The sequence below is a fragment of the Rhinatrema bivittatum genome, chromosome 7, assembly GCF_901001135.1.
Source record: "Rhinatrema bivittatum chromosome 7, aRhiBiv1.1, whole genome shotgun sequence".
Taxonomy (NCBI): Eukaryota; Metazoa; Chordata; class Amphibia; order Gymnophiona; family Rhinatrematidae; genus Rhinatrema; species Rhinatrema bivittatum.
Genome location: NC_042621.1, coordinates 118,388,175 through 118,524,541, shown reverse-complemented (window position 1 = coordinate 118,524,541; position 136,367 = coordinate 118,388,175). Strand labels below are relative to the sequence as shown.

The window sequence follows — 136,367 nt, the reverse complement described above, 5'->3', positions numbered from 1 at the left end:
AATGTTCTTTTTCATTTAAAATCTATTATTACAAATGTATAATTTTTAATTGTGTGTGTATAGAGAGCCAGGGGGGAGGTGGTTGCAGGGCTTCGTTAAAGTTTGCCTAGGGTACCTAATATCATTGCACCGGCCATGACTTCCAGGAGAGGGGGGCATGGGGGTAGCTTACGGGAATGACGGCCACTAGCCTTATTCAATAAACACACACGGTTAATGCAACTCCAACATTGCTCTATGCTTCAACAGCAAGAGGAAATGTGGGGGAAAGGATCTGCATTCACAAAGAAGCATGAGAGTAGCTTGCTTGTTACCGCGGTTACTACCCCAAACCAAATTAGCCTGATACTTCACTTTCAATGCATATCCAAGCAGCTCTCTGCTTCAATGGCAGGGGGGGGGATGAAGAAAAGAGGATTCATATTCAATCAACCAACAAGGACTAAATTGCACAGGCTGGAAAAACAAATAAGCATGGGAGTAGCTTGCTTGTTACGGCAGTTTCTACCCTGAACCAATCAAGCCTGTTACTTCACTTTGAATACATATACAGTGCAGCTCACCGCTTCAACAGCAGGGGGGAATGAAGAAAAAAGGAATTATATTCAGACAACAACCAACAAGGACTAAATTGCACAGGCTGGGCAAACAAATAAGCGTGGGAGTAGCTTGCTTATTGCGGTGGTTACTACCCCTAAACAATTAGGCTTGATACTTCACATTGATGCAGCTCCAGCACTGCTCTTTACATCAATGGCAGGGGTGGAAAGAAATTAGAACCAAGAAGTTACCAATAAGGGCCCTGACCTCAGTGGTCAGAGTATCAGATAAGTATGAAAAAAATAAATGTGAAAGTTTGCTGGGCAGACTGGATGGGCTTTTGGTCTTCTTCTGCCATCATTTCTATGTTTCTATGAGTGGTAAATGTCAGATGTTAAAGTTTAGATCACTGGAAGGAGCTGGGCTTTTCTTGTTTGCCTGGGACAGAGACTGAATGAATTTGGGGGGGGCAGCATTGTAAGTGTTCAAATAGGGCAACAAAACACCTAGCACCAGCCCTGAGTACAGGACCCCCATAGCACAAACTCCAGAACTTGCCGTAGCCTGACACTAGCCCTAGAAACTTTACTCCACTTCTGGCCAGTAGTTAAATTTCCAGTAGTAAGAAAAAAATGAGTTAGCCTATGACCTTTCTGCATTGGGGAATTTATTTATTTTATGTTTCTTATATTCCACAATTAGACTAAATACCTTCATTGCAGATTACAGTTAGCACATACGCAATCATATTCATGAACAATACAAAATAATAGCCGATACCTTGATTAACATGGGATTTGCATGGAGGAGTACTAATCTGTGCACATTTTTATTCACATTTGTGCGCTAAACTCTTTGCTAAATGAGGAATAAAGTTGTGCACACAAATGTGCGGTCGTATGTGCAGACAGCTGAGTGATCTCAATAAGTTATCCTGCTCTATGGAGAGAGCAAGCACCCTTTCCACTGCTGCCTTTTGAAGACGTCGTAGGGGGACCGCTATCCCCCACCCCTCCTTAAATAATATGGAAATAACCCCTACCTCTGATAGTTTGTGGGTGATTCCCCACCCCCCGGTTACATTGGCTTACTATTTGTTTTACCTTTTAGCAATAAACCCCTTTTCATTTCAGGAAACAGTACATATTAGGCCCAGAACTTGCCCTGGCATAATCAAGAGGGAAAACAATATTCACCAGCAACAAGGAAACAACAGGGCTTATGCGCCATGGGCTGGACCCTTTGAGCAGAGTTTCAGTTTACCATTGGTACCAGAGCTCAGGTAGAGGAGTAGTCGGTTCCTGCGGCTGTCCTCCACCTCTGCCGAACAATGTGTACGCGTACTGTACACACTGCACCTTCCTGACCCAACATGAGGGTAAAGGGGAAAAGGTAAGTGATAGAGGCAGAGCATAGGAGTGGAAGAGAGAGCGTGAAGAAAAAGGAGAAAATTGAATAGGGTCTAGAAGAGGATGAACAACACAGAAAGATAAAGAGCAACGAGGGACAGGCAAAGCATAGATAGGAGCTGGAAGGGTGACAGGACAAAAGCTTTAGGGGAGAGAGCAGCCCCATTTCTTTTTTTCCCACATCAACCCCAGTAATAAAACATTCCAATCTACCTAGAGCAGGGATGTGCAAATGTACCTCATGCATATTCATTGTGGAAATCCTGAAAACCAGACTGGCTGTGGGGTCCCCAGGACAGGTTTGGGAAGCCCTGCCCTAGAGGTTTCACCACAGATTTACATGGTTAAAGACACATACTTCCCTGCAAAAGTAAGGTTGCAGAATTATTTAGAAGCACTAGGGCCACCAGTGCTACACTTGTTTTCCTCATGTTCTCCCTTGATAATCTGTGTTCCACAGACCTGAGCTTTGATGTCATAGTGGCAATATAAGCAATGCCATTTGTAATCTCTTTTTTGGTTGGAGGTGGCTGAAATGATAACTTCATTCTGTCTATGGGGTATAGCCTTTCAGAAAACATTATACTGAAAGCTAATCTTAGCATAATCTGTGACAACAAAAATGTCTTGGATGGGCAAGGATTATAATACTGGCCTTGCCTTGCTTAAAATCTAGCTGTCCTTTTACTGCATAATGGAAATCCTAAATTTCATTGACATCATCTGGAAGCTCTTAGTATACATGCTCATTTAAACCATCCAAATAAGGGGATCCTCATTTAATGCCTCCAAATAAGCATCCTCGTTAATAATAGATTTTTGTCAGAATACCTTAGACATGGTCCTTTAGTCTGCAAAATTTGGAGCTGTGCAAAAAAAAAAAAAAAAAGATACCAGACTCATAAAACAGGACTGAAGAGGGAGAGAAGCCAGAAGCAAGCGCTTGAAAAGTGGAAAAAAAAAAAAAAAAAAGCATCCCAGTGCCCAAACTGGAGCAGTGCATGTATAGGAACCTTTTGCCACCCAACATCTGCCCTAGACAAGTACTCCCACCTCCACGCCAGTGGAAGAGTGGCACTCAAATATGCTGACTTTTCTATGTTACATGGCTTCATTGACTATGAATTGTGTGGTGCCAGCAGCATCTATTCTGTTTTCACTGTGCAGCACAAAGACATCTGAATGAAATCATTACATTCTTTTACTTCCTGTGCCTGAAGGTTTAGAGTACAGGATCATAGACAGACAGGACTGGAAAGGTCCACAAGACATAGGAACTAAGGCTAGAGTCAGGGGTACTGGCATGGTAGTAGCACCCCAGGCTATTAACTTCTATTATACATGAGTCAACATAGGTTTTCTGTTCTTCCTACTCTAAGGATTAGTCCAGTGCTCCTGTCTCAAAAAGTTATCTAGCATGGTCATGCCCCTTCCTCCAGGCATGATCTACTTGTCTTAAACTATTCCAGATCGATGTTTGTGTAAACCAATGTTTCCCAACCCTCTCTGGTTAGTACACGCCAGCAAAACTAAAACCACCCGTTTGACTGATTCTGACATTTCAGGCATGAAAATCCTTTTAGTGTTGGAGGCACCCACCAAGAATGTTGGTTTGAATCAAGCCCCAGGAATTTGTTATTGATGTAAATGCCTTAAGAATCCTGTATAAGCCAGTTGGTGCTCTGGTGGATAGCTCTTATTGTATGATATAGGTTTTGTTAAATGAAAGTGTGAGGGAGTCTACAGGAAATTCCCTCAGACTACCTTAAAGGTCTGGGCACAGATGTCTTGCCCATTTCTCCCCTTAAGCTCCAGCCCCACAGGGAATCTTGGGTGAGCCCTACACCGAGTATAAGAGCTCAGAGCCTAGAAGGGTTCAATGGGCCCTGGGGAGCAGGCAGCGATCTACTGTATGCTAAGACCTGTTATGTTTAAAGATTGTGTATTACCTGAAGCTAAGGGGAGCTGCACTGTTTGTTTGGAGTTTACTTTTTCACTGTAAATAAAGTGCACCCGAGGAACAGCCAGAATGTGCCTGTTTATTCTTCTGGCTGTTCCTGAGCTGCTGTCACCCAGGTTACCACAGAGGGTCCACAATCCTGAGCAAAACTATTAGATCATACTCATGCAACATGAACATTTTGTCAGAATTTATAAAGAAGAGCATTAAAAATATGGAAGTAGGTTGAAAGGTATATAGTGCAATACATCTTTAGAAGAAAAATCTAGTGTATTGGAGGGGAGGAATAGCCTAGAGGTTAGGGCAGTGGGCTGAGAACCAGGGAAGCCAGGGTTCCACTTCTTCCATTGAGTCTCCTGGTGACCCTGGGCCAGTCACTTTTCCCTCTGTCTCAGGCATAAACTTAGATTGTAATCACTCTGCAGCAGGAAAATACCTACTGTACCTGAGATGTAATTTGGCTTGAGCTCAGGTTTGCAAAGGTAAGTAATCAAATCCAATATATAGTTCACTGTTTTAACTAGCACTTAAAGGGAAATGGAAACATGATTCCTTTAGTTAGGTAGGTTTTTTTTTATTCAGGCAGGAACATGATCCTCCTTTCTCAGCATCTAGACTGCTCAAACATGATCCCAGATTCTCTAGCCTGTTTTTAATTAAAATATTACCTTTAAATCAAGATAAAGTGGAATATAAGCATCTCAACAGAGCATTGGAAACAAAAAGGGCTGGATTTTAATACCTATGCGCGGGTGTAGATTTGTGCGCACACAAATGTACGCCCAATTTTATAACATGTGCGCGCAGGCGCGCGATTGTTATAAAACATGGGGTTGGTGCACGCACAAGGGGGTGCACACCGAGCCCTAAGGCAGCCCTAATGGCTTTCCCTGTTCCCTCCGAGGCCACTCCAAAATCGGAGTGGCCTCGGAGGGAACTTTCCTTATGCCCCCCACATTCCCCTACCGAACCCGCCCCCCGACCTTTATTTTTCAAGTTGTGCCTGCCTCAGGACAGGCGTAGGTTGCGCCTGCTGGCCAAGTGCTGGCGCGCAATCCCCCGGCCTAGAGGCCCTATGGTGGCATCTGGCTACGCCACCGCCCTGGACCACCCATTCCCCGCCCCTTTTTTCAAGCCCCGGGACATACGCACTTCCCGGGGCTTGCGTGCATCGCCGGGCCTATGCAAAATAGGATCAGCACGCGTAAACCCCCCGTGCGCATAAATCCAGCTGGATTTATGTGCGTATGGCTTTTAAAATCTGCCCCAGAGCTTGTAGAATCCCAAAAAGTCATTATCTCATCGTGTGAATAAAATGTATTTCTCTGACCTTTTGGTATCCAGTTCAAACATGACGACATCCATATTCAAAAGATTTATGCCGATGAAATTGGCCTTTACCTGCATACATTTTGTCTGGATAAGTTTGACCACACAAAATATTAGTGTTGACAAAGTTACCTGGACAAAAAGTGGGGTTGGAAGTGTGGTGAGGGTGGGCTAAAATATTTAGCTGGATAGCAGCATATTAAGTGTTATCTGTCCAAATATATGCAGACACGTCAGTCCGCACAAATAGCCGCAGTCAAGTTATCCAGCTAAAGTTAGGCGGATCACTTTAACTGGATATTCACTTGAAAACTTACCTGGATGAGTTCTGCTAAATATCCAGATAAGTTGACCCAGATAATTTTACTTGTCGACTATGGACCATAGAGGCAGCTAAAATATGGTAGCACAAGCATCTGCTCTGCATAAACCAGAATTCTGCCTTTTGTTGTAGTATTAGGATTTGTTAAATACCCGAAGAACTGGTTTGTAAACCTGACTGTCAAATTACAAACCTGCTAGGCAGCAACCTAATCCTCATTCCAGGTGAGAGTTCATACTATCCGACGGTTTCATGCACTGAATCCTTGCTTACATAGGTTGTCCTTGGCTGACAGTCGAAGAGACCTATAATCAGAACACCAAGCTTTCTGCACTTCCATGGCTACAATAGTAGCTATGGAATCTGGGCCTTGCCACTGAATCGTGACAAATGGGTCCATTGTTGCATTTGACTGGCAGTGCAAGACTGTCATTTATGCTGGCTTGTACAGGGGGGCCTCTGTCAGCCAGTGTGTGTGTGTGGGGGGGGGGGGGGGGGGCTGCTGCTGAATTTTCCAGTTTCTCTCTCTCTACAGGGCCCTTCTATCTCCACCTCAGCTGTTTCTCGATTCCAGCTCAGCTACCACCCTTTACCCTGGCCCTGGCATCATTATCTTTCTGTCCTTGCTAGTGACAGCAATACAGGGAAAGAGGAAACACCTGGTGCCAGTTCCACAGCAATTCCTTCCCTGCTTGTTCCCCATCTATGGGAATTGTGAAGGAGGGAACTGTCATGGGACTACAGCGTGCACGTCCGGGTGTGCTCTGCATGCTACTGCCTGCTCTCACTGTTGTGGTCAGGCGGGGCCAAAGGTGAGGACTGTTGTCTGTGAAGACAGGCTACAAGTTGGGAGAAAGGAATCTTGGGGCAGGGGGGTGAGGTGGGGTAGAACAGAGGAAAAGAATCTGAGAGGAGAGGAGCCGGGGGGAGGTGGCGAGTGAAGAACTGAGGGAAGCCTAGCAGGGAAGAGAGAAGAATGGAACAAATGAGAAGGAGAAGAGGAAAGACTGTAGGAATGTTTGTTTATTTGTCTTTGATATTCCACTTTTAAAGCAATCTTTAAAAAGCAGTTTACATTACCAAATTAGCAGATTACAGTATACACAGTATGGGGTGGATTTTCAAAGAAGCATGCGAGCGTCCATGTGCGTGCGCTACCCAGTGCGCACGCACATGGACGCCCGATTTTATAACATGCACGCGCACCTGGTTGGCGCGTGCGGGGGGGGTGCACAATTGTGCACCCTGCACGCGCTGATGCCCGCGGGCTTCACCCATTCCCACCCCTTCCCCTAACCTATTCCCCCCCCCCCCCCCAACCCTATCCTAAACCCCCACAAAATTTTATTTTACCTTCTGCGCCTGCCTCCGGGCGCAGCCTGCCAGCATGTGATCCCCCGGCACAGCGGCAAATGGCCACTGTGCCGGAGGCCTCTGGTCCCGCCCCTGCCCTGTCCCAGACCGCCCCTTCTTTAAAGCCCCGGGACTTAGACGCATCCTGGGGCTTTACGCCTGGCGCGTGTAACCCCCTATACACGCGTAAATCCACTGGAGTTACGCGCATAGAGCTTTTAAATTCCAGCCCTATATATATATATATTCATAGAGTATATCTACAACAATAAAACTATACTGATACATAAGACATCATATAACAGTAGCACATTACAATAAGAAAAATAAAATTATCAAAGTACATGCTAAAAGACATTAAGAAAAAGCAAGGGAGACAGAGTTACTCATTAAAAACAATTAAAAAGCTGTACTTTCACTGCTTTCCTGAATTATGCATAATTTACTTCCATACGAATCCCCACAGGCAAGGAGTTCCATAGTTTGGGACCTTGATATCTAAAAACAGACTCTGATGTGCTAATCACAGTGAGAGAAGGAATAGTAAGCAACTGAAGCTGGGAGGAACGTAATGTTCTCACTGGTTGATTAGGTGTCAGCTTGCTAGATAGGTAAAGTAGGCGGCCAGTATAGGCGGCTTTAAACACCAGGGATAGTACTTTGAATTTGATTTGTGCAACCACTGGAAGCCATTAGAGGTCTTTCAGGAGTGGCGTAACATGATCCAGTGTATGAGAAACAAACATGTTTGGCAATGATATTCCTAAGAAACCAAATCTTTTCAAAGCAGTCATTGACAGACCCAGATGTAAAAGGTTGCCATAATCTAGGCGGGTCACTACTAAAGAATGTACCAGGGTCTATAGATCTTATCTATTCTAGATAGGGTTTGATGTGACGAATAAGATGAAGATTAAAAATTGCTGACCAAATCAAGGACGCTAACTTTATGCTTAATGTGGTGACATTGTCTTTCAGTGGTAAGTCAACTCAAGACGTCTGGGGAACCAAATTAATGGGATTGTTTCTTTTTCTAATGGTCCAGATAGCTTCCGATTTGCTAGGATTAACTTTCAATTTATGTGAAGATAACCAATTGGCAACCTGCCTAAGACAGTGGTTAAAATCAGCAATACTATTGGTCTGCTTGTGGTCTATAAATGCAGCTAACAGTTCATCATCAACCTATAGGTAACAGCTGAACCTGAGACTTTGAATAAGTGTTGCTTAAGTGTTGAATAAGGTGCCAGGACAGATCCCTGGGGCATCCTACGGAGATGACATTTTATTCCAGATAATGTGTTATTTTTGCTGACTTGGAAGAAAGGAGGAAGATAGATTAGAGAGGCAGAAATAAGAACAAGTAGAGGAGGCTGAAATAAGAGAGTGAGATAATAAACAGAGGCGAAAGAAAAAAAGGAAATGGAATTAAAAAATAATGAAAATAAAAAAGGAGAAAACTACAAATACAGAAATAATTTATGGGGGAAAAGGCAATTATTCATGCACACAAAAGCAAAGTTAAAGAAAATTATTTTTGAAAGAAAATTTCAGCATGGAATGATTTTCTGTGAAAATTGCCTTTTTGGCATAGATTAAATATTGTAAAAAGTATATGCAAACATACTGCAGAATTATCTCAGAGGATAATCAAACTATTAGAGCACTTATATGCCCTGGACGAGAGCAGAAAAAAAACAAACCGCAAACTCTTAATTTCAATACCCCATTATATTTATTCTATTCTTTTGCCCACCAGAAAAAGCATCAGCTGGAGGTGAAAACAAAAGACATACTTATGACCCTTATATACCACAATGCATTTACAAGGACATGTCAAAGTGTAGGTAGCCCCTATCTGCAAAACTTTGGGTCTTAATAAGAGAACATAAGAACATGCCATACTGGGTCAGACCAAGGTCCATCAAGCCCAGCATCCTGTTTCCAACAGTGGCCAATCCAGGTTATAAGTACCTGGCATGTACCCAAACACTAAGTCTATTCCATGCTACAGTTGCTAGTAATAGCAGTGGCTATTTTCTAAGTCAACTTAATTAATAGCAGGTAATGGACTTCTCCTCCAAGAACTTATCCAATCCTTTTTTAAACACAGCTATACTAACTGCACTAACCACATCCTCTGGCAACAAATTCCAGAGTTAAATTGTGCGTTGAGTAAAAAAGAACTTTCTCTGATTAGTTTTAAATGTGTCACATGCTAACTTCATAGAGTGCCCCCTAATCTTTCTTTCTATTATCTGAAAGAGTAAATAACCAATTCACATCTACCCGTTCTAGACCTCTCATGATTTTAAACAACTCTATCATATCCCCCCTCAGCCGTCTCGTCTCTGGCCAACCATCTGGACTCCACTCCCATGCCTGGGGTTCCTTCACCGCCACCCGTGGCAGTAGGCCTGATTGACAAAGTGATGAGTAGTAAATCACCTGGTCCAGATGATATATGCCCCAGGATTCTGAAGGAACTCAAAAATGAAATTTCAGACCTATTAGTAAAAATTTGTAACCTATTATTAAAATTATCCATTGTACCTGAAGACTGGAGGGTGGCTAATGTAACCCCAATATTTAAAAAGGGTTCTAGAGGTGATCCAGGAAACTACAGACCAGTTAGCCTGATGTCAGTGCCAGGAAAAATAGTGGAGAGTGTTCTAAATATCAAAATCACAGAACATATAGAAAGACAAGGTTTAATGGAACAAAGTCAACATGGCCACCAAAATAAAATTTTATAACTTATCAACTATAGCTGAAAAAACCCCCACAAAACTTTTTCCTATTTGTAGGAAACACGAATCCCAAGTAGTATCCGCCAATTGTCTCTCCAGATCACTTTTCCAAGCAAGTATGTATGTTGGCTTTGATGTTAGCTCCCCAATCAACAATGTGTATAATTTTGATATAGACCATGTAATCTTAGCTGCTTGTTCACAAAATGCCTCAAATAAAGTTTTACCTTTAAAAGAAGATCCTGTGTTATCTCATTTTGTTGCAACAGTATGCTAACTGGATATATGAGAAATAATCTCTCTCAGGTAGTGATAATTTTTCCTGTAAAGATACAAAAGAGATGACTCCTGTTCCAAACTAGTCAATCCCAGATGTTTCCAACCTAAAAATGTCCTATTGGAAGGACCCAGACAAAATTCCTTATGGTGATGAAAAGAAGAGAACAAAGAATACTTTCTACCCCTTATTATTATCAGTTTAGAAAAAGGAGACCTCCCTCCACTTCACAGCTCACCTGCTTGGGCAACCAGAGACTAAAGGAGTCCCCTCCCATCAGATTATTGGGTTTCCCATTTCTGAAGGAATCTTGCAACAGAGGAATCAGGGCACCACAGGATTTGTGAACGAGGGCTGGTGTGAGCAGAGGATGAGCACTTTGCATAGCTGAGCTGAGGAGGAGAGAGCAGGGGGGAGAAGGGGTTGGTGTATGTTGGTGAGGGGCTGATCACTTTTGTTGTGGGGTTTTTGTTTGTTTTTTTCATGCTTTCCAACATACAGAATGTTGGAAAGAATCATATAAAAAGGGATCAACCTCTCTCTTCCGGTACAATATCTCTCCAAAACAGGAATGGAAATTGACTAGATTTGGCGAGAAGGAAGAAATGTGAATTTCTCAGACAAGTTTGAAAACAAGAAACATCAGATCAGTATTTTCAGAGATCTGAGCCTCCCCCCCCCCCCCCAAAACCCCCACACCTCATTGCTTTTGGGATGAGGGGCATGGAAGTGACCCCTTAGTGCTGTGGTATAGTTGACTGCTTCGTAGGCGAGCCCTTGGATTGAGCCCTTGCATTCTGGTGGCTAGCAGGGCTTAGGTGGGTCCCTAGGATGGTAGTGAGAATGAGAGTCCAAGGGCATGCTGTGGTCAGGACTTATGCACACTCTGCCGCCTACACTCCCAATCACACACCTCGCATATTTTTCTCACAACCTCCACCTCCCCCCCACATTCTTACAGTCCCCACACAAACACTCAAAAACTCATCATAGACGCCTGCTCCCAGCACACCCATCCCTCCACAGAGACAGGGAAAATAAAGGAGGCAGCTTTGCAATGGACATAATGCACTCTGAAGTGTCTAAAAAGGCGGAATATAAATCAAATAAACACCTTGTAAGGATTAGCAGGGTAAAAGGAGACACCCTTAACATTAACAATGAATTAGGCAAGTCTATGTTACACAGGAGCTGCTGCTTCTCCGGGGAAGCTCTGCTATAGCTTATTACAGAGAGAAAGCAGGAAGTGTGACCATGGGGACAGATCTGGAAAACAAAAACCCTGAAGTGTCCAAGGAGCCAGTCCTGGACTAAATCCTTAGGTCCGGAGAATCAAGCCTGGTTGAGGAGAAGCCAGGACTCCAAACAGGAAAGTTTAACCAGAGAAGCAGCTAGAGCTGGTGGGAAAAGCTGCTGCTTAAAACTAAACTAGTGACTAGAACTTTTTTGGCTTGTTTGCTGTCAAAGTTTGTGTTCATATGAGAGCTGGACTGTCACCCTCTGCAAGCAGCTGGACTGTCACCCTCTGCAAGCAAAAACAGTGAACAAATGTACAAATAAACCTGTTTAAGCTGAAGGCTGCCGTCTGAAGAGTCATTAAAAAAGAAGCAACTCTTAAAATAAAATAAGAGGGAAAACTTGGCACCGATTCCCACCCACCTCCACAATCATACCCTCTCCTCCACACACGTACACACACACCACCATATTCCCAAAAGAAACTGCACTCAACTCCCCCCCCCCCCCCACACACACAACCCTATCCAAATACAGACATCCACTCTCAACACACACCGCAGCACCTACACACACACCCACTTGCATCCCCCTCTCCTCAGATATACTTGTACCTCCCATATAGCCCCAGGACCTCTCCATACATCCAACACCCGCGCACGCACACACTCCCTCACCATCTGCACTACCCACAAAAAAGACACATCCCTCAATTCCTCCCACGCAAACACATACATACTCCACATATCCATCTCCCCAGGTATTGGCCCCCTCCAACACCTTCACCACTCTCTCTGATCCCCTCCACCCTATACATTAACAGCCCCAGAGCTGTGGAACTCTTTCTTCCTCAACTATTGCATCTCATCAGCTGCACTCAAACAGTCAAGAAATTGTTAAAAAAAACTTAACTTATTTGAGCTGTCTTACAACTAAATCGCGTTCTTTTTATCCCTCTACTGTCATTTGTCTACTGCCTGTTTGTAAAGAGTGTTTCTATGTAGCAGTGAGATTGTGTGTGTTTTTATGTAAACCGCTGCAGGCCTTGGCAGGGTGCAGTATACAAATAATAGAAAGAAAGATTAACGATACATCCTACCCACTGTTACACCCCCCCCCCAATACCCTCACCCCCTCCATTTCCCCAAACTACACCCCACACCCCCTCTCACAAATCTGTGCGAGAAACCTTCCAAAAGCCATGCCTCTGCTTGCTTTCCCTACCTGTTCTACAAAAAAAAAAAATAATTGGCAACCCTTGTAATTATGTTATTCTCTACAGTGAATTATGCTGCAAGAGGCAAGGTCTAGACAATGTGTGAACATCTCCACACTCAACATTCCTATGCTGTTTAGTTCAGTGGCTCCTATATAGGATAAGAGTGAGGGTGCAGCTAACACTCTCCCCCCACCAATTCCCTACAATGACCTTTGCTAAGAGTCTAGGAATGTTAGGGCTATGCGCCCGCCCTCTAGTCCAGTAAACAGGGTCAGATTTAAGACGAGGCCGCCCACAGGCAGATGACTTGGGGCTAGAGGCTCCCAACTTCTCCTGCCCCCCTGCAAAGCGAGAGCAGCTGGGGGGAGGCCCAGGTTTTGGGCACCTTTAGAACCTGGCTCTCTCAAGGCATGCGCCCACGTGGCCTGTGCCTGGGAATCAGGGCTGTCAAGACTTCCAGATCGTTCAGTTAGGGTTGCCAGGTTTTGAGAGACCTGCTGTCTACTGATGTCCAGACAGAAGTATCTGACCGGATGCTAAAAGTCCTGTTGTGCAGGATACTGGAAAAGGTTTGTGCCCTCCACCAAGGCCCGCTTATAATCAATGAGAAACTGAAATGGGGAGCAGCTGAGTGGTAGGGGCAGGAAGAGAAACTGTTGCCTGTGTGCAGCCTCTCAATTCATTATCGCCGTTTAATGCATACACAGATACCCATACCTGGGAACTCTCCGGATTTGGCCCGGAGACTCCGGAATTCTAAAAGAATTACCGGGTCTCCGGGCCAATGCCGGAAATCTCCAGGTGCTGCAGCAAAACCAATCAGCTTGGACCCGGAAAGAAGAAAGGAACGCCATTGATCTTGCGCAGCTGAGTAAGGAGGAACTAGACAGTGATTTCTACCATCTCCGGACCTTTTAAACTCTTTAACTTCGCTTCCTCGTGACACCACCTGCTCCTGCACAGCCTGTTTCCTGTATCCAGCCACTTGCCCGCCCCATCCAGTTTGCCTTGGGCAATCGATATTGCGATTTCCTGCTCGTGCCTCAAACGAGGAGTAAGAAAAGGCAGCGTCCACTTTCACAGCACAGGAGGAGAAGGAAGAGGCTGCTGCTGCTCCAGGAGTCCAAGTCAGAGTCTGCTGTCGCTAGTGTGTTTTGAAAGGGGAGGAGGGAGAATGAATGAGCATGTCTGTGAGAGTGAGTGAGTGTGTGTTTGTGTAGGAAGAAGAGATCTGAGAGTGCATGTAGGTGAGTAGGAGAGAGCTGAGTGCAAGAACGCATGGGTGTGAAAGTGAATGGGCATGTGTGTATGGGAGAGACGTGAGTGAGTGAGTGTGTGTGTGCTGGTGGGAGAATGGCAGAAGTAAAGGTGTAAATGGACATGAGAACGTGAGAGAATGAGCAACGAAAGTAAGTGTGAACATGTAGGTGTTTGAGAGCAAATTTGTGAGCATCCGGTCCCACTGTGCAGTTGCCCTCCCCCCCCCCCCGTCCACCCCCCATGCTAATCCATGGTAATCTCAGGGTGACTGGAAGTCAAAGGTTCCCAGGTATGCAAATACAGTGATTAGGCAATTCCCTGGCTGGATATAAAATGTATCCTAATCAGGGACACCATCTCTCTTCTTCCCACCCCATCCTTAAAGTGTCCAGTCCTGGGCTGTGGACAATGTTGGCAATCGTACATTTAGTACAGTGTTGGAAACTAAGGCTGGGATAACCTTATAAGCCCCAGGGGCCAGCACATTGGTTTTACTTTCTCTACAGTAAAGTTCAGATATTTTTCCCTCCTTAAAAAATTAATATTTTATATTTATAGATCTTTACGCCACACGGCGTCCTGTTTTTATTATGTGGCAGTGCATGTTTATTGTGTGGTCATAAAAGGAGAAACCTGGAAAACAGGTCAGGTTGCTATGGTTTGTAAAGCCAGTGTCCACCCTGGCCCCAGCTGGGATTCCTTAAATTTATGAGGGTAACTTGAGTAAACCAGTTTAGACTGGTATTAGCTTTCTTTAGTATCCTTTTACCAAGGTGTTGCTCTGGGAACAGAGAGGCGTGTTTCAGAGGGCTGCGGCCATGTGAGAAAGGATGGAGTGCTCTAGAAATCTAAACAAATAAGGTCACAAGACAACACCCTATTGCGCTAGAACAACAAACGCCACTTTCATTATCCCTCATAAAAGATTTAAGTTCTGGAGGGCTGGAGACTTGACACAATCGATGCGACTGCTCACAAGTTCAAAGTGTGTGCCGATTCAGAGCCTGCGTGCTACTACGCGCGCAGTCTATGCACATGTATTATCCTGTGCGCAATTACTGTTAGGCAGATCTTGGATATGTACCGAGGATGCTCTTTACAGATTCAAGGAAATTGGTTCCCTGATAGCCTGAGGCCATCACATAGCAGAAAGAGTGCCAGGAAATGTACTTTTAACTAAAACTGGACAGTCTGAAGCCTCAGCTTAGTTACGTTTAGAGATGTATACAGAAAAGAGAACAGGATATCATAGAAGGATTTGTGGTAACCTCGGATTCTTCCTATATTTTTTGTGAATTTAGCTTCACACCCCTGGTTAGCTTCCTAGCTACTTTTGGTTTTTTTTTTTCATGAATTTTGCTTCTCCCCTAGCTCTCATTCTCTCAACCTCAGGCAACCCCAATCTGCCACCGATCTCCATTTCTTATTAAGGGTTACATTTTGTAATGCAAGTCTTTAAGGAGCTCAGAGCCACTATGCACAGCTCTTCTTATCCATTCTAGTATGATGTGAGTATACGAAAGATTTATTTTTACCTCTGATGGATGTGTTTGGTTTTTTTTTTTTTTTTATAACTCTTTATTTTAGCATTTAGCAATACAGAAAGAAAATAAAGGAAACAATCCTTCATATGAACACCAGTAACACCTCCTTCCCCCACCTCTCCCTCAGAAGGGAGCAAAAGCAAAATGTTAAGCAATACAAATCGTAGTGCCACAATTACAAAGAGGTTATGAGCAATGGGAGGACTAAGCCAACTCCAGCAAATCCGGCTGCAGGAGCAACAGCGGCAAATCCACAGCACCTGCTAGTTTACATTCAAGTGCGCACCAGCATACAGCATGGTCTCTATGAAGCCACTCCATAGCCTCCACTGATAACTCCGCAGATCCAGGACAGCCTCCTCGGGTCTCCAGAGTGTACACAGCTTAATGCATGCCAACCTCTGATGCCAAATGAATCTTGACATAATCCCAGAAAGAACAGGAAAAAAAAAAGCCTCCAGGCAAACAACAGGGAATACGCTTAAAGAGGTACATTATAAGGGGCAAAATATTCATTTTTAAAATATTAATCCTACCAGCCCACGAGAGAAAATGATCATCCCAACCCACCAAATACTGCTTAATCTTTGTAAGGACTGGGGCATAATTGAGTCTATAATAAATCAGCTGCTCTACGGGCTACCCACATGGTTAAAAGTTAGGATTAAAGCATTGACCACAGCTGACCCAATCTTCACTACTCATGAGCTACAGAAGAAATGTCAGGAATAATAAACCTCTCTCTATGGCTGCATTTAACCCCTGGAATGTCTGATTTTGTCAATCAAGAAGTACTACGGCAAATTTACCAATATTCATCACAAGTGGTGCCATATTGGGTCAGACTAAGGTCCATGAAGCTCAGCATCATGTCTGAGAGAGAGTAGCTTGCCCCTTTGCGAGTAGTGAAGGGGGGTGGGGGTGGGGAGGGCATTATGGCTTTGGGCCTCAGTGTAAAGGTTGCCAGGGTGAGAAATTAGACCCATGTGGGAGACTGAGGCAGGGGGGGAGGTTCTCTTAACTTCTACCCTGCTGATGTTGTAATAAGTACCAGCTATGGAAAAATGAGCATTTCTTGATTTATTAGTTGATTGCTTTGGTATTTTTATGCTTCCTTAGATTTGTCTTCTATATTAGAGTGTAATTGTTGAATTTTGTTTGCTAATTGCTGCTTTGAGTAATATTTTACACTGAAAAGGCAAGATATTCTGCTATGCTATTCTTGGTTTGGGTCAAAATGTGTTATGACAGCAATAAAAATACATCAGTCAATAATACATAATTACATCATTAAAAAAATTAAACACCTTATACAATATAAGCATACCCTCCCAATAAAGATTCTCACAAAGGGCTGCGTTTAACCCCTGGGGAACTGCTAAAACCCATCCCCCCTTCACCCCAAACCTACATTAAATGTAAAGGCCCTAACACAGTCACAGTGTCACATTTAAATCAAAATTGTATTGTAGACCATGATGTTAGTGGTCTGACCATTTAATTAAAAATAATCACTGCTTTGTGTTTCAATGCGCCTGGTCTTACCTTGTGCAGTATTATGGTTCTTGTTCCTTCACGGAGACACCCTAGCTTATTCAGTTTTGTATTTTGTTAAACCTTTGCACTTTAGTTGCGTGCTAGCCACTACATTTATTGGGATAACAATTAGTAAACTAAAAGAGTAAAGTAATTAATTAATAAACGAAACACCATGATCACAGAAATAATAAGCAGACATACATTCCAATTTAATCATTAAAGTCTGATACTACAAGTCTGACAAAACGAAATCAGTTGTGACCATTATAAAACTTCTCAAAACATGATTTTACAAACGGCATACTCGCCAAACCTTTGATTACTGAAGTTAGGGCTTTCTGCTTCTGTGCATTTCTCGCTCTTCTTGGAATGGGCTCAGTTTGGGATTTTTCAACCAGCTGTTTTAGGCAGCTCTTTTCCTTTTTGTGCCTATGGGAAGAATTTGTGGTGTCTCTGGCTTTTAGGGCTGTCCCTTCCTCCAGCGCTTCTGATCAGCCAGTTTTGGGGGAAAAAAAAAAAAAAAAAAATCTAGCAAGAAATAATTTCACTTTTATGAACAAATGGGAAGACGTGGTTAACACGCTACCAGCTCATTCACAGACTCACGTCAAATTTTTTTTTTGTAACAATGATTAACTGGAAATATTTAAGCACATAGAAAAACAACAATATTCTAGTATCAAATAATTTTAGTTGCATAATACACACTGGCAGACAAGAACTATTTGGCTCTCCCACTCCGAGTTCCTCCTATCTATATTACTCTACTTAATACAGTCTCCAAACCATCAGCCATACAAGCTTGACTACCTGCAGATCACTCCTACTTCTTGTCCTTAGCTAAGAAATGTAGCAAAATCAACCTGCAACCCATGCCACCTCTACTGCTCCATTTTCCAATCTACAATATGAATGGGCTCTGATTGACGGCCCGCATATGCGCAGTAGAGAGCTCTGCCCGACGTGCCGCGCGTGCGTGGGCGAGAGAGCACTTCGGTCAGAGCCGTTCTGCGGCTGAGAGCACGTCCCTCCAACACTGGGGAAGGGGGTAGGGAGTAGGGACGGACAGACCAGCACGCAAAGGGACAGCAGTGAGAAACCACAGTACACAAGGGGGGAGGTACAGAGAGAGGCAGGTCCCCGTAGCAGCGCCCCTCGCCCTCTGCATCTCACAGGTTCAGCAGGGTACAGCCGGCCCTGTAGAAGAGGAGGGCTGAGGGAGAGGGAAGGTGTTGTGGATGAGGTGAGAGGGGAAGGAAAGGGTAGATGAGAGGGGATGGAAGGCAAAGGGAAGAGGATATGAGTGAGTAAGTGGGAAGGGTAAGAAGTTGTGGAGAAAAAGAGAGAGTGGAGGAGGGAAGGGGATGTGGATGAGGTGAGAGGGGAAGGGTAGATGAGGGGATGGAAGGAAAAGGGAAGAGGATATGAGTTAGTGGGACGGGTAAGACGTTCTGGAGAAGAGAAATGGAGTGGAGGAGGGCTGAGGGAGAGGGAAGGGGTTGTGGATGAGGTGAGAAGGGAAGGAAAGGGAAGTTGAGGGGATGGAAGGAAAAGGGAAGAGGATATATATGTAAGTGGGAAGGGTAAGATGTTCTGGAGAAGAGAAAAAGAGGGAGTGGAGGAGGGCTGAGGGAGAGGGAAGGGGTTGTGGATGAGGTGAGAAGGGAAGGAAAGGGAAGTTGAGGGGATGGAATGAGTAAGTGGGAAGGGTAAGAGGTTGTGGAGAACAGCGTGGCTCTGACCGACGTGCCCGTCTGACCGATGGAATCTCGCCCGTTTTAAACAGGCTTAACAGCTTGTTACAGTATATCTGATAAATTCCCTTTTTCTATAGCCATATGACTGGCTATAAACTATATAATTCCTTGCTATAAGGAAAGATTCATTTGCATATACATTGCTTAAAGGCAATGTGGAAAATACCTTTTGCCTGCTGATCACCACATTCAGCAATTGCTACCACTTGGGCTCACAGCAGGTCCTTCATTTTCAGTGCTTCTCGAGGTTCAGTGTTACCTATGACTAAACTTCTCTGCATGCGTTTCAAATTGGAAGGAGATGCACAGTTCAGCACTCTGTTTAGGACACTTGCATATCTGGGAGCTGCTTATTGTTGGTTGGGGTTGGTCAGTTATGGTAGACAAGTTTTAATGATTGCAGGTTAAAGCGAGAAAGTTAAACACACAGTTATTATGTGTCGGATAGCAGTGGACGCTGTCACCCATATAAAGTGGTTTATTCATCTACCGCGAATGTAAACATTGATTTCTACCTCCTTCCTTACTATAACTGAAACGTGAGCTTATTGGCATATTTTAGAATAGGCTCCAATGCACCTTTTCTCCCCAATGGCAAATGCCAGTTTCAGTAATTGATACTTCAAAGAACTGAACGGGGGCATTTCGTTCCAGAGTACAGCGATCCAGAAAACCTGACTACACGTGAGAAATGTTTATTTAGCCCTTTCACTTTCGAAGAAATGCTAGTACCAACCTAACAGAAAAGCATAACTTAGGCATCAGAGCACCGGGGAGGCTAGGAAGGATTTTAAAATTACGTTCTACCCTATTCCAAAAGTGCTAGACAAAGCTACGCATCTGTCATGTGATAACAGCCCTCCAGCACAGGGGGCTGGACAGAGGAAGGATATGGGATCATCCCTCCCTAACACCATAACAGTCAGACAGCCTGGAGCCCCTTGAGACTATTAGGTTTTCAAGGAACCAACACCGTTTCATCAAGAGAGTAATTTCAAAAGCCATCTTTGTGGATAAAATACTGCTTTTCCCCACAGAAATGGACTTTTAGAAAACATCGTCCCGTGGGGAGGTTAAACTTACGCTCGCATTGCCACTGCACGTGTAACTTTACCTACCTTGTGAAGAGTCTTTCGGGGAGGACTTTGGCACTTATGCAAATACAGTATTTGTGTTTTCAAAAAAAAACAAAACCATACAGATGTAAATTTACCTGGAAAAACTAGCAGATGTAGGTAATTTCCAAAGGAACGTTCTCCTGCAACTGGTCCCTCTCCTTGCTATGCAATGCAGTCGGCTGTTACTGTGCGGTGCTCCCTACGATTCCCTCAGAGCGTTACAGGGCTGATCTATGAACCACCAGGGAGGAAGGGGAACTGATGGCAGGAGGAGTAGGTTAAAGATAGAGGGAAGGCTACTGGCTATACTTTCTTGCTGGCCAGGCTTGGGCAGATCAGGTTGCGAGGGGTGAAAGGGGGGGACGGGGACTGCAAGGAGCTTAGAGAAGTTCCAGGCAGGGCCACCAAGGGGAGGGAGAGAGACACCAGCACTAGCAGGCGATTGAGTGGAGGTGGGGATGCCTTGGCCATGATTATAAGAGGTGGTGGGATATGTGACATGGAAAATGTCCAAAAAAAAAAAAAAAGAGTCTTGTATTCGAGCCCCTCTGGCACATTGGCTCCCCACTTCTCCTACTCCCTGCCTGTACTCTGCAGCTCTCTCATTCTCTCTCCACGACCTCCAGTAATTGGCTAAAATGCTCCTAAATATGTCCTTTTCCTTCACTACCTTGCTGGAATAGACTTCCCGAGTTGGTGCAACGCGCTCTCTGTTTTTAAGTTACTTTTAAATCTTAAAACAATAGCTCTTCCAAATCATAGCCTTCCCTCTTTAAACTAGGGTCACTGATCTGTGTCTTGATTACACTGTAAGCATGGCGGAGAAAGGACAAGCTCCTACGCATCGATGCAGCACAGTGTATGTCCAGGAGCAACACAGAAAAGCAGAAGTCTCTCAAATGAGGTTTTGATATAGAAAAGTTCTCTCTGTTTAAAAGGAAGGAAAAAAAATAAACTCAGAGTCTAACAGCTGTGCAGGAAAGGAAATATTTTCCTAATTCACTTGCTCTTTGTTTTACATCACTAAGTTGTCACTTACTAATGCAGGGATACTGCACGTGAAATTTTGAAACTCAAAACACTTCCACCATTTTTATCTTTTCCTCTTGCAATTATTTTTTTTTCTCCCTCTATCAATTTTAATGGTAAACCAGGGATTTCCTGATGAAGCATCCTCTTCAACAGGGCCACCCTGTGAGCATAAATGTTGATGTAAAATAGAAATAACCAGCAATAACTTACATCCACTACAAGTTACAATAATGTACACAGATTAGGTCATTACATCTCAGCTCTTGATCAATACAGAAAAAATAGAAAAGGATACCGACTAATAAAAAATTACAAAGCCTTCCAAACATACTCGGACAAAAGTACAGATTCCAGCTCCAAAGCTGGAATTAATGACAGTAAAAGGTCACAGCACTTAATGCAGCAAACCCGGGTTGTATGCACATCTGCACATGTGGTATCTTTGCACATTACACTGCTACTTTGAACTGTAAATATAGCACAAATGTAATATCAAACACCTCTGCATTGTGTACAATAGCAGCATTTGGTTCACCGGACAGCCAGAATCCCTTTATGAACTCTACGCACTGCATCAACAGAATGTCTTCCAATCCTTTTGCTTCTTCAGAATGTTACACCTTCGTTCACAATGCACGGAATTGGTCAGACTCTGTCCAGATGTGGCAGAGATACTGCATAGTTACGAGGGGTCCTCGTTCCTCATACCTGTTTCTTCCACTGTCAAGCTCCCATCCGCTGCCGCCTCAGTTCTTTCTGCTATCGCGTTCTCATCCCGCTTTGAGTTTCTCCTCACTTAACTTCTGTGTTTTGTTCCTGCTCTGTTCCCACTAGCTCATCTTCTTGTCCAAAGCTTCATCTTGCTGTTCTCATTGGTGGTATGTTCAAGCAGTCTCTTTTACACTAAACTATAAATGCTCTCTTCTGGGTTCTGATATTAACAAACGTTGATCATGCCAGTTAACAAATTAATACCCTAAAGCTAATAATGTAATTTAAAGGACCCCCTCAGAGATTTTTTTTTTTAATTTTGTATTTAGCTCCCACCTTTTCAGTGGTAGCTCAAGGCAAGTTACATTCAGGTACAGTAAATATTTTCCTAAGACTAAGGGGCTTCTCAACATTCAGTATGAGCTGGGGTAGGGGGAGAAGGATCCCAGCTCAGAAGCAAAACAAACTGTTCATATTTACCGAAGGCTTAGCTTTCATAGGTTGCCATTTCTCTGGCCACTTTATAGTTTTAATTTTGTTAGCCCCATTATACCTTCAGGGTTATGTGCATAGGGAACCACACATGCTTGAAACCGGGAATTTGATGACAAGCTAGTAGGACTGAAAGGATTCAGTGGAATCGGCACAGAAAGCCCCTGCCTTGCTCAACAGCAAAACCTAAAGGCACTATCAATGGCCATGGACAAGACCGGGACAGGATCTACAGGTGCTCGAGCCCTAAGAGGATGAGGTGGCTGTTTCATCAACACAAGAAAAAATAATAATTTTAGGATTAGGATTTTTTTTTTTGTTTCACATTAAACCCTTTAATGAACACACGGCTTAGGATACTTTTTCTAAAGTCTTTATTTTTGTAAAAGATTATTTCTTGGTGGATAGCTTGGAAAATCATCAGAACATTGGAGCATTGTATTTTTTTTCATTAAAAATGATCTACAGCCATGACTAAACAGGATGCAAAAAGCAGGGTCCCCATGAGCTAATAAAGCATATCCCCTAGTAAGGGAAAATATCCTTCCACCAGAGTTACAGGTACAGTACAAGTAGCTCGCTACTGCCTCAGATGGGAAAAGCCTGGGTGCTGCTCCTATCTACCATGTCAGCAGCTGATGCAGTGCTAGGAAGATGCCTGCTGGTTCACCCATCTCCTCCCATCAAGTCTCACGACAGTACAATATACAATTAGGCTCATATTACGCACACTGGACTCCAAATTGTGACAGCTCAGAAACCTCAAAAAGTCACTGTCCAGAACTGGCCATTCTGCACCCGACTCAATGGAGAACTAGAAAACCCCTTTTATGTACACGCCTGTCTTTAGCTTCTTTTATAACAGTAAGGCACTTGGGACAAAGCTCCGTCCCTGCTATCCTCATTCCCTTGGCAGCTGAAGGCACCAGGCCTGCCTGCCTGCCCCTCAGTATCAGGATAGCATTCCCTACATAGCACAACCCATCACCATTTCCATGGCAGTGGGAAGACGCGAGGCAATGGTTACCTATAAGAACATATTATGCATCCGCCTTGGCAGTCTCGCTTACATCAAAGCAACAGGCTCTGGCAGAGTAAGGGAGAAAGATGGGTGGGATAAAAATAAAAAAAAAGAATCCGTATTCTCAAAATAAACCAGAATGGTGCAACAGCTATTAGGTTTCAGTATTTACTTTGCTTTTTCAGACCTCCAATTATCCCTATGCCCATTTATCACCAGCACCACCCACCACCACCTGAGATCACACTCCATAAATCAAATGAAGGGCTTCCAAACACTTGTTTTTCAGAAAGGGCAATACATTACCACAAGTGAGAAACTCGGGCGGCTTCTCAATTCACTTCTTACAACTGTTAGGTGTTGCTACCTTATTAAAAATGTAAAAAGTCGGTTTACACCAAGAACCTCCCAGGCACTTTGTTAGTCTTGTTAGGAAAGAGGATGACATGGAGGAGGCCATTAAAGCAACCAGCTAGCTCAGAAAACTACGACCCAGCAGAGGGGCAACATTGACCGACAGAGGCAAATACTGCTGCAAGTTACAGTGCCTCTGGAAGTCACGATTCCTTCTTAAGAGTCTGCTACATCACAGAAACGGTGCCAGTGATTTCTGGCTTCAAGACCCTGGTCTAAAAAAAAAATAAAAAATATATATACAAACACACAAGCAAAAACAATGTGGTGACATCGTTCTGATTTTTGCTGGCAATGTGAATTACTGCCCCATTACTCTCAGGTAACAGTGAGGATATGGATGCTCTGTCATATTCCAAGAGACCAACCAGACTCAATATACAATTAAAGCTTCATAAATATATTTATAAAACAGGCTACAGTTGTTATAACAAACGTTTCTCCTCATCCGCCAATGGACAATCTGTACTAGCATGACAGGCCTGTACGTAGCCCCTGCCTGCATATACTATGACCTAGCAGCATTACACATACACACACTATTCACGCCTGCTGAACTTCTGGACGTAGTTCCTAAATACAAGCACAGCATGCGGGACGCACCGTTCACAGCTGAGAGAGACGAATGGGCAGAGGGGTGAGTGTATGTGTTTGCGTAATGTCCAGGGCAGTCCAGAGAGGGTTAAAGGCGCCTTGGATCCTCAGATTCAGTCACTGTCAAACTTGATAGAGTTAACGGAGGTGGAAATGGCACCGCCACAGTAACTGCCTCGCTTCTTTTTTGTCTTCTCGTGTCGAAAGGACTTTCCCTTGGTGAACTGCAGCACATTGTTGGCCTTTGCGCCCCAGTCACCTTCAGCACCTTTCTGCAAGCAAGACAGCATCCATCTTTTAGAAAATATATATATATTTCAAAACTATCTGCACAGAATTTCATACCTAACAAAGCACCCAAGTAACCCCCGGATCAAGAGCCACAGCATTCACTGTTCAATCATGACACCCACAAGAAAACTGCAGTATTTGTTGAGGTTTTTTTTTTTTTTCTTTCACTGGTAATTTAATAATGCCAACACATCATGGTTTCAGAAAACACAATTACAGAATGAACATTTGCTGCTTAAAAAATAAATAAATTACCCAACACACTGCTGTTCTTATCTTAATATTAAAGCACCAGAAAGGCTGTTGAAGGCAACACGACTGGCAGTTAAACAAAACCACTAACATGCTCTTTTTTGTTTTAATTTTTCTTTCATTTTACAGGTGGCACCGGCGTTCGGTTTTTGAAAGCTCCTCTCTATCACTTCCTCCATTCAGAAGTCTAAGTAATGGAAAAATTACTTACCTGATAATTTCGTTTTCCTTACTGTAGACAGATGGACTCAGGACCAGTGGGTTTATGCTCCCCTGTCAGCAGATGGAGACAGAGCAAGCTGACATCCCAGTATATATACTCAGTGACTCCAGCCTGCCAGTATTCTCTTCAAAAGCAACTGTGGACAGACTAGCAAAAAACTTGATTAAAACATGGATTAAAAACAGGTAACCAGAACTGTACTCAGCCAACCATAAACACTGAACTCATGTAAGATTCTAGATACCCCAACCTAGGGACCAGATGAACATTTACCAGTAATCCCTTGGGACCCAGAGCCCCCACACGAGGACTACTAACCATCATGTGGCAGTCGAGGGTGGGAAGCTGAGTGTCTACACTAAGGAAAACAAAATTATCAGGTAAGTAATTTCTCCATTTCCTAGCGTGCAGGCAGATGGACGCAGGACCAGTGGGATGTACCAAAGCTACTCCCCAATAAAGTGGGAGGCTGCCCGCAGTCCAGTCAAGACCACACTTGCAAAGGCTGCATCCTCCCGGGCTTGCACATCTAGACGATAAAACCTGGAAAAAGTGTGTAAGGAGGACCACGTCACAGCTCAGCAGACCGACGGGCGACAACAAACCTCCACCTGTGACATTGCCTGAGCCCTAGTGGAAAGAGCCCTAACCTGAGCATGCAATGGCAGCCCGTGAAGCTGGCGCGCCCTGCTTACTCCCACCATAGAGAACAAACAGGCGATCGGTCTTTCGAAAAGGTTCAGAAACCTCCAGATACTGCACGACAAGTCGCCTGACATCCAAGGAGTGCAAGAGGCGATACTCCTCTGCATCCCTGACCTTATCCAGGGATGGCAAATAGATGGGCTGATTCAAATCAAAGTCTGAGACTACCTTGGGCAAGAAGGATGTAACAGTACGCAGCTGAAATGCCCCCGGAGTCATCTGAAGGAATGGCTCCCAGCAAGACAAGGCCTGCAGCTCAGAAATCCAATATGCAGAACATTTAGCCACCAGAAACACAGTCTTCAGAGTCAACAACCATAAGGAAGGGCTACGTTGTGGTCGGAACCTAAGGCCCACCAAAAAGTCCAGCACCAAATTAAGACTCCACAAGGGAACTGGTAACCTCAAGGGAGGCCTAAGATGCTTCGCTCCCTTCAAAAAACAGATCACATCAGGGTGAGATGACAATGATCCACCATTCACCTGGCCCCTGAAACAGGTAAGAGACACAACTTGCATCTTTAAGGAATTAAGGGCCAATCCTTTATTAAAACCCATCCTGCAAAAAAATCCAGAATGAGTGGGATCTTAATTGAATGAGGAAGAACACCCCACTCCTCACACCAGGCCTCAAAATCTCTCCAAACCCACACATAAGCCAAGGAAGTGGAGAACCTGCGAGTATGGAGAAAGGTGGCAATGACCACAGAGGAATAACCACACTTCAACAGGCGAGCCCTCTCAAGGGCCAAACTGTAAGACAGAACCTAGCCAGATCCTCGAGAAGAACCGGTTCCTGCTGTAACAGATCTATGCTTGGCGGAAGGTGAAGGGTGGGGGGGGGGGTTGTCTCCACCAGGAGTCTTCAAGAATCTGCATACCACGGATGCCTGGGCCAGTCTGGTGTCACAAGGAGTACTAGCCCCCTGTGGCCTTCAATTTTGCTAATTATCCTGCCCAGCATATGGGCCACAGAGGAAAGGCAAAAAGCAATCTGTCTTTCGGCCACAGCTGTACGAGAGTATCTATGCCCAGGGACCATGGATCTCTCCTGCAACTGAAGAATTGAGGAACCTTCACATTGTGAGAAGTCGCCAGCAGGTCTAGGAATGGAAGGCCCCAGCGAGCCACAATCAGCTGAAACGCCTCGGCTGACACCACTCACTCTCTTGGGTCCACTCTCCCTGCTGAGAAAGTCCGCTTTTACATTGTCTTTTCCTGCAATGTGAGAGGCCAAGATCATCTGCAGATTTCAAATTTCTCCTTCCAAAAAAAACTCAAAGCAATCCCCATAGGGAGATGAACGGCCACCATTGCTGGAGACTGAGAATACTGGCAGGCTGTGACTTCACAATACTGTGACTTCAGCTTGCTCTGTTCTCCATCTGCTAGCAGGGGAACATAAACCCACTGGTCCTGAGTCCATCTGATTACATGCTAGGAAAAACTAATTGCTTATCAGAACTTGATACAGGCACCACCCTGACATAGCTTGAGCATGAATTCAGCATGAGCAGGTAAAAGATTATTAAAATCATAAAGTCATAACAAGAGGTACACACAAGTGCTTTTAAAGAAATTAAAATATTAGGACAAGAAAAAGGAGACCCAGGACTGGGCTGTACGATGGAATGCCCAGCACTGTGCATCAGTGGCTGATGCTGCTCATTTACTTCCCATGTTGGTATACGTGTAATGGCCCCACTGAGTGAGGCAAGGAGCTCTGTACCCAAAAAGGCAACAACAGAGCTAAGAAACAAACAGATTCTCTGTAGACCTATTTAGCATTGCTGCCTTAAACTGCAAAATGGAATCACAGGACTGCAGTGTCACAGCATTAAAAGAAAGTTGCAGCCTCTTTTTGCTATGCAAAACTTTCAAAGTATATAGAGTAAGTTGGAATATCCAACCCTGTATCATTTAAAATATTTCTCATCACCACATTATTTTGGAAAAACTTTAGCAGCTCTCCTGAAACCTTGGGAGCAGTTATTTCAGATCATGACATGGAATGTACTATTTTGATCCATACTGGATATGAAGTCACAAGTAGTGTTATACAGTACATAAGTTAATAGATCCTATTCCATATGAGGTAATTAGTTACACTGTACTAATTAAGGGATTACAGAGCTTTCAGTTCCAGGTAATTCAAATCCAGCTCAGAGTAGTAGTGACAAGTCATTAACAACTAAAAGCCATGGGTGGTCTAGTTTTTGGGTTTTTTTACAGATTTTTTTTTTATATTCTGCTTTTCAGGCATTCAAAATTGATTCCATTCAGGTACTGTAGGCATTTCCCTGTTCCCAGAAGGCTCACAATCTAAGTCTGTACTTATGAAAAGTGACTTGTCCAAAGTCATAAGGAGACGCAATGGGATTTGAACCCTAGTTTCCATCCCACTGCTGTACCTCTAGGCTACTCCTCCATTCCTGTCAATGGTTCTTAACCTGATCCTCAAGGACCAAAGCCTGATCTGGTTTTCAGGTTATCCACAATGAATATGCACGGGGTACTTGCATGCACTGTTATATGCAAACATCTTTCACTCACAGTCATTTTGGATATTCTAGAAACAAGACTGGCTAGGTAGTCCTCAAGGACTGAGCTGAGAACCACCGGTCTATGTAAAATTAGTTGGTATCCATGATCTAAGTCCACCTCATACATCATAAAAACCACTATAAAAACTTGGCATTAATGTGCACCATTATTATAAGACTCAGCAGAGAGACTGCACAGTGATGTAGACCAAATCACAAGGCCACAGAGGTTTATGCCTCCAATGCAAGACTGAGGCACATACTAGTAGAGCAGAGTGCAGGAAAACTTGCATGCACTGGCAAGTGTGGGTGAGGAAGCTTGCCCGTGCTCTCTCTGTTGTGTGGTGGGGCAGGTTGTGAGGGAAGCTTACATTGCTGTTGCCCCTCTATGCCTTTTCTGTGTCAGAGCAGTGTGTGAAGGTAGCTAAGGACCCATTGCTACTTGTGATGTACTTATTCTGTGGATGAATTAAAGTTTTCTATAGGCTGTCCAACCAGCACCTTTCATAGGCATTAAATTCACTAGAAAAAAAAATTACATTAAAAGGTGGCTTTACTTAAGGAGTTTCAGAATTTAGGGAGCAGTTTAAAGAATTACAAAAATAAATGGATTAGTGGTAATATTTTTTTTAGATGATAAAGCACGAATAGCCTTATAGCTCTGTGTACTTTTAAAACATTGGGCGGCAGAGGGTACAGCTTTCTTTGAAGGATCAGGGTGGTCAGTGTCAACTGCCAACCATGTTCCCTCTGAGCTGTACACTGCCACTCACTGGATCCTCCGACACCACGCACGACAGGTTTATAGGGCACAATGGTGCTAGTCCAATCTAGCATGCGTACTTAAGATAAGAACTCTGCATGTGCTGGATAGCCTCTTAGGAGGAATCATGACCACTGCCAGAATCCTTGGAAATTTATTAAAATAAAACAGGAGACAATATTTTTCATGTTTTAGACAACATTTTTTCTTGTACCACCCTGAATAAAGATATCTTAACATTTGCTTCCTATTTTCAAAAGCCCATTTTTCCATAAACATTAAAAATATTTTATACTCACTGGCATCACCTTTATAAGTCAAGAAAATTGTCATCATCTGGGTCTGTGCTGCTGTCTCCTGTGTACTGGGCTTCAGCAATGATTGCTGTGTGACCCCAGACCGCTCTCTCTCACTGTAGTGTCTACTCTTTACTTACTGAAGGCCCGATGTAGTAATTAATGTGTGTTCAGCAGAGCACAGTTTTACCCACAGCTGGGTGCACATTTTTTCTGCACAAACTGTACTCCAGATGCAGCAAAGACTTCTGCGCCCAAAAAACGTGCATGCAAAAAAACAAACAAAAAACTGTGCGCTCTGCTTAGCACCCTCGCGTGGAAATCCCATGCTCATGAAGGCATTAGCTATTAACCCCGCCCCCCCGCGACAGAGGGGGGCTGGATTAATTCGGGTTTTCAAGCGCTGGAAACTTTACTCCTGGAACAGAGGAGTAAAGTTTCCAACGCTAGTGTCAGTCTATGAGCAGAACCCGGAGTTCCAGTGGAGTCCCAGGACCTGTAATCGGGATTTCATGCACAGAAAACAGGCTCTGACACAAAGCATGGTTTCTGTGCTGAAAGCATTTTGTGTGTGCATGAATCATGTATTTTTGTGCAGAAAAGTCTTGTGCGCACAAAACCTGAGTTCTGGGTGTATAAATCACGTCTGAAAGTCACCCCCCCCCCCCCCCCCCCCCCCCCCCCCCCCCGAGTTAATCCACACATTCAGCTGGTGCTGAGTGCACATTTCCCAGTCACTGCACGTTAACTCCCCATTCATTAGCAGAACATTAGCTTGCTGCATCGGGAGTTTAATTTTTTTTTTTTTTTTAAACTAGCTGAGTTGCAGCTCACAGTTTTAGCCCGCAGCTTATTACATCGGGTCCTTATGTTGCAGCTGTGACTGTATACCACAACAGGCACTTCTACACCATTCCCTGTAACTAGAGACCTTCATTTTCAGTTTTATTTTTCCTGCAAATGTATCAGTGTTTATTACAATGAAAAAAAACAAACCCAGGAGAAAATTCAGTGGAAACAAATAACTCTGTTTTTGTTTGTTATAATAAATACTGATAAATTCCTGAAAAAGAACAAAAAAAAAAGAAAACTAAGGTCCCTACCTGTAACATATCCAAGGGTCTGATTTACTAAGGTTTTTCTCCCATTCTGTTACTATGGGAAAAATGTTTAGTAACTGAGGCCCTAAGAGAGAAAAATCATATAAACTGTGTCCTCCCACATTTTCACTCCTGCCTCCTATTACTCCATTCCCTGCTGTGAAAACACGAGGGGGGAGTAAACAATTCAGATGATTTTTTTACCCTTTTAATACTATCCTTAAATTCACCTTATTTATTGACCCTTCCTTGTAAATACAAAACCATGCGCATCTATTTCTCCCTCATTACCTTTGCTGAAAAGGAATTATCAGCAAGCCGACTGTCCACTTCAATCTCCTCTTCTCTTACTCGCCGATATGGAGTGGCCTGCTGAGAGCCCTGCATTGGACAGAAAAGGGAGGAGAGAGGTGAGGAGAAAACAAAACACGATGTATATGTCCCTCTGCTGTCTATTAGGAACCATTTCTCTGTTGCCTCTGCATGAATGGGCGTCTGTGGCATATTCCTCAACTATGTTGGTCACCAAACGGATTCACCAAACGGATTCACCAAGAATGTTGCTTGACCAGGTTGTCCTGGCTTAATGCAGCAGCAACCAGGCTATATCAAATGGTGTATGTAAAAATCACACCTCATCCCAGCCATAACTGCTGGCGCTTTGTTTCTTTTTTTTAATTATAGTCAAAAACATTTGCTATGGGGGACCTGTGATGTTATGAGGGGCAGGGTCTCCAAATGGGTTTGTTTTGTGCATACCTTGACAGGAATGAACCTCATTCGTAAGCCAGGGCAGGTTGGGAATGAACTAAATCTCTCAATATTATTGCTGATGCCTTTCTTAGTACTTGCATTGTGCCAAAGAGCCACCCTCCTGGCGTTCAATAAGGTGTAATCTCTACAGCTAACATATCCAGGAGCGCTTGGACATTCTTCTTAAGCAGGCCAGGGGCTATTTCTGTATCTTTCTGCCAAATGTTCTTGGTCTCTGATTGCATCCCTTGGTATGTAAGCCTGCAAGGGAGTCGGATGGACCGTTGGATGATAGAGGGGTTATAGGGGCACTTAAGAGAAGATAAGGCCATCAAGGAAAGATTAAATGATTTCTTTGCTTCAGTGTTTACTGAAGAGGATGTTGGAGAGAGACCCGTTCTGGACAAGGATTTCATGGGTAATGATTCTGATGAACTGAACCAAATCATGGTGAAGCTGAAAGATGTGGTAGGCCTGATTGACAAACTGAAGAGTAGTAAATCACTTGGACCAGATGGTATACACCCCAGAGTTCTGAAGGAACTAAAAAATGAAATTTCAGATGTAAACTATCATTAAAATCATCCAATGTACCTAAAGATTGGAAGATGGCCAGTGTAACCCCTATATTTAAAAAGGGATCCACAGGTGATCCAGAAAACTGTAGACTGGTGAGCATGACTTCAGTGAAGGGAAAAATTGTGGAAACTTATGAAGAATAAAATCACAAAACATTTAGATAGACATGGTTTGATGGGACACAGCCAACATGGATTTACCCAAGGGAAGTCTTTCCTCACAAATCAACTTTTTTTTTTTATTGAAGGGGTGAATAAACGGACAAAGGTGAACCGGTAGATGTGGTATATTTGGATTTCCTGAAGGCATTTGACAAAGTCTGCATGAGAGGCTTTTAAGAAAACTAAAAAGTCATGGGATAGGAGGCGATGTGCTTCTGTGGATTGTAATATGGTTAAAAGACAGGAAACAGTAAGATTAAATGGTCAGTTTTCACAATGGAAAATGGTAAAACAGTGGAGTGCCTCAGGAATCTGTACTTGGACCATTGCTTTTTTTTTTTTTTTTAATTCTTTATTTATGAATTTTCAACTTACAATAAGTATCATTCAATTTTTACATTATTCAAAATACCTTTGAATATTTTTAGGTATACAAGATATTCCAATACAGAAACCAAATAGTAAATTCACTAATTAATAACATATTAATAACATATCTTGTCCCCAGATGCAAAACAAAAAAGGGAGCACTGAGCAAAATATTTATGAATTAACTAAGTACTCAAAATTTAACAGAATTGTAGACTTTTCCATACTTTTTTCCCCAACTGGTAATTAGATTACGGCATTATTTTCCTCTGTTGGGTTCCTTCACCCCTCCAAAAATTTCTCTAAATGAAATGGATCATAATAAACGTATCTAACTCCATCCACCCGCATGACACACTTGCATGGGAATCTTATTATTTGTATACCATGTGTCCTCGCCATATTGGCCAAAGCAATAGATCTTATCCTTTTCTCTTGTGTCTCCTTAGAGACATCTGGATATATCCAGATTTTTTGGCCTAAGTAGAGGGACGATCGTTTTGACATAAAAGCTTTTAATACCCTATCTCTATCTAGGGACTTTTCAAACTTGACCAATAATGTACCTCTCGACTCCACTTGAGCTGAATAAGATGTTTCAATTAGTTCTGTTAAATTCAAAGATTTATCTACTTGATCCAAAACATTTATTTTCTTTTCATTAACAAAATACACATTCGTTATTAGTGGAAACTGTTCAGGCTGCCCGAACAAAATTTCCAAAAAATAATTTTTTAATTGTTCCCTAGGTGAAACCATTTTACACTTGGGAAAATTAACCAATCTTAAGTTAGTATACCTAACCTGATTTTCCAATATTTCAACCTTTTTACTTAAAGCAGTTTCTCCTTTAATAATTGATGATTGCACCTTTTCTATAGAAGATATATTCTCTTGCACTTTATTTATTACCACCCCATAGTTTATCACCATGGGATTTAAATTTATCAATTCATTTTGCATCTTTTATACTATTGTTTAACTTCAAAATATTATTTTGTAATGTGTTCATAGCACGCCAGAGCGTTTCCACGGTCACTGTTTTTTGATTGCCAGGCTGGGCCTCGGGCAAATAGGATGGAAGAGATGAGTTAACAGATAACTGAGTCGCGATGTTTCCCAATGGGGGAGTTACTGCCGATTCTACAGATGAAATTGAGGTCCTGGAACTTTCCAAGATCTCTCCAACCCCCCTCATCTCTTTAAGGGAAAGGATCCCAAGTTCCTTGCCCTGATCTTGACTATGTGGCTTCATAGCACTAGAGTCCACCTCGAACAAGTTCAGCTGTACCATCGACGTCCGTATGTCAGCTGATCCAGAATCCCCAGTGATTATGCCACTTCTCGGAGGTGGGGGGATAGTTGGTGCCCCGGGACTTAAGCTCACTTCTCCCAATAGAGGTGTAGTTTGCTCTCCTGTCACCTCTATAACGGGATTCTCCGGGGTTATTAAGTCTACTGGCGGGTAAAAGTTTGTCAAAATTGTTTGCACTGGGGTAGGATTAACCGGGGTCGAGGCATCCGGGCGAACCCTCCCCTTCTGCTTAGTATGCGGCATATTACCTAGAAATACCCAAGAAAAAAATGTCCCAAAAACAAATTGAAACTTTTACTCACAGTTCCTGTTATTCCGATTTCAATTTATCGAGTGAGAGATATGTTCCGGACCTGCATCTCATTCAACATCTAAGAGGGAAGGCGCCTTCTCCGGTCTAAGCCAGTCCAAGCCACGCGCCCCTTATGGAGCGCGCGGCTTAGGCAGCGCACGCCAACGGCAGCAGTGCGCCATCTGCCCGTGTTCTTATGGGCAGTCGCACTCCTCCGACGTCATTCAAACCCCTCCCTCTCTCAACCGAGGGGGGAGGATCGGGTTCTCTCACCGTGGCCTCACGAATGGGTCTCTAGTTGTTCCAGGCAGTTCTTTTCTCCGATTTGGGTGAGTGCAGATGGTCCTCGCGGTCTCTCTCTCTCTTGGGCTCCCCGACCATTGCTTTTTAATATATTTATAAATGATCTAGAATGGGGTATGACGAGTGAGGTGATCAAATTTGCGGATGACACAAAATTATGCAGAGTAGCTAAATCTCAAGCAGATTGTGATGAATTGCAGGAGGACCTTGTGACAGACTGGAAGATTGGGCTTCAAATGGCAGATGAAATTTAATGTGGACAAGTGCAAAGTTATGCATATACACAGTGTTAGGTTCCATCTTAGGAGTTACCACCTAGGAAAGATCTAGGTATCATAGTGGATAATACATTGAAATCTTAGGCCCAGTGTGCTATGGCAATCAAAAAAGCAAACAGAATGTTAGGAATTATTAGGAATGAAATGGAAAATAAAACAGAGGATGTCATAATGCCTCTGTATCGCTCCATGGTGAGACCGCACCTTGAATACTGTGGGCAGTTCTGGTCACAGCATCTCAAAAAGGATATAGCTGTACTGGAAAAAGTGCAGAGAAGAGCGACCAAAATAAGGGGTTGCCCCATGAAGAAAGGCTAAAGAAGTTCAGTTTGGAGAAGAGACGACTGAGGGGGGATGGGATAGAAAGTCTACAAAATCATGAAAGGACTTGAACAAGTTAATGTAAATCGGTTATTTACTCTCTCAGATAACAGAAGGACCAGGGGGCACTCCATGAAGTTAGTAAGTAGCTCATTTAAAACAAATCCAAGAAACTTATTTTTCACTCGGCGCATAATTAAACTCTGGAATTTATTGCCAGAGGATGTGGTTACAGCAGTTAGTGTTACTGGGTTTAAAAAAAGGTTTGGATAAGTTCCTAGAGGTTAAATCCATAAACTATTACGGTAATTAATAAGCAATAGCAGCTTGTGATCTATTTAACGCTTGAGTACTTGCCAGGTACATGTGACTTGGATTGGTCACTGTTGTAAACAGGATGCTGGGCTTGATGGACCCTTGGTCTGACCCAGTATGGCATTTATGTTCACTTTCTTCATACGATCCACAGAAGTGTTGCTGGGTACTGACACCTCTATAAGCAGTGAGGACATGCTGGTGAAGACCCCACAGCTCAACCATTTTGTTGCTTTTTTTTTTCCACCTTTGTAGGTTGACTTCGTTACAGTGAGCAATAGTCAAAGGTTACGACCAGTCAGCTAAACCAAAGCAAAGAGGGAATAGGTCCACTAGGGAAAATGATGATCCTCCCGGTGATCTCAACTCTGGAGAATGCAGCGGTGAGCTCTTAAACTACCGAAACACCACTGAAACTGTATAAAGTCATGAATGAACAGGCCCCTAAAATTACATTAACTGCTGACTTTAAATCAGAAATAGTAATGGAGAAAACAATGCAGCTCATTTTGGCTGCCATAAAGCAATTGGACAGAACTGATGAAAATGAATCATGTTTAAATGATTTAAGACCGTCTTTATCCTCTGCCATAAATAAGATCCAAATTTTAGAGAAAACAGTTTAGAGTGTGGTGAAAGGCAAGAAGATCTAGAGAATCAGAGGAGGAATAATCTCCATATTACAGGGATACCTGAAAGGTCAGATGATCTGGGCAGTTGTATCTGAACAGATACCCCCGCTGCTGAATGTTAAATTTAAAATTGATTGAGTGAAGTTGGATCATGTTTGTCTAGATTCTCTAGAACATCCTCCGGTAGGAAACAGAGCCAAATACATTGCACCTATAACACTTTACTGACAAGGTCCTGATGCTGGAGACATCTCATAGGCCAAAACTCTTGTAGTTCTTGTAGTTCCATGTAAACTGCCCCCGGCAGTAGTTCTTACTGTTATTTGTAAACCGGAGTGATATGTATTGTATACAGGAACTCCCGGTATATAAAAACTATAAATAAATAATAAATAGACTGACCAGAGAATATTTATCTTCCAGAATTTCTCACAAGATCTGCAGCACAAAACAAAGCTGCATGGAAGTGAAATGAGAGCTAAAGAAAAAGCTATATTTCTCATACATTATACCGATAAGTGAGGGGAAACTAACTCGGCTGAAGCAGCTACATTTTTATATCAGTTCCCAGCATTCCTTTGCATCATCCTGCTCTAAAGACTAAAGCCTGCTATTGTTAATGCAAGCCCATATTGGCCATTTTTAAATATTAAAAACAAAAGCAACTTTTGGTGCTCGCTCACCAAGAGCCATGGAATTGTAGCCTGGTTGGAGAAGTGACAAAATTTAACTTGGATGGAGAGGCTTTTTTTCCTTTTATTTTATTTTATTTTTTGAGAGCTTTGTTTGCTTTCTTGGTTATGTGTAACATTTTTTTTGTTTGCTTTATTTCTTGCTTTGCTCTTATACCATGACTGCAATACGAGAACTACATTGTGTGCTCATTTTTGCTCCACTGAACATTTTGCAGTGTGAGGCATACTTTACCGCACCACAAATTTGCTACCTGCTTTATTTACGAGATCCAAATAACTGAGCCCTCTCTTGCTGTACAAGTGGTGCACCTTACAAATTGGTTTGCTTTTCTTTGTATGTTTTTTTAATGTTGGATTTCTTCGTTCTGACTCTTTCCCCAACCAGACCCCTACTCTTCTGTTATGAGCTTTAACTATGGTAGAAGGCACTTTTCTGTGCATTAGGTAGGAGATGTATGTTTCTTACTGTCTTTTCATTGGCTTTCACGTTAGTCTTCTCTACCTGCTTGCTTGTGCAATTTCCCATTGCTACAAAGTTTCCTATAGCTGGGGAGGTTTTCAGCTTATGACGTAGTTGCGTTATAGCAAAAGTTGAAACTAACACCCCGAATACTACCTTCAATAGTACTCACACACAGGTATTCACTCATACTCACTCACAATTATGTCATAATTTAATTTTTTTCTTTTGACAGATTGCTGCTGCTTTGTTTTGTAAAGTACTATATAAAGTGCTACCCCCTTGACCTGCAGGCTGGCAATTTACATGATCTGGAGACAATGATGCACACATGCTTTGTGGGCTGCATGGGTCAGTTTGTTAACCATTGGTTCAGAGATGCAACAATATCCAAAATTAACATATTATATCATTTGGTGTGCATAGGTTTTCATCATAAGAACATAAGAAAATGCCATACTGGGTCAGACCAAGGGTCCATCAAGCCCAGCATCCTGTTTCCAACAGTGGCCAATCCAGGCCATAAGAACCTGGCAGGTACCCAAAAACTAAGTCTATTCCATGTTACCATTGCTAATGGCAGTGGCTATTCTCTAAGTGAACTTAATAGCAGGTAATGAACTTCTCCAATCCTTTTTTAAACACCGCTATACTAACTGCACTAACCACATCCTCTGGCAACAAATTCCAGAGTTTAATTGTGCGTTGAGTAAAAAAGAACTTTCTCCGATTAGTTTTAAATGTGCCCCATGCTAACTTCATGGAGTGCCCCCTAGTCTTTCTACTATCCGAAAGAGTAAATAACCGATTCACATCTACCCGTTCTAGACCTCTCATAATTTTAAACACCTCTATCATATCCCCCCTCAGCCGTCTCTTCTCCAAGCTGAAAAGTCCTAACCTCTTCAGCCTTTCGTCATAGGGGAGCTGTTCCATCCCTTTTATCATTTTGGTAGCCCTTCTCTGTACCTTCTCCATCGCAATTATATCTTTTTTGAGATGCGGCGACCAGAATTGTACACAGTATTCAAGGTGCGGTCTCACCATGGAGCGATACAGAGGCATTATGACATTTTCCGTTTTATTCACCATTCCCTTCCTAATAATTCCCAACATTGTTTGCTTTTTTGACTGCCGCAGCACACTGAACAGACGATTTCAATGTGTTATCCACTATGACACCTAGATCTCTTTCTTGGGTTGTAGCACCTAATATGGAACCCAACATTGTGCAATTATAGCATGGGTTATTTTTCCCTATATGCATCACCTTGCACTTATCCACATTAAATTTCATCTGCCATTTGGATGCCCAATTTTCCAGTCTCACAAGGTCTTCCTGCAATTTATCACAATCTGCTTGTGATTTAACTACTCTGAACAATTTTGTGTCATCTGCAAATATGATTATCTCACTCGTCAATAGGGAGTTTCTAAAATCTGGACAAACACGTACCATTACTCCAGGAAACCCCCAATAGGCGCATGCTCCATGAAGGTGGAAGAGTGGGACGAGGTGTTTTTTTTTTTTTGTCTGCCCATAACTCCAAATATAGGGAGGGGAGGAGGGGGTGCTCTCGTGCATGTTTCTACCGCTTTCTGTTTCCACATCAATGATCGATCCTGACGGTCAAGTACGTAACACTGGCGTGCGCTCTCTACATGCGTTTACCTTTATCTTGGTAAGTATCTTTGGTCACCATTCCAAAACTCTTTCCGGCCGCCTGCTAATCCTAATCACTGGGGACAGGAATATTTGTGTCTACATCCTAAAATAGACATAAACCTCCAGAGGAACCCGAATCTGCCCCCTCCTAACAGTCTATGAGATTTAAAACAGAAATCGTGATCTCAGAGGTGTATGGAGAGACCTCTACACCTCAACAAGAGATACGCTTACTGTTCCTATAGCCAGACTGATTGTTTTCTATCATCTCCTGCTGCTTTGTCAGGAAAAGACCTCGAGTTATCCTTTCCTGCAAGACCTTGGATCACAATGCAATTTCCATTGCTAATGGCTCTAAGGGAGACTTCATTTCTCTCTTCTTAGTGGGGGAAGGATTTAGCTAGTTATTGGAAAAAGCAATTACAGAGTAAAATGATATTCTTCTAATGATTATATACCTATGCTTTGCTGGGGTAGTTCTTGCAAGCCAAAAGTATTTGATACGCGAGTCATCTTCAGAAGAACCAGGAGGGGGAAAAAAAAAAAAAAGAGTTCATGTTTAATGAAGAAAAAATACACTCAGAGCCTCTGAGTTCACAATATTACAGGTGCCAGAAAAAGAAATCTCAGATACACAAAGCAGACATTATGAATATGGGAACAAGCCAGGTTCCTTGTTTGCAAAAATAAGGAACAGGATGTCACATTCTCTTATTTATAAAATCAAAAAGACTGCCGATATTTAAAATGTTTATCTTCTTGGGAAAAGCAGCATGGAATCTATCTATCCCTTGGGATCCTACCAGGTACTTGTGACCTGGCTTGGCCACTGTTGGAAACAGGATAGTGGGCTTGACGGACCCTTGGTCTGACCCAGTATGGCGAGTAAGTTATGTTCTTATGACATTTTTTTCCTTTCTTAGTCATTTCATGTCCTTATAATTCATTAGGAGACATTTTCAATTTAGTAAAAAATCCCACAATCACCACCAGGGTTTTCTGATGTGCAGAAAACATGGTTTATGTTCACAAAGCTTGTTTTCTGTGCATAAAATATGATTTATTCACATAAATTGTTTTTTCTGCGCTAAGCCTGTTTGTGCACTTTTTTTAAACTCCCAATATATTAGCATACTGTTAGTTTTCTGCATCTAGAATTTTAAAAAATTGGCTGGTGCGTTAAATTATGCACTAAATTAGAGAGCATAGTTTTAAACCCTCAGTTAATTACATCAGTCCCTTAAAGCTTTAGCATTGGTTTAGCAGGCTGGCATGTTTGAGGGTCTGGTTAGGTGTCAATCTTCCTCCCTCTTCGATTTTTCTTGAAGAGTATCAAGTAAATAGTCTGGATACTCTCAAACTCTTCCACTGGGTTGCCTGCAATGAGACAAGTACGTAAAGCACATCCTGTTCACATACTGCAGCAGTATGGACAAATCCTTAATCCCATAAATGTACTTTCACCTGCTTCTCCCGTGTGCAAGACCACCTCTGACACTGGCAACCCTCTCACCTAAAGCCATTATTTGGGATGGACAAGGACTTCAGCGGCTGGAACAGCTTTGGCAGGGTAATACTTTTGAGTCCTTCCAGAGCTATCTTTAGAATTTTAACCGTCTCTGCATACCCAGTTTCTTTTACTACAGCTACACCATGATATAGTGGGAGGCGGCGAGGTGGGATGGTCACTTAAAAATCCTAATAGTCTTTCAAAAGCTGTCAGTTGTTGAGACTTAACAACTAAAGTAGATTATCCTAATTATCAGGAAAAAAATGGTTACAAATGGTTTTGGTGACTGCATTGTATCATCCATAAATGGAATTTGGGCTGCACCTTAAACTGGGATCAGAGGAATGGTGGAAAATATGGCAAGATGCAAATGACATAAGCAACAAGATTAATGTACAGATTATTGCACAGATTCCCCCATTTTATATATTTAGTAGATGTAGCACATTGAGCTGGAGAGAATGGTTCACATTTCCACTTAACACTCTAAAAATGCTAACACTTCCTTTATACGTTGCAAGATTTATTTAAGCATTTCATATTCTGCTTTTTTTCCATGAGTGGTCTCCATGCAGAATACAACAAATTTGGATCAAGAAACATTTGAACAATTAACAATCCAAATCAGAATTTACATTAGAGTAGCAACAGGAACTAGCAGTGGGAATATTATCCCTTAAACTCACTTTCTGGAATTACCATGCATCTGATCTGATTTGAAAAGAAAGATTAACCTATGCGATCATATTTGGGCCCTGTACTGGAAGTGGTGTGCCCAGTCAAATTATAGACTACAAAGTTCTGCTTTTTTGTTAACTATCAATTGCCTGTATAAATGCACATGTTGAGTGACAGTTGATAAAATCTGTTGATTATCTGTGAGCTTTACTGGACAATATTGCAATGCTGTATGTTCTATTATATTGGCATAAATACAAATACATTAAAATGTATAGCGCGTCTTTACTTGTCTGCATTCCAAAAAGTTCTGAAAATGAATTCAAACCCGTACTCCTACGGACAGTGTTTGAAGAAGGACTCCTAGAAACACAGCTTAAGAAAGGCACCTCCGCAAGCATTAACTGCTACGTACTGCCCAATCATTCACTACCACAGCAACTTTTTACAACACTAGTAACACCACTTGCCCAGCACTAAAATTCACTAGGATCAGACTGTAGGACCTGGATTCTTCTCATTACTTCCGGAGTTTCTCAATATCAATCCTTGAGGGTCACAATCTTATTTTCCAAGATATCCACAATGAATGATCATAAGGTTTGCACACAACTGGTCAAAGTACCCTAATGTGCATAATCTTAGTTTTCCTGAAAACTAGATCCAATCATGGCCCTTAAGGATTGGAGATGGGAATTTCAGCATTAGTCAGAATATAGTTTGTTATGGATATACAAAGATAGACACACTTTGCTATATCTTATCTAAATGTAGACCTAGCACTCAGTTCAGACTAATGTACAGTACTAAATTATTTATGCTTTTAGGTTTGTGCCTGGATCCAACGCGCGCCCACCCGCCCACCGGCTCCCACTACTGCCGCCTGGATGAACGGGCGCCCATCCGCCCGCCGCCGCCTCGATGACCACACGCCTGGGGGATTCGGAAAGTGACAGGTATTTATACATATATATATAAACAACTTACGCTGCAATGTTAATATGGAGGTCGTCCATGGTTTTTTACACTTTACTCCCTTTGGTTTTACCCCCATTTTTTACACTTTATTCCCGTTTTAATTTTCGAACACCACACTAACACCAAGTAGAGGGTAGGCAGTAAACTAACAGGTTAAGGACGCGGCAAAATAGCGGGTTACAAAGGAGATAATCTGAGCGCGCGTCACAGTATCGGAGGGGAATAGCTAATTCCTTCATTAAACAGCTAATTCGTTCATTTACATATCATATACATGCTGGGTGCGGAAAGGGTTATGCGTCTGTTTTAAGAAGCGCTAAGGACGCGTGAAACTGGAGACTGTATCGCAGGATCGCCTTACGCGTCCGAATTGTGCGCTCACAGCGGGTTACAGACGGGAAATCTTCAACCGCAGGTTACAGTATCGATCTGTCAGTTAGCACCCTACTCAGGAAAGAGCAGCACTGCAAATATTACAACAGGCCCTAGAAAACCAATACACCTCCTACTGAAAACAGAACAAGCCAGACTGCTACAGATCTCTAGTCAAACTATATGCTAGCAGGCTCCCCTTCCCTTGGTCTCACATGCAGAATACTGGAAGACCAACAATAAAATCAAGAAATATAAAACATCAATCATAATAAAACCATACTAATAAAAAGGAATAAATATTTCAAGATAGCTGATGAATAGAACATTCAATAACAAACCTCAAAAGTGTTTATACAATTCTCAAAATACCAATATATTTAAAAAAAGCAGAGACAAACATCCAGTAATGAAAAACTTATAAGAACTGAATGTCCTGCTCTCCATACATGGGATTTTTTGATTCCCACTCACCCTATGGTTGTCATGGATTGGGGGGGGGGGGGTAGGGGGCCATGCAAGCTTTATCCTCTCTCACCCACACGATTTCACTCCCTCCCTCTGTCTCACACAGGATACAGCCCCGGCTCTCATACACATGCTCCCAAGCTCCTTTCCCCACCCAGGCCCCGGCTGTCTTGTTCCCCAGCGCCATCCAGAGTTCCCCAGTACCTTGCAGTCTTGCTGCCCAGCCCCCCTCTCCTCCACAGCAGTCATGCTCCCCCCAGTCCCCTCTCCTCACCCAGACCCCAGCAGTCTTGTTCCACAGACACCTTCCTTCTCCAAGACCTCCCCAGTCATACTCCCCAATCCCCTCTCCCCATCCCCGGCAGTCATGCTCCACAGTCCCCTCTCTCCACTAGGCCCCCCCTCCCCCAGCCAACAATGATGCTTCCCAGCCCACTCACTCCACCCAGACAATCCCCCCTCCCAGTCCCCAGCAGTCATGCTCCCCAGTCCCCACTGTCCACCCAGACCCCTACAGTCCCCAGCAGTCATGCTCTCCAGCCCCTAGTCCCCCCAGCAGTGTTGTTCCTCAGCCCCCCAAGACCCCCCAGTCATGCTCCCCTCTTTCTCCTCTTCCCATCCCCAGCAAGCATGTTCCCCAGTCCCCTAGCTCAACTCAAACACCAGCACAGAGATCTTAGAAGAAACTGCTGCACAATACATTTACTTATACTCCCACCGCCTGTCCTTGGATCCACATGGGCACAGAAGCTAGCTCCAATTCTGAAAAAGCCCCATCCCACACTCCCTGACGGCCTGTTTTTCACATGGGGTAGAAAGTGTGCCCTCCCTTCCAGCGAAGCAAGGTCCCACCTATCTCATGCTCTGCTGCTGCTTCAGTCAGTGCCTGAGCTGCCGCATGCCTACATCTAGCCCCGGGGATTGGTCCCATCCATGAGACCCCTACCTGCTCTGCAGACCATGAACCTTCTTTTTATTGGCTACCTTTGAGGTGTAAGCTGCTGTTCCTATTGGCTGCACAGATATGCAGCTGAAAAAAAAAAAAGTCCAGGGCTGGGGAATCCATTGAATCCCTTTAAAGGCTCTGACTGCACACCACCGCATGTAACGAAGAAACTAGCAGTATTTCCGAAGTCTTGGGTTTCTTAGCTATAATTTTTGCCTCCCAGAGCTCAAAGCCTGATTGTAAATGACATATAAAGTGTTAACTACACAAAGACTCAATGAAAATCCTAATATCTGGTATGCTTGTTCTTCTGGGTGGAGGGAGGGGATTGTGTTTAGTATTATCGGCTGAGGAATCATGTAGTTTGTATTACATTACTTTGTTTCTCTAGCAGTGGTGTGCAGGAACACCTCACCATGTGTGTTTCCTGGAAAAGTTTGCAAAACGTTTAATAAAAAGATTTGAAACAGTACGGAGATGCTGCAGGATGTGACAGCTTCTAGCCAAATTTTGCTTAGGAGATGGCTGGAGAAAGATTTCCTTCAAGCAGAGATTTTACTTTTTGTTCCGCTAGACACAAATCTCATCATACAGCAGATATAAAACTTTTAGGTTATTTCAAGCTTAGGTTCATTTAGGCCCTGGTGACTTAATTTACCCCTGCTGGGTAGGGATGAATTTAAGATTATGTTAGAGACAACAGACGATTATAAACTACAAAATCCCACATCTGACTTTCACTGAAGGCAGTGGTTAGGGGACAAACTATTTCTTATGCTAGTCATGTTAATAAAATAAAGAAAGCTACAACGGGTTGAACTTGAGTCACTGATCAATACATTGGAGCTGAAGCATAAATCAGAGACTGTTCATCCTTTAACCTTTCAAAAGCTGATATTGGCACGAGACCAGCTGAGAAATATTCAGGTTGATAGTACTGAAAAGTCAACGAGATATACAAAGAAGAAATATTATGAACAGGGAGGTAAGGCGGGACGCTACTTGCTAGGGTAGTTAAGGAGAGAACAGAAAGTTCTATAATAGGGGATGTGAGAAATTCTGAAGGCATTATACAATTTTTAACTTCAGAGCTTAATGCTCTTTCTTGCTCCACATTTTTCCAACTTATATAGAGAAACATCTTCTCCTCAGAGAGAAGAGACTGAATCCTTTTCGAGTTTCTTGGAGCTCCTGAGCATTTCACAGGAGCTGGCAGCTGGTTTGGATTTGCCCATGATGGTAGTAGAAGCCTGTAAAGCCATTACGGCACTGGCTAATAGGAAAGGTCCTGCAGCCGACGGATTTCACTTAGACTTTTACAAAGCATTCACGGACTCCTCTTTTATATTGTGTGACCTCTTCAGTTAAGTAAGGAAACCCAATAGAGAAATGGGAAGCCTTACTCAAACTTTAATACTATTAATTCATAAACAATCTAAAGAACCGTACAAATGTGCCAATTTCCTTAAAGCGGATATGAAAATTTTGATAATTGTGTAGTTTAGAATCAATATCATCCTGGATCAGACTGGACTTGATCAACGAGAATTTAAGGGTAGATCCTTCACTCAGAACACCAGAAAATATAATGCATTCCAAGAGCTGTAATCTCTATGATTGCTTCTCTTGGATATTTATTTTTTAGGTCCTCAGGAAAGATTACATGGCTTGGATTAGGGCTATATATTCTATTTATTTAGAAATTTTTTTTATATTCCACTTTTTTCAGCACATCAAAGCAGATTACATTCAAGTACTGTAGGTATTTCCATATCCCCAGAGGGCTTACAATTTAAGTTTGTACCTGAGGCAATGGAGGGTAAAGTGACTTGCCCAAGGTCACAAGGAGCAACAGTGGGACTCAAACCCTTGCTCCTGGTTCGTAGCCTGCTGCTCCAGACCAAGAGCAAAGGTTTTCTCTAATGGAATAATTTCTGATTCGTTTCTGGTCCTTAGGGGGTCTAGGCAGGGATGTCTATTACTGTTTGACCTGGCAATTGAACCTTTGGTTCAGCTATTAGAGCCTCACCTCGGATTTATGGATATAAGACCAAAGACACTTGTTATAAAACATTTCCTTATAGGCAGATAGTGGAGTTGCTTACCTGTGACAGCAGAATGTCAGTCCTCAATGGGTGACATCAGCAGATGGAGCCCCAAAGAGGAAAACTTGTCAAAGGTTCTAGAACTTTGACTGACCATCTCTAAGTATGCTTGGCACGCATTATACGATGCATCACGGGGTCCCTTCATTCTTATATCATAGAACTGAAGAATGAAAAATTAAAATAAGAACAAAATCCACAAAGTAGAAGCCCTACTCTGCGGGGTAGTGGGTGGGATTTGTGAGGACAGACAACCTGCTGTCCTGAGAGAACACCTGTTACAGGTAGCAACTCTGCTTTCTCCAAGGACAAGCAGGATGGCAGACTTCACACATGGATAAATCCATGGGGAACCAACAACACACTAAACTAAGTGCCAACGGGCACAACCATAACTATCTTTGTTGGTAACAAGGGGGGCAGCCGGAACAGAAAGAACTGGCCCTAGGCAGAAACAGAGTTGGGTTCTACACCTCAAACAAGTTCTGAAGAACAGATTGCCAAACCTACTGTCACGTCAACCATCCTTATCCAAACAGTAATGCAATGTGGAAGAATGGATGCAACTCTACATCATAGCTCTGCAGATCTTCTCCATGGGGACTGCTTGCAAGTGGGTCATTGACACGGATAGCACGAGTCTTGACATGACCCCCAAGATGAAATCCCGCCTAGGCATAACAGAAAAAGGAGATATAGTCTGCTAGCCAACAGCGATCCCCAACCTGTTCTGATCAAAAGAAACAAAAAGTTGGGTGGATTATCTATGGGCTTCTGTCTGCTCCAGACAGAAGGCTAAGGCTCATTTGCAGTCCCAAACTGTGCAGGGCTCGTTCACCTTGGTGCGAATGGAGCCTGGGAAAAAATATTGGCAAGAAGATGGACTGGTTAAGATAGAAGTCAAACACCACCTTAGGTAGGAACTTACAGTCCATGCACAAGACCACCCTATTGTGGAAAAACTTAGTGTAAAGTGGATAAGTCACTTAGGCCTACAGCTCACTGACCCTACGAGCTAAAGTGACCACCACCAAAAATATGATCTTCCAGGTCAGGTACTTCAAGTCATAGGAGCACAGAGGCTCAAAGGGAGTTTTCATCAGTTGAGCTAAAACCATACAGATCCCAGGACACAGTGAGGCCTTAGGGGAAGCTTCAACTGAAGCAGACTTTGCATAAACCATACAACTATAGGCTGTACAGAGATGGGTTTACCTTCTATAATAGTAGTTCCCAAGTCTGTCCTTGAGGACCCCCAGCCAGTCAGGTTTTCAGGATATCCACAATGAATATGCATGAGAAAATGTGCATGCTATTTTATGAATATTCATTTTTTATATCCTGAAAACTGACTGACTAGGGGTCATCCAGGAAAGGTTTGGAAACATCTGTTCTATACCAGGTTGATATGTGCCAATTGCACTAGTCTTCAGATCAGTCTATGAAAGGTGTAGAAGATAGTCAAGCAGTTTTTGTGTTGAGCAAAAGAAGGGATCTAGAGCCTTCTGCTCATGCCACACAGAAAACCTCCACTTCAGTGCCTAGGACTTTCTAGTGGAAGGCTTTCTGAGAGCTACCAGGACCCGAGACATACCTTCCGAGAGAGCGAGTAGTTGTAGCATCAGCCTCTCAACATTCAAGCCATTGGGCAAAAGGGCCTAGAGGTTGGAATGCCGCAACCTGCCTTGATCCTGGGTGATGAGATCTGGGAGAAGTCCCCAACCTGATCGTTTTACTGATGGACATCTCCTGGAGCAGTGGAAACCAGACCTGTTTCGGCCGATAGAGGGCTGATCATAGTCCCCTTGTCCTCACAAAGCTTCAAAGTCTTTGTTACCAGTGGAGTTGGAGGAAATGCATACAGGACGGTCCTCACCCCAATGGCGAGAAAAGGTGTCTGAGGCTAGTTTGTTGTGGGACCTATATAGGGAACAGAACTGAGGAACCTTCCTATTCCAAAGCACAGCAAACAGATCCACCTCCGGGCTTTCCCCAAAAGCAAAAGATCCAATTCGGCATCCCGTGGTCCAGAGACAATTCATGAGGTCAGAAGGAACGACTCAGTCTGCCCAATAACACATTCTCTGTTCCAGCCAGATATATGGCCCAGAGCATCATCCCTTGGGAGAGGACTCATGACCATATATGGACTGCTTCCAGACATATTAGGTACGAGCCCGTACCTCCCTGCTTGTTGACATACCACATTGCTACCTGGTTGTCAGTCTGTAGCGACACAATTTTGTTGGACATCTGATCTCTGAAAGCCCACAGAGCATACCGGATTGTCTGGAGCTTCAGGAAGTTGATTTGACACAGCTGTTCCTGAGCAAACCAGATACCTTGGGTGCTTAGCCCACCCTACAGGAGCTCCTCACTCCAGGGTGAACACATCCATTATCAGTACAATTTGGACCCCTGGTCTAGATTGGAATCCTCCCACCACCAGGACAAGGAATCCCGGAAGAATGGGGTTACTTGGATGCAGTCCCAAAGCCCTTGAGTGGCTTGATGCTACTGGGACTGTAGTGTCCACTGGGCTCTTCACATCTGTATACATGCCAAGGTAATGACATGAACTGTTGCAGCCATGTGGCCCAACAGCCTCAATGTGCCATGCTGATACCTGCTGCCTCATTTTAATCTCTGCCACAATGGTCATCAAGATGATGGCCCTCTGCAGCAGCAGGAAAGCCTTGGCCTGAGCAGTTGTTTAGCAGGGCTCCTATGAAGTCCAACTGCAATGACTGACTGATATGGGACTTGGGGTAGTTGAGGACGAACCCTAGTGACTCCAACACCAGGATAGTCGAGCGCATGGACTCTTCGGCTTCTGCCCAAGAGGTGCTCTTGACCAGCCAATCGTCCAGATAAGGGACAACATGCTCTCCCATGTCTGCATAGGTACACCATCATGGCTAGACATTTTATAAAAACACATGGGGTTGATGCTAGATCAAACGGCAAAACAATATACTGGAAATGATAATGTCCCATCACAAATCGGAGTTACTTCCGGTGACTGTACACATCCTTCAGATTGAGGGAGCATAGCCAGTCTCCTTTTTGCAACAAGGGGGATCAAGGCACCCAGGGAAACCATCTTGAACTTTTCTCTTCTGAGAAACTTGTTCAAGGTCCTTAGGTCTAGGATAGGACAGAATCCCTCTGTTTTATTTGAAATCAAGAAGTACTGGTAGTAGAATCCCCACCCTCTTTGCTCTGGTGGAATGGGCTTGATCGCTCTGGCCATTAAGAGGGAGGAGAGTTCTGCAAGAAGTACCTCTTGATATGCTACCAGCTCCTAATATGGACTCGGGTGGGGGGGGGGGCACAATTTGGCAGGGTATTCAAAAGTTTTAAATTGTACCCTCTGCGGACGATAGACAGAACCCACTGGTTGGAGGTTACACTGGGCTACTGGTTTGCATAGAACTGCAGCCTCCCTCAGATCAGAGGATCCCATTGTCTCCAGTACAGTGGGGTTTGGTTATGTTCCCATCCCGGGAATGGATTCGGATGCCAGCTGGGGCTTTGGGGCCCTCTGCTGCCTGTGAAGGATGCAAGGGGCTTGCTGCAGGGGCTGAGAGGACGGAGGATAGTATCTTCTCGGGTGGGGGGTGGGGGGGAAGACTTCCTCTGGCTCGACCTCGAAGACCTCCTTATTGAGGATGATGGGTCCTGGGTGCCAGTGGAGAGCTGTAGGAGTGTCGCATGGTGCTTCTGCATCTGAGCCACTGAGTCCTTCACCTTATCCCAAAGAGATTCTCTCCAATGAATGGCATGTCAGCAAGTCGCTCCTGCACTTCTTGATGAAGATAGGACACCCACAGTTGGACTAGTCAGAGCTCTGATCTCAGCTGCAGAGACCCTCAATGCTATCTTGAAAACATCCTAAGTTGACCTGACCCCGTGTTTTACACACTCCAGGCCCTTATGCACCAGCGACTAGAGAGTGTCCTGCTGCTGCTGAGGCAGCTGCTCGGTCACGTCCTGCATATATTGGCTCATGTAGAGCTGGTAGGCCACTATGTGGGCAATAAGCATGGTGGCCTGAAAGACTTTCCTCCCAAGAGCATCCATGGCCCTCTGATCCTTCCCTGGGGGCACCTACGAATGGGTCAAAGTGCATTTGGCCACCACAGATTGGTGTGGTAGCTGACAACTGTCGAATCGGAGAGAGTTCTGGATGAGAGAAAGTGCATCAACCTTCCTGTTAATGGGAGGTACTGAAAGGGGATGTTCCCACAACCTCATCAGCAACTCCCCAAGGAAATCATGGTAGCCCCACTGGGGCTACCATGATTTCCTTGGGAAGCTCCATGTAATGGAGGATATCCAGTATCCTGTGTTAGGCATCCTCTGCAGTCTGCAACTGAAATGGAATGCTCTGCCATACCCTGACAAACCCTACGAAGGAGAGATCTTTCGGAGAAGACTGATCTGAGGGAGGACCATCCGACGAGTCATATGGGCCCTCGCCCTTACTGTTAGAAGGTGGGGCAGGGCCTTGGGGGCTTGGCCTCCAGTCAGTGGTATAGCCACTGATTCAAATGGCCATAGGGCCTTGGGCCCTTGTGTCGTCCCACACCTTGACAGGGCTTCCTCCTCCGAAGAACCACAGATGAATATCAGATCAGTCAGTGGCGCCATGATGCCCTGCCGGGCATCGATGCTGCCCCAGAAACTGACATGTGTCGGTAGCATTCCAATGAGCGCATGCAGAGATTCCAGCAGTGGCTTGAGGAGGGACAATGCCGGTCCCGGTGTAGTCCGTGTCCCAACAGAGGCCACGCATTGCCTTCTCCACAACTGCAGGCACCACTCCAGCTCCTCCTTGAAGAGTGCAGACACTGACTGGGACCCAGGAGATGTAGCTACATCCTCTTCGGAACCAAGAGGAAGATCAGTGGCAGGCACTGGAGCTGGCGGAGACAGTCGCAAACCCCGGGTATCTATGGAGGCTTGGCTCTCCTCACCAGAAGCACACTTTGGAGGAATCACAACAGAAGCTAGTCTATCCTCATACCTGGCACTGTGCATTAACTGGGCCAGATGCCGATGCTTCTTTGGCTTCCCTCAATGCTAGGATCAGTCCCTCCCTGGGTCCAAGGTGGGGAGGATTATTACACAGTTGTAACATAGTAACATAGTAATGACGGCAGAAAAAGACCAAAATGGTCCATCTAGTCTGCCCAGCAAGCTTCCCTAGGAAGTAACTGCCGCTCCGGGCAGGTTACCCCCATGTTTCTGTTAAGGGTAGTAATTACTACTCCATGCAGGTTACCCCCAAGCTTTACTCTCTAAACTCAAAAATAAGGAAGTACAGTGGTAGTTTAAATAGTTACATAGGACACACCATACTCCACTATTTTTTTTTCCAAATTCAGCAACTCAAGCAGTTTATGTTGAAGAGGGTGTGGACAAACTGGCAATTTCATACATATGTGGTGGGAATGCAGAGAGGTTAAACATTTTTGGATTCAAGCCAGTCAAACAATTTCTGAAATTCATAGTCAAGATATAGATCCAGATCAGATTGTATGTTTGATGTGTTTCTGGAAGGATAGGTTGAACTTGTCAATATTTAGGAGGTTGATCAGTCTTTCTTGCATGCAGCACAATTATCCACTGCACACTTTTAGAAAAGACAATTCCCGATACTGCTGTCTAGCATAATAAGGTGGCAAATATAGCAATGTTTAGAGAAACTTACTCATATGCTTAAAGAATAATTTGATAATTGCCATAGGATTTGGTCTCCATACTGGATCTAGTGAAGAGTGACAGTGAAAAGAATGAACTACTATAAGAAGTAGATAATGATTTTATCTGGTGTCAATACAGCATTACTGATATTTGTAATTATTTTATAATATGCAATACAAAAAAGTGGAATGAGCAAGTCGCACACAGACCATATACACTAGAAAAAAAAAAAAAAAAAAAAAGTACAACCAATGCCTTTTGGCATTTCAACACGCAAATGACAAACCCTTAAAATGAGCCTTTTGGTGTGTTGAGCTGTGTAAATTCGGTGCAAGTGTTCAATATACACATGCATTAGGGTCGAGCTTTTCCAAATGATTAAGGTGTTCCACCTTGTGTCCCTCCGGCAAAACGTGGTCCATATCGGGGGATTACATGCTCTTTGAACTGTTTCTACACTAAAACTTACGTTAAAAAAAGTTACCATTTCACGACTGATGTCTTATGGCACAGCCATTATAATTTGGCTGCACACCTTTTTCTAGTGTATTATTTTATAATATGCAATGAATCACCATAACAATGTAAAGGAAACTGTTCTGTAAACTTCATTGATCTGTATTATGATCATGCCTAAGCAAATAAGATTTAAAAAGATAACATTTTTATAAAAAAATTTCAAATTTCACTTATATAATGCACATTATAAACAATGAGCTCATGTTTCCAATAAGTTCATAAAGAAATCACTTCCCCTCCTCCCCCACCTATCAAAAAACAATAGTCACACCTTGGGTTTGACTTTGGGGAAAGTGTTGGGCGTTTTGGAGCTTATCTTTTTGTTCTTTGGCGTTTCATCATCTCCCTGGTTCTCAGAAGTATCTTGTCCCTTCTTCCGCTTCTTGCTGGATGTACCTGATGGAGATACATTACATATATGAAAACAGTGAAATTTCACATTTAAACTCATCTTCACTTTTCACACAAGTCCGTGCCACTCGAGATCCATCATAAATCTTTTATTCAATTTTATACACGCATCAACTGCTCATAACCATCCTCCAGCACAATACCCATAGTATAATTCTTATTAAAGGTCCCTGGGACATATCTATGGCTTAAGGCCTTCAGCAAACTAGCGGTCCTTAAGTCTCAATAATATTTGCCAAAGACCACAAACGTCACTCCTCTCCATAGAAGGATTTTTGGAAGAGATAGATCTGTGCTGGATTTATAAGGCCCAGAAAGGTCTGGAGATGCACATTAAGTAGCAAAGGTTAGTCTTCCACTTTTTCAGGGGAGAGAGGATTTCCTCATGGATGAGCTCTACTGGTCCTAAATATACAAGACTACAGTTTATTCCAAAGTTTATTCCCTGCATGCTAGCCTTAGACTCTCACTTAAACTAGAAATGCTCTAGGACAGCTATCTCCCTCAGCAAATGTACCATTGGTGTTAGTCATTCAATCTAGTGTCAATCTCTGTCTGCTACTCTTGTCAATGTTTACATGTTAACAACTCTGCAAATTGTCAGGATTAGGGAACAGGGTAGAAGCAGGTTGCTGCACTCCTGGCAGCCTATAGCAGGGTTGCTGCACACCGGCAACCAAAGGTAGGGTTAGCATCATCTGAACTAGAACACTGGTACCGGATTGGAAGACAGGCCAAGGGCAGGAACAGGAACAGGCAAACATCAGGGCTGGTACTTCAAGCAGACATCAGGACTGAACAGCAGGGAAACATCAGGACAGGACGAGGAGCTCCAATAGAGAACAAGTAACACTGGACCTTGCAGAAGGCTGGAACACGGACAACTCCTGGAGCAATGATGGTAGAATCCCAGGAGTGACCAACTCCTTGCGAAGGCAAAGACGGACTGGACGTAGAATCCCTTTGTAGAGCTGAGGTGGACAACGCCCAGGGAGGGGCCAGCAGGGGGCCACACCTGGCTGGCCCTTTAAGAGCAGACGAAAGGCACGCGCCCGCGCCTAAGGAAGCTGGGAAGATGAATGCTGGAAGCTGTTGGCGTCCTCAGCCACGTGGGGGGCCCAGGGAAGCAGCAGAGCGGCCCTGGGCTGAAGCTGGGTGAAGGCAGGTCACTGGAGCAGCTCCCAGCCGCAAGCAGGAAGAAGCAGAGAGAGGTAAGGCTGGCTGCAGGCACCGACAGGGACGGCTCCCTGCCGGGCGAGGACCCGGGCTGAAGCAGGCTCCAGCAGGGACGGCCTCCCTGCTGGCTGAAGGTCCCAGGATCGCAGCCGCACGTCGGGGGAAGGCAGAAACAAGAGCAGAGGAGCCGGCTGCATGGCAACAGCTGCGGGGACGGCCCCAGCTGATTCAGGAAGAGAGAAGCAGCGTCAGTGGCCCGACTGGCCGCACGAGGTAAAGAGCCTGCCCGCGCTCCTTGCGGGCAGGATCACAACAGTAATATCACAGATTAGTCCAGACAAGTGGGTTTATTCATCCCTACCAGCAGATGGAGGCAGAGAACAAAACTTTGGGCACTGCTACATATCTGAGAGTGCCAACTGCATTCCCTCAGTATTGACTTGTACCCAAGCCGAGATAATTTAACAACAGGGTGGACCAAGCCCCTGGGGTGGATACCCCTGAACTGGATAACCACCAGTCAGAGAAACTCTAGAACATGTTAACGTTTTTCAACATAGATTTGAAAACCATCTTCGTGGGAGCCTAAAGGCCCAGCAGCAGAACCAGCAGTTTTTCAGCACAGATTCCAAGGGTGGGCCCTCTGGACTGATCTGTGCTATTACGGGAACGAAAATTAGCAGGTAAAAACCAATTTTCCTTTCCTGAACATACCCAGATCAGTCCAGACAAGTGGGCTGTACCAAAGCCCCCTATACCGGGCGGGAACCCGAAAGACTCGCTCTCAGTACACTCTCAAAGGGGGCCACCTCTGGAGCGCACACATCCAAACAGTAATGCTTGGTGAAAGTGTGAAGCGAGGACCAAACTGCGGCCCTACATATCTCCTGAGGAGACACCAGTTGACACTCGGCCCATGACGCTGCACGAGCGAGAGTGGAATGAGCTCTAAGCCCCACCGGCACTGCGCGGCCCTTAAAAACATAGGCCGAGCAAATCGTTTCTTTCAACCAGCAAGCTAAGGCAGCTTTAGACGCTTTCTCTCCCTTTTTGGGTCCCCCGAATAGCACAAAAAGATGATCAGATCAATGGAAAGAGTTGGTGATCTTCAAATAACGCAACAGGGTGCTTCGGACATCCAAAAGATGGAGAGCCTGTCCCATAGAGGAATCCCAGGAGTACGGAAATCCTGGTAACTCCACCATCTGGTTCACATGAAAGGCAGAAACCACTTTAGGGAGAAAAGAAGGCACCGTACGTAAGGAAACAGTGTCTGACTATATCTGCAGGAAAGAATGGGACTTATAAAGGCAAAATATACTGTAATAGTAGCCCAGCAGCCATTTACAGTGCGCAGGGTTCCAGAATGTGCGCCTGGTAACCTTTAAGGGCTTCTGCTTCTTTGTGCAAAAGATATAATCATCGGTTGTTTAGGGCCGTGTCTCTCTGATTCTCGTTAAGCTAGTCACTTCAATAACTTAATTGAAAGTGATACTTAGCTTAACTGTAGGAGACTGAGTGCTGTTGAGACAGCTTTCTCAAAAACAAGCTGCCGCGAAGTTCTGCTGGTTGCTGCAATGGACTTGACTGTAGAAAAGGTTCCTCACAGGTCCGCGAACACAATCGCTGCCATGTGAGGTCCTGTTTCTAGTTCCCCTTCAGGCAAGTTTTGAATCGCACACTATCTGGACACCTGACGCTGCAGAGTTTCAGATATATTCCTTCCTCAGAGGTACAGTAAACTTGTGCGCTGCAGAATGCTGAAATTTGCAGCTTGTGCCTACTTGGAAAATAGCTGAGTTGTGTGGCTTATTCTAACGAGAAGGAGAGACAAAGGAACACAGTACAAATGCCAAAGTCCCTGAAAATAAACGGCGCACTTTTGCAGAATGGACTGATGGTTATAAAAGTTCAAGTACACAGACTTGGTTTAAGTCTGAGCAAGGTTTAAAGGGACCTTCCTGTCAATACTTTATATGTGCATAGTATATTTTTTCTTTTCTCACATCAGGAGGTTCTTTTTGATACGATATCTGCAGGAAAGCATCACGGCAGGAAAGAGCCTGCAACTCTGAGATCAGTCTAGCTGAGAAAATTGCTACCAAAAAGACAGTCTTCCAGGTGAGAATCTTTAATGATGCTCGAACCAAAGGTTCAAATGGATCCTAGCAGAGAACTCGTAACACTAAGTTAAGATTCCATTCCGGACCCACCTTCCGTAGAGGGGGACGCAGATGCTCAACACCCCTCAGAAAACGCACAACATCATGGTGTGAAGCCAGAAACTTGCCCTGCACCTTCCCCTTGGAGGCAACCCAGAGCCAAGACCTGGACCCTAAGGGAGCTAAAGGCCAACCCCCTTGGACAAGCCCTGCTGCAAAAAGGCAGGATGGAAACCTGCAATGGGTCCAAATCCTGTCGCCCACACCAGGAGTCAAAACCTTCCACACTCTGGAATAGGCCAGGGAAGTAGCCGGCCGTTGAGCCTGAAGGATAGCAATAACTGGTTCCAAATACCCTTTTAGGTGCAACCGCTGCCTCTCAAAAGCCAGGCCGCGAGACAAAAGCAATCCGCCCAATCCAAAAATCTGGGACCTTGCCACAGAAGCCTCTGCAAGTGAGCTAGACGCAGTGGTTCGTCCATTGCCAGATGTACCAGATCTACGAACCATGGGCATTGTGGCCACTCCAGAGCCACGAGAATCACTGAACCTGGATGAGCTTCTATCCACCTGAGCACTATGAGGGGCCACGGAGGAAAAACACAGGATTCCGGCAGGCTATGGACACACTAGAGCATGGAGACCCATCACCCTGGTCTCTTCTCTGGCAACTGAAGAACCTCTCCCTCTTGGCGTTGGATCTTGTTGCCACTCCACCGGGTTGAACTGCTGCCGGCTGAGATAATCCGCTTGGATGTTGTCCACTCCTGCAATGATTGAGGCAGCAAGACCTTCGAGATGGAGTTCTGCCCATCTGAACAAGAGCTGAGCCTCCCGAGCCACAGTGCAACTCTTGGTTCCCCGCTGGCGGTTAATGTATGCCATTGTCGAGCTGTCTGAAAACACTCTTACCATTCAATCGCGGACAAAGGGCAGCAACATGAAGGGCCCAGCACACCATCCGTGTCTCCTGTCGATTGATGGACCACGACAGTTCCAACACTGACCACATGCCCTGTGCTGACCTGCCCAGGCATACCACTCCCCAGCCTCGGAGACTGGAAACCGTGATCACCACCACCCAATCCGGGACTTTGAGGGACATTCCTTTCTTCAGATTGCTCCTTGTCATCCACCATGCCAGACTGGACCTGGCCTCCTTTGATAGGTGTAGTGGCAGAAAATACTGTTCTGATAGGGGGGCTCCAGTGGGACAACAATGCCTTCTGCAGTGGGCGCATATGAGTAAACGCCCAAGGCACTAGCTCCAACTCAAAGTCATCGAACCCAGAACCTGTAGATAGTCCCAGACTTTGGGAACTGGAAGGTGAAGCAGGCGATCTGAGCTTGGATCTTGAACACCCTTGTCTGCAGTGAGGAACACTCTTCCCTGATAAGTGTTGAAATGGGTGCTCAAGTACTCAGGACCTGAGAAGGAACCAAGAGTCTCTTCGGCAGATTGATGATCCAGCCCAGCAACTCCAGTAGAGAACACAACTGGAGCACTGACCGTGAGCACTCCTCCTGCGACTTTGCCCTGAGCTGCCAACCGTCCAGATAGGGATGCACCAGAATCCCGTCCTTCCTTACGGATGCCGCTACGACCACCATCGTTTTCATGAAGGTACGAGGAGCCGTGGCAAGGCTGAAGGGAAGGGCCCGAATTTGAAAAGCTGACCCAGCACCTTGAAACTGAGAAACCTCTTGTGGTCTTGTCAAATGGGGATATGCAGATAGGCCTTGGTGAGATCCAGAAAAGCCAAAAAACCCCTCTCCTTTTCGGACCACAGCTATCACGGTGCGTAATATCTCCATCTGAAAACGTACCACCTTCAAACTCCAGTTGACCTTTTGGCGATCCAGGATGGGTCAAAAGGTGCCCTCCTTTGGCACCGTGAAATAATCGGAGTACCTTCCTTGCCCTTGCTCCAAAACCGGAACCAGGACCACAGCTTCCAGATTTAATAACCTTTGGAGGGTCCCCTCGATGGCCGCTCTTTTGCTTTGGGAAAGAGCGCGACTCCAGAAAGGCCGACCTGAGAGGGCGAGAAAACTCTAAGGTGTAGCCTTCCCTGACTACCTCTAGCACCCACTGGTCGGAGGTGATCTTGGTCCACTCGTAAAACCGGGACAGTCTACCCCCGATTGCAAAATCTGAGGAGCAAACCTGCCTGACTTCATTGAGAAGACTTGAGTCTGCCCGTTCCCTGGATGAATCCGCCTCTAGAAGGCTTTCCGGGACCTTGAAAGGACTGCTGTCTCCCTGAGGGCTGTCGTGACGTTGAAGATCCAGCGGACCAGCCAGAGCAAAAATATCTCGCCTCTCAGAAACAGGGTCAAGAGGAAAAGGGCTTCCGCGCCACCTTCTTATCCTCCGGCAGTCTGTTGCCCCTGGTCTCTCCCAGAGACTTCATGAGCTGATCGAGGTCCTCCCCGAACAAACGTTTGCCCTTAAAGGGAAGGTTACACAGTTGCGTCTTGGACGAGAGATCCGCAGACCAATTGCGCAGCCACAACAGTCATGTTGACGCCACCACCGAAACCATGCTACACACTGTGGTCTGTATGAGGTCATATAAGGCAGCCACATACAAAACCCCGTCTCGAGGCGGGCCACCTGGAGTGGCGACAGCGTCCCTGCGGAAGACTGTTCCTGCGGCTTCTGCATCGGACTGGCACAGACCGCTGCTCGGAGCACCAGATCCAGCCCAGATGCCCCCTCTGCATACTGCTGGACCGCGGGAGATAAGGGGGGGGAGGGGGGAAGTCTTCAGAGCCCCAGGATTGAGCCCCCTTTACCAACTTCCCACCCACGGGGAAAGGACCACAGGCCTGAGACACTCCCACAGTCCGTGCTGACCGCGAAGACTTCCACTTTGAAGGCTTGCCCGAAGCACCCTCCCCTCCCCCCCCCCCCACACTACGTGCAATGGGAGATAAACAGTCCCCTGTTTATCAGTGGTCCCAGGGTCGCGGGCTAAAACCTGCCAGAGATATCCAACCCCACCCCCATTCGCCCAGCTCAGCCTGAGGGAGGAACCTGGCACTTTGCGGAGCAGAAATCTTCCAAACACCAGATCAGTCGAGACTGCAGGTCTCGACTGCTGGAGGCAGAGAAATACTGAGAAGACTGCAGGTGGCACTCAGATATGTGGGAGTGCCCAAAGTTTTGTCCTCTGCCGCCATCTGCTGGGAGGGACGAATAAACCCACTTGTCTGGACTGATCCGAGTATGCTCAGGAAATTGTAGAATAAAAAAGTCAAAGAATAAGATAACATACTCATCCTAAAACCTTGCCTTAACAATATTAACTGAAGATGAACTAGAACAAACATGGTTTTCTCACAGGACACACTAAGACGTGCTCTGCGGGTTTCACAGGGGTAAAACTGCATTCTGATGACACCTTCCCATATGGGATGGCTTACAGATGGAAGCACCTTCAGATTAAGATGACCCCCCCCTCCCCACCCCCAGCACAGCGGTAGACCAAGCAGACGAACAGGTCTCACCGTTCACTTGCTCCTGCTTGCCGGACGAGGTGCTCTTTGCAGGCGTTTCAGCTACAGCCTTTCCCGCTCCTTTGACTACGGAATTTTTCATTTTGGGGGTGCTTTGCTTTGTTTTTTTTGCATTGTCTGCTCCTGAATCAGAGCTATCAGAGCTGCTGCTGCTTGCTGCTGCCGCCTGTTTCCCAGCTGGCGTGTTCGCTAGTGTTTTCACAGACACGGCCAGTTTCTTTGCTGCTGGTTCCTTAGTGTCCGAGTCGTCAGAGCTGCTTTCACTGCTGCTAGCGCCACCGCTTGCTTTCGCTGCCACCTGCTTCTGGGCTGCTGTGGGGAGAGGTCTTTTAGGAGCCGGCACGGACACCGCTTGCTTCTTTGCTGCTGGTTTCTTAGCATCTGAAGCTGAGCTGCTGTCTGAACCGCTGCTTTTGGCTTTTTTTGCCAGAGCGGACTTCACCACCTTGGTGGTACTTGCTTGTTTAGGCACCTCCTCTTCCTCACTGGAGCTCTCCGAAGAGGAGCTGCTGCTGCCACCAGCTGCTGCCTTCTTTACCACAGCCGATTTGGTGGAAGCCAGCCCCACTGCTTGCTTTGTGGCTGGTTTGGCAGCAGCTGTGCCTGGAGACTTGCCTGCAGGTGGTGCTTGCTTTGCTGCTGGGTTTTTCCTCTCTTCCTCATCACTACTAGAGCTCTCTGTTTCAGAGCTGCTGTCCTTGGGTGCTGGGGTTTTCTTGCCCTGGGCTTGAGTGCCTGGGGCAGTTTTGGTCAGAGCCACTTTCACTGCTGGCTTTGCTGGAGCAGCCTCTCTCTCTTCCTCAGAGTCACTGGAGCTGCTGTCCGAGTCTGAGCTGCTCTCCGCTTTCTTGACGGCACCTGGAGACTTCTTCGCCGCAGCTGGCAGGGGTTTGGCTGCAGGTTTAGCTGCAGCCTTTGCAGGGGTCTCATCTTCAGAACTGTCTGACTCTGGCAGAGATAGGAGTAGAAAAAAAATATATCAATGACTAGAAGACATTGCACAACAAAGTCAGCCTCTTATAAAAACAAGTTGTGCATTCTATATATTTGCTGTATTTGTTTTTGAAATACTTAATAAAAAAAAATTTTTTGGTTTGGGTTTTTTTTTTTGTTAATAGGTTGTGCAACTGGAACCTGTGTGCTGCAAGCAGCATTGAGACTGGATGTTTTTGTCCTGAACACAAGTGTTTGCAAGAAGGTATCTGTACAAACAAAAGAAATGACTGAATGCAATGGTTGCTGGTCCATATCATGCAAACATGCAGCTCTACTTCACTATTTATTCACAACACAACCACTCAAATCTCTCTAGCACCAAAGGCCAGTGAAATGAACTTTGCGTATTCTAACCCATCAAACACACAAGGAACAGCCACATACCAAGCCAGTGGCAGGATATTGTGAGTCACTGGCATATGGTGAACTCTGCAAGAGTTATCCAACAATGTGGAGTGACAAATGTATGTGGCTAAGTGGCATCATTAGCAGCTAACCAAGCATAATATAAAAAAAATATACACAGAATAAATGATGAATGAATGCATGCTATATCAGAGGGCACAAACATAGTTATATCTATATAAAATACACACACCCATACACCACAAAATAAAATAGAGAACACCCAAATAACATGAATACGAGAAAAACCAAGATTAAAAGTAGAACTTTCATGATAAGAAATTATTGGATGGATCGGGTACAATGCCAAGAGCAAAATGTTGACAGCTTTACAGCCTGGAGACAGCTAAACTTGGGTTACATTATCAGAAGCAGGACATTGATAGCACTGTTTGATTAAGCTAATGAGGAAAATTTTTTTGGACAGCAGAACTTCTTTGAGCTTTGCAGTGATAGCCAACAGACAAATTTGTGCTGTTAATGCTGATACATAGAAACATAGAAATGACGGCAGAAGAAGACCAAACGGCCCATCCAGTCTGCCCAGCAAGCTTCACACATTTTTTCTCTCATACTTATCTGTTTCTTTTAGCTCTTGGTTCTATTTCCCTTCCTCCCCCACCATTAATGTAGAGAGCAGTGATGGAGCTGCATCCAAGTGAAATATCAAGCTTGATTAGTTAGGGGGTAGTAGGGGTAGTAACCGCCGCAATAAGCAAGCTACACCCATGCTTATTTGTTTTAACCCAGACTATGTTATACAGCCCTTATTGGTTGTTTTTCTTCTCCCCTGCCGTTGAAGCAGAGAGCTATGCTGGATATGCATCTAAAGTGAAGTATCAGGCACATTTGGTTTGGGGTAGTAACCATAGCAACATGCTGGTACAGCTCTAGCAATCAAAAAATGATTACCGTCTTAGGACTAAGCTATTTTTATGTCAGCAGACAAATGTTTGCGTTTTTTCATCTTATTTTGTCCTCCTGCAGAAGCCCCATTAGGGATGAAACATAGGCCTTTATTGGGGGATTTGCACTATTTTATTTAAATATTCACCTCACTTTTCCAAATTACTGTCCTTATTTAACAGTTTGACAATCCTATTGCAACATGTTAGGCAAGGTTTGCCTCTGTAGTTAACAGAAGCTGGTTAGACAGGCTTTTTGAGAAAGCTTGCCTCATATCATAGCTGCCACATTTCAGTTGTATCAGTTTCTTTTACAGGGATTTTTTTTTTTTGGCCAGCGATGACTAACATTTCAATGTGAGTATGTAGCAGCGCTATAAAATGATATGACAGATAACCACAGCGACAGTGGTATGAACTGGCTTTTTCATCCATATTAAATTTAACTGATCCCAAATCTTATTATAAAGAATAAAGGAAAAATGTTTATACAAAAAGATTGGTTTTATTTGAATGTTCTCTATTTTGTTTTAGTGTTTGTTCCTATAGAACACAATTCTTGTTATATACTGCCAACTCTATATATACCTGTGGTTATATAAATATATATATTAAATATACACACACACACACACACACACACACGATAGGGATAGGACCATGAATTAATCTAGCATGAGGTATGTCAGACAACCTAATGCAGGATGGCAATGCCCAGTAGCAGGAAACATGCAGATGAAGACTTCTGCAACAGTCTGACAACAGTGCAGCATGACAACTATACACTGGATGGGAGGTGTGGCATCAGCCACTCCAGCAGTGAAGGAGTAACCCAGTGGTTAGAGCAGTGTGCTACGAATCAGGGAGAGCAGGGTTCACATCCCACTGCCGGCTCCTTATGACCTTGGGCAAGTCACTTTACCTTTCTTTGCCTCAGGTACAAATTTAGATTGTAAGCCCTTTGCAAAAAAGAAGATTAAAAACAAAACAAAACAAAAAAACCCCAAAACAACTCCACAGTGCTATGTGATAAGAACATAAGATCATGCCATACTGGGTCAGACCAAGGGTCCATCAAGCCCAGCATCCTGTTTCCAACAGTGGCCAATCCAGGCCACAAGAACCTGGCAAGTTCCCAAAAACTTACCATTGCTTCAGATAAATATCTGAAGCAAATTCCTACCAATGTTGAGAAAGCACAGAGCCCTGCCAACACTGACCATTTTTTCCAGGCTGCTCTTTGCAGTAACTCCCTACCAGATTTAAAACGGAAGGCGAATATACAAAAATCACGTGTGCCATACCTGAACTGTCAGAGGAAGTAGAGGCTTTTTTCACCTGGGTGGGTTTGACAGAAGCTGGTTTGGCTGCAGCCTTTGCTGGTGTTGCCTTCACAGCAGATTTAGGAATAGTGGACGACTCAGATGAGCTAGAATCTAGGTATGAAAAACATGTATTCTTACTTGAGGTATTAAATACACAATAGACACCACTTCAGAGTGACTTTAATCTCACCATCTGACATCCTCTATTTTAAAAACATTGTATTCTGCAGCTTCCAAAAAAAAAAAAAAATGTTCACTGCAGAGCACAAAGGAACAATCATAAAAGCAAAGTCATTACTCAAAAGCCTCTTTTAAAAAAACAAAAACAAACACATGGTCTTAATATGCCTCCTGAAAATTTTTAGATCATTCTTTAATGATCTAAGCTGCATTGGCAATGAATTCTGCAATGCTGGAGATGCAAATGAAAAAGCCCTGCCTCGTGTCTTCTCCTGCACTTCTCCGGGCACCTGTAGTAGCCTCATTCCAGCCAACTGTAACTACCATGGTGGAAAATACAATTCAATTTTATTTCTTACAGAACAAATTATTCAGCATTCAAAAGTCTATGTGTTAATATCAACAATTTAAATCTGGGCTTCCAATGATTTGGAAGCCAATGCATCTCCCATAAAACTAGCATAACGTGATCCCACCTTGTTAACCCCATAAGCAAAGCAGCAGCATGTTGCATGAGCTGCAAAACATCTATCAATTTATCTGGAAGGCCCGCACAGAGGTTACTATAGTAATCAAGATGCCCCAAGACTAAGGTTTATAGCACAGATCTAAACAATTCTGTTGGCAATAGAAACTTTAAAGGTTTCAGCATCTTCAATTTGTAAAATGACACTTTAGCCAAATGAAGAACATGTGGTTTCAACGTCCTCTCCACTATTTGTGGCCTACTAAGCCACGGTTCACAATCCAGGCCCTCCGCTTATTCCTGAAAATATTTTAAAAAATCATGATTATAGAGCATGTCCCTTCCTGATATGTGCATCAGAAATACACTGCAAAAATATATGCTGAAGGGGCAGCAATTCTGGATACCAACTTTTAACCACTGATCTGTACAACAGTTTCCAAAGGCAAGAGGGGAGGAGAAAATTACACCTGGATGGTAACAGAAGTCAATTACAGTGCCACATTTGCACTCCTGACTCGCAGAAAAATGCTTTAATCTTACAGGATACAGATTTCCAGACCCAATTCCTATTCCTGCTGTAGGGGAAAGCATCTGTAGCCCTTCAGAGGAAGGAAGACCCCGACTACACTCAGTACCAACTCCTATAGGCCTGCCCAGATGGGAAAGGAAGCTGCAATCTGTGTTCTTCAGCTGGAGAAATACTGCCAAGATGACCAGGACTGAAAAGGAAACTAAAAGGGAAGAAACTATCCAGTAACGAGCGGTAGGAAGAGCTGCGTTAGTGCCCGGCGCACCCGCGGTTGCCGCACGCACAGTGCAGCTCACCTACCGCTCGATCCTGTATGTAAATAGCTTGCAAATGCAAGCTGCGTCTAAGAAGCGTCCGTGAAGCGTTAGGCCCACACAACCCATTTTACTGGATAGAGCGCCTATACAGTATCCTGGGTGCGCGGGCCTAACGCTTCACGGCCACGCTGGTATCTGTCAATTCAAATGTCATTTGAAATGACAGATACCAGGAAGTCGGGATTGCCAGGAGAGGTCGCTTTACACTGCCAGTCCCTTCTTCCCTCCTCCCGAAGCAGGGTGCAAAAAGCAGCCTTGCTCCGGGAGGAGGGAAGAAGGGACTGGCAGTGTAAAGCGATGGACTCCTGCACGGCCGCTGAAGACGTGACGCCAAACGTCGTGACGTCACGTCTTCAGCGGCTGTGCAGGCGTCCATCTTCGCGAGCAGCTGGAGGCAGGAGTGGTCGTCCGATGTCCAGAGGGGCTGCAAAAAGTAAGTCACTTCGCCGCTTCACACTGCCAGTCCCTTCTTCCCTCCTCCCGGAGCAAGGCTGCTTTTCGCACCCTGCTTCGGGAGGAGGGGAGAGGGGACTGGCACGGGGGGAAGCCACGATGTCCAGAGGGGAGCTGCAAAAGTAAGTCGCCGAGTGTAGGATTGCCCGTCCTCTCCCCTCTCTCTCTTGCAATTTTTTTTTTTTTCGCTTTTTTTTTGCTTCGGGAGGAGGAGAGAGGACTGGGGCTGCCCCGGAGACCAGCATCCATGGACGCGGCCAGGGCAGGTGAGTGGGGGCTGGGGGAAAGCTTGCCGCCTACCCTTACCCCTGCCTCTAACGCAGGGGTCAGGGTAGGTGGTAAGTTTGCAGGTTAAACGCGCGGCAAAACGGCAGGGTAAAATAGCGATAGTCGGGGCGCGGGTTACTGGATGCTAGGGAATAGCTAATTCGCTCGTTTGCATGCAATATACATGCCGCGTGCGGAAGGGGTTGCCCGGGGATTTTAGGACGTGGTAAGGGTAGGTTAAAGGGGGTTGTGGATCGCAGGAAGGGCTAACGCAGCCGGAAAGTGAGTAGAACGCGGGTTAGGAGCGGGGTAAACGCGGCCGCACTTTACTGGATAGACCTGTAAGTGCTGTAAAGGAAAATTGGTTCTTAACCTGCTAATTTTCATTCCTGGAATACCACAGTCCAGACAAGTGGATTTTTTATCCCTACCAGCAGATGGAGACAGAATAAAAATGTTTCAAGCACAGCTAGTTAATCGAGAGTGCCACCTGCAGTCCCTCAGTACTGACCTGTACCTAAGCCAGGATGACTACTTCCCAAACTAAGGATTTGTCCCTCTAGAACGAGCTGAGGAATAAGTTGGAACCCCCAACAAAACTGAACCCTCAACTTAGGGAAATGAAAAGACTTCGAGTCTCCAGTTAGTTTAAAACTATATACAATCTTGCTCAAATTCTGCAGCACTCATTCAAAATCTGCATCATCAGCAGCATCCAGAAGCGGGGAAAGCCTTTCGCCATAATAAGGGGATGGGAGTCTGGACTGATCTGTGATATTCCAGGAATTAAAATTAGCAGGTAAGAACCAGTTTTCCTTTCCTGCTCCTACCCCAGATCAGTCCAGACAAGTGGGATGTACCCAAGCCCCTCTACACTGGGAGAGAACCTGAAAGAGCCACACGCAGCACACTTTCACCAAATGTGGCTTCTTCCGGGGCCCTAAAACAAACGGTAATATTTAGTAAAAGTGTGCAAAGAGGGCCAAGTCGCTGCTTGACAAATCTCCTGTGGAGAAACCAATTGACACTCCGCCCAGGAGGCTGCCTGCGCCCTAGTAGAATGCGCTCACAACCCCTCTTGGACTGACCGACCTTTACAGATATAGGCCGAACCAACTGCCTCCTTAAACCATCTTGCAACCTTTCTTTGATCCACTGAACAAAACAAAGATGGTCCGACCTCCAAAAGTCATGTGTCACCTTGAGATACCACAATAGGACCTGACGTACATCCATAAGGTAAAGCTCCCTAGCATGGGGTGACTCAGACATAAGATGCGGAAAGCCCAGCAATTCCACTGTCTGGCTAAGATAAAGGCCAACAAGACGTTGGGTAAAAGGAAGGCACCTTCCGCAACAAGACTCCGTTGTCTGAAATCCGCAAAAAATAGCAGACAAAGACCCAGTAATGAAAAGTAAGGATACAAAAATGTTTTTGCTCTGCATACCTGGGAACGTTTGATATCCAGGTCTCCTGAGATTGTTTTGAATTAGCAGGAGGGGGGGTGGTTTGCTTGGAACTTTCTCCTCTCTGTCACATACCAGCGCTCTCTCTCTCACACCGGCTCTCAATTACACACCTATACACACATGCTCTCAGTTACACATATACACATGCTTTTTCTCTCACTTATATAGGCTCTTAATTACACATTTACACACATTGTCTATCTTTTCACACTTACACAGGCTTTCAATCACACACATACATGCTGTCTTTTTCTCTCACACAGACTCTCATTCACATGCTTACAAAGATGCTCTCTCTCTCATTTACATACAGGCTCTCAATCACATATTCACATGCTCCCTCACCTAAACCAGCTCTCAAATCACACAGAGACACACATGTTCTCTCTCTTATACACACAGGCTCTTAATCATACATACACATGATCTCTCTCACACACAAAGGATCTCAATCATACACACATACTCTTTCACACAAACAGGTTTTCAATCACAAACTTACACATACAGGTTCCCAATCGTAAACTTACATTCATGCTCTCTCTCTCTCACAGGCAGGCTCTCAATCACAGACATACTCTCTTTCACATATACAGGCTCTCAATCATTCACATACATGCTATCTCACACACACACATAGGATCTCAAACACGCATGCTTGCTTGCTCATTCACTCTCTCTCCTTCCCTCCCTCCCCGGAACTAGATGCAGCAGCAGCCTCCTCCCAACCCTAACCTCCTCCATTTTCAGCACTCGTGTGGAGAAAGGAGCCCCATGGGCCGCGGGGGTTGACGTTCTTCCTCTTTCTCTGAGCTGCGCTGCTCATTCCTCCGGCCATGTCTCTCTTATGTTCTTCGGGCCGATGCTGACCAAACTCGCATGGTCTCTTCTCCCCGTGCATGCACCCTGCTGCTCACCACTTCCGCTTCCGGGCCGCGGGGAGGGGGCGGGAAGAAGAGACCATGCCGGTGCCGCTGACGCCACCTGATTTGCCGCGTTCTGCCCGGGCTGACAGCATTTTAAGCCTGGGTGGAGGAGGACCGGGGAGCTGCTGGGTCAGCGGGGGACCGGGAAGTGTGGCGACACACCGGTTGAGAACCACTGTGCTAGAGACAGAGAAATACTGAGGGACTGCAAGTGGCACTCTCAGTTAAGTAGCAGTGCTTGAAAAGTTTTTATTCTCTGCCTCCATCTGCTGGTAGGGATGCAAAATCCACTTGTCTGGACTGATCTGGAGTATGAACAGGAAAACCCTTACAGTGCCTCAGCATCAGAAGATGTTCTTATAAATGTCAACCAGTGCTGCTAGGACAGTTTTTAGGCTAGCTCAGCCTGGGAGCAATGCAGAGGTGACAACTGCCAGTACCGTCTGAGGGGACACCATTGAAAGGCTTAGGTTTAAGTTTCTTTGTTAGCAAAATAGAGATATAGGTAACTTGCTGGGCTGTAACAGGGATTGTCCGTGGACAGCAGGATAAGGCAGTCACATGAGCAGGTGACGTCATTCGACAGCACAGAGATGGAATGGTCTCAGAGCTCAGAAACATCTAGGTCTTTCTGAGCAGCAGTCTACCGCAGAAGCCTCCTCAGTCTTCCTAACAAGCTAAGATTTAACTCTTAACAGGGAGGGAGGAGAGTCTGTGTGGCTGATTTATCTTGTTGTCTACAGAGAGCCCAGTTACAGGTTAAGTAGCTTTGCTTTCTCCATAGACAAGTAGAATAATATCAGCCGCACAACTGGGGACTCCCATGCTAAGGGTTGCATATAAAGAAATTTATTTTTGCATGTCATTGCAGCCTATCCATATTGCCTAAGAATAGTGAACAGTTGAAGAAGTTACTTAAATAGGCTTTGAAGAACTGCCTCTCCAAAGTTGCAGTCTTGACACAAAGTCTCTAGATAGTAATAAGTGAAGGTATGGCTAGAAGACCGTGTAGCAGCTTTTCAGATATTGTTTATGGAAGCAGAGCACACATGTGCTAAAGAAGTTGCTGTAGCCCTAACCTGATGGGCTTTTACTTTATTTTGAAGATGTAGCCCTGTCTGACTGTAGCAGAAAGTGAAGCAATTAGAGATCCCAGCAGTAAGTTTGCTTTGTAACAGAAAACCCCGTTTGACTGGATTAAAAGAAATGAACAATTGTGAGGACTCTGTGGGATTGCAACCTCTGCAAATAGAAAAGCAAAACTCTTCTACAGTCCAATATATGAAGAGCCTGTTCACCCTTATGGATGCATGGTCTTGAAAATAAATGTTGGCAACACAATTTATTGCATTAAATGAAGTCTGAAAAGACTTGGGAGCAAGGAGCGATTTAGGATATATTTTCAAACTACTCTGATCTGTAAGAACTGAATATAAGAAAAGTTATCAGACTAGTGATTGCAATTCACTTATGCTTCAAGGTGAAGTAATTGCTATCAAAAAAAAGTTTCCAAGAAAGGAATTTTAGTTGTGTTGTTGCCAAGGGATCAAACAGTGATGTCATGAGCTCAGCAAGGACCTGCATTCAGATCCCAAGAAATAGGAGGATCTTTTATTAGAGTTTTCAGATGTGAGAGACCTTTCTTAAAGTTTGGCAGCTGTAGACTGATGAGAAATAGGAACACCTTCCGAATTTTCCTGGTGCGCTGCAATGCCACTAAGGTGAAGTCTGAGTCTGTTTTCAAACCAGAGTTGGAAAGACTTAGTAGATATTAAAGTTCAAGACAAACAGGATACTTAAAAGGGATCTCGCGTCTGAATTTTGAACACCAGATTTTAAATCTTTTCCATTTAAAGTTGTAGCATCTTCTGGAGGAGTACTTCCTTGAATTTTCTTTACTCCGGGAGGCAACTACACAGAGGAAGTTAGTTGCTTTCAACATCCAAGTTGTCAGAATCAAAGACAATGTTTGATGTAGTTGATTCCCACACCAATGCATGGTGAGGGATGGCAATATCAGCAATCTTATTTGGTGATTAAACAGCTAGGCATCAGAGCCGGAGAAACCACGGATAACGAGGCCAAAAAAGAGGCCATCAAAATCTTTTGTCCTCCCTCTCTTCTCAGTTTTTGAACAGTCCTTGAAATGAGTGGAATTGCAGGAAATGCGTAGAGAAGGCCTAGATTCCAAGCTGAGAAAGGAGTCGCTGGCAATCTGTCCCTTGCTGGTTTCCTGGAACAGTATGTGAGAACTTTGCTGTGAGGAACATTGCAAAAGTTGCCCCAAACGTTGAAAACATTCCTGTACTATGTAATTGTGCAGCAGCCATTTGTGTGGTTGTGGCGGGCTACTTAAGCTTCCCGCTAGCAGATTCTGGTTTCCTGGAAGACAAGACAGCAAGAAGATTTCCATGGGAAATTGCCCATTTCAAAATTTTAGAGGCTTCCAGGCAAAGCCTGTAAAAATGTGCTGCCCCTTATTTACTGATATTGTCTCCCGGTTGTCTGCCTGAATTACCATCACCTTCTTCAAACATGCAATGAACACTTTCAAAGCATTGAAAATTGCTCTCAATTTCAGGTGGTTGATATGAAGGAACTTCTTTTCTGCTAGCTACATTCCTTGAGAGGATGTGCTCCCCAACCATGACAATTTCTGTGTTGATTTCCTTTCTGCGCCATGCACCTCAGAGGACTTTCCATCTTTCACTATGCCAGTAACCTTCAGCACCAAAAGCTGGGAGCTGTCTGTGTCGGTATCCTTTGGCACTGCAGACCCCGACTTACCACCTCCTTTACTGGAAGAGAGCTTGTGCCATGATTGTGCCAAGTCACGACTGAGCACAAGAGAGCGCTGCCCTTTTTATTTTGGGCAAATGTCCCTTTGCAGATGTAAAAACCTTTTTTACAGAAGAATGCATTTTCCCCCCAAAAATGGGGGGAAAATGCACAAAAATGGGGGGAAACGCACATACATTTTCCCCCCAAAAATGGGGGGAAAATGTATGTGCGTCTTATGGAGCGAATATAAAAAACAAACAAACAAACAAAAAAAAACAAACTAAAAATCTAACAACCCCACCCTCCTGACTACCCAAGACCTGCCAAAAGTCCCTGGTGGTCCAGCGGGGGTCCAGGAACGGTCAAGGAGCGATCTCCTGGACTTGGGCCATCGGCTGCCAGTAATCAAAATGGTGCCGGCCCTTTGCCCTTACTATGTCACTGGGGCCGACCTGCCCCAAAGTCCAGGAGATCGCTCCTAGACCCCCGCTGGACCACCAGGGACTTTTGGCAGGTCTTGGGGGGGGGGGGGGGGGGTCAGGAGGGTGGGGGCTGTTAATTTAAAGGGTTGGGGCCCGGAGAAAGATAAAAGTTTTCTGATCTGGGGAGTGGACCGAAATGGCCCTCCCCAGACCCAAAAACAAAATGGGGAGAAAAGAAATTATGCACTCCCCTAATTTGCTCCATAAGACGCACAGACCCCCAGGGACAGAGCCGGTTTAGCACTTTTTTTTTTTTTTTTTTTTTTAATTTCCCCCCTCTGAATCCTAGGTGCGTCTTATGGAGTGAAAAATACGGTAGTTCCTGGATCTTCTGGCCCTGAGGGACATGTGAATACAACAAGAGCAATTTATACGTCAGGAGAAGAGCCCAGACATCTACCACAGCAATCATGGAAGTCCGTCAAAGACATTTTTTTTTAAGAGTAATTAGGACATCTTTACAGCCAAGTTTTGATGTGGAACTTAAGTGTGGAAAAAACAAATGTCTTAGTTAAATCCAAAAGAAAGAAAGCATGATGAGACTTGTACGGGCAAGTGGCTGTGTGAGCTCTGAGTTTTACATCTCTGCATCTTCAGATGACTTAACCCTCTTGTGTGGCTATTATCCTGCTTATCCATGGAAAATACATTTTACAGTTTCCATTATATATTTAATAATTTCCCTCCCCTCTCAAAACTAAATTCAGTGTGTCAGCCAAAAATTAAATACAAACTACTTAAGGTGTATATTTCCAAATAATGAGTCCTTATCTAAGGCCCATCAGATTAGGGCTACAGCAACTTCTTTAGCACGTGTGCACTCTTCTTACATAAATATCTGTAAAGCTGCCACGTGGTCTTCTAGCCATACCTTCACTTCTTATTACTGACCAGAGCCTGCTTTCTGTTAAGACAGCAATTTTGGACAGGCAGTTCTTCAAAGCTTATTTAATTAACGCCTTCAAATGTTTGCCATTCTTAGGCAATATGGACAGGCTGCAATGATTTATTACTGACATGCAAAAATAAACTTATCATATGCAACCCTCAGTATTGGAGTCCCCACTTGTGTGGCTGGTATTTGGTACAAAACTCTGAGAGAAATCAAAGATCCCCCAATACTCACACCACCCAACGAAACAGGAAATCACAAATAGTTATACAACCCTTATGTTTATCAGGTATACTTTGTAAGCATTACTCTATTTAATTTTATCATACAGGTATTCAAATACATTGTTCTGTAAATACAACATGTAACTTTACATACAATATGTCATCACGTCATATTAAACAATACATATCACAATATACATAAACCATCACCTTAATAAATATATATTATAATGAATTTTTTATACAAATTGTCTGAACATGCCCTCAACCCTAACCCATTAATAACACACAATCACATTCACTGATCATTCATTCCACTAAAATTCTTAACCCCCATAAAATGTATCACCGCTCACCCAGATGGTCTGTATTTACTCAAAAATCCCTCATTTGTTTCACATTTCAAGATGAATATTACAGACAGATTAAGGGGATCCCTATGGGGTCCCCAGTGGCTCAGTCTGTTGCATGCCTATATATGGCGTTTGAGGAGACATCTATTCTGCTCTAGATTTTCAGAATATTGGGTTGTGGAAAAGGTTCATCGATGATTTATTTTGGATTTAGTGCGGATCTGATCAATAGCTTAACCATTTTATTCAGTGGATGAATTCACTTGAGAATTTGACATTCACGGTGCAAACCAGCAGAAAATGTATCACATTTTTAGATATGGTGGTGCGCTGGGTAGGGGACAAGCTGGAAACGTCTATATTTGTTAAACCCACTGACAGAAATTCCATACTTCACTTTGATAGTTATCATCCCAGAAGACTCTGTGAGAGCATCCCGATCAGTCAGTTTCTCCGATATCGAAGAGTGTGTTCTACAGTAGCAGAATATAAGGTGAAGGCGCAGGATCTTATGTCTAAATGTATTCACCTTGGATATCCAAAGGGATGTCTAAAGAAAGCGTTTAACCGAGGTTTATACGCTAATCGGGAAAATTTGTTGATTAAAGCTGAACGTACTAAAGTAGATAGAACAATATGTTGTATACCTTACTCGTCCCGGAGTTTGGAGATTAGAAACATTATTTTGAAACATTGGCCGATGCTTAATGGGATTCCTGGATGTAGTGAAAAACCCGTGTTTGCATATAAGAAGGGTATGAACATACATACCTTAATATCAGGACATCATCAGTCCAGTCAACCTTCTGTCACTGAAGAGGGATGTCAGGGGTGTGTTGTATGTAATAACTGGTTGGATATTCGTCAGTTTGAATACTTTGAGGGGGAAGACCCCTTTTCAGATCAGGGGTAATTTTTCATGTAGCACTCAGAAAGTTGTATGCCCATGTAAGTTGGTATATATAGGTCATACAAAAATGAGAGATACGAAAGAGGATTATAGAACATAAAAGTAACTTGCGTATCGCCAAGGAAGGAGCACCTTTGGTTACTCACTGGAGGGAAACTGAACATCAAGTGGAGGATATAAAATTCTTTATCATCTCCCAATTAAGGAAAGGCTTTCAGGGGAACGTGACAAGGGCGTTATGGCAACTAGAAGAGAAATGTATTTTCTGGTGGCGTTCTTACCAACCATGGGGATTAAATACAGGTATTGAATGGGAAGCATTTTATCGAAGTGGGGAGCCCCCTAGTTGGTGTTTTGTTGTGAGTGTCAGGTGTGGTATCCATCTGTGATAAGACAGGAAAGCTTATGAATATTTATAAAAGCATGGTTATGTGGTTGAGAGATTAGTGCTCTGAGTTATGACACCTTTTATATCATGGGCAAGGTAGTAGTGTGTATAATTATGTAATAGTGCAGAAAATGATGTTTGGAGCATATTCAATGGGATACGGCAGATTGCACGTCTGTGGGTGTGCCTCTATGAATCAGGTGAATGGGTCCAGTAACTGAGAAATAGAGGGATGGATCAGGAGAGAGAAATAGAGTACCTGGCTTGTAGGTTAAATGAGGGAGTACGTTTATGTGATGATGTAATAGGAGTTAATGTAGTACGTGAAGGTAGAGGTCTGGGCATGTACGCAGAGGGTGACTGAGGTAGATTGGTATGTGACGTGTGAGTTTCAGTTGGAATCAATATGTGGAGAATTAGGCGGAACTTGATGTGGTGTGTTATGATTGGTTCCATGGAGTTTTAGAAGTCAAAGAACGCAGGTAAGTATTCATTCGATGGAGGTGCCTTGGATGAATTGGAGCCCAAAAGGACGGCGGTCGTCATTGTAAACTACTTCGCGCAGTGAAATGGTGGTAAAGTGGTGTTCGGGTACTCTTTGGTGATATCAGTACTTAGTATTTGGCGCGGCAGTATAAGTACACAGAAATTTGTGATATGTTGAGATGTTCTTGTGGGATTACATCAAGTAGTTATATTTGTTACTAGTGGTACCCCGCCAAGCATTGCAGTGGCAGAGTCAGGTTCTTTTCCCTCCCTCCCCCTAGCTCATTTACCTCAGTCACTCATCCTCCTCCCCCTTGGTCACTCACCCCCCCCTTCCCTCCCCTGTCCCCACTCCAACTCTCTCCCCTCACACTCACCTCCCCCCTCACTGTCACCTCCTCCCACCTACTGCCTACCCTTCAGATCAGAAAACTTTTGTCTTTCTATTTGTGGGAACTCCCCACCCCCTCCAATCCCAACCTTTTAAATCAAATAATAACCCCCCACCCTCCTGCCCCCCTCAACACCTGGGAAATTAAAATTGTTGGTGCTACATGTGGGCTGTCCTTGGGCGTCTGTGCGCATTATGTAGCCAAATAGGGGAGTGCGTAACCAAATTTGCACTCCCAAATTTGTTTTGTGGTCTGGGGAGGGCTATTTTGGTGCGTTCCCGAGATCGTGCAAGTTTAGTGTATGTATTTGTGTGTGAACCTCCCCCTTCCCCCAAAAAACAACCCTATGAGAAACGCTCTCTTAAACTAACCACCCCACACTCTCCTGGCCCCCCCTCCCCCAGCCCTGCGAAAAACAGTAGCCCACCCCCCTGCCCCCCCCCCCCCCGAGTTGGCGAATGAATGAAACCTGCCCCCCCCCCCCCGTGACCCCTCCCCAAGATGTTCGCAATAAATTCATTACCACCCCCCCCCAGGACCCCCCCCCCCCCCCCCGAGACCTGATAAAGATGTCAGTCGGTGGAGCGGGCATTCAGGAGCGGTCCAGGAGCGATGTATCGGTGTTGGTCCGTCGGCTGCGAGCACTGAAACGGGTTCCGACGGCCCTTTGCCCTTACTATGTCAGTGGGGTGGAGCAATGGCAGCGGTAGGTCCTCTGACATTGTAAGGGCAAAGGTCCGCCGGCTGCCAGTCCTGAAAATGGCGCAGAGGGGCCCTCGTCCTTACTATGTCACATGGGCTACTGCCGCCATTGGTGTCCCCGAGTGGCATAGTAAGGGAAAGGGCCGTCGGCGCCATGTTGATTGCTGGCAGCAGACGGCCGTAGTGCAGGAGATGTGTCCCGGACCGGTCCTGGCCCCCCGCTGGAGCCTCCCGGACTTCTGTCAGGTTGTGTGTGTGTTTGAGAGCCTGGGAAGTAAATAAATTTGGCATGTGTGTGGGGGGTGTGAGGAGGGTGGTGGGTGTATTTTATCTGTAAAGGAAATAGTTATCTTCTAGCGAAAAAGTGCGTGAATGTGTTAAAATGGAAGTGAAACATGGACCTGGACTGGCGAAATGATTAGTGTAGCGTGTGTTAGTGTAAGGTGTAACAGATGGCGCTTACGTCCAGCAGATGTCGCTGTTTTCTGAAAAATCTTTAAACCTATTTTACCTGTCACAGGTGTGACATATTTGTAATGTAAGTACAGAAGAACCTTCCCATATGCGAAATGAAGGTGGTGTCCAAATTTGAAAGCAATTGGTTCAGTGGTTTCTGAGATTAGCGATTTTGTCCAAACTATTTAACATTTTTATTTATATAGATATATTTTTAGGAAGACTGGTATATAAAAATCTGAAATAAATAAATAAATAAAGACTGATTTTGAGTGCCGGGTTTCCGGTAGGTGTTTTTGAGCTCATACAATGGGGCCCGGGCTAGTGGAGCCATGGGAGATCAGGTATGTAGTTTAATTTGCATGAGGTCTGTGATCGTGAAGTTTTGGATGTCGCCATGATATATTTTTGGATATAATTATCCTATATTTACAGGTACTAATGAGAAGCAGTTTCATTGGGTACGGACATGCGGTAGTTTGATTTGAGTAAAGTATGTTTTGGTATTATGGTGATTGCTGTTAGTTTTTTCAAATGTTTGGATAAATCCATGGGTTTATGACAGAAAAGCGTATGGTCAGTATTAAGAAGTGATAACAGACTTCCCCTGAAGAAGTCCGGTGAGGGTGAAACAAGGAACCTTGTTGGGGTGACAAAGCTTGGAACACAGGAACGGAGAGAATAGAATGAATACCCGTGGAATAAAGAAATTGGAGAATATATAAATGGGAGGGATTCTGGAGTAAATACAGACCATCTGGGCGAGCAGTGATACATTTTATGGGAGTTAAGAATTTTAGTGGAATGAATGATGAGTGAATGTGATTATGTGTTATTAATGGGTTAGGGTTGAGGGCATGTTCGGACAATTTGTATAAAAAATTCATTATAACATACATTTATTAAGGTGATGGTATATGTATATTGTGTTATGTATTGTTTAATATGACATTGTGATGACATTTTGTATGTAAAGTTACATGTATTTACAGAACAATGTATTGAATATCTGTATGATAAAATTATTAAGTAGAGTAATGCTTACATAGTATACCTGATAAACATAAGGGTTGTATAACTCATTGTGATTCCCTGTTGCGTAGGGTGGTGATATTATTTGGTACCATCCCAAATATGCACTACATCACTGTTCCACCATCCCAAATGTCAGTATAACTCAATACTTAAACTAATCTTTAACGTTTCCCCAATCATGTTAGGATTAGAAGCTCCTAAATGTACTCCTCACTATGGAGGAGTGACTGAATATATTCTTCCCATACATTTAACTTTTTTTTTTTTTTTTTAAATTATCTGCATTATCTAAATGCACTGCCTCCACCACATGCAAAACTGTCATGCATATTCATCGTAGATGTCCTGCAAACCAGACTGGCTAATTTTTTTGCAAAAAGCTTGGCAATGGGTTAATGACAGGGGTGGCCAACTAATTTTCAAGACACAAATGGGCCTGGTTTTCAGGATATCTACAACGAATATACATGAGACAGATTTGCATACAGTGGAGGCAGTGCATGCAAATATCTCATGCATATTCATTGTGGATATCCCCAAAACCAGATCTGTTGTGGCATTTGAGGACTGGACTTGGCCATTCCTCGGCTGTGAGATACTTCCATCTCCCTCAGCCACTAGATGGTGTGCAAGAAGCCTCTAAGGAAAGTGAAAAAGAGGAACATAACAAGAATTCAGTGTACCCACCTCCCTCATCCCTTCTTTGATTTCTTATGTATACAGACAGGACATCTGCTCACTCCATATCAGCAGCAAACTCTTTCATCCCAGTGCCCAGCAGGGCTGCATACACAATAATCATGTCCCTGAAACTTACAACATGACCTCTACTGGGAAGTTAAATCCTATTTTAAACTTCCACCAATGGTTTTTCAAAGTATCATGGAGATGATCATAGTAGCAGGCAACCTACAAACAAGAACAGGTGAGAGAAATCAGCACACAGGGATAACTACCTCCTCCTTACCAGAGTCACTGTCAGAACTGGATTCTGCTTTCTTAACCACAGGTTTGGGTCCTGAAGCCACGGGTTTTACAGCGGTAGCTTTGGCTGTAAGAGGAAACAAGCCAAATTCAGCAAAATGTTTATAAGTGCCGCAGTTAACCCTGTTTCCAGGCAGCCATTGGGGGGGGGCTAACACTTCTGCAGTGCATCTCACACAGAGCACAGAGTTTCAGGTCCAACTTCAATAACCAAAAAAAAAAAAAAAAAGTCACTAGCTAGACTCTCATCCTGAGATTAATAAGAACCACCACTGGAAATTCAGTCTGCATTTTCTAGTGCCAGATTGCCCATATAACAATGATGCGTCTTTCATGCCACCAATGAGCTAAGGGGAAGGACACAGGAAGAGCGCCATCTTGCTGGTGAATCCCACCTGCACACGAGACACGAGCACACAACAGTGATTTCTGGCACACTTGTGTGGCCCAGAACACGCCACGCCACATGCTCCACTTCCTCCTAGGTTTTTCCCTCCCCTCTGCAGCTTCTCTTACCTACCTCAGACATGGTTTTGCTCACCTTCAATCTTCCTCTGCCGCAGCCCCAGCTTTTCCTTCCCACTGCAGAGGGGCAACGCTCCGTGTTTTATATGGAGTGCCCAGGTCCACAGACCCGGCCCTCCAGGGGCCACGGAAGCTGATGCGCTAGCCCCACACGAGCGGCTGCAGAGGAGAGCGCAGGCAGGAGCAGGCTGGCCTCCCGAGCAGCTATGCCCGATTCCTCCATCACTACTGGGTCTACAGCAGGAAGGGGGAACCTCTCTTTAGAAGGCTGTAAATGGGCAACTGGGAGGAACTAGCATCTGTTTTTCATTTTATGATTATATTATTACATTTGAGATTACGACTTTCATGCTTTAACAGGGAGGAATAAGGATTTTTTTTTTTTCAGAGCAATAACCGTATGTTATTTTATGACTATTTTAATTCATCTGTATGTTTTGGGTTTTTTTTTTAGTTACATGCTGTAATCTGCTTTGATTAAGCATTTGCTGGAAAAAGTGGAATAGAAATGCTTTATTAAAATTAATATACAGCAGGAGCCCAAAGTGTTTTCTATCTGCCCTCCCCCTCATGGCTGACCTCACTGTAGCACCACTATAGCAGTACCACATTCAGCTGGACAGCAACGGCCACAGGGGAAGAAGTAAAGAGAGAAAAGGAGGGGAGGAGAAAGAAAAGGAGAGAAACTGGGGAAAGACCAAAAGACTCAAAGAAGTAGCAGAGAGAGAGAGAGAGAGAGAGAGAGAGAGAGAGAGAGAGCTCAGTGGGACAATGAGAAAAGGAAAAGAGCAGGATAGAGAAGACAGGAAGAAACATGAGGAGATGGCAAAGGGGGATGAGAAAAGAAAGAGTGAAGTGGGAGACAGCACTTCTGAGGTACGGGCCACAGCCCAGCACCCCTACTGGAAGGAAAAGCCTGGGCTTTGCACAAAGGGAGAGAACCACCCCCTTCTACCTCGTCACTGGGTAAAAGAAGCAGAGGAGGTGGTAAGAAGAGAGAAAACAATGACGACAGATAGGAAGACAGGAAAATCTAGAAAAGCCCGTTTGCCTTCCGGAAATGGGGCTCTCCAAAGACAGTAAGATGAGTTAACCTGGACACATGGGCAATGTCATCTGGAGCCATCTCTCAAGCTCAGCAAGGCTTTTGCCTCTGAGCGTGCCTGGGGGGGTCCTGCACTGCCTGATAATCCCCTCAGTTCATTGCAGAGGTAAGCTTTAGCTAGGCAATCCACTCTCCAGGGAGGCAGGTGGGTATTAAGAATGACTAATTCATCCTGCTGTCTACAGAAAACCCAATTTAACAGTGAGCAAACTTGCTTTACCCATCAACAAGCAGGGCTTAATTAGCCATGATGCATAGGGAGTCCCAAGCCGAGGGTTGCAGCGGAGCATTTACTGAATATAAGCAACCTGGCTCCCCTGTGGACAGTGGACTACTGAGTGAACAGGTTGTGGAAAACTGCTTGCCCAAAAGGTACTGTCACTTCTTGATAGCATCCAGACCGTAGTGGGACGCGAAGGTGTGAACAGACAACAAAAAGCTGTGGCTCTGCAGATCTCAACAAGCCTCATTTTCATTTCCTGCAGTTAAGCCTGTTTAGTGGGAGGAAGGCTTTCTACTTTGGTTTAGGTACTCGGCCTTTTTTCAAATTACAGTGTTTGCTCCATCTGGAGGCATGCCGACCCTAGCACTGGCCAATATGTTTTATGCAGCACAACCATTCAGCCTCACTGAAAAATGTTTGTGTCACCAAAACGGCAGGGGATCAGGTAGTTTTACCACCCTGTTCGTTCGTGAATGATTTTTTTTTTTTAAAGCTACTTAAACCTGGATGGTCCAACCTCACAGAGGTGATATCCAGATTGTGAACATACCCTGCTTGTACTGGGAGGTTTCTCTGGTCGTTTTGAACACAACATACTCCCATGGTGTTCCTGAGGAAGCTGGAAGCAGCGAAACAAGGGCCTTGTCAGGAACTTTAGCATCATCTCCCGGATATACAATATACCAATTCATACATCAAATGTAGGGAATTTATACCACAGCCACACCATAACCACTTTTGCAATTTAACAGGGATTCAAGGGGGTAAGTGACATCAGCCCTGGGAAAGGCAGTTTAAGAGCCAAGCTCCAGATCCCAAAATCAGATAATCCCTCCTGCAGAGAGGCAATCAGTGCATTAATTGCTTTACATTTACAGCTCTTTGTCTCCGGGAAGGCTGAGATGTCTGTTCGGAAGAAAATTGCAGATTTAAAACCCTTCTCTCAAGTCAGAGGAAGATGAAGAAAATGGAAGCGTGTCGACCCCCCTTTTCAGCTGGAGCAGCAGTGCTGGAGTCTTTGCTGCTTGATTGGTCCCTGTCTTGGGAGGATTTTCAGAGGTGGTTTATAGTGAGCCGCGAGACGGGACGGGATCCCTGCAGCAGGAACTCAAATCGATCGCAGCCGAGTTGAAACGCGAGAATGCTGAGCTGGGTCAGCGTGCGGATGCAGTGGAACAGAGGCTTCTGGGCAGGAAACATTTCAAGAATGTTCACAGCGAGAAATGAAGACTCTAAAAGCTGATATCTTAATGTGCCAGGAGTGGCTTGAAGACTTAGAAAACAGGTCCAGGAGGGGAAATTTCAGGTTCTGAGGAGTCCCTGAGAACTGAGTGGTGAAAGATATTTTGCTCTTTGCTTTTGAGCCCCATGGGCGGTGAAGAAACTGCCCCTAAAATCCTATTAGATAGAACTCATAGGGCTTTGGCTAGCCCGCGAGGCAATGCTCCTCACGATATTGTGGTCTGTTTCCATGAGCTTGCTGTCAAGGAAAAGATGATGATGCAAGGGAAACAAAAGATCTACAGTGGCACGGACACAAGAGAGACATTATTCAAGATTTGTCACCAATCACCATCAAGAAACGACGTGAATTTAAAGAGGTCCTACAGGTGTTGAGGACTGTTACACAACTCCAGCTACCACTCCCCCAAAACTCCACTCCAATAGCAGGTACAATACTTCCTATTATCTCACAGATACTGCAACGAAACACAATCACTATTGTGCCCCCCCCCCACAAGTGCTCTAGCCAACAAAAGGAAGTGCCTAATGTCCCCAGAACTCCCCCCCCCTCCAAACACATAACCTCCCTCCTTCCTCTTCCAAATCACACCCACAACCACCTGAAGGAATGTCAGCGTTCTTCTCAGCCCAGCAGCTCTGGAACCCCTCCAACCGACCCACCGCATACAAAATCCTCACGTCTTCCCCTTAATAGCCTAGCAAGCAGCATTCAAACAAAACAACTTGTGTCCACAAAGTCCAGACCCATGAAAACCAAGCTCACTAGTCAAAGACCAGCATCAATCAGCAGATCTCAGCAATACGTCTCTAAGGCGAGACCCCCCCCCTCAAGTCTTCAGGTCTTCTAATGTAGGTGATCCTACAACTACTTGTTGTTTCCCTTTTGATAACAGTTTACAATAGATGAAGTGACCTCCAGGGTTTCAACTGTAGAAGAGGCAGAAAAGATTCTTCAAGCTGCTGGTTTGGTGAAATCTGCCGGTTCTACTGCGAGACGGTTCACTATGGCGCGTCCTAGTGTGAGCAATTTCAGATGGCAACGCGGGCAATCCGGAGGGAGGCATCTGCGGAAAAACTCTGAAGGATCACCTACATTAAAAGACCTGAAGACTTGAGGGGGGGGGGGGGGGGGGTCTCGCCTTAGAGACGTATTGCTGAGATCTGCTGATTGATGCTGGTCTTTGACTAGTGATCTTGGTTTTCATGGGTCTGGACTTTGTGGACTCAAGTTGCTTTGTTTGAATGCTGCTTGCTAGGCTATTAAGGGGAAGACCTGAGGATTTTGTATGCGGTGGGTCGGTTGGAGGGGTTCCAGAGCTGCTGGGCTGAGAAGAGCACTGACATTCCTTCAGGTGGTTGTGGGTGTGATTTGGAAGAGGAAGGAGGGAGGTTGTGTGTTTTGGGGGGGGAGTTCTGGGGACATTAGGCACTTCCTTTGTTAGCTAGAGCACTTTTGGGGGACACAATAGTGTTTGTGCTTCGTTGCAGTATCTGTGAGATAATAGGAAGTATTGTACCTGCTATTGGAGTGGAAGGTGGAGTTCTGTAAAATGGGGGAGTTAAAGGGCTGAATACCTATATTAAGAGGAAGCGTTTGTTGCAAGATGCTCTAGGACAGCGGGTGGACGTGCTGTTTTGTCAGGAAACACATTTAAAGAGGAAATGCAAAAGGTTACTTGGCCTCTGCCCACTATCCCTTACAGTTTGTTTGCTGCAGCTCCAGTACTTAACAAATATTGTGGGGTGGGTATTCTGTTCTCCAAAAATGTGGTGGGGGGATGAGATTTTAGTTTTGAGGGACTTAGAGGGTAGGTACTTTATCGTTAAATTTAGGATGGATAGAGATATGTACTCTCTGGTGTATGCACCCAACATGGGACAGGGGCAATTTTCAGAGGCACTTCCAAAAACCTTGCAGCAATAGGCAAAAGGTTATCTTGTTATAGGGGGGCGGGGGATTTTAATCTTACCAGATACCTGTTCTTGGATGATAGTAGTGGGGGTGGGGGATACTCTCGAATCAACAGGAAGGGTTTGAAATCGCTTATGGTGAATTGGGACTTGGTAGATGTTTGGAGTCTTTCATCCCTCTGAGAAAAATTATACCTTTTATTCCAAGGCACATGGGGTTTATTATCGGACTGATTTCTTTTTAGTAGACAAAGCCCTGGTAAATAAAGTAGGAGTTACAGAGATTGAGGTAATAACATGGTCAGATCATGCGGCCATTTGGTTTTCCCTTAAGGGGTTAGGGGGTCAATTGGGAGAGAGGTTTTGGAGACTTGACAGCCTGTTAGATGGCAGTGAGTACAGTGAGGAGTTAGGGAAGTATCTGGCTGAAAATTAAAATAGTGGGTATCTTCAGAGACAATATGGGACTGCTTTAAAGCAGTAACCAGGGGCAAACTGATTGCTAGAGCATCCTATTTAAAGAAGATAAGGGACAAAACAAAAGTGAAGCTATTGGAGAAGCTAGGTAGATTGGAGATTCGGCATTTAGTTTTACTGCTAGTCCATTCTGGAGCCCTTGTTATGTTGTTCATCAACTGTACAGGTGCTTGAGATTACACTGTTGGGGTGCATTTTAATTTGTGGGCCTTGTTTTCTTTTCTTACTGTACTTATTTGTCTTACCTTTACTCCACCTTTGGTTTAGCAGAAATATAAATCACATAAAGGAATGAATTAATGAATGAAACGTCAGGGGCCTTTGTATTATCTTCTGTAACATACCTTGTGGCTTCTTCTTTGGCAAAGGCTTCTTGGCTTCATTGCTGCGCTCAGAATCACCACTGCTCTCTGCCTTTTTCTTGTTCACTGCTGCCTTGGCTGATGGCACCTTCACTGGGACTTTTTTCGGCACAGCACTGGGAGGCGGCACAGCACTGTACAGTCCTGCAAATTAGAGAAAACCATCAACAAGGAACTCTACTGCAACTGAAAGGTGCAGCCACAAAGGTAAAGAGTTTACACCAGGCGTGGTCATAGTTTAAAAATACCATCTTGGAAGCCCAGACCAGATGTATTCCATGCATTAAAAAAAGTGGAAGGAAGGCCAAACAACTGCTGGCATGATTAAAAGGAGAGGTGAAAGAGGCTATTTTATCCAAAAGACATTTTCAAAAATTGGGGGGGGGGAACCAAAACAAAAAATACCCCCACCCTAATATAAGGACCAAGATGGCCATGGCTGAGAGGCTATGGTTTGAACTCTCTCCGTTTTTCTTGCTGCTTTTTTTGCCTTAACCATGCCACATACCAAATGGAAGGCTAAACTGAGGGAGAATATCCCAGCATCTCCCTCAGCAGACCCTTTCCAGCCATGGACTAATGGGTTTCTTAACCCAGCACTGTCAATTTGCCCAGGAGTGGGAGCTGTTGTGGTGTCTGACAGTGAACGAACGCAGACACTCCCGGCTGAGGAGACATCTTAAAGTGACGCCTTCCCCTCCTTTTTGTTTGATGCCTGTAGGAGCAGATTTGCTGGCGGATAGCCCCAGAATCAGTCTGGACTCAGCAGGCCTGGAGAAACTGGAGTATCTCTGGACAGTCCCTGGATTCAGGTCTTGACACCATTGCTTCAAGGGGTTCTTTGCAACATTAACATAGATGAGAGTGCATCTGGAGAGGATCTCAGGGTAAGTACTATTCAAAGAGAGGCTTTAATCAAACCTCCTGTCATTACCTTAGAGGCAGTTTGGAATGTCCTAGTTTCCCTGAAATTGTCGATTTTCTCTTATAAGTGTCACAATGGATACCAATCGCCACGTACAAGTTACTGAAGACCTTATTGTCTCTCATGGAGTTAAGTTGGACACCCTGGATACTTGTTTATATAGGGTAGAGAATACTCAACATGGTTTGATCCAGAGTGAAATAGTACACACGAAGAAACTGGAGAATACTGAAAATTCCATTAGAATTTTAAATATAAGGTTATTCAACTTTCCTATTGTTAAATTTACTTTGCTGGGGGGAACCTAAGATGGCAACGTGAGCGGATGCGGTTTTCTTCCTGCTCCGACACTTATTGTTTCTTGATTGATTGCTCGTTTGAATTATGCTGCACAAGAAAAAGGCGAGTGAGGATTTTTCCTTCCGAATTCTCACTCCCATTGGGAACAGCATTCGAGCACTGAATTCGCAGTCCCTACCCCAGATTTGCAGGCTTCGAGCCTCATTGGCAGAACAAAGAGGAGTCAGACTTTAGAACCCTGCTGCTTGCAACCCAGCATGGCACCAATCTCACTGAGGTGCTGATGACCTCATCCTACAGTCCCACACACAGAGGGAGATGTTGGCGTCTTGTCTGGCAGAGGGCAGAGTTATTCTAAACCTACGCTTTTTGAATATCCTACGGAGGAAGGTGCCGTTGTGCGCGTCTTGTCCCTGGAATTCCCAGTGGAGAGTATGTCAGAGGCTTGGACCATCTTAAAAAGGTGAGCGTTTGGCTCCTCGGCCCTCTTTTGGGATTATTAAACCAGCGGCGGTCACCTTGGAGTCCCTCTAGGATTTGATTGAAGGATTGTCCCAGACATTTACTGATCAGTACCGGCGATCGGAGGCTGTTTCCCAGAAACTGGATTCTGTTGCTCATGATCAGCAAAATTCTTCAGGAACACTCAACCCCCATTCAAGTTTTGGGGAATGATATGAAAAGTTTACAGGACACTACTTGGGTAATTGCCAGGTTCTTGTGGCCTGGTTTGGCCTCGGTTGGAAACAGGATGCTGGGCTTGATGGACCCTTGGTCTGACCCAGCATGGCAATTTCTTAATGACTCCATTATTCGTGAGCGTTTGGTTTTCCATGGATTCCAGCCTTCTAAGAGAAGACATTTAAGGCATTTAAATTTGAAATTCACAAATTTTCTTAAAGTTCTTGGTGAACTGGGTTATGTTATGCTCAAGAGATATCTTTTTGAAACTTTGAAGATGTCACCTGATAAGATTCCTGCCTTTAATAAATACGATTCTTCCTTTTACGTAGAGTTCTAATCAGTCAGGATCTTCTCTATTTGCATATTTGGAAAATCCAGCTGTGGAAGTGACTGAGAGGTCTACAATGTTGGTTTCCTTCTTTTCTGAGCAGGATCTAAGTCTGCTAATGAAGTCTTCCTTCAAAAATGTAAATGTTTCCTTTCATGGTGGTTTAGTCAGGATATATCCTGACTTAGCCAGAGCTACACAAGGACGATGTAAAGCTTTTCTGGATATGCACCTTGAAGCTCAGGTTCTAGGCGCAAGTTTTTTTTAACACTATCCATGTAAATGTAGAATTAAATTGAATGCTAATACATTTATTTATTTTTTTTTTTTAGTCCAGAGCAATTGCGGTACTACCTAAATGCCACAGTGAGTAATCATACACCTAACACTCAGAGGCTCCTCAAAGGTTTATCAGATATATTTTGAAGGGGGTAATTTTCACGCAGTCTATGTTTACTATGCATTTTTATGCTGTAAGTTTCTTCTCTTTTTTTTGTTCCCCTCCCCCATTTCTTTTGTCATAAGTGTGAGAATGATTTTCTATATATTTAAAATCTTTTCTATACCGTCGCTAAGTTAAATAGCATCGCTACGGTTTACATGTTGGCACATAAATTAAGGTGATTGAGTGCGTACTATAGTACATTCTAACAGGTGCCGCAAAAGGTTCAGTTACAATATCAAAAGAATAAGCAATCATCTTCGTTGTTATTGGTTCTTTTATGTTTCCTATAATCTCTCTCAAATTGCTGTGCAAAGTTTCATACTCTGTATATTTGAAAAATTAAACAAAAGAGTATTTTGCCAGTGGATTTGTTCAAGAACTATATCTATCTCAGTTTATGAAGATCCCCTTCAAAGCTATGCCAATCATTTCTAAGGCTTACCTTTTGCCATCAAGGGATGTAGGAGCCAGTGGTGAACAGGGCCAAGAGCCTACTTTAAACCTGATGAATTTTCTAGTATCTTCACGAGAGTTCCCAGTTTCAAAAAGAGGAACAGTTTTCTTTCGTGAATGACAGGAATTCTGAGCCTAGATTTTTCTTCCGTAACAGGTTAGTCCCATTTCATGGGCAGAGAATATGAATATACCCTGATATTAACAGAGCTACCCAAGATTTGGGGGGAGGGGGGGGGGGGGGGGAGGTTTTCTGCGTGTTCATAGGTTTTTGCACTTGGTACAGAGTTTTTATTGAGATAGCCATGTAAATATTTAGTGAAATTCCACAATGTTAATTAGGTATATTTCGAACCTTCTTAGTTGAGACTCTTCCTGGATTCTCTAAAATGACTGTTGTTGGAATAATGGTGTTATACCTCTCAGTTTTATTATTTTATTGCAATGTAAATTTGCTCTTTTTTCTTGGTCTCCCCTCTATTTTCTTATTTGGAGGACTATGTATGAGATACTATATTCTCATTATTGTGTTTATGGCTATTGTATTACACTTTTCCTCTTGTTTTCTGTTACAGGGATGCTTGTGTTAAATTTATAAACTTACTAAAATAAAAAAAAATTTAAATTTGAAAAGAATCTGACAAAAACAGGTAAAAAAAAATCATTGGCAAGTTAGATATAAAACACTGATAAGGAAGGCTACAAGAATTTTAAAAGAATCTGACCACATAGGCAAAAACGCATAATATGAACTTTTAAAAATATATCTAAAGCAGGAAGCCTGTGAGGGAGTCAGCTGAACCATTAGATGATCAGTGGCTTAAAGGGGCACTTAAGGAAGATAAGGCCATTGTGGAAAGACTAAATTCCTTGCTTCAGTATTTACTGAAGAGGATGTTGAGATGCCAGGAACTGAATTCAATGGTGATGATTCAGAAGAACTGAAACAAATCTCAGTGAAGCTGAAAGACGTAATAAGGCAGACAAACTAAAATGAGTGGCAAATCACCTGAATAGATGGTATATACCCCAGAGTTCTGCAATTTCATTTTTGAGTTGTTTCAGATCTATTACCCAAAGACTGGAGGGTGGCCAACATAACACTGATCTTTAAAAAGGGCTCCAGAGAAGATCAGAGAAACTATAGACCAGTGAAACAGACTTCAGTGCCAGGAAAAATCATGGAAACTATTCTAAAGAAAAAAATCATAGAACATATAGAAAGACATGATTTAATGGGACACAGCCATCATTTATTTACAGAAAGGAAATCCTGCCACACCAATATGCTACATTTTTTGATGGGGGTTAATAATGTGGATAATGGTGAGCTGGTGGATGTAGCGAATTTGGATTTTCAGAAAGCATTTGAAAAATAAAAAAAAAAAAAGTCACAGAATAGAAGGCAATGTCCTTTTGTGGATTGCAAACGGGTCAGTTTTCTCAGTGGAGAAAGGTAAACAGTGGAGTGCCTCAAGGAACTGTACTGGGACTAGTGCTTTTTAATAGAATTATAAATAATCTGGAAAGGGGAATGGCTCCCCTATGAGGAAAGGCTAAGGAGTTTAGGGCAGTTTAGCTTGAAGAAGACACAGCTGAAGGTGGATATGATAGAGGTCTATAAAATCATGAGGGCTAGAATGGATAAATGCGAATTGGTTATTTACTCTTTCGGATAACAGAAGTTAGTAAGTAGAACATTTAAAACTAAAGCACAATTAAGCTTTGGAATGTATTGCCAGAGGATGTGGTTAGTGCAGTTAGTGTAGCTGGGTTTAAAAAAAAGGTTTGGATAAGTTCTTGGAAGAGAAGTCCATTAACTGCTATTAATCAAGCAGACTTAGGGAATAGCCACTGGTATTATCTGCATTAGCAGCATGGAATCTACTTAGTGTTTGTATACTGGCCAGGTACTTGTAACCTAGATTGGCCACTGTTGGAAATAGGATGCTGGGCTTGATGGACCCTTGGTCTGACCCAGTATGGCAACTCATGTTCTTACGACTAAGGTTATCTAATTTGCAGACAACACAAAATTATTCCTAATTGTTAAATCACAAGCAAATTGTGAAAAAATGCAGGATCTTGAGAGACCGGAAGACTGGACATTGAAATAGCAGATGAAATTTAATGTGGACAAGTGCAAAGTGAAGTACATAGGGAAAAGTAACCCACACTGTAGTTACACAATGTTAGGCTCCATATTAGGAGTTACCTTCCAGGAAAAGGGTCTGGGCGTCAAAGTAGATAATACTTTGAAATGCTTGGCTCAATGTGCGGCAGCAGTCAAAGAAGCAAACAATGTTAGGAATCATTTGGAATGGAAAAAAAGAGAATAAAACTGAGAATATCATGTCTATATCACTCCATTGAATACTATGTGCCGTTCTGGTCGCAGCAGCTCAAAAAAAGATATAGTTGAACTGGAAAAGGTACAGAGAAGGGCAACCAAAATGATAAAGGGGATGGAATGACTCCCTTATAAGGAAAGGCTAAAGAGGTTAGGGCTATTCAGCTTGGAAAAAAGCGGTCTATAAAATCATGAGTGGAACAGAACAAGTAAATGTAAACTGGTTATTTACTCTTTCAAAAAAAAAAAAAAAAGAGTAGAGCACACTCCATGAAATTATTAAACCGCACATTCAAAACAAATCAGAGAAACGTTTTTCTTCATTCAATACACAATTAAGCTCTTGAATTCATTGCCAGAGGATGCTGTTAAGGCAGTCAGCATAACTGGATTTGGACAAGTTCCTGGAAGAGAAGACCATAAACTTAACAATCCAGCAGGCTTAGGGAACAGCCACTATGTATCAGTGCACAATAACAGCATGGGATCTTGCCAGGTACTTGTGACCTGGATTGGCCACTGATGGAAACAGGATACTGGGTTTGATATACCCAGTATGGCAATTCTTATGTTCTTATGCAATAAAATTGTTCGGTCACCTGAACTATACCAAGGACCCTTCCATGCTACCCTGCTCATTTACTGCTTATGCACATTATCAAATGGTGCCACTAATCCACTACTCAGTTGCCGTGCCTGAATGAGACTCCTGACCTCTAACTTGTGATATCATACTTCAGTGCTGCTGGGACTAGCTTCAAAAGGAGGTCAATTAGGCCACTGGGGATTGTGCAGAGGCCCCTCCTTGCTATGCTGCTCATTTGCTGTTTATGCACTGGAGAAATTACTTACCTGATAATTTTGTTTTCCTTAGTGTAGACAGATGGACTCAGGACCAATGAGTTTATACTGCCCTGCCAGCAGATGGAGCAAGCTGACATCACAGTACACATAGACCTGCAGTGACCCCCAGCCTGCCAGTATTCTCTTCAAAAGTAACTGTGGACAGACTAGCAAAAAACAATTAAAAACAGATAACCAGAACTTTACTCAACCAACCATAAAACACTGAACTCACATAAGATTCTAGGTACCCCAACCTAGGGACAGTATGAACACTTACCACTAATCCCTTGGGACCCAGAGCCCCACAGGAGGACTTAACACATCCATGCGGCAGCTAAGGGCGGGAAGCTGAGTCCATCTGTCTACACTAAGGAACATGAAATTATCAGGTAAGTAATTTCTCAATTTCCTTGCATGTAGACAGATGGACTCGGGACAAACGGGATGTACCAAAGCTACTCCTGAACAGGGTAGGAGGCTGCCCGCGGTCCAATCACCACTGCACATGCAAAGGCTGCTTCCTCCTGGGCCTGCACATCCAGATGATAAAAACCTGGAAAAAGTGTGTAAGGAGGACCATGCTGCAAGCTTAGCAGATATCGATGGGGGACAACAAACTAACTTCTACCCGTGACATTGCCTGAGCCCTAGTGGAATGAGCCCTAACCTGAGTAGGCAACAGCTTTCCAGCCTCCACATACGTGGCCGTGACCACCTCCTTAATTCAGGAGCTATGGTAGCCCGTGAAGCTGGAGCACCCTGCTTTCTTCCGCCATAAAGAACAAACAGGCTCTGGACCTCTGATGAAAGAGGCTCTGGACCAAGGTCCCTGGGATGCTCCAGGCGCTGCAAGTAAGCATTGTGCATAAGCACAATGAACTCTGCGGAGAACGCGGTTTGGGGGGGGGGGGGGGGGGGGGGGAGCCAGCACGGGGACCGAAGTGAGAATCGGCGGTGGCATGTCCAGGAAATCCTCCCCTTCACCTTCCGATGCCTGCAGCGTGGACTCCTCCGAATCCAAGATGGCCGCCATTCCCGCTGAAAGCGGAGACGGGGCCGGCCTCTGCAGTCCATGGCACGCTGAGGCGCGCGAAAAAGATGTCGTAAGCGGCACAGAGGTGCCCTCCCCACCAGGGAGGCACCTAGAGCATAGCCCCTCACGCGATCCTTGCGACTCCGGGCTGCCGCAGGCCGAGCATCGTGGTGAACACAGCATGCTCGGAGGCGACTGGGGGAGGGAGCAGGCAGCAAGCCACAACGGATCCAAAAGGAGATTCGCGCTGCGGGGGAGCGGGAAAAACGCCTCCGCTACACCCTTAGCCCCGGCAATGGACAGCAGGGGAATGAAACCTCCCTGCTGCGGTGGCCCCGGGGAATGCGCGTCTCGGGGCTGCTGGGGAACACCGCGGCGAGGGGGGGAGAGGCTGGCCCCACCAGCATCCACCGCCCTAAGCACTGAAATGAAAAAACTAGAGCCTGGAAGAAAGAAAAGACAGAAGCAAACCCCAGGCTAGTCACTTACCCACAGGAGAAGGGAAAGGAGAAGAAGTGCCCACACAGCACTGCTTGCAAGGAAGACAAAAACTCTAAACAGTCTGTGAAAACTTTTTTTTTTTTTTTTTTTAAATAACTTGATCCAATCTTAGAAGAAAACAGGAGAAATAGAAGTGTGGAGAGATGTCCAGTCAGGGGAAGCACCAGGTTCCCCTACTCCTATCTGTGGAGTCAGAGAGATACTGAGGATCTAGGGAGGGTGCACAGGTTAATATGCCAGCATCCTCCGAAGTTTTGTCTGACTCCATCTGCTGGATAGGGGACATAACCCACCATCTGGACTGATCCTGGTACGTACAGGGAAGAGGAGATACTCCTCTGCATCCCTGACCTTATCCAGGGATGAAAAGGAAACTGACTGATTCAAATGAAAGTCCAAGACTACCATGGGCAAGAAGGATGGAACAGTACGCAGTTATAATGCCCCTGGAGTCACCCGAAAGAATGGCTCCTGGCAAGACAAGGCCTGCAGCTCAAACTCGATGCACTGAACATATATCCACCAGGAACACAGTCTTCAAGGTCAACAGCCACATGGAAAGGCTACGCAGCGGTAGAACGTAGGGCCCGACAAAAAATCCAGAACCAAGTTAAGACTCCACAAGGGAACCGGAAACCTCAAGGCCTAACGTGCTTCACAACCTTAAAAAAAAAAATGGATCACATCAGGGTGAGACAATGAACCATTCTTCACCTGGCCCCTGAAACAGGCAAGAGCCACAACTTGTACCTTCAAGGAATTAAGGGACAATCCTTTATTCAACCCATCCTGCAAAAAGTCCAGAATGAGTGGGATCTTAACTGAACGAGGAAGAACAGCAGGCCTAAAAAAAAAACCAAACACAAAACTCAACAAAACTCTCCAAACCCGCATATAAGCCAATGAAGTGGCGAAGTTGCAAGTGTTGATAGATCCCTGTTCTTCTGCACTGGTAAAGAAAGTGAAAGTTATTTGGCCTTATTACAATGGTCAATAAGGAACAATCGGTGCCTGACTGCCTTAAAATGGTGACAGTTAAGACCTGTTAGGAAAGATGGTAATATTCCCTAAAATGAACTTTCAAAATTACCAGCCTATTTCCAATTTACCCACTTTAGCCAAAATTGTAGAAAACTGTGTTTACTCATAGTTTGAAGAGTTTTTAATGAGCATTGTATTTTGGAAGATCAACAGTTTGGTTTTAGATGAATGCCCAGTACCGAGTTACTACTTTCTCTGCTTTCTAGATTCGTTTTATCATTGTTTAGAAAAGAGGGGACGAGGAAGTGTTAGTGCAATTGGATGTGTCTGCAACCTTTGATACCATCCGTCATGATATGATGGATTACTCAACTCTGCAATATTGACATTGGTAGCAAATTATCTTGGTTGTTCTCATTTTTATTAGGAAGAAAGTAACATACAATTGGGAGCCTCTGCCTCCACATGGTGATCTTGCCTGTCTGGTGTTCCCCAAGAGTCAGAGTTATCAGTTTTATTTAACTTATTTTTAGCTCCCTTAGGAAATGTTTTAAGAGATTTTGGGGTTATGTATTTTTTTTATCCCTTGCAAAAGCAATGGAGAATTCCCAAGAGATTTTCTTGGGTCCTGCACATTGGGGTAGATTTTCAGACGAGCGCGAATAGCCTACTTTTGTTTGCGCTCCAGGCGCAAACAAAAGTACGCTGGATTTTAGTAGATACGCGCGTAGTCGCGCGTATCGGCTAAAATCCTGGATCGGCGCGCGCAAGGCTATCGATTTCGTATAGCCTGCGCGCGCCGAGCCGCGCAGCCTACCCCCGTTCCCTCCTAGGCCGCTCCGAAATCGGAGCGGCCTAGAAGGGAACCTTCCTTTGCCCTCCCCTCACCTTCCCCTCCCTTCCCCTACCTAACCCACCCGCCCGGCCCTGTCTAAACCCCCATCCTACCTTTGTCGGGGGATTTACGCCTCCCGGAGGGAGGCGTAAATCCCCGCGCCGCGAGCGGGACTCCTGCGCGCCGGGCCGCGACCTGGGGCGGGTACGGAGGGCGCGGCCACGCCCCCGGGCCGTAGCCACGCCCCCGTACCCGCCCCCAAAACGCTGCCGACACGCCCCCGAAACGCCGCGACGACCGGGCCCGCCCCCCGACACGCCCCCGACACGCCCCCCTCCGAGAACCCCGGGACTTACGCGAGTCCCGGGGCTCTGCGCGCGCCGGGAGGCCTATGTAAAATAGGCTTCCCGGCGCGCAGGGCCCTGCTCGCGTAAATCCGCCCGGTTTTGGGCGGATTTACGCGAGCAGGGCTCTGAAAATCCGCCCCATTAAGAATAAAGAATTAAGAACATAAGAAATTGCCATACTGGGTCAGACCAAGGGTCCATCAAGTCCAGCATCCTGTTTCCAACAGTGGCCAATCCAGGCCATAAGAACCTGACAAGCATGTGGTTAAACTTACAAAAGACTAAATTAGTAATTTAGTCTTTTGTAAGATGTTGCTTTATCATTATATAAAAAAGTCTGTGGCCTGTTATAGATCCTGCCTGAATAATGAAACCGCATATTCAGAAAGTAGTAAGAATGGTATTTTATAAGTTGAGATTGTTAACACTGCTGAAACCTTTACTTACAATGAATGTGTACAGAACAGTCCTCCAATCGCTGGTCCTACAGCAGGGAAGAGCAAACTAATGCCCACAGGCCAAATCCGGCCCATCTTCACTTTCTGTCCAGCCCAACATCCATTTTTTAAATTATTATTAGGTGCGGCTTGTGATGCTCTTTCAGACTGCTGAACATATGATACTGTCATCAAATGTTGCTTCTGATGATGTGTTGAAATGCATGTCGCCAGGTCCGGCCATTAATGATGATGTAGGGACAGAGTAGGGGGAGGGTAGGCAGGCATTGGGTGGGCAGGTCAGCGTTTGTGCAGCACAGCGGCCTGCACTACAGATGCAATTGACACCTTTTCAATAAGCCATTTGCATCAATACATGGGGGACAGGTGGGCAGATCAGCAGGGCCTGGGCTGGCGATCAGATTGGCTTGCTGTAGTTTAAGGTGTCAATCAGAAAAGCAGTTGCCTCCTTGTGCTAGCTGCAGGCTCCTCATGCGGCAGTATCATTTAGTGGCGGGCTGGTGAGATTCTCAGTCCCGCCAGCGAGAAGAGGCCCCAAGCAATGGTAGGCCTGATAGTGACCTGCCCACAGGCTTCCAGCATCCAACTGGCAGGTAGAAGATGGCGACATGCTGGGGAGGAAGGGAGAGTCATAAGGCCATCATAGTAACTGAAAGGGAAGGGGTATGACTAATTAAGCTAGGGAATGAAAGGAGGGTGGTGAGTGAGGAAAGGGAAGAAGATGAGATTGGTGAATGACAGAGGGAAGGGAAAGGGGTGAGCGATGGAGGAAAGATAGGGAATGACTGAGAAAGAAGGGAAGGGAGTGAGGGGATGAGTAACAGGAAAGGGAAGGAGTTGAGAATGAGGGGACAGAAGAGGGTGAGAGTGAGGCAGTGTCAAGAGACAGGGACTTTGAGGGTGAGTGATGGAGGGAGTGAGACAGGGAAGGGGAGAGAAGGGAGTGAATAGGAGGGAAAGTTAGTAACATTGGGAAGAGAAGAGGGAGTGAAGGACAGGAGGGGAGGGAAGAGTATTGAGTGGGAAAGCGAATGATTGAGAGAGAAAGCGAGGGGGTGAGTGAGAGGAAAGGGGTGACTGGGAAGTAGGTGAAAGAAGGAAAGGGAGAAGGGGAGGGAGGAAGAGGGGAGTGAGAAGAAGAGAAGGTAGAAGGGTGTGTGAGTGTCTGAGAATGAACAGATGTATATGAGAGAGAGGGGAGGAAGTTTGTGTGTTCCCATCTCCTCCCAACTAATCCACTCAATCTCAGGGTGACTGGAAATCAAGTTTCCAGGTATGGAGAGGGGGAGGGTTTTTTTTTATACTTAATTTTAATTAACGGCTGTTTGGTATTTGTTTTCCAATATTTGATTGATTTTTGGGAAATGTTTAAAGTTTATTTTTATCACTTGATTATTAGATGTCCTATTTGTCATCTGTTTTGAAATATTTTTATTAATATGATCGATTTATATTTCTTGATTTTGTTTTATGAAGAATGGTGACATTTTATTTAAGAACATTTAAATTCTGCTGTAATGGAATCCACTGATATTTCTGTTTTTGCATTATTGTACTGCATGAGTCTGGCTTTTAGTAATTTCCAGTTTCTTTTTTTTTTTTTGTCTGCACCTATTTATACTTTATAGCCATTTTATTCTTATTTGGTGAGGGTCTGTATGTTCTGCATTTGTAACTGAGGTGAGGTAGTCTGCTAGCTGGGAAAACTCCTCGTATCTCTTAAGTTGAAGGTTTTTCTGATTTTGGTAGAGGCTGAGATCCACGAATGAAGTGGCTCCTTGGGTGCTAAAAATGAGTGCTTAAGCCCACTGGATGCTGAAATGCCTGCAAGTAAGTGGTGGGGATTTGATTGTTGCATCGACGAGCTCCAAGGAAGTTTGTGTCCTCTCTCAAAACACCACATGCAAATGAAAAAGCCACAGGACACATGGCAAGGGACTTCATGAAACGTAAAAGATCTGTAAGGTCTCAAAAGCTCATGCACTACATCATCTTTATTGCTGGCCTTTAGAATAGAATCAAAACATACTACGACTCCAGGCTGTTACTTGCAAAGGAATGTTAACTGACAGACCTTTGTTTCCTCTGCAAGGTGATTACACTAGCAGGATGGGGGACCAGCTCTAGTATTTGAGGCTGGGCAGTTTAGCCACTCAAATCTTCAGAGGCAAGCTGTGTTCCCAGCTACCCCCTTCCCTAAACACATATCAAGACCCTTGGGGTCTAGCTCACTGCCTCCCCGGCATCTTACCAGGCTTGGGTTTGGGTTTTGCAGCTGGCTTCTCATCCTCCGAGCTCTCTGACTCCTCACTGCTGGAGCTGTCTTTCGCAGGGGTCGTTTTACTGGGGGCAGTTTTCCCCGCAACGCTCAGAGACTTTGCTGTAGTTGCAGATTTGGATTGAGCTGCTTTTGTGGCTGGAACTTTCTACAACAAAAAAAAAAGAAAAGAAAATAAAGACAGTATACAAAATGAACCAGAATGCTTCATCTTCACCCATACCGCATAAAAATAATGGCCTTGAGAGAAAGTCAGAAGTCCAAACACAAAGAGACAAGAACAAAGTTAATAAGAATTAACCAATGGAGGGAAAGCAGCCCCCCACCCCCCAACAGAAGTGAGGCGTGTAGTAATATATTAAGGATATTTGTCTCAACATTCTTTCAATGCCACATCACATGAAGGAGAAAGAAAGCGCCACCACAAGAAATCTTAACTGTTTGGCTACACCATGGCTAGGACCAGCAATCCCTTACTAAAATATGGGAGACTACAGAATGCAAAAGCTGGCTTAGGGACTGTCCAGTGGCTCATATGTTAAACAGGATAAGACAAGTAGAATGGGGCACTGATATAGCCAAACTCAGCTTATAAACTGTGTTACTATAAAATTAGCCCACTTTTAAACATGGACAAGATGTAAATGTTTCCTGCCAGTGAAGAGTAAAGCTGTTTACCCTGAATTATTTGTCTCTTTTGGCTTCTGTAGCGAAGGAGCTTCAGTTGTGAGTAAAATGTCCACTTCCTTGGTTAGGCCAGTTAGCTAGTATTTAAAATGGATATATTCCCCGGATTGTGCCATTTATTTCAAACTCTTCCAATTCTGGTTGCTGATTTAGTTTGTAGAATGCTGCAGAATATAGTTTCCCCAGCACACCTGGAGATGTAGACTCCGTGTCTCTCAGACAGCCTTATGTCAAATCTTAGGAATTTTAGAGGTTCTTTTAAAATTTTAAAAATTGTTAGCTCAACTGAGGGCAGTAATAGAATGGCAAACTGTGGCGCCAATTAAACAATGCTTGTATATTGAAGAGTTTTGCCTTGAGGGGGGAATACCAATAAAACTGGACTCTTCACTGATTATATTAACCCCAGGATACCTCAAATGTGATTTGGCCCACTGAAATAGAAGATTCTGTCGCAGGCTCTCAAGATTTGGCTTAGATAAGTTTGTTCTTAAGGCCTCGGACTTACTTGTATTAGACCCGATTTTCATAACATTTTGTGTGTTTAAGTGGACTTCTGAAAATTGGCCAAGGAGTTGCACAGAGGAAAATTAGTTCTTACCTGATAATTTTCATTCCTGTAGTACCAAGGATCAGTCCAGACCGTGGGTAAAGCCCCCGTTCCAGCAGGTGGAGACAGAACAGAGTTTTGAGGCATGCCCATATAAGAACGGAACCCACCCAGGAACCCTCAGTATAACCATTGTCAAAGCAGAAAGGTATAAGATCAAGCAAGTAACAGGATAACTAGAAATGTAATTTAAACCAACAAATAACAGTACAATTGAATGAACTGTGTAAACTAAACACTCTTGTATAACTACCCCTGATCATCATAATGATGCTTCCGGTGCCTATAAGCAAAATCCAGGAATGAAAGAAATCCTATAAGAAGGAAAAAGACAAAAATACCTGGAAAAAGATTCGAGCGGACAGAAAAGAACAGGCGGGTGTCTGGACTGATCCTTGGTACTACAGGAACGAAAATTATCAGGTAAGAACTAAATTTTCCTTTCCCTGTACGTACCAGGATCAGTCCACACCGTGGGATGTCCCAAAGCTTCCCTACAAAGGGTGGGACCCAGATAGTGCCGCTCGAAGAACCTGCCGACCAAAGGAACCAAAGACTGGAGCCTGAACAATGAGGCGGTTTTGATGAGCAAAAGTATGAAGGGATTGCCATGTAGCCGCCCTACAAATTTCCTGCGGCAACACAGATTGAGACTCCACCCAAGAGGTCGCTTGAGAACGCAAAGAATGAGCTTTTAGGCCTTCAGGAACTGCTCGGCCCTTGCAAATGTAAGCAGAGGAAATCGAATCCTTCAACCAGCGAGCGATTGTAGCTTTAGAAGCTTGATTCCCCCTGTAGGGTCCACTCCACAGGACAAAAAGATGATCAGAGACACGAAAATCATTGGTGACCTCAAGATAACGCAATAAGACTCGCTTAAGATCTAGATGACTAAGATCACCACCACCAGAGGCTGCGATATCCTCTGGAGAAAAAGCGGGAAGTTCAACGGACTGGTTAATATGAAAAGACAAAACAACCTTAGGTAAGACAGAAGGTACGGTCTTGAGAGAGACGCCCGAGTCCGAAAAACACAAGAAAGGGTCTCTACAAGATAGAGCTTGAAGTTTGGACACTCTCCTGGCTGAACAGATAGCAACCAGGAAAACAGTCTTGAGAGTCAAGTCTTCGAGAGAGGCATGACGAAGAGGTTGGAACGGAGCCGTACAAAGAGCTCGAAGAACCAAATTTAAACTCCACGAAGGACAAATAGACCGGATAGGCAGCTTTAGATGCTTAGCGCCTCTGAGAAAACTAACAACATCCGGATGAGAGGCTACCGGCCGACCTTCAATGGAACCCAGGAGGGAACCAAGCGCCGAGACCTGAACATGCAGGGAGCTGACCGAAAGACCCTTGGAGAAACCTTACTGAAGAAAAAGAGAGAGTATCACCGCAACAGAAGGGGAACAAGCGGAAAAGCCCAAATCCTCGCAGACGTTTTCAAAAGCCTTCCAGACCCGGACATAAGTAAGTGAAGTTGACTCTTACGAGCCCTAAGGAGGGTAGCAATGACCTCTTCCTTATATCCTCTGCGTCTCAAACGTCTCTGTTCAAAAGCCATGCCGCTAGACAAAAGCGATCCACCTGGTTGAAAAATATGGGACCCTGACGCAGGAGATGGGGCAGATGACCGAGACGAAGAGGGCCGTCAGCAGTGAGATTCACTAGGTCCACGAACCACGGCCACCGGGGCCATTCGGGGGCCACGAGAATAACTGGTCCGCGATGGAGCTCTATTCTCCGAAGAACCTTCCCCACTAACGGCCACGGTAGGAACATGTAGAAGAACATCGGAGGGCCAGGGAAGAACCAGCTCATCCACTCCCTCTGAGCAATGCTCCCTCCACCGGCTGAAGAACCGGGGAGCCTTGGCGTTGGCTAGCGTCGCCATGAGGGGGACCCCACCTGCGCACGATTAGATCCATCGCTACGTCTGACAACTCCCACTTGCCAGGATCGAGATGTTGTCGACTGAGGAAGTCGGCTTGGACATTCTCCTTGCCTGCTATGTGGGAAGCCGCCAGGCGATCCAAGTGCCTCTCTGCCCAGAGAAAATGCTTGCTGGCCTCTAGCGCCATTAGACGACTTTGAGTCCCCCCTTGTCGATTTATGTAAGCCACCGTGGTGGAATTGTCTGATAGCACTCGGACCGCTTTGTGGCGAATCAGAAGAAGAAAAAACTTGAGGGCCAGGCGAACCACTCGGGCTTCTAGACAATTGATGTGCCACCGAGACTGGGACAGGGACCAGAAACCTTGAGTCACATGGGATTGGCAGACAGCCCCCCATCCGGAGAAGCTGGCATCCGTTGTTACTATGACCAAGGAGGGAGTCAAAAGAGGCATCCCCTTGAGAAGGTTAGCCTGGGAGAACCACCATTGTATATTGGCGATGGTAGAGTCGGAGAGAGGGAGAATCTCCTGATACTGTTCCGACTTCAGCTTCCAACGGGACAACAATGCTCTCTGTAAGGGTCGCATATGAGCAAACACATATGAGCAAACGCCCAGGGGACGAGATCGATCGTGGAAGCCATGGTCCCTAGAACCTGCAGGTAATCCCACGCCATGGGAAGCGGAAGAGTGACGAAAGTGTTCAACTGATCAATCAAGTTGAGCGTTCGCGAGTCCGAAAAAAACTTTCCGGACCCGAATGTTGAAAAGAACACCCAGGAATTCTAGCTCTTGTGAGAACCGAAGAGTGCTTTTGGAGTAGTTGACTATCCAGCCGAGAGATGTGAGAAGGGCTAAAACTCTGTCTACCGCGAGCATGCAGAGAGCGGCGGACTTGGCCCTTATCAACCAATCGTCCAGGTAAGGATATACTAAGATGCCTGCCCGACGGAGAGCTGCCGCAACGACTACCATGGTCTTGGTGAAAGTGCGGGGGGCAGTGGCAAGACCGAATGGGAGAGCACGAAACTGGAAGTGCTGGCCCAGGATCTGAAAACGAAGAAACTTTTGATGTGCCTGACGAATGGGAATGTGAAAATAAGCCTCCATGAGATCTAGGAAAGCTCTGGGGATTTCGCTCTGATCAGCCAATCGTCTAGATATGGGTGCACGCGGATTCCTTCCTTCCTCAGTGTTGCTGCCACCACCACTATGATCTTGGTGAACGTCCGGGGTGCAGTGGCTAACCCGAAAGTTAGTCCCCGGAACTGGTAGTGATGGTCCAGGATCGAGAAGCGTAGGAAACGCTGATGCTCTTGATGGATCGGAATGTGTAGGTAGGCTTCCGACAGATCCAGGGAGGTAAGAAAGTCTCCCGGTTGTATCGCCCTTATTACAGAGCACAGGTTTCCATGTGGAAGCGAGGAATCTTCAGGTGACGGGTGACCGCCTTGAGGTCCAGGATAGGTCTGAAAGTTCCTTCCTTCCTGGAAACGATAAAATAAGATGGCATAATAGCCAGTATTTATTTGTTGCGGAGGCACCGGTGTTATAGAGTCTAAAGCTAGTAATTTGGTAAGTGTAGCTTCCACTGCCATTCTCTTGGAAAGGTCATGGCAGGGAGATTCCACAAACTTGTCCGGAGAGAGGTGGTGGAAATCCAGGTAATATCCCTCTCGAATGATGGATAGGATCCACTTGTCCAAAGTTCTCTCGACCCATCTTTGGTAGAATAAGGCCAGTCTCCCCCCTATGGCTTCTTCCTTTGGATGGGTCGGCTGATTTTCGTTCAGGCCAATACAGTACAGTGTGCTCCGACGGAGCGCACTGTTTACCTGCCATTGGATGCGTGTTTTCCCTTACCCCTTATTCAGTAAGGGGCGGAAAACGCACATCCAACCCGTCAAAACTAATAGCGCTCTTAACATGCAAATGCATGTTGATGGCCCTATTAGGTATTCGCACGCGATTCAGAAAGTAAAATGTGCAGCCAAGCCGCACATTTTACTTTCAGAAATTAGCGCCTACCCAAAAGGTAGGCGCTAATTTCTTCCGGCACCGGGAAAGTGCACAGAAAAGCAGTAAAAACTGACTTAATATCATGGCGATATTAAGTCGGAGGTCCCGAAGAGTAAAAAAAAAAAAAAAAAAATGGAAGTCGGCCGGCGGCTGTCGGGTCGAAAACCGGACGCTCAATTTTGCTGGCGTCCGGTATCCGAGCCTGTGGCTGTCAGCGGGCTCGAGAACAGACACCGGCAAAATTGAGCGTCGGCTGTCAAACCCGCTGACAGCTGCTGCTCCTGTCAAAAAGGAGGTGCTAGGGACGCGCTAGTGTCCCTAGCGCCTCCTTTTGCCCGTTTCTACTGCCGGGCCTCATCTGAATACTGTATCGCGCGCACAGGTGAGTGGTCTGAGCGGGCATTCGCCCGCTCTCCCGTGGACTTTACTGAATCACCCTGAAAGTGGGGTGCGGCTGGAGCCTGGGCCCGAGTAGCTCCCCTTTTATTGTGCTTGTTCCGAAAGGACTGGCTCCAGCCTGTGGGGCGGGACGCTTGATATGAGCTTCTATATGGGTTGAAGCACTGTGATCCTCTGCCCCTGGAGGTCTGGGGAAAGGATCGCTGGTTTCTCTTATTCCTGTCCTTCGGTAGCCGCGGCAGTGGGGATTTGCCCCACTTGTTGGCTAGTTTCTCTAGTTCACTTCCGAACAGCAGTGTTCCCTTGAAGGGCATCCTTGTGAGTCTCGTTTTGGAGGATGCGTTGGCTGACCAATTTCAGAGCCAGATTGGTCTCCTGGCTGCCACGACGGATGAGACTCCTCTAGCTGCTGTGCATACTAGATCCGAAGCTGCGTCCGAGGAATGATACAGCTGGTTCCAGGGCTTCCCCAGGAGTGTTGTTCCTGGTCTGTGCTAAGCAGGCACATGTCACCACGGCACAGCAGGCCACGATCTGTAAAGACATAGTGGAGACGTCAAAGGACAGTTTGAGGATAGATTCCAGACGTCTGTCTTGAGCATCCTTGAGTGCTGTTCCTCCCTCCACTGGGATAGTAGTGCGCTTCGAGACCGTGCAGACCATGGCATCCACTTTCGGATATGCCAGGAGATCTTTGGCGGTTGGGCCCAGAGGGCACATGGTTGCCAAAGCCTGTCTCCCTTTGAACGTGGTTTCTGGGGCATCCCATTCCAGGTCAATTAGTTGCTGGATGGCTTGTAATAGCGGAAAATGGCGAGAGGTCTGACGAAGTCTCTCCAAAAGTGGGTTCGTCTTAGGTTCCCCCAAGGCACTTGGGCCTGGGATGGCAAGCTCTTTTAAGCTGTGCGTGACCAGGTCTGGAAGTTCGTCCTTGGTGAAGAAGCGTCTCATGGTTCGATGGAGATCTGTCCCCGGAGGGAGTTCCCCTTCCTCCAGGGGTTCTGACTCCTCATCTGAGATGTCCGTGTCCCCGAAGGTGGGGCTTCTGGGCAGTGGGATCACTTCCCTGGGCAAAGAGGGTCCTGGCATGTTGAGGTCCTCTGGTGGAGCCTGAGGCCACGGTTGCATGTGGACGAAGGTATGCAGACCTTTGAAGAATTCCACCCAGGAGATAGAAGCTGGTTCTAGACTAGGGGGGCGTCATGTCCCTGGGGAGCCCTGTTTGAGGGGGGGTCCACTGTGTGATGCTAGGTCCGGCGTACTGTTCCAGAGGCTGGGGTCCAGTACCGGCTGGGGAGGGCCATGAGTTGGTTCCCCTAGGACCTCTTTGCATTGTATACACAGGGCCGTGGCCTCCTTATACTGTGCATCTCTAATGTGGCATGCTGGGCAAAGGCCCTGAGCTTTGAGCTTATTTTCAGGTGGTGCCATGGCTTGTGCGTGTACAATACAGTTATGCGCTCCGGTGTGCGTCGAAGTTGCGCACGTAGGTTTGATGCGCGCATATAGAGAGATGTGCGCACTGTTGTGTGCACGGGTCGAAATTATGCACCCAGCACCGTAGTGCATGGCTATGCGCTTTGCTTGTGCGCCAAGGCATTTGTGCGCACGGCTCGCCTCTGTGCGCACGGATCGAGACGGCGAACAGGGTGGCAAACGGGGACAAAATGGTGACTGCGACCACGTGGACAATACAGCGACCACATCGGAGGACTCTCTGATCTGATTGGGGTCTAGCCCTGCTAGGGCCCGGCTGGCAACCTGTGCATCTCCATGAGCTTCGGAGACCGGAGACTTTTAAATAGATTTCTACCTTACCTTGTCTTGGTGCTTCCCGGTTTCGTTCCGGGCAGTCTCCGGCTGCGGGGGAAGAGAGAAAATACCTTCACTGCCGCGCTCGAGGTTGCACCCTCTGCCTCTCAGCCTCACCCGATGTCGGGGGCTAGGTCTCCGCCGTGGGTTGGCTGCCGGACCGAGGCTCACCTCCGAGGGATCGCAGAAATCACCTCGGGAATTCTCAACTGGGGGAGGGACCCAACGTGTGTCACCGCAGGAGAGCGGGCTCGTCTGTAGAGGTAAGATTTCTTTGGTAAAACTCACTCTAACGCTGTGCTAGCGTGCATAGAGTCCCTAACTGCCATGGAGACGGAAAATACTGAAGAGCTGCACTTCCTGCAGGGGTATATGTACTAGGGCCGACGTCAGATTGAAATCTGATCCGTCTCCAATTGCTATCAGGAGTACACTATACCCATTGGTCCTGAGTCCATCTGCTACCCACTAGGAAATATACAATTTGTAGCTCCCACCAAAGGAATTAAGACATCTCTGGCACTGTATGGGGGGGGGGAGGGGGAGGGAGGGCCCAGCCCACTGGTAAATCCCCCCCAACTCACTGGGCTGTGTCAATATTCTCCGGATATTAAGGCGAAGGGCAGGAGCCCAGCCTTGCCTATTACAAAGTGATCTCAGTCTTTTTTTTTTTTTTTTACTACTTACTACAAGTTGATCTCGTCAAAGGTACTAAGGTTAGGGTACCCCCTTCACTTATTAATCAAATCAAATAAAGAATTTTGCAAAGGATCAGGACCGCAGGTTATGCCATCCTTCATCTGCTGGAGACAGAGAAATACTAAAGGTTCGCAGGTGGCACACCAGGTTATCAGCTTTTCTCTGACTCCATCTGCTGGAAGGGAGGCATAACCCAGTGGTCTGGACTGATCCTGGTATGTACAGGGAACTATTGTTTCCTATTATCTTCAAATATAAATCCTTGTAAAATTGAGAGAACCTCCTTCTTATACAAATCATATAATAATGAAAGGGGATGGGGGTTTTGTGAGGCCAACATGCTGTGAATGAAGACTCAGGATGCCCAAGAGAGGCAAACAGCCAAAACTGAACAGTGGGAAACTACTGAGCAATAAAGAAATTAGAGAGTTGGGGGATCTGTGTGGTCAGTGTATCACAATCAACAGACAAAGTCTTTTCAGTTAAAATATATTGCTGCTTGTTCCAGAAACAGTTTCTCAAAATCACGGTTAGACAGATGAAAAGCAAACCCAAGCTCCTTTATTCAAAGGAGCATCAATAGAAGGCTCGGGAACATCTTAAGAAAACAGCTGGAAGGATCCCTCTTCCTTACCTTTTTCTTTGCTTCCTCTTCTTCTGACTCCGAGTCCTCGCTGGAGTCCTCACTGCTGCTGCTCGTGGCCGGCTTTGCAGGGGCCGCCTTCACCGCAGGCTTTGTCACCTTCGCCGGCTGGATCGCTAGGGATGGGGGACAAGGAAATCATGCAGGTCAAATTAAATTCTCTCCAAGTAAAAAGCATAAACTTATAATGAAGAACAGAACCATAAGTGCATCCAGTAACAGGCAATGCTGACGACTAGAGAAACCAAGTGACCAAGCCTCAGAGCCACCCTAGAATGCCCCCCTCCCCCCCACGATACACCTCGATCTACGCCCTCTTTGAACTCGATATTCTTCATCTCATGTTTAAACTGGTCACCTACAAGCATAGCTAAGCACTGTCATAAACATCACTTTAGTTGCTTGGGCCATAATCCCTACTGGCCAAAGCATTTACACACTTTAACATGTTATCTTCAGATTACTGCTTAGTTGTATTTTATAAACTGAAGCAAGTCATAAAATTTCAGATGCAGTAACCGAACAAAGTTTACACTTATCCTTGCTCACGCCGAAATTAGTGTATATTAGCAATGGGGGAAGGAGGAATTCAATGAATCAGCATCTTCTAGTGCAAACAAGGAAACAAATCACCGTGTAGGCACCAATGCACTTTGGTAGGAGACACCCAGAAAGTAAGCTAAAGGAAACAAGACGAGACCCACCTTGCGCGTGGCACCTACCTGGCAAGAAAGGGGCATCGGCACCAACATGGCCATTTTTGGCACTACAATGTATACTAGAAAAATTAATGAACTTCCTCTCCCAACTCACTCCACCATTAACCTCAAGATAAGCAAACCCTTGAATTTTCCAGACATGTCCAGAGTCTCCTCCCTACTTTTTTTTTTTTTAAACTTTCATCCTCTGATTTTTTGGTCTCTCCTAAATCATCCTTTGTTTTCTGGCTGTCTCCCTCTACCCAGCTTTTGCTTTTTTTTGTTCCCCCTGCGCTGCCTTTATGCAGCACACCTCCCCTTTGGCTCCTTCTATTCACAAAACCTCTTACTCCCTTCTCTTTATAATAATCCCCTACCCCCTGGGGCAATAGTAGCCATGGGCACACAATGTCCGTGCCCTGAATCCATTTGCCTGTGGCCCCTGGCTGTTCCCTTTACTGCTCTGGACCCTCCTCCTGCAAGCAGCCTGCAGGAAACAGGGAGGATGGGGGGGGGGGGGGGGCTGGAAAAGGGAGGGCACCAACCGTTTCCTTCCCTGCAGTGTACGTGTTCCACTCGCCCCCTCATACCCCTACAGGAAGGTAAGGAGGGAGACTGGAGCAGGCACTGCACACGCAGCATGTTTTGAGAAACAGGAGAGGAGAGACTGGACAATGGAGCAGAGCAATTGTTTTCTATTCTGCTGTGTGCTCCCAGTCTCATCTCCTCCAACCCCGTCTCCTTGTTTCAATGGTGAGGGAGGGGAGGGGTTGATACAGACACAGACAGTGGGATCTCAAGACCTGACAAGGAACAGAAATCAATGGCATATAATAGAGGAGGTTGGGGCAATTCTAGTATAAGGGGAAGTGTCGGAAGGAAGGTCCCGGCTGCATTCCTATTCCTTTCCATATCCCTGGTGCTCTCACATCCTCCAATCGCACACCCCCCCCCTCCCTGGGCACTGCACCCTCACACACATAAACCCCCTTCCTCAGCTGATCCCGCAGGTAATTCCCTCTCCCACATCTCACTCAAATCCCTCCCCCCCCCAACCCAGCTCCTCTCTCATACAACTCCAGCCTCTTCTCACCCCCCCCCCCCCCCCATCTCTGCCCACCCTCCTCTGCTGCCAGGAGCTGGACTCACGCTTTGAACCACCAGAGCACCCAAGTACCAAGAGAAACTCTGGCCCATGCAGCACAAGAAAACATTGCCTAAGATGCCATTGCTCTCCTTCTCCTACTGCTGGTCAGCTCAATGATGGTGGTGAGAGAGGGGAAACATCAGTTAGGAACAAGGGATGAGGGGCAGCTGCCCAGCCCAACTCGGAACATTTCCCATGATTCTGCAGCAAGGGCCAACTCCTACCTGGCTTTTTAGAGGGAGGTTCATCTTCCTCACTGGAAGTGTCTTCACTGCTAGAAGAATCTTTATTGATTGCCTTTTTGGAGGCTGGTCCATTTGATACCAGTTTCCTTTTCTTTGCTTCTGGGGATCTGAGAGGAAGGGAAGGCAACAAGGAAAGTAAGTAAAGTATCCAAAAGGAAAGCTTTTCTCCTCCCTGTGCGTTTCTAGTAGGGGTGTGCATTCGTTTTCGCCGTATTGGTGATCCGCAACATATAATGCACTATTCGTAGTATTCGTGGGGAAGCGAAACGTATCGCGATTCCCCACGAATACACGAATCTTCACCGAATTATACGGCCACCTAATTAAAAATGTAAACAAACCCCCCACCCTCCTGAATCCCCCCAAGACTTACCAAAACTCCCTGGTGGTCCAGCGGGGGGTCCGGGAACCATCCCCTGCACTCACACCCTCGGTGCCGGTTTCATCATAGCGCCGATAGCCTTTGTCACAGGGGCTACTGGTGCCATTGGTCAGCCCCTGTCACATGATCAACGGCACCATCTTGTGCTCCTACCATGTGACAGGGGCTGACCAATGGCACCAGTAGCCCCTGTGACATAATATGGGGAAAGGCGATCGGCGCCATTTTGAATACTGGCAGCAGATCGCCTTTGCCCTCACTATGTCACAGGGGCAGACCGTCGGTACCTGTGACATAGTGAGAGCAAAGGCGATCGGCGCCATTTTTGAGTACTGGCATCGGACAGCCGGTGTGCAGAAGGTCGCTCCCGGACCCCCGCTGGACTTTTGGCAAGTTTTGTGGGGGTCAAGAGGCCCCCCCAAGCTGGCGAAAAGTCCCTGGGGGTCCAACGGGGGTCCCGGAACGACCCTCCTGCACTCGGCCGTCCGATGCCAGTACTCAAAATGGCGCCGATAGCCTTTGCCCATACTATGTCACAGGGCTACCGGTGCCATTGGTCAGCCCCTGTCACATGGTAGGAGCACAAGATGGCACCGATGACCATTGTGACAGGGGCTGACCAATGGCAACGGTAGCCCCTGTGACAAAGGCTATCGGCGCCATGATGAAACCAGCACAGAGGGTGTGAGTGCAAGGAATGGCTCCGGACTCCCCGCTAGACCACCAGGGAGTTTTGGTAAGTCTTGGGGGGGGGGGGGGGGGGGGGGGGGAATGGGGGGGGTGGGATAAGGAGGGTGGGGGTTGTAGTTATTTTAATTTAGCTGGGACTACGAATAGAAATCACCGTTATTAACAGCATCGGGGTGCCATACGGCCGAATACAACGTATCTGCTCCCCGATACAACGTATGGCGTCCTCTGCACATCCCTAGTTTCTAGTCCTCACAGTTGCTCCTGCATGCAGAGACCTCCCCTTCTGGATGGAGGAGCAACCATGGGGACCAAGAGAGCACACTCACTGTAACCCTGTGCTGGAGTACTAAGTCCTGCAACCCAAGAGTAAAGACATATGGAGAGGAGAGAGAAAACTGACAGATAAAAGGGAAGTGAGAAGCAGGGGATATTGGCAAGAAAGGAGACAAAAAGAGTGAGAGAGATGTGGAGTGGAACATTTTCCATTCCTAAAAATTTCAGTGTTTCGAAAACTCAAATAAGGGAGGTCTATCCAATATTAGGCAAGCTTGGCAATTTATTTTTATTTATTTATTTAAAATCTTATTCTATACCGTCGTTAAGCTACATGCCTTCACAGCGATTCATAATAGGGCACATAACGTCATGTTGCATAAAATGTCTTAAATTATATCAACTAAACAGGTGCCATCAAAATACTGTAACAGTTTCATAATAAATATTAATTGGTGGGTGTTATAAGTCATGTCCAGTTCTATCTGTATCAGTTATAAGATAAAATACTACTTAACTCTAGTCCTTTGTTGTTGAAAGAAAAAAAAAATAAATAAATAAAAATGAGGAACACACAAATTAAGTAAAATTTGTGTGTGGGAGTTCTACTGACCGCATCCTACATTTTCCTGGGTTCTGCTCTCCATTCTCTTTGTGGTATTTCAAGCTCTGAATGTTTTGGTACAACATTAAAACCACAATAAATATACAATTCCGCTTTTTGACTGCGTAAGTCATGTGATCTTACTAGACAGATTGAAAAAATTAGGACTAGCTGGAAGTGGACTTCAATGGTTTAAATCCTACTCATTTTCTCGTCAGCAACAGGTGAGAAATGGGCCCCAGCTGGTATTCTTCAGACAGACAAAGGAGTTCCTCAGGGATCTATATTGTCCTCAGTGCTTTTTAATATTTATTTAAAGCCATTATTTGCGTTATTGGATTCTTTTATTATTTGAGTTCTACGCTGATGATATCCAGCTATACCTACCTGTATATACATATACCTCAGCCATATGACAGCAGATTTCAAAGTGTTCAGATTTGTCAATGACTGGATGAAATGAAATACACTGATTTTAAATTTTAAAAAAGTCAGATTCTTTGGATCAAGAAAGTCAAGATCTTCTGACAGTACTCTTGTTTACCGATGGGGTTAATATCACATTGTAGACCATATCCACAATTTAGGTTTTTAAAATTGTTAATACTCCTCAATTAAGTTTCAATCCTATAAGCTGGATATTTTAGACTAAAGCAGCTTCAGCACTTAAACCACTGCTCAGACTGATTTTCACATGATAGTGCAAGCTTTCATATTAACAATTATTAAAATTCTTTACACATGGGACTTCCAAATTCATATCTACAGGCTTTACAATTATTACAAAATTCAGCAGCCCACCACTTAGTTTTAGGAACCCTTATGAATGTACATGTAACATGCTATTTCAAAGTTTATATCTGTTACCAGTTATTCGAAGATTGAAATTTAAAATCACTACCTTAGTATTTAAATCCCTCCAAGAGGATGTTCCAGAATACCTATTATACTTAAATACCATGTACCTTCTCGATCATATCAGAATCTTTTAGAGACTCCCAGTATCAAGATTGCCCATTTACAGGAAACACAGAACTGTGTGCTTTCAATTATAGACCCAATGTTATGAAACAAACTGCCAAATCATCTTAGACTATTAGTAGGTACATTTTATACTAAATGTATTTATAACGTATGTAATGAAATGGAAAAATTACTTACCTAATAATTTTGTTTTCCTTAGTGTAGTGTAGACAGATGGACTCAGGACCAGTGGGTTATGTGTTCCCCTACTAACAGTTGGGAGACAGAGTCAGGTTTCAAAGCTGACTTCACCCTAGATATACCCCTGCAGTGACCTCAGCTCTTCAGTATTCTCTTCGAAAAGCCATTGTGGACATATATAAATCGAAGAACTTGATTAGAATTTGGATACAACTTGATTAAACCCTTAGTTACAAAACTTGATTAAAAACTAGAGACCGCCAGTGTACTCAGCCAACATAAGCGTCGAAACCAGCCATACTGTATGTAGATGCCCTGAACTAGGGGTAGGGCGACGGCTTACCCATATTCATATGGAATCAAGGTTCGCCTCATAGGTGATTACTTGGTGCCTCTCCTGGGCAGCCATGGGTGGGATGCTGAGTCCATCTGTCTACACTAAGGAAAACAAAATTATCAGGTAAATAATTTCTCCATTTCCTAACATATAGCCAGATGGACTCAGGACCACTGGGATGTTCAAAAGCTACTCCCGAACGGGGTGGGAGGCTGCCCATGGTCCAGTTAGCAACACCCTTGCAAAGACTGCGTCTTCTCGAGCCTGGACGTCCAGGCGGTAGAACTTGGAGGTGTGTGGGGGAAGACCACTTCGCTCCTTGACAGATGTCGGCAGGCGACAGTAGCTTAGCTTCTGCCCAGGATACTGCTGGGCCCTAGTATAATGAGCTTTCACCTGAAGGGATAAAGGCTTCCCTGCCTCTACGTAAGCTGCCTTGATTACTTCCTTGATCTGGCTCGTGAAGCCGCTTCGCCCCGTTTCTTCCTGCTATGAAGAATAAAACAAGCGATCCGTCTTGCCCACGGGTTCAGAGTTCTCCAGGTACCGCACTAAGAATCTCCTGACGTTTAGATGGCGAAGAAAGCGGGAGACTTCCGTGTCTTTGTGTTCCTCCAGTGTCTGTAAGGAGAAGGATTGATTCAAGTGAAACTACGAGACCACCTTTGGTAAGAAGGAGGGGGCAGTGAGAAGCTGTACTGTTCCTTGAGTAAATCGAAGGAATAGTTCGACAGGTTAGTGCCTGTAGTTCCGAGATGCGACGGGCCGAGGATATTGCCACCAAGAATACAGTCTTTAGTGTTAATAGGCATAGCGATAGACTGTGCATCAGTCTGAAGGAAGGCCCTACTAGGAAGTCCAATAGTAGATGGGGTTAAACAGCCCATTTTCCTAAATTGGGTGGTCGGGAGTTAAGTCCAGATGTTGCAGACAGTTTTCCGTTCACCCTCAGCCCTGAAGCAGGAGAAGCTGCTACCTGGACCTTGAAGGAGTTGAGGGACAAACCCTTTCTTCAGGCCATCCTGTAAAATTCCAGAATCCATAGGGATCTTTGCCGTTTGGAGGCAACCTGTGGCCCTCCCACCAGGCCTCAATGTTCTCCAGATCCGTACGTATGCCAGGGACCTTGAGAACTCTGCGCGCGAAGCAAGGTGGCGATCATGGACACAGAGTAACCGCACTTCTTCAGGCGAGCTCTCTCAAAGGCCAAACTGTAAGACAGAATCGAGACAGATCTTCGTGAATATTTGGGCCCTGCTGGAGAAGGTCCCTGTGTGGGGGGAGGCACAGAGGTCTCTCCATGAGGAGCCTCTGCATGTCTGTGTACCACGGTTGTCCTGGGCCAATCCGGGGCCACCAGGAGGATTAAACCTCTGAGGTGTTCTATCTTGCAGGTCATGGGGGGAAGGCGTACTGCAAGTCCTTCTCGGCCAGGTCTGGACAAGGGCGTCTATCCTTGGGAGTACTGATCTTGTCTGCGACTGAAGAACCAGGGGTCTTTCGCATTGTGAGATGTGGCCAGTAGGTCCATGGCTGGGAGGCCCCCAGCGATTTACTAGGAGCTGGAAGCCTTTGGTTGACCGCATCCATTCCCCTGGGACCAGGCTTTTCATGCAGAGAAAGTCCGCTGTGATGTTGTCTTTTCCCATGATGTGGGAGGCCAAAAATCCCTTATAGGTGTAACCTCATCCATTTCCATAAGGGGGTTTATTTCCAGAGACATCTGATGGCTCTTGGTTCCTCCCTGGAAGTTGATGTAGGCAATGTTGTTGCGTTGTCAGACATCACCTGGATTGCTTGCCCCTGGAGGGTGTGGTTGAATTGCAGGCATGCTAGTCTGACCACTCGAGCTTCCAGGCAGATTATGTTCCAGTTTGCCTCTTCCTTGGTCCATTGTCCCTGGGCTATCAGTTCCTGACAGTGAGCTCCCCACCCTCAGAGGCTTGCGACTGTCATGAGGACGATCCATCTCGGTGGGGATAGAGTTACACCCTTGCTTAGGTGGATTTCCTGTAGCCACCACTGGAGCCAAGAGCATACCTCCGTTGGTAGGTGGAGGCGAATCAAGTCAGTCTTGGGTCAGTGGGTTCCAGCGTGACAGTAAGGAGCACTGGAGAGGCCATATGTGAGCCCTCACCCATAGTGCTACTTCCAGGGTTGATGCCATGAGGCAGAAGACCTGAAGATAGCCCCACACCTTGGGGTGCATTGTGGTCGTCAACCGGTCCATCAGTTTCCTCCTCCTCAGGGGAGGAAGACCTTGTTCTGCTTGGTGTTGAATCGGGCCCCTCAGATACTCTAAGGACTGAGAGGGTTTGAGGCTGCTTTTGGAGAATGTTCTGGGGGCGGATGCCAGACTGAAGGGTAACGCCCGGAACTGGTAATGGCGGCCCAGTACCACAAAGCATAGAAAATGCTGGTGGTCTTGATGGACTGGAATATGAAGGTAGGCTTCGGAGAGGTCCAGGGAGGTTAAGAACTGCCATTATGACAGAGCGGAGCGTTCCTTGCAGAAGTGTAATATCTGCAGATGACAGTTGAATGCTCTTGAAATCCAGGATGGGCCAAAATAAGCCCTCTTTCTTGGACACGTTAAAATAGATGGAATGGGTGTAGGTACCCGGAGTAGTATAGCCCTCAGACTAAGGAGCCTTATCAGTATGGATTCTACTATGCCAGTTTCTTTTGCTGGGAGTGACATCATGAACCTATCCCAAGGGATGCTGCAAAATTCCAAAGCGTAGCCTTCTCGTATGATGTCCAGTACCCATTTGTCCAACGTGATCTTGACCCACTGCTGGTAGAAGAAGGCAAAGTCGACCCCCTATCTCCTCTTCCTGTGGATGGGTCAGCCCAACTTCATTGATAAGCTCAGTCAAGCCTCAGCACGAACCTGTTCCTCTTTTGGGTTGCTGGGTTCCGAAAGGTCCAAGACCTCCCGAGGGTCGAACGTGACTGGAATGATGTAGGGCCAGAAGCGCTGGGAGCCCCTGCCCCAACCCCTCATGGGTGAGGGGCACCGAGAACCTCTTTTTCCTGTCTTCCCGGTGGTCGAGGCACTGGAGATTTGCCTCACTTACTGGCTAGCTTCTCCAACTCGCTTCCGAATAGGAGGGATTCCTTAAATGGCATCTTTGTGAAGTTCGCCTTAGAGGTTGCCTCCGCTGACCAGTTCCACAACCATAACTGTCTTGTGGCCGCCGCCACCATTGAGGCTGCTACTCTGGCCGAGGTACGCACTAGGTACGAGCTTGCGTCCACCAGGAAGGCTGTGGTGGGTTCAATCGCCTCTGCGGCGTGTGCCCCAGAGCTATCTGCCTCTCTCGAGAGGAGCAAACAGGAGCGAGCCAACAGGGCAAGCCAAGCAAGTAGACCAGAGAGAAGACTTACCAAAGCCCTTCCATGTCTCTGGATCGGAGTTTCTTCTCTACTTACCTGGTCTCTGCACTTTACCGGCTGAGTACAGAGATAGTCTCCAGCTGGGGCGGGGGGGGGCTTTGGGCCTTCACCGTCTCACACTGCTCTGCACCTGCTACCTTTCAGCTGCTTCAGCAGTTAAGTCCACACCAGGAACTGGAGCAAGGCATCACCTGGGAGGGATCTCGGAAATCACCTCAGGAATTCTCAACTGGGGGGAGGGACCTTTAGGTATCACCGCAGGAGAGAGGGGCTTGATCTTCCTTTAAAAGTCAAGGTTAAAAATTTCTCTTTGGATTAGTGCTGCAATCCTGCTAACACCGTGCTAGTGTGGGGTTAGCATCCACATCTGCTAAGGAGAGAGAGAGATACTGAAGAGCTGAGGTCACCACAGGGGTATATCTAGGGTGATGTCAGCTCTGAAACCTGACTCAGTCTCCCATCTGCTAGCAGGGGAACACATAATCCACTGGTCCTGAGTCCATTTGGCTACATGCTAGGAAATTATTGGTCGTTTATAATGTACTAAATTGTATTCTGCTTAGCATGATTCTTTTACTATAAGCATATTACAAATTTAAATAAAATCGATTTCCCTCCAATCAAATTCAATCAGTTCAACTACTCAGTCTTCAGAAACAGAAAAAGCATGAACATTTATGGTGGGATTTTTTCTTTTTTATGAATACATGGGTTAAATGCGTCAAAAATCAGATCTATTTAGAGCATCAGGAAAATTTGCATAGTAAAACCGTGCTAACTTATGCAAATTTTATGAAAATGAGAAAAATCTGCTTAAGAAGCTTTTTCAAAAGATTTTTCCAAGGAAAAATTTTCCTATTGAAAATTTTCCAGAAAACCCACATTTGCAAGGACTGGAAAGGTGACAGAAAAAGGAGGTGTCAAGAGAGTCTGAAGCGGCTATATATAGCTTTAATTGAATATATTAAGAAATATTATAATATGGGCTTTTGCAACTGTTTTGTGTATGGTAAGTGATTCTTGTTCTATGACAATGTGCTAACCCCTATCTGCCCTTCTGGTTTTCTTTTGCTACATTTTTTCTTTATACCCACAGTAAAGATTTCAGTTTCTGATATACCAGACAATCGAGACCTACACTGCTCTGTGCACAGCTAAAAAAGTTGCTGTTTTTATGGCCCTCCCTCTTCCTCACAACCTGCCCCATGCTACAAACAGGCTCCAAGAAAAATTCAAACTAAAGCACTTTGTTCCTCGAAGCAGGCAACACTCACTTCAGCCAGTAGTTGAAGATTTCCAAGAGAGAAACAGCATTGGGATCTTGGTCTTTCTGTGAAATAAAAAAAAAAAAAAGATATGACTAACCAAGCAGGGTAAAATGGATTACATGACAGCATGTTATTTATACAAATCATTATCTATTGGTTTAGAGCTATCTTTCTGCTCATAAATGCTTGCTTCTGCATTCACACATTTGAGGCATTTGAATATCTTTACCATGTCCTCAATCTCCCCTTTACATACTTAAGATCCTTACAACTCATTTCAAGCGAAGCTTTGGTGCAGGCTCTGCCCAATTTAATTAGTCCTTGTCTGAAGCCCCCTCTCTATTGTTTATATCCTTTCAGAAGTAGGTCCTCCAGAACAAGACACAATACACCGCCAGAGGCGATATCACCAATCTGTACAGAAGCATTAACATCTTTTTCCTAGTGGTTATGCCTTCACTTATGAGACCTTTTATGTATGGCTTTTATGTAAATGTGAGGTCTGTTAAGAAAAAGGAAATTGAGATTGTCAATCTTTTAATGTGGATTTTTTTGGTTTATTACTGAGTCATGGATGAAAGATTCTGCTGTAGTATCGATGAATGGCCTATGTCCTACAGGTTATTCTGGAGTTGTGTGAGGAAGGGTACTTGTATTTTTTAAAGATCATTTTAATGTGATTAATGTCGAGACTTCAAATACTGGGAATTTTCAAGCCTTGGTATTGAATGTCCAGGTTTGTGCAGTTTGTCCTGTATACTACCCTCCGGCACAAGGAATAGCCACGGTTGATGCAGTTGTTGAATTTATAGCAATGTTAGCATTATGCTATAAAAATTTTATAGTCTTGGGTGATTTTAACATTTTGAAAATACAGAAACAAGGAATGCTGTGGAGTTTTTATCCGTTAAGAGGATAATTGGGTTGACAGTTTTAGCAAACTACCCACCGAGATAGTCATATGTTAAGACATTTTGATTTTGTATAATTTATTTCAAGGTAATGTTTCTTGTACAAAAGATTTTTGTGCTATGGTCTAATCACAGATTATTGCTGGTTAATTTTGAATATAAAGAGATTATTAAAAGGTGTGAAGTGAAACTGTTTTTCTGAAATTTCTAAAGACGACTGGCTTGCAAAGTGGAAGAGAATGAAATTGTCCTTTGATTGTACCCAAACTGTTGATGCCGTTATTTTGCGGAATTACCAACTTCTGTTCCCTGTACGCACCCGGATCAGTTCAGACTCCTGGGTTTGGCCCCCCTCTAGCAGATGGAGACAGAAATTTACCAAACAAACTCCGCCTCATATAGACCGGTGCCACCTACAGTCTGGCAGTATTCTTCTGTCTCCAGCAGGTGGAGGAGGTGCCAAACCTACAGTCTGTGCTAGGGTCTTAGATAAAATGAGAAAAATTGTTAGAAAAAAAACTGAAAGGAGCAGCTACAAAAGTAAAAAGTGTGCAAGAGGCACGGTTCATTGTTAAAAAAAAAATACCATCCTAGAAGCACAGTCCAGATGTATTCCACACATTAAGTGGAAAGGCGGCAAAACGATTTCCGGCATGGTTAAAAGGGGAGGTGAAAGAAGTTATTTTAGCCAAAAGATCTTCATTCAAAAATTGGAAGAAGGATCCAACAGAAGAAAATAGGATAATGCATAAACGTTGACAAGTTAAATGTAAGACATTGATAAGACAGGCTAAAAGAGAATTTGAAAAGAAGTTGGCCGTAGAGGCAAAAACTCACAATAAAAATTTTTAAATGTATCCGAAGTAGAAAGCCTGTGAGGGAGTCAGTTGGACTGTCAGATGATTGAGGCGTTAAAGGGGCACATAAAGAAGATAAGGCCATCGTGGAAAGATTAAATGATTTCTTTGCTTCGGTGTTTACTGAAGAGGATGTTGGGGAGGTACCCGTACTGGAGAAGGTTTTCATGGGTAATGATTCAGATGGACTGAATCAAATCACGGTGAACCTAGAAGATGTGGTAGACCTGATTGACAAACTGAAGTATAGTAAATCACCTGGACCGGATGGTATACACCCCAGAGTTCTGAAGGAACTAAAATATGAAATTTCAGACCTATTAGTAAAAATTTGTAACCTATCATTGAAATCATCCATTGTACCTGAAGACTGGAGGATTGCTAATGTAACTCCAATATTTAAAAAGGGTTCCAAGGGCGATCCGGGAAACTACAGACCGGTTAACCTGACTTCAGTACCAGAAAAAATATAGTGGAAAATGTTCTAAACATCAAAATCACAGAACATATAGAAAGACATGGTTTAATGGTACAAAGTCAGCATGGCTTTACCCAAGGCAGGTCTTGCCTCACAATCTGCTTCACTTTTTTGAAGGACTTAAACATGTGGACAAAGGTGAACCGGTAGATGTAGTATACTTGGATTTTCAGAAGGCGTTTGATAAGGTTCCTCATGAGAGGCTGCAAGGAAAAGTAAAAAGTGGAAGGGAGTGGGCAGTGGAGTGCCTCAGGGATCTGTATTGGGACTCTTACTTTTCAATATATTTATAAATGATCTGGAAAGAAATACGACGAGTAAGATAATCAAATTTGCAGATGACGCAAAATTGTTCAGAGTAGTTAAATCACAAAGCAGATTGTGATAAATTGCAGGAAGACCTTGTGAGACTGGAAAATTGGGCATCCAAATGGCAGATGAAATTTAATGTGGATAAGTGCAAGGTGATGCATATAGGGAAAAAGAACCCATGCTAAAATTACACAATGTTGGGTTCCATATTAGGTGCTACAACCCAAGAAAGAGATCTAGGTGTCATAGTGGATAACACATTGAAATCGTCGGTTCAGTGTGCTGCGGCAGTCAAAAAAGCAAACAGAATGTTGGGAATTATTAGAAAGGGAACGGTGAATAAAACGGAAAATGTCATAATACCTCTGTATCACTCCATGGTGAGACCGCACCTTGAATACTGTGTACAATTCTGGTCACCGCATCTCAAAAAAGATATAAATTGCGATGGAGAAGGTACAGAGAAGGGCTACAAAAATGATAAGGGGAATGGAACAGCTCCCCTATGAGGAAAGGCTAAAGGGGTTAGGACTTTTCAGCTTGGAGAAGAGACGGCTGAGGGAGGTATGATAGAGGTGTAGAACAGGTAGATGTGAATCGGTTATTTACTCTTTCGGATAATAATGAACTGGTGTGATGTCCCCACTAATGCCGGTATAAAAAAGCTTTAAATAAATAAATAGAAAGACTAGGGGGCACTCCATGAAGTTAGCATGGGGCACATTTAAAACTAATCGGAGAAAGTTCTTTTTTACTCAACGCACAATTAAACCCTGGAATTTGTTGCCAGAGGATGTGGTTAGTGCAGTTAGTATAGCTGTGTTTAAAAAAGGATTGGATAAGTTCTTGGAGGAGAATTCCATTACCTGTTATTAAGTAAGTTGACTTAGAAAATAGCCACTGCTATTACTAGCAACAATAACATGGAATAGACTTAGTTTTTGGGTACTTGCCAGGTTCTTTTGGCCTGGATTGGCCACTGTTGGAAACAGGATGCTGGGCTTGATGGACCCTTGGTCTGACCCAGTATGGCATGTCCTTATGTACAATTTCTGGAGTGCTACCCTTGTCATTACCTGTACCACCTACACTGATAGAATTATTACATTAGAAACAGTCCCAAGTACATATTACTAGGCATGTAGCATGCTGTGATAAAAAATCTGAGATACTCTCCAAAGCATTTTTATTACATAAGTCTCATCCTTTAAACTTTGAAAAATGCATAGTGATATCCAGTAACTTCTCAATATTCAAGATATCTTAACTATTGTCATGTTCAGGGATGAAGATATATACACACAATATTTAGAAGCCAGACAACTTTTAAGGAGCCAAGGAAAAAGTTGTACTTTCTTTTTTTTTAATCACTTTTTGTTCTCATTTTGTGTTACAATTTTGGTTATTTGTTTGATTTTTTTTTTATTTTGATTATTCTTTTGTCTATTAGTCAGGTTTTTTTTGTTTGTTTAATTTTCCTCAATTTAAGAACCATGTGACTTAGCACCTGAGATTTTTCCAGCATTAGCCATATTCCCATCTGCTATCTTACAGCAAAATCTCCATCAAGCAACCTCACAAACCAGGTTACTTTAAAACATTACATATACCCCTCCCACCCACAATGTCAGCATTCAGCTCATCGCTTGTCTCCATTGATCTCTCCTGGGAGCCTGCTCTCCCATAATTCCTCCTTAGCATTTCTATAGTGCTGTTAGATGTATGCAGCTTTGTAAGATACGTATGGGGAAATCCATCCTTCATAGAGCTTACAGTTTAGTTAAACTACAAAAAATAACCTCCAGGTGATGTCTTACCCTCTCACACCGAGGATGTGTCTCCAGGGCCATGTGCCCAGGAGGGAAGGGTTAGGAAGGCCATTATGTGGGCATCTGTTCATTAGAAATGTAGATAGCTGGTGGATACGAGGATCACTTAGGAACTTGCCTGCCTGGTATGAAGGTAGTGAGCCTCCACTTGTCACCTATATAAAAGTTTTTAAAGAGTGCTGGGGAGGAGCAGACTGGTGGGTAACAATGACATAGGAAGATATAAAAGGGAAGTGCTGGAGCCTGAATTTAGACTCTTAGGTAGGAAACTGAAATACAGAACCTCCAGGGTTGCATTCTTAGAGATGCAACCCATTAAGTGCAGAACCCCAGAGGAAGGCTGAGCTCCTGACTCTCACTGAATGGTGAGAGTCAGGAGCAGGGAATGATGCAGGGAAGAGGGTTTTAGATTTATTAGGGAAGAGGGAAACATTCTGGGAAAAAGGGAGTCTATTTTGATGGGATGGGCTCCACCTTAATAGGAAAAGGTTCAGGGAAGAGGGATTCAGCTTTGTAAGGAACTAGGGAAACTTTTGGGGAAAGGGGAGACTTTTCCGAAAGGATGGGCTCCACCTTAACCAGAGTGGAACCAAGCTGCTGGCACTAACTTTCAAAAAGGAGATAGAGCAGCTTTTGAACTAGAACAAGGGGGAAAGCCGACAGTCACTCAGCAGTGCATGGTTCGGAGAAATGTATTCTTGAAGGATACTAATGAAACAGGAGAGTTAGGGCATCCCAACAGAGAGGTTCCATTAAAAGCAAACAGTTCATATGCCTATATGTAAAAAAAAAAAAATCACCAAAGCTAATGATTTCCGAATTATCCCAAACAACTGAAAAGCAGGTTGTTAAAACAAGCAAAAAACACACTTTGAAATGTCTGTATGCCAATGCCAGAAGTCTAAGAAGTAAGATGGGAGAGTTAGAGTGTATAGCAGCAAATGATGAGATTGACATAATTGGCATCACAGAGACTTAATGGAAGGAGGATAACCAATGGGACAGTGCTGTATCATGGTACAAATTATATTGCAATGATAGGGAGGATCAACTTGGTGGGGGTGTGGCACTTTATGTCCGGGAGGGTATTGAGTCCAACAGGATAAAGATCATACAAGAGAGTAAATTCTCAGTAGAATCTATATGGTGTAGAAATCCCATGTGTGTTGGGTAAGAATATAGTGATAGGAGTATACTACTGTCCACCTGGACAAAATGGTCAGACAGATGATGAAATGCTAAGAGAAATCAGGGAAGCAAACCAATTTGGCAGTGCAATAATAATGGGAGATTTCAATTACCCCAATATTGACTGGGTAAATGTAACATCAGGACTTAGAGACAAAAAGTTCCTGGATGTAATAAATGATTGCTTCATGGAGCAATTGGTTCAGGAACCAACAAGAGAGGGAGCTATTTTAGATTTCTTAGTGGAACGTAAGATTTGGTGAGAGAAGTAACGGTGGTGGGGCCACTTGGCAACAGTTATCATAACATGATCAAATGTAAACTAATAACTGGAAGGGTGACAATAAGTAAATCTGCAGCTCTAACCCTAAATTTTAAAAAGGGAAACTTTGATAAAATGAGGAAAATAGTTAGAAAAAAACTGAAAGGTGCAGCTGCAAAGGTTAAAAGTGTTCAACAGGCTTGGACATTGTTTAAAAATACAATCCTAGAGGCGCAGTCCACATGTATTCCACGCATTAAGAAAGGTGGAAGGAAGGCAAAACGATTACCTCATGGTTAAAAGGTGAGGTGAAAGATGCTATTTTAGCCAAAAACACATCCTTCAGAAATTGGAAGAAGGATCCATCTGAAGAAAATAGGATAAAACATAAGCATTGTAAAACATTGATAAGACAGGCGAAGAGAGAATTTGAAATGAAGTTGGCCACAGAGGCAAAAAACTCATAATAAAACTATATCCAAAGCAAGAAACCTGTGAGGGAGTCGTTTGGACCATTAGATGACAGAGGGGTTTAAAGGGGCTCTTAGGAAAGATAATTGCAGAAAGACTAAATGAATTCTTTGCCTCCATGTTTACTAATGAGGATGTTGGGGAGATACCAGTTCCAGAGATGGTTTTCAGGGGTGATGAATCAGACGAACTGAACGAAATCACTGTGAACCTGGAAGCCGTAGTAGGCCAGATTGACAAACTAAAGAGTAGCAAATCACCTGGACTAGATGGTTTGCATCCTAGGGTTCTGAAGGAACTAAAAAATGAAATTTCTGATCTATTAGTTAAAATTTGTAACCTATCATTAAAATCATCCATTGTACCTGAAGACTGGAGGGTGGCCAATGTAACCCCAATATTTAAAAAAGGCTCCAGGGGCGATCCGGGTAACTATAGACCAGTGAGCCTGACTTCAGTGCCAGGAAAAATAGTGGAAACTATTCTCAAGAACAAAATCGTAGAGCATACAGAAAGACACGATTTAATGGAACACAGTCAACATGGATTTACTCATGGGAAGTCTTGCCTAACAAATCTGCTTCATTTTTTTTGAAGGGGTTAATAAACATGTGGATAAAGGTGAACCGGTAGATGTAGTGAATTTGGATTTTCAGAAGTTGTTTAACAAAGTCCCTCATGAGAGGCTTCTACGAAAACTAAGAAGTCATGGGATAGGAGGCGATGTCCTTTCGTGGATTACAAGCTGGTTAAAAGACAGGAAACAGAGAGTAGGATAAAATAGTTTTCTCAGTGGAAAAGGGTAAACAGTGGAGTGCCTCAGGGATCTGTACTTGGACTGGTGCTTTTCAATATATATATATATATAAATGATCTGGAAAGGAATACGACGAGTGAGGTTAACAAATTTGCGGATGATACAAAATTGCTACTTGCTAACCTCATGGAGTGCCCCCTAGTCTTACTATTACCTCAGAGTAAATAACGGATTAACATTTATCCCTTCTAGTCTTTTCATGATTTTGTATACCTCAACAGCTCATCCCTTCTCTCCCTAAGCTGTTCCACATTAATTCAATTCATCAGGCAGCAGCTCTTCTCCAAGTCCCTCTCCTCTATCGCCAAACCCGCGCTTTCCACTTTGCTGCTTCCTACTCCTAGAACAGACTGCATCGGCAAATTCAGTTCCAATCGAAAACCCCACCTTACATATATTACACACACGCTAACGCATCTCTACTCCTCATATCTTCTCATTCTAATTCACTGGTTCAAACACCTAGCTATAAACAACAGTTATCCTAAGATTCGTAGGTCTACTTATTTATCTCTTAACAGAAACCTCCAGTCTCGCGTCTCCATGCGCAAGAGTAATTTCTACTCCCCAGCAAATCTTCATACAAAGTTCACTTGCCCGTCCGCCCCGTCCAACCCAGTGAATTCACCCGTCTTCTCCCTCTTCCATTCTCTGCCCCAATTCTATATCTCCAAGCAAATGTACGCGCCCAGAACTCACCACGCCAGCGAATCTGCTAAACTCACGGGCGGCGCTAAGGAAATGATTATCCCTAAGAAAGGCGAACACGTGCGGGAAGAGATCACTGGGCACCGCGCTCGACTCCGCCATGCTCGCCGTCTTACGTACACTGACAGCGATATACGCACGCACCTCCTGGCGCCCCGCGTACACGTCAGCGGAAGCTGAGGCAGCACAGCTCCCTCGTGCGAGTGGTTACGTCATACGAATGCGTCAATGATACCGGGTAGGTGGCTTTTTCGCCAAATTACACTGCTTTTTAAATTTATAGGCGTTTATCTGCAGCGGGATTTTTCAACTTATTCCCTCTTTTCTTCTTTCCAAATTTAGCTCCCGCGGTCGCGCACCAGATTTCTACGCATGCGCATTAATGCAGACATTACAGATTCCCGATTGGCCAGAACCTGCTGAAATCCAACTGCTGCTTCCGGTTCCTCAGTGTCTAATGGTGCGCATGCTCCTTAACAACATAAGCATTTGCCATGCTGGGTGGCCAATTCAGGTTACAAGTATCTAAACATTAAACACTGCTGTGCACTTCATCTTATTGCAGGTGAAGTGCAAGCAGCATTTTCTGGCTACAGAGAGCAAATAAGCTTTATGTTTTGCAATAACTTGAGGGCAATAAGAAATATGTAGCAATCTTTATTGTAGCTAGTATTTTTTTTTAGTTCATGATTATGAAGGAGTTCAATTTCGATGCCCCCCCCCCCAAAAATGAAACTGAAGGGGTCTGAACGCTTCAACCTGACAAAGGACTTCATGTACCAGAATTCCCTGCTTCATGACGGGTTTACTTACAGTCTGCAATACAGCTGTAATTAGGACATTGAGAAACTCTCTGTCAGCACATTGCACATTTTCATTTTTTTGGCTTCGCTGTTCTTATTCTCTGATAAGCTTTCACTCATTTTTTTGGCTTCGCTGTTCTTATTCTCTGATAAGCTTTCACTGCTGTAACCTAGATTAGAACAATGGATGTATTATGTGATGGGCTGTATTACTGCAGACTCGCAAATTCCTTTCCAGAACTGCAAGTCCCAGCAGCCTCTCCTGCAGAACATGGGAGAAGTTTCACGAAAGTTCCAGGGTGTCTAGGGAGGGGGTCAGTAGCCCCTTCAGCCGGAATATGCTTGCTCAGCAATGCTTAGAACGCATGTGTAAAAGATAAGAACTGTAAAGTGCATAAGAGTCTGCTCCTGGAGGGGAGGGGCATGCAGTTGTACTGAGCCTTTGTCTTAGCTGCATCTTGCTGGCAATAAAAGTCTATCTTTACGGATCAGTTGTCTGGACCTCCTTACTGACTAAAAAGAGACGGTTACATTTGGCGAGCTCAGCCAGGAGGTACCGGGGACGCTATTTTAGCCCCCCAGTTGGTCCAGGGGATTTTGTGGCGGAGTGATCCCCCAGACGTACCTGGTGAGTGGCCACCGCTGAGTTCAGTGATCAGGTATCTGAGGGGGTCATTCCACGGAGATCCTCTGAGACCTTTGGGCTGGTGATCCGGGAAGAAGGCTTTCATGACGATCGGAAGACCCCTGCTGGCGAGTATCATGGAAACAAGGGAATAAGTGAAGAATAGATAAGGAAAATAACCGGTCCATCCCCGGCGGACCGAGGGGGCCTTGATCACACCCCACGCAGTGTGTTAGTAGGAATTACGTTCCGAAGACCACGCGCATAATAAGGAGAAAATTATAAGTGAAGCATACGATAGTGGGAATAGGTTTCTTGTTGTGTGAAAGAGAGTGAATGGCCTCGCAGTTCTAGGCCGGGCTGACCGCGTCCTAGTCGGGGCGATTGTGACCCTTTTGTGTCTGACGGATACGGACCCCTTACCTATCCGTCTTCCCTTCCCTCCTTTGTCTGTGAATTCTATCCTAATGGGAGGGGGCGGCTCGACTCCATTAAAAGTCATGACGGAACACTATAGCGAAGTGTTCGATAGACATAAATGTACAAAACCCGGAATGATTCAACGATGTACCCATAGGTGGCCCAGTTTGTGTGTAAATTGGCCTCCGGTAGGAACTTTCGATTTCCAAACGGCCACAAGGGTCCAGAATATAGTTATACGAGAAGGGAATCCGGGTTGCCCTGAAGATATACCGTACATAACTGCTTGGATTGCAGTCATTGAGAATCCTCCGTCATGGGCAAAGAAGTTAGTGGAGGGAGCCGCCCTCGTAATGGTGGCTCAGGCGCACAAAATGGGGAACTGGAAGTCCCCATTATTAATTAAGGATTGTAATGTATGTAACTGCTATCTGTGAATTGCAAGCACATGTACCAGGGATTTTTAATTGTTTTAAACCCTAATAAGAAGAGAGTTTTGGTTTACAGATGCTGCACAAGACTACTATACAACAAATTAATTTACAGTGTTAAGTTAAAATACTGATTTGATTACTGGAGAATGCATTTACGGGTGTTGAAGTTTAGAACTTGATGGCAGTTAAGGGTTAACGGCAGAGATAATTACAGGAGAGAGGAGGGAATCGAGCCAGAGAAAAAAAAAATAAAATAAAAAAAGACGTTGAGCGCCGTGCGTAGTGCATTCAATATGGCTGTGCGTTTCAATGCTGGCGTTGTTAATCAGAAGTTTTTAGTTTCTCATATCTTCTATCCCAGTGTCCTCCCTATGCTTATCCTTCTCTCGATACATCCACAGGTTAGTCAATTATTCTCTAATACCATGTTAATTATTGTTCTTACTTGTCTCCTATATATTATCTGTTATTTAAAAGTTACATTGGAACGCATGATAAAGTATGAACTCCCTTTTTCTGACGCAGTTTATTTGAAAGCTGTCTCTGGGAAATTTAGAGAATGATTAAGAAGGGTTCTTTGTTAAAGGTTTTTCTTGTTGCTTCTTTGGCTAGCAGTAGTTAAATATGCAGAAGCTACTCCCTGTTTTAAGGAACTGGCAAGATAAGACAGCCAAGCATGTGCAGCGCTGACTGTGGGAATTACAGGATGCCGTTTGTAAAAAACCAAAAAACGAGAAAACAAAAGACTTAATATTAAAAATTTTGATTCAGTGGCAGGGGCACTATGCAAGATTAGGAACAAGAGCAAATATGAGTCGGCCCTAAATGATAAGTAGTGCCCCCCACACACATATATATATATATTGCAATTATGTTCTTTTACCACTGGTGGGGGCTGGGCTCTGGCTATTACCATATGTTCTTAGTGTTTGCAATGTAATTGATTACAAGGCTTCCAAGGGTTTGATCATCACTCCTGCACACCTAAAGCGCCCCCCCTGGATCCTTGCCTGCAGATCCAGGTTGACTTTATTGAATTAACCCAATGCCAAAACTTACACAGTATGAAGGAAGCAATGTTTTGCAGCTTCTCAGCCTCGTCAGAACTGATTTTGCCTCCAAGGCGCAGGTCACCTATTCAATTTCCAGATGGACTGTGATCTTTTCATCGTATTTTGAGATTGTATGGGAACAGGGATCAGGAAGAGAAGAAAAGGACCCGTCCCTGCAACCAGGAACTTAATAATAGGAGACCCGACAATCCGAAAGAAGCTGCAGAAGGCCGAAGGCTTGAGGGCATGAGCCTCAGCCAGTTAAAGCTATAGCAGACCAAGTATTGTGGAAATAGAGAAGTGGAAGAGAAAAGAGAGAAGCAAGTAGAGACTGAAGGAGAAAGTGACTGTTAGCCGCCGCCTCTCGAGGACACGCGGACGGGAAGGAGCCAAGACAATGGCAGACAGCGAAGGGAGGGGAACAAGACCCCCCCTTTGGGAAAGAATCAGTGTGCGTACTGCAAAAATGAAGGCCATTGGAAGAGAGACTGTGAGAATGCAAAAGAAATACGGGAGCCCTGCAGTGAATACTAACGACAAAAATGGACCTTGCACCGACACCAAGGGGCCGAGGAGGAAGGAGATCGGACAACCCCCACTAGGCAGATGGCGGGGGAGGCGACAAGGAGCAATACGCCTGAAGAGATCGGGAGGGAAGAATCCCCACTGACCCTCTGTGGAGATCCACGAGGTAACACAACAAAAATCAGGGCCTGTTGGACTCAGAGGCCAACGATCTGTCATGACTGCACCAATCGGCCCCCCACGAAAGAGACTGTTTCTATAGTGGGTGGCCTCAGGACAGGTACTCACTGCCCCTCTGCAGAAAGAATGAACTATACAAGTAGGCGGGACCATGGTATCCCTTATCGGATGGGACCTGCTGTGTAAGCCTCAGACCACATTGAGATTTCAACCAACAGGGGAAGTTAAAGCCTCCTTCGGGCGACCATCCATGATACCATCTGTCCCTCCAAGAAGAATGGAGACTACAATCTTCCCATAGTACGAACGAACCATCGAACATCGATATGAAAAACAACACCCCCCTCAACAAAAACGAAGACAACTGATGGATAGTGTACCCCAAGTATGGTCCGAAACAGAACCCGGGAGGAATAGCTATCGACGCTACCCCATATGGATAGAGATGAAACAGAATGCCAGGTGATTAATCAACCTCAATACCCCATTCCATATATGGCAGGCAAGGAATCCAGATACATCTGCAGAGACTGTATGATTTGGGCATTCTCCGACGAATCCGATCTGCTTGGAACACCCCTTTGTTGCCCGTAAAGAAACCTGGATCTGATGATTATCGACCAGTACAAGACCTACGGAAAGTGAATAGTCAAGTAGAAGATCTAGTAGCCCTCGTGCCAAATCCATATTCAATCTTAGCCCAAGTCTCCCCTGCATCAAAGTGGTACAGTGTCATTGATCTCAAAGATGCCTTCTTCTCCGTCCCGGTGGCGGAGGAATGTCAGAAGATTTTTGCCTTCACATGGGAAAATGCGCACACTGGAATAAAGCAGCAGTACACATGGACTCGCTTGCCTCAAGGGTTCAAGCACTCACCTACGTTGTTTGGTGAGCAACTGGCAAAAGACTTGAAGATGTACCAAGTCATGTATGGGCCAGTGATACAGTATGTGGACGACCTTCTGTTGTTTTGAGAGACGTACCTCGAATGTGCAGTAGCCACCCTCCACTTGCTAAAGACGTTGTACTCCAAAGGATACTGTGCAAGTAAAAAGAAAGCGCAAATTTGTGAATTGGAAGTGGAATATTTGGGCTTCCAAATCCGTGAAGGCACTCGTTGTCTTGGAATCTCTCGTACTAGTTCAATACGAGGTCAACCTGTACCCACTTGCGAGAAAGAGCTCCGAGCATTCCTTGGAGCTGCAGGATACTGTAGACTGTGGATTGATAACTATGCGATTATTGCCCAACCCCTGTACGACAAGTTACGAGGAAAAGAATCGGAATCTCATCCCTTCCAGTGGGAAGGACATGAACTAGCAAATCTGCATCAACTGAAAGACGCCTTGATTGAACCTCCTGCTCTAGGGTTGCCAGATGTAATGAAACCATTTCATCTATACGTCGATGAGAAGAAAGGAATGGCCATTGGGGTATTGACTCAAACTCTAGGCTCATGGGAACGACCTGTTGCATACCTGTCAAAAGGAATGGACAATGTTGCAAAAGGATGGCCAGGTTGTCTTCGAAGCATTGCGGCTGCGTGCTTACTAATCCCAGAGGCTGTCAAATTAACTTTTGGTCAAATTCTAAACGTAACAACTCCCCACACTATTCAAGGACTTCTAGAAACGCATGGACCAAAATGGATGACCAACTCACGTCTTGTAAAATACCAAGCCTTACTGTGTGAAACACCTGAAATTCAAATACAAGACAGTAAAAACTTGAACCCGGCCACTCTTATGCCGGCACCTGAACCCGTTGCCCATGACTGTGAAGAGGTCATGACTACAATACATTCCAGCAGACCAGACTTGAGGGATCAACCCTGGCAGGGAGCATGGACTCTATTTACTGATGGAAGCAGCCAAGTTATTGATGGAATTCGGGTTGCTGGTTATGCTGTGGTTTCTGAAAATGACATCATTGAAGCTGAGTCCCTACCTCCTGGGACATCAGCTCAAAAAGCTGAACTAATCGCTCTCACTCGAGCTCTACAATTGGCAGAAGGACAGACTGTGAACATCTACACAGATTCCAAATATGCTTTCCTCACCATCCAAGTACATGGAGCCTTATACAAGGAGCGAGGTTTTCTCACCGCCGAAGGAAAGCAACTGGCTAATGCGTCTGAAATACATCAATTGCTAAATGCTGTATGGGCACCGCAAAAGGTAGCTGTCATGCATTGTAAAGCCCACACAGGAAAATCAGATCCCGTTGCAAAAGGAAACCAATAGGCAGACAAAACAGCGAAAGAAGCAGCCCGTGCCCATTTACCGTACATCCCAGCTACAACTTGTCCACTTCTACAATCATCAGGCTTCAGGCAGTCCTGGAGCTCATCACCAACGACTGCTTTCGCTCTTAAACTCTGGGCAAAAGAAAATACCAAAATTATGACTGCAGTGTACCAGAATAGATTGGTTTTAGATTATCCTCTGGCCCAGGAAGGAGGGTTTGTGGAACATTTAACCTCTCCAATTGTTGTTTACAGGTAGATGACCAAAACAAGGTTATCCAAGACATCACTGATTGCATGGTCAAGATGGCACTCATCCCTGTCCAGCAGTGGAATAGTGCTTGGGACTGGACCAATGGATTCCGTGGTTGGTTTTCCATGATCGGTGGATTTAAGAGCTTGTTTGTTATCCCAGCCAGTTTAATTCTGTTTTGTCTTTTAGGACCCTGAATTATTCCTTTCTTGCTCAAAACCGCCTTCGTCAGGTGATGAAGGACATTGCTGAACGCAAAAACAGCCACGCAGCTCCTGTCACTGTACATGTATTCCTCTTAGCCTATAGAACCTGTTTAACCATCCTCATGTTTTATCCTGGGCCATCTTCCATACATGACAAGTTCGGGCTACAAAGGGGGGTGGAGCCATTAGGGCCCATCCGTCTCAAACCCGTGAAGAAACCATCGGACTGTTTGGGAAATTAGGGCCCCCTGAGAACTCAAATTGCTAATTTTTCTTGTTTCTGTTTCTTTCAGCTCCACAGTGGCGTTGTGATGGTGTGATACTTTTCATAAAGAATGATAAGTATCAAAGGGGGGGAATGAAGGGGTCTGAACGCTTCAACCTGACAAAGGACTTCATGTACCAGAATTCCCTGCTTCATGACGGGTTTACTTACAGTCTGCAATACAGCTGTAATTAGGACATTGAGAAACTCTCTGTCAGCACATTGCACATTTTCATTTTTTTGGCTTCGCTGTTCTTATTCTCTGATAAGCTTTCACTCATTTTTTTGGCTTCGCTGTTCTTATTCTCTGATAAGCTTTCACTGCTGTAACCTAGATTAGAACAATGGATGTATTATGTGATGGGCTGTATTACTGCAGACTCGCAAATTCCTTTCCAGAACTGCAAGTCCCAGCAGCCTCTCCTGCAGAACATGGGAGAAGTTTCACGAAAGTTCCAGGGTGTCTAGGGAGGAGGTCAGTAGCCCCTTCAGCCGGAATATGCTTGCTCAGCAATGCTTAGAACGCATGTGTAAAAGATAAGAACTGTAAAGTGCATAAGAGTCTGCTCCTGGAGGGGAGGGGCATGCAGTTGTACTGAGCCTTTGTCTTAGCTGCATCTTGCTGGCAATAAAAGTCTATCTTTACGGATCAGTTGTTTGGACCTCCTTACTGACTAAAAAGAGACGGTTACAAAACGACTGAAAGTCTTCCGACTAACCATGCCAGCAGTGAAACGCACAGCCATTTTGAACGTACTAATGTTTGCAACGCAAATGACACGTAATGCGTAGTGACGCAATTGCGCACTAACACGTAACGTAACGTAACTCCATTTTGGAATAATAAATTGTATTGTATTAATACGAATACGCTGTAAAATGTCTAACACGTCAATTAAATGATGAAACGATAGTCTGATTATAAGCTACACCTACTAGAGGACCACGCTAGCTAATGCTTGTTCAGCAGTTTGTGAATTGTTTGTTCAGCAAAAACCAGAACGCATGTGTGAAAGATAAGAGTTGTAAAGTGCATAAAAGTTTGCTCCCGAGGGGGCGTGGTATGCAGTTGTACTGAGCCTTTGTCTTAGCTGCATCTTGCTGGCAATAAAAGTCTATCTTTACGGATCAGTTGTCTGGACCTCCTTACTGACTAAAAAGAGACGGTTACATTTGGCGAGCCAGCCAGGAGGTACCGGGGACGCTATTTTAGCCTCCCAGTGGGTCCGGTAGGTTGGTGGCGGAGCGATCCCCCAGACGCACCTGGTGAGTGGCCACCGCTGAGTTCAGCGATCAGGTTTCTGAGGGGACCGTTCCACAGACATTCTTCTGAGACCTCTGGGCTGGTGATCTGGGAAGAAGGCTTTCGTGACGATCGGAAGAACCCTGCAGGCGAGTATTATGGGAATGGTGGGAAAAGTGAAGAATAGCTAAAAGAGTAGCAAATAACCGGTCCATCCCCAAGCGGCCGAGGGGGCTTTGATCACACCCCACGCCGTGGGTTAGTAGGAATCGTATTCCGAAAGCCACGTGCATAAAAAGGAAATTATAAGTAAAGTGTATAATAGCGGGAATAGGTTTCTTGTTGTGTGAAAGAGAGTGAATGGCCTCGCAGTTCTAGACCGGGCGACCGCGTTCTAGTCGGGGCAATTGTGACCCTTTTGTGTCTGGCGGATACGGACCCCTTACCTATCCGTCTTCCCTTCCCCTCTCTGTCTGTGATTCTATCCTAATGGGAGGGGGCTATTCAACTCCGCTAAAAGCCATGACGGAGCACTATAGTGAAGTGTTCGATAAACGTAAATGTACGAAACCCGGAATGATTCAGCGATGCACCCATAGGTGGCCCAGTTTGTGTGTAAATTGGCCTCTGGAAGGAACTTTCAATTTCCAAACGGCCACAAGGGTCCTGAATATAGTTACGCAAGAAGGGAATCCGGGTTGCCCTGAGGATAAGCCGTACATAACTGCTTGGATTGCAGTCATTGAGAATCCTCCGTCATGGGCAAAGAAGTTAGTGGAGGGAGCCGCCCTCGTACTGGTGGCGCAAGTGAACAAGATGGGAGACCGGAAGTCCCCAAACCGGAAGAGAAAGGGAAGGGCAGCCATCTTGGGAATACGAGACCATGCGTCATCTGCGGCGGCCATGTTTGTAGTGCAAGGGAATACACGGACTCAAGAAAAAAAAATTAAACCCCTGCCGCCCGCAGCACCGTCTGACGCAGAACATCTTCTGCCGCCACCGTATGCCCCTAGCTACCCTCAAGTGTACAATGCGCCACCAGGTCCCCCAGCCCCCGTCAATGCCCGAGCTGATTCTGAACTAGTGCCGATTCCCGAGGCACGGCTTGAAGACGGCGGCGAGACGTCCGTAGCAGGCGGTACTCGCAGTATAACCCAAGCCGCAAGTTTGCAGTTACCAATTAGGGAAACGACCACCGTAGTTCCCGTGGTCCCGACTGAAGAAAACGAATATCATACTACGCAAACAATAAAGTTATTTACCTACATACCTTTTACTTCCAGTGATCTTTTTAACTGGAAACAGCTTGGCCCCTCTTACGCTGATAAACCAGATCAGATGATAGATTTTTTAAGGGGAATTTTTGCAGCCCATAACCCCAACTGGGCTGACATTCGGCATCTAGCCTCCATCCTTTTTACCACTGAAGAACGCCGACAAATACAATTAAATTTAGAAGAGGCAGCTCGATTAGGAGCCGGGGCAGACGGTAATCCTGACGAAGCAGTGAGAGCAATAGCCCCGGTTGCCGATCCCAACTGGGATTTCCAGACCGCAGCAGGGCGCGAGCGCATTGCTGCATACCAAACCGCCTTTCTTGAAGCTTTAAAGAAAGGAAAGAAGAAAGTTGTGAATATGGGAAAGATCCAAGACGTGGTGCAACGAAGAGACGAGACCCCCGGAATCTTTTTGGAGCGATTGATGGACGCATACCGGCAATACAGTCCATTTGATCCAGAGGACCCCAAAAGTCAGTCCGTCATCGTGATGAGTTTCGTCGGACAGTCTTGTCCCGATATCCGCCGGAAGTTACAGAAGTCAGAAGGATTTGAGGGAATGACTATTAGCCAGTTAAAAGCCATGGCCGACAAAGTCTATGTAAACCGAGAGCCGGACGGAGAAAAGAAGGAAAAGAAAGAAAGTAGAAAGTTAAGAGAAAGTGTTAGTCTGTTAGCCGCAGCGTTGGAAGAAACTAATTTCGGGAACCCGTCCAGGCACTACCAAGGGTATCCTGGACCAAGAGGAAGGGGCAGGTCGCCCTCAAGGGGGCCGCCCAGAGGTTGAGCGAGTAGAGGAGGATCGTTCAGAGGTGGAAGGATGCCGTTGGGAGCCAATCAATGTGCATTCTGCAGACAAGAAGGACACTGGAAGTCTGAATGCCCTGAGTCCCTGCAAATGAAGCAGGAAGGATATACTCCGTCCAAGCCAAAAGAAGCTGAATGGCAGATGGCCGTAGGAGAAACTTCCGGCGAAGACAGTGAAACATGACTAGACAGGGGAAATCCTCCCCTGGATCCTTTAGTAGAAATCAAAGTAGGGACTGAGACGTTTAAAGGATTGTTAGACACCGGGGCACAAAGATCAGTCATGACTACCGCTATCACCACGCCCATGTCAAAAAGTATTTCCATTGTAGGAGCCTCTGGAAAGCCACTCATCGCTCCTTTTCTCCAAAAACGACAGGTTCGAGTAGGGGGACAATTAGTATCCCATCAGTTCCTCTATGTCCCCGGATGCCAGTCCCACTCATAGGGAGAGACCTCCTTTGCAAATTAAGAGCCAATCTACAATTCGAATCTACTGGAGAAATCAAGGCATCCTTCGCTGATAACCCAATCTCTCTCATTTGCCCGCTCCAAGAAGAATGGAGATTACATCTTCCCGTAATTGAGCACATCATTACGCACCGCTATGGAGAGAACACCGTACTTAACGAAAAACGCAGACAGCTGATGGATAGTGTACCTAAAGTGTGGGCCGAACAAAACCCAGGAGGAATAGCCATCGACGCTACCCCTATTTGGATCGAAATGAAACAGAATGCACAGGTGATTAATCAACCTCAATACCCCATTCCATATATGGCCAGGCAAGGAATCCAGATACATCTGCAGAGACTGTACGATTTGGGCATTCTCCGACGAATCCGATCTGCTTGGAACACCCCTTTGTTGCCCGTAAAGAAACCTGGATCTAGTGATTATCGACCAGTACAAGACCTAAGGAAAGTGAATAGTCAAGTAGAAGATCTAGTAGCTCTCGTGCCAAATCCATATTCAATCCTAGCCCAAGTCTCCCCTGCATCAACGTGGTACAGTGTCATTGATCTCAAAGATGCCTTCTTCTCCGTCCCGGTGGCGGAGGAATGTCAAAAGATTTTTGCTTTCACATGGGAAAATGCACCTACTGGAATAAAGCAGCAGTACACATGGACTCATTTGCCTCAAGGGTTTAGGCACTCACCTACGCTGTTCAGTGAGCAACTGGCAAAAGACTTGAAGATGTATCAAGTGAAGTATGGGCCAGTAATACAATACGTGGATGATCTTCTGGTGTTTCGAGAGACGTACCTCGAATGTGAAGTATCCACTCTTCAGCTGCTAAAGACGTTGTACTCAAAAGGATATCGTGCAAGTAAAAAGAAAGCGCAAATCTGTGAATTGGAAGTAGAATATCTAGGCTTCCAAATACGTGGAGGAACCCGTTGTCTGGGAGTTTCTCGCACCAGTTCGATAAGAGGTCAACCTGTACCCACTTGTAAGAAGGAACTCCGAGCGTTCCTTGGAGCTGCAGGATACTGTAGGCTGTGGATTGCTAACTACGCAGTTATGGCTCAACCCCTATACGACAAGTTGCGGGGTAAGGAATCAGAGTCTCAAACTTTTCAATGGGAAGGACATGAGCTGGCAAGCCTACGTCAACTGAAAGAAGCCTTGATTGAACCACCTGCTTTAGGATTGCCAGATGTAATGAAACCATTCCATCTATTCGTCGATGAGAAGAAGGGAATGGCCATTGGGGTATTGACTCAAACTCTAGGCTCATGGAGCGACCTGTTGCATATCTCTCAAAAGGAATGGACAATGTAGCAAAAGGATGGCCTGGGTGTCTTCGAAGCATCGCGGCTGCATGCTTACTCATTCCAGAAGCAGTCAAATTAACTTTTGGTCAAACTCTGAACGTAACAACTCCCCACACCATTCAAGGGCTGCTAGAGACTTATGGGCCAAAATGGATGACTAATTCACGTCTCGTAAAGTATCAAGCCTTGCTATGTGAAACTCCAGAAATCCAAATACAAGACAGTAAAAATCTGAATCCTGCAACTTTACTCCCAACTCCCACTTCAGTCACTCATAAGTGTGAGGAAATCATGGCTACAGTACATTCCAGCCAACCTGATCTACGTGATCAACCCTGGCAGGGAGCCTGGACTTTGTTCACCGATGGAAGCAGCCAGGTTCTAAATGGTGTCCGGGTCGCTGGATATGCTGTGGTCTCCGAGGACGACATTATCGAAGCTGAGCCCCTACCCCAGGGAACATCAGTGCAAAAAGCAGAACTAATTGCGCTCACCAGGGCTCTGCAGTTGGCAGAAGGAACAACTGTTAACATCTATACTGACTCCAAGTACGCTTTCCTTACTATCCAAGTACATGGAGCCTTATACAAAGAACGAGGATTCCTAACTGCTGAAGGGAAACAACTAGCTAATGCATCTGAAATACATCAATTGCTAGATGCCGTGTGGGCACCACAGAAAGTAGCTGTCATGCATTGTAAAGCCCACACCGGGAAATCAGATCCCATCGCCAAAGGAAACCAATGGGCAGATAAAACAGCAAAAGAAGTAGCACGTGCACATCAATTACCCACCTCAACTCAAACTTGCCCACTTCTGCAATTTCCGGTTGAAATCCCTGTCTATTCGGCAGAAGAAAATGACTGGGCACAAACTGAACAGTTCCACCAGCAGGATGGTTGGTGGATTGTACAAGGAGATCGGGTGTGGATACCCGACGCACTGGCTTGGACCATTGTCAAAGAAGCCCACAATAAAACTCATCTTGGTCGCGATGCGTTAGCTACTCTATTGGCAAAAACTTACTACATTAACAGACTCATACAGTTAACCAAATATGCAGCCAATCAATGTGTCACCTGTGCAAGAAACAACCCAAGAAATGGACCTGGTCCAGCCCCTGGACATATACTACGAGGGACTACTCCGTTCCAAGTTTGCCAAATTGACTTTACCCACATGACCCCTTCAAAGGGGTACAAAGCAATGCTGGTAGCTGTCTGTACTTATACTGGATGGATCGAAGCCATACCTACACGAACTGAGACTGCCAAGGAGGTAGTGTCTTTGCTTCTCCATAAAATCTTACCACGATACGGACTACCACGGCAAATAAATTCAGACAATGGACCAGCCTTCACCAGTGAAGTCACACGACGACTAAGCCAAATTTTGGGTGTCCAATGGCACCTGCACTGCGCTTGGAGACCTCAGAGCAGCGGAGCAGTTGAGCGAGCTAACAGGACTTTAAAGAATCAGTTAGCTAAATTGTGTCAAGAAACAAAGACTAAATGGCCAGACATCTTGCCATTAGCTTTACTACATGTTCGATGCACTCCAAGGAGGTCTGGTCTAACACCTTATGAAATGATGTACGCAAGACCTCCACCTCTTCCATCTTTTCCTGAATCGTTGCAGATACAAGGGGAAATGTCTCTCAGTAACCAACTCAAAGGACTATATAACACAGTCATTGCAATTCAAAATTACACATGTGACACTGAGCCATTAGTCCTGCTAACCCCAATCCACCCATTCCAGGT

The 136,367-nt window shown here is 44.9% G+C and overlaps 1 protein-coding gene across 2 annotated transcripts; it reads right to left on the bottom strand.

Moving 5' to 3' along the window:
• Nucleotides 1-23,662: 23,662 nt before the first annotated feature.
• On the bottom strand, nt 23,663-122,838 carry NOLC1 (nucleolar and coiled-body phosphoprotein 1). 2 transcript variants are annotated; one of them, XM_029609010.1, is made up of 13 exons: nt 122,483-122,838; nt 114,665-114,720; nt 106,518-106,645; nt 104,440-104,564; nt 95,658-95,832; nt 82,903-83,064; nt 77,056-77,139; nt 62,356-62,487; nt 58,737-59,693; nt 51,746-51,870; nt 38,648-38,702; nt 30,342-30,431; nt 24,013-24,149 (listed from the first exon to the last, which is right to left on the bottom strand). In XM_029609010.1, exons 1-12 carry the CDS (start codon nt 122,591-122,593, stop codon nt 30,382-30,384), a joined length of 2,160 nt encoding a protein of 719 aa, XP_029464870.1. In that variant the 5' UTR covers nt 122,594-122,838; the 3' UTR covers nt 24,013-24,149; nt 30,342-30,381. The 2 variants fall into 2 exon arrangements, with proteins under 2 accessions (XP_029464869.1, XP_029464870.1); XM_029609009.1 differs by lacking the exon at nt 38,648-38,702 and having other exon boundaries at nt 23,663-24,149; nt 122,483-122,832.
• Nucleotides 122,839-136,367: the final 13,529 nt, after the last annotated feature.

Excerpts from the sequence above, each read along its gene's own strand:
- NOLC1 (XM_029609009.1), bottom strand. The coding sequence starts at position 122,593 with ATGGCGGAGTCGAGCGCGGTGCCCAGTGATCTCTTCCCGCACGTGTTC. Across the intron at positions 83,065-95,657 it reads AAAACCCAAACCCAAGCCTG|GACTGTACAGTGCTGTGCCG; the intron begins GTAAGATGCCGG and ends TCTAATTTGCAG. Across the intron at positions 24,150-30,341 it reads ATAATTCCTTTTCAGCAAAG|AAAGGTGCTGAAGGTGACTG; the intron begins GTAATGAGGGAG and ends TCTTGCTTGCAG.